The 119,449-nt window shown below is 35.4% G+C and overlaps 2 protein-coding genes across 3 annotated transcripts in view; both read right to left on the reverse strand.

The window, feature by feature from the left end:
* The window catches only part of Gcg (glucagon), an 8,000-nt gene extending 6,164 nt beyond the window's left edge, over positions 1-1,836 (reverse strand). Inside the window, 1 exon segment of the mRNA XM_047547081.1 lies at positions 1,772-1,836. The gene's annotated coding sequence lies outside the window, so the exon portion shown is untranslated.
* Positions 1,837-19,279: 17,443 nt separating this feature from the next.
* On the reverse strand, positions 19,280-89,929 carry Fap (fibroblast activation protein alpha). 2 transcript variants are annotated; one of them, XM_047545362.1, is made up of 26 exons: positions 89,795-89,929; positions 89,386-89,470; positions 73,862-73,960; positions 72,847-72,941; positions 71,871-71,945; positions 70,137-70,189; positions 66,767-66,839; positions 65,975-66,095; positions 64,940-65,094; positions 62,855-62,958; positions 60,391-60,526; positions 56,791-56,835; positions 50,528-50,632; positions 50,359-50,429; positions 48,388-48,441; positions 46,642-46,766; positions 42,691-42,738; positions 37,446-37,544; positions 36,906-36,975; positions 35,974-36,168; positions 30,881-30,935; positions 23,266-23,365; positions 22,146-22,210; positions 21,574-21,646; positions 21,209-21,282; positions 19,280-19,669 (listed from the first exon to the last, which is right to left on the reverse strand). In XM_047545362.1, the coding sequence occupies exons 1-26, from the start codon at positions 89,798-89,800 to the stop codon at positions 19,568-19,570; spliced, it is 2,283 nt and encodes a 760-aa protein (XP_047401318.1). In that variant the 5' UTR covers positions 89,801-89,929; the 3' UTR covers positions 19,280-19,567. The 2 variants fall into 2 exon arrangements, with proteins under 2 accessions (XP_047401318.1, XP_047401319.1); XM_047545363.1 differs by lacking the exon at positions 21,209-21,282.
* Positions 89,930-119,449: the final 29,520 nt, after the last annotated feature.

Below are 119,449 nucleotides of genomic sequence, written 5' to 3' on the forward strand. Positions count from 1 at the left end.
TTTTAAACTATCAATCTTTTCTTTAACATTCTTGCCATATTTACTATCCATATCTGGCACTAAAACACAGAGACTGTGTAATACCTGCGGTAGTGACTTTACTCTCTGAAATATTTAGTATAGATTAAGCAGCCAAGTAGACAAAGCAACATAATGGGAATTATATATTCACCCTTCTTATTCATTAGCATTAAATAACTAATTTGGCATTTTGCCATACTTCAGTTTAACCAGTTGGCAAACCTCAGAAACCTTGCCATTTATTTAGGTAGTGTTGACTATAACTCTCAATTATAATATCTTTCAGGAATATTTAAAACTTAAAGTTTTTACCTTTTTTAAAAAAATGATTATACTTCTATTGGAAAGTTTCTTGTAAAAGACTGAAAACTGTCAACTTAGTTCTAAGTAAATGATTTCTACCCAAAGTCCCTACAGGTTTTACAACGTCTCCTGTTACTTTAGATTGGAGCAGTTTTAGAGCCTATGTGGGAGAAGATGGAACAAGAAACAACCAGAAAGGAGTGAGTATTCAAAGTCCTATAATGCAATCAAATGAGTTCTACTGATAGAACGGCCTTTTAAAATTTCATTTATTCATTTTAGAAGTTTCACAGAATTGTGAAAAAATAGAGATAATTCACAATAATTGAACATCATTGCTGAGAAAGTAAATATTTTTTATTCAATAAGAAAAGAATTTAGGGTTCCTTTCCCCCTCAGTGGGTAGCCTAAGTACAGAGTATGGTGCTTTGTAAGAGCAAAATTTAAACAGGAAATATGGTAATAACAATAATATTCCCTTATAGGAAGTCTTTTAGACCTAGGAAAGGAGACATTGTATTATTTTCCTACATATATTGGTGTTGTAGGCCACATAAATACTTTTTAAACTGGTTGGTTTATAACAGGAACCCAGTATGTATTGAAAAACACACCACTTAATCATTTATGTCCTTGAGGATTTTTGTAAATTTATTTTCTGTCTTTAGGAGTCTAAATAGGTACTTTAGAACATTTGATTTTTTTCTAGGACATTTGATTTTTTTAAAGATATGTTCTAAAATTCCATTCAGAGTGTAGCTACTTGAGCATTTATTATTACTATTGGTCCTCAATACCTACTGCATAATTATTAATTTATGGTTTTAATCATATCCATCCAGATAAATCCACAATAATAAATGATACTTGTTCTCCCCACCAAGTATGCTATGTCTTATTTACAAAGAACTGAGTTCATAGACTTTGATTTTTTTGACAGACATCAAAAATTCAAATATTTGAAAGATGATACTGAAATCTGCTCTGGAAAACCAGAGATTTTAATTGATAAGGAACAATTACTATTATAGCCTCTGTAATGTACACATTTCTGAGTTTAAAAGCACCTTCTATTCATACATCTATGAACTATAAGGAAAAAGATTCATTTTCTAGAATATTTCTACTTATTTGAACATGCAGTTCTTAAAACAGTTAAGACTTGTAACAAGCGCATCCATCCGGGTCTTTCTTTTTCTTTCTTTTTTTTTTTTCCTTTCCTTGCATAGGATAATTTCTCAGAATCACTTTGCGGCTTCATTGTGTTAAAGTAGGTAGAAATATATTTGATATTAGATTTTATCTCAATTCTTCCCTGTGTATTATTGGTAATCAAGTAAAAGATAGAAGAATAACACTGTAACTCACAACATTTTGCTCTCTTAAATATACTTAAACTCTCCCAAAACAGGTTTAGAATTTTATAATCATCCAATGTTAGTCTTACCTTCTGATGGTGTAGTGTGGGGCAGAGCAGGTGGAGAGAGAAAGGGCCCTCTTTGGAACTTTGGATGTGCTCTGTGCCCTGAGCTCTGCTCTTCAGCATCCAAGTGCTCTGCTTTTATATACTCTCCAGCTGTTTAGTCTCACAGATATTACGCTGACAATATAAATTTCTCATCTGTAAATAATGAGATTTCGTTACAAATGATTTCCCTCTCCCACTCATTTTGCTCATCTGCATCCTATTGGAACCTCAGAGAGACCCGGAAACTTTTCATTTACTCTTGTGCCTTGTTGTTGTTGTTGTTGTTGTTATTGTTGGAAATGGAAAGGGCAGTTTTAAAAATTTGTTTTTTCTTGGGCAAGCGTGAAAAACACTTAAGATCTCTAGAGTGAATTTTTCTGTTGAGGAACATGGCCTCACTGGAGGGTCTTACAAGTCCTTCATTTTGCTCCTTAGCCATGATGAATTTACTGAATCGTCAATCATTCATTCATCTATCCAAATAATGCATAATTCACTCAAGACATTTCCACTATATGAAATTAATCTGTGTTACTTTTGTGGGGAATTTTAAAGAATGGCATTCACAACCTAATGTGTCTTGTTTTATTAAACTGGGTTCAGGCAGAGAGGATAAAGAAATATAAGGACCAAACATCAAATATAGGTGATGTTACTTAGATAGGATCTAGTATTTCTCTTTCTTTTGACTGAATATTTAAGATCTAACTTTACTGATAGAATGGTGGAACACTAGGTTACAAAAGAATGAGATGTAAGGAAAACTATTGAAGTGAGATGCTTATTGTCATATTTCCAAACTTTCATGATTTGCCATATAGGCCCATAATGATGTTGAGAATGTGCCAGATATGATTCTGGTCATGACAGAGAAAGGAAAAATGCAGAATAATGTGGAAAACACAAGAATCCCTGTCAGCATGCTTTCACTCCTGTTGCTGTCAATAAGCTGTGTGACCTTGGTTGAGTCACATATTCTCTTTGTGCTTCGACTACTGATTTGTAAAATGAGAAGTGTTGTTAAAATAAAAAATAAAAAACTGGTATTCCATATGACAAAATTATTGCAGCATTTCTTAACTAGATTCCACTATTCTAATACAACCAAAAGTATGATATGACAATGACTTGTATGAGAGTCAATCATTGAGGTCACTATACATTCCAAATGAGCTTTTCAAATTGTGTCTTAGACCAACTGCTCTATGTAGAGCTACATAAAGACAATATATAAATGCATCATGTCAAATTGGGAGATCTCACTGAGGGGCTTTTGGCTAATTAGTGATGGTATGAAGTGTTACTATTCAAAGACTGGTCTGAGGATCAGTATCACTTGGGAACTTGCTGCAAATGCAGAATTTCATGCTCTAGTCCAGAATTATTGAATTGGAATCTGAAGTTTAAGGAGATACCCAGGAAATTCATATGCATATTAAAGTTTAAGAAGTACAGCTATATAAAATATCCGCCTCACTTTCTTCACCTGCTTGCTAGTGCTGTGGGTGTCTTGATCTGAGGACTGCTTCTTGGCACTACCAGCAGAGGGGGTGAAAGAGCAGGGAAAGGTGTCAAGCCTTAGGTCCCTCTGGAGTAACATGAATGGCTTGAAAGTATGGATTGGATTAATAAGTGATTAAATTGTCCTCTGACTACAATCTTTATGAGCACAATAGCAGTATTTTTATGAAATGTTTTGACATATTCATCTCATTTTTCTTGGTGTTTTTTTGAGATTTATTTATTTATTTACTCTCCCTCCCTTTCTCCCTCAGTCTCTCCTTTTTCAGACACTACCTGTCTATGGAGCAGCCCTCACTGGGGAGCTTGACAGCTGGTGTACATAAAAGCCCCTTAACACAGCATCAGCATCTAAGTAAATACCTTCTCCTAATATTTCACTACCAAACACTCCTTCTCTTCTACAATGCTTGTTTTCTACTACTTTGAAAGTAATTTTGACAAGGTCTTTCAGAAATCTTCCTCTAACTTCACCCCCAGTCCAATAACACTGATTCTTGGGTCCCAACACCATGAAGTTAAGCATTATGAGAATGCAGAAGCACTAAGAACCCCACCAAAAAGTGCTTTGCTCTTTTCCTTAGGAGAAACAAATTTGCTTCTTAATGGCACCTTATTGTTGAAAATAAAGAAAAACATCAAGTGTAATTGGATGTGCAGATCTTCCATGACTGTCTTAATACCAGTCTCTACTTGGCCTTCAATGCCCATTGTTGCTGTTATTTGGTTATTTAGATGAGAGATTGGGTAAATGGCAGTCCTGTATTTTTATTACTAATGTTATGAAGTTTGTTCTGGAAGCAGAGAGCTCTGGGTGGTGGTGTCTAAAGTTCTTGCATCACGCAGCATGGGAGTACCCATGTTGTCAGGGGGTATTGCCCCATAAAATCTGTGCTATGTCAGTTTAACCTGAAAGTAATATAAAAATTAATTGTCTTATGGAATATAATGCATATGTTTACATCAATGTTAAGATAAAATAAGGTACTGTTCAAAGATTTCTGTGCTCTTTATGATGCTTAGTACCAAGGACCTCCTTGTTTTCAAACCCGCACAGTTGTACAGGGCCCCATGCTTAGAGGGTTGGTGTTTGCCTTAATACTGTTCTTACCAACTTAAATTCTTAATAATTTTTAAACAAAGCTCCACATTTTTATTTTGTACCTGGTACCACAAATTATGGAGCTGGTTCTGCATAGGACCTCACCTCACCAAACCTTAGTTTTCTGTAGTCATTAAGGATACTGAGAAAGAAATGTTTGAGAATGGCAAGATCCACACTCAAGTGCACTCTGGTGGCAAATCTATGGGCAAGGAGGGCTCGCGTGCATTGTTGGTGAGAGTACAAAGCATTACTAGTTCTTTGGAAGGCAATTTAGTAATACTTAGAAGAATTAAAAATACCTCACTCTGGGCCCAGTAAGGCTAAGGCACTATTTATGTAATGATATAGGTACAATGATCTTTGTTGCAGTACCGTATATAATAGTAACAAGTAGAACTAATCCAAGGGGCCATCTGTTGATTACTGTTTAGAAAAAGAATGGGAAAGCTCTCTAGTTTTCAGTATGGAAAGACTTCAAGATATGTTTTTAGTTGGAAAAAAGAAGGTGCCGGATGGTTGTACAGAGTAGGCTATCTTTTGTGTTAGAAAAGGGAGGAGTCCAAACATATGTTTATTTACTCATAATTACATTAAAAATGGGAAGAATATATAAGAAACTGATGAAAGCACTTAGCTGTAGGATGCACTGAGGGGCAGTAAGTGGACAGGAACAGGGTGCAAATAATACTTGTCAATATATATCTGGTATGTTGTTGGATATTTTCAATCATTTGATTGAAATACCTGCTCAAAAAAATTGCAGTTTGAAAAGAAGTGACAAACAACCACTTCGAAAAACTTAAAGGTTAAATTCTATATCTGAATGTACAAGTGATCTTTGATGTAGCAATTCCACTTCATTATTTTACCCAAGAGAAATAAATATATATGTGGCCCCCAAACTTGTATTAAAATGGTCAAAGAAATTTTATTACGATATTTATTTATTTATTTTTAAACATTTTTTTAGATGTTGATAGACCTTTATTTTATTCATTTATTTATATGTGGTGCTAAGAATTGAACACTGTGCCTCACACATGCTAGGCAAGAACTCTATCATTGAACCACAACCCCAGCCCCATTATTACAATATTTAAAAACTGGAAGCAACTGAACTATCCACTAGCAAGAGAAAGAATAAGCAGTGATATGAAATTCATTCCATGGAACCAGCAGCAGACACAGGCAACAATGGCATGAATGGCACAGACATCATGCTGCATGAAAGAATCTATACACACAAGACAACTGCATGCTCTGTACATTCATATGCAGAAGTTCAAGAACAGGCAAAACTGAGGTGCAAAAAAAAAATCTCAGAGCTCTGGTTGCTTCTTGGAAGAGGATAGGAGAGGATTGCCTGGGAGGGAACTTTCTGGCAAGATGGAAATATTCTATATTGTGATAAGGACATGTACTGCCAGATTTATCCAATTGTCAAAATAGCAAAGCTAAGATTTGTGATTTCAATTTGTGTAAATTTTACCTAAAAGAAAAAAAGGAGTAGTTTTAAAGGAGGAATAGGAAGTGTGTTTATAGAAGGAGAGAAAATACTGGCAGGGCAAAATACTGATTGTTGAATTGACTGATGGGTAAACAGGGTTTATTTTGTAATTTATTATGTACGTTTGAAACTTTCTACACTAAAAAATTAAAATAAACTACAACAAACTGATTGTGGGGTTAGATTAGTAGCACCAATTAATCAGTTATCATTTTGCAAGCTAAAGAGTTTGACCTTTCAGTTACTGAGTCGAAGTTAGGCAAAGTCGGTCAAGTTCAGAGACATGTGGTGGCAACAGAACTGGCAGGTAAACTGGAAGCACAACATCGGGGCTAGGTCATAGGGAAGGTGGGAGAGTGACCACCATTCAGAGGAAATGAAACCGAAGCTGCAGCCCCCTTTTCAGTATTACTCAGGGTTCCTCTCTGACTGCACCTCAGTTCTACATGAGAAAGCCACAGAAGGGATCAAACTTTCCTCAAGAGTCTGCAGTCCAGTTTTTATTCTTGGAGGTAACTGCAATATGCAGTGCTCTTTTTAGGTTAGAACACTCTTCTGTATAACAAGGGTTTTCTGAAAATAGGTGTAAACCTTCAAAAGATTAAAAAAAAGGATCATAGAAAAAAATTATATACAGCATTTGAGGGAAATGTTTGCCTCAATTGAGGTTTATTTTAATTTTAGCTTTGAAGATAAGAAGCTTGAAGTTCACTTAATAACATCTTTTGGAAATTCAAAATTGAGTATATAGAATAAATAATCAGATGCCCTTCACATCTCAGTGATGATTTGATGGACTCAGGTATTCAGGGGCAATAAAGGAAGAACTTCCAGGGGAAGCCAGAGGATGTGAGAAATACCCTTCCGGAGAGATATTTAAGAGTTGGTCCATGACCCATCCATCTGGAATGATTCTAGGAAGCCTGCTGGGGGAGGGGATGTTTGTCAGAGGATCAGTGGACAGTCTTCGTGCCCTGAGGCTCTGAGACCCTGTCGACAGATCGCTTGCGAGTCTGTGCAAGAGATAGTGCAGCATCGTGGCTTTGCATTCGTTGATTTTATCTTTTGCAAGATCTCTGGCATAATGAGATGTTTAAAATTGTTCTAAGTTTCGGTTGTTATTTTTATTCCTAAAGGGAACAAGAAGGAGAAAGAAAACAAAATCACATTTGTACAAAAGAATCTTATGTCATAATTTATAAGCAGAATATATATTTATATGTATAAATACATATATATCATTGAATACATGTGTTATGCTACTATTTTTCGCATATTGTAGCTATAAAAAACAAACCATATGTCATTACATTTATCCAACCTCTTGCTCATCTGGAAAGACTTTTTTCTTCAAGATTCTAAGAGTCTTTAATGTGAACCAATTAAAACATTGCAATTTTCAAAGTCTTGTGTAAAAGGAAGTAACTTCAACCATTAGAAAAATTAAAATTTGAAATCTGGATACAAAAGAATGCAGAAAATGCAAAATGGAGTTATGGACACTTTTTTCTGTTCACTGTGCCTTGGAATCAGACTTGCCCCCTGCCTGAAACTTGTTCAGTGTGGCCAGCTCTTATCTAATCAGATGTATTGCAAGAGATGCCCACTTTTCTGGTGATATTGAAATGATATAACTATAGGAGATAATTCATAAAGTCTTCTAGGCTATTAATATTTTGGCAGAGCTTTATTTATTATAATTTATTGTTTGGCCACATTTTTCTTCAAACTTACAGAATATTTTCCTACATTTTCATTTTGTAATAAATTTCCAGAAAAATTTATTTCTGCAGTCAGCTAAGTTATTTCTGTGGCCAGAAGTCCTCCACACTGTGTTCTAATACCCACTCTTTCTTTCTGAAAAGCAATTCGCTTCTTTGTTGCCATGTTGTCAGAGGACATAAAGACTTACTTTTCATTTCCATTTATATAAAAGTCCTTTGTCTTCATGGAGTGCAATGGATTGATTAACAGTAAATCTTTACAAGGCTAAGGATGACAGTCTCCCTTTCTTTCTTCTTCCTCATGTATCTGGTCCACAATTACAGCATCCTCCTTTTCCACAAGCCTGATCATTCAAACTGTAAAAGTCAAAGACCATGACTTCCATACTTTTTTTTTTTTTTTTTTTTTTTTTTTTTTTTTTTTGCATCCCTTTCCCCACAACTGCTAGGCACAATGAATTGGGGAAAATACTTAATGAAATGAATATCTTAAAATTTGAATTATTAAACCTCAGTTTTCATCAAATGTTTTTATGAAACTTGTTCTAAATAAATAAATGATTTAGGAAAATTGACACTGATGCAAAGAATTAAATGAAAATTATAAATTCAGAACTACATTTGGCTAAACACCTTGGTGAAAAGTACAATTGTCACCCATTGTCATCAGCAGTTAGCATACAATACCAACCTGCAGTTTAGATGACATTTTTTCCTTTTCACCTGAATTCATATAGAGAATTGTGGTCCACAGATTATTAAAATAATAATAATTTAAACTGAATTAAAATATTTCTATTTTACAGTCATTTTTTTTAAAATTGGGAACGAGGACCAAGCCTCCTAAGAATAGAAATAACTACCATTTACTTCAAGCAAAATACCCCAAGTCCTCAAAATCTGCTCTGACTGCTGTCTAAAATCCATTCACTGCTGCTAGTTAACTAAGATGTGGAGACATCTAAATAAAAACAACTGGCAATTAGGGCATTTTTGTAGTTTAGTTTTTTTAGGTGTATGATTCAGTGGTTTTTAGTGTATTCAGAATGTTGTGCAACTATCTAAATCTGGAACTTTTTCATCACCCCAGAAAGAAAGCCCATAGCCACTAACAGTCATTCTCCCTTGTCGTCATTATATTTTTAATTTCCTTGAGTAAATACGTAGGACTGGAGTTGCTAGGTCCCATGATAACTGAGAAATTGCCAACTCCTTTCCAAAGTGACAATGGAGATTTCACTTTCTTAAGAATCAGAGCCTTGAATTTTGGATAAGTTGCATGATTGACTTTTCATTCTTTTTAACAGCTGCAGATTTCACAGAGGACATTAAGAGTATAGGATTGAGAGCCCTGGGGCAGGGCAGGTCATGGCAAGGAGGAGCTGATGCGAAGGCAGAATTGGAGTGATAATGAGGAGACTGGATGAGGCTGGGTGTCTGAGAAAGTCTTTCTGGAAGACTCTGCTGAGACAATTGAGCAAGAAGCTCAAGACCAGAATGCAGAGGTCAGAGAAGGGAATTTCTGGCATTTGAGAAGTTTAAGCATTGTGAGTGTGTGCAGGGATATAAGGTAGGAATTTGGATTAAGTTAGGAGGTAAATAGGTTTCTCCTCTGCCTTTTATAGAGGTATGGCAGTGTGAGTAGCAACTGGTTAAAATAAGCATAACTCAAATTTTAGTTTTTTTCTTTAATTGAAAATGAAAATATTCTTATGGGTAATAAGAATAGATCAAAATAGATATTCATGACCTGGTAAAAAGCCTAAGTTCCTGGAATATACTGTATCTTTTTTATCAGAAACTCAATTGTACTGATTCTCAAACTGATACAGTAACTATTATGATTAATTATATTGAATTAATTATTGAAAATAAATCTTCTTAAAGAATGTTTTAAAAAAATAATGAGGTGAAATTCAAGTAACAATTCTCCCTTTTTAAAGTGAGTGTCTCAGTAGCATTTACTCCATTCACAATGTTGTGCAACCAGCACCTCTGTTAGGTACCAAGACTGAACATGTTACTCCAAAATAAAAGCCCATGACCCCTATGCAGTTTCTCTCTTTTTCCTGTTCCTTATCCTCTGGCAACCACCCATTTGTATTTTTGTCTCTGTTGATTTACCTCTTCTGAACTTTTTGCATAAGTGAAATATACAGTAGTCTTTGTGTTTTTGCATGAATTAACGATTCATCTACATTATAAGATGTATCAGTACTTCGTTCCTTTCCATAGCCAATTATTCTCCTGTGTATGCACCACAGTTTGTTCGTTCATTCACCTATCCATGGATATTCAGGCTGTTTTACACCCTTTGACTATTGTGAATAATGACACCATGATCCTAATAAGTGGCACTTCACTGTGGTTCTGATTTATATTTCCCTAATGACTGAGAACATTGAAGATCTTTTCATATGTTTCTTGGATACTTGAATTTCTTCTTTGCAGAAATGTCCATTGAAGAACTTTGCCCATTTTTTAACTGTGTTGTCTTTTTATTGATGAATTTGTCAGAATTCTTTGTATATCCTGGATACTGGACCCCACAAATAATGTTATATATGTAAATATGTGTGATATGTATGCATAAAACATTCATACAAATGCCTACATAATGCACATTAAGATCTTTTCCAAAAGTGAATAAACTTATAATGATAAAATGGAACATTTTAATAAATTACGTATCTTAACAATTTGCAGTCATTGTTTCCATGAAATCATCATTTTGGGGAGAAGTGTGACACAAGGATCACGTGAATATTGGGTTGCTATTTACAAGGTTTTTTTACAAAATTTAAAACTGATAAAGTCCTACTTTTTGTAAAGAGAAAATGCCATGCAAGATTCTAAATAAATACATCAGAGCAGGTTTCGATGGACATTACTTTTTTACCCAAGATTATATAAACATTATTTTATGGCTACTGCTACTATGGCTTGAAAAAGTAAATAATGAATTTACTCTGGATATATTGAAGGTGCTTTGGCAACCTGGAAGTACAAAAAAGACTTTTTAAAAATACAAACTGGTAGCCACTAACTAAAATGGGAGAGAGATACAAAAGACTTATTTTATATGGAATCTTCTAAATTTTATTTTCTGTCTTTCTAAAAATCTAATCTGGAGGAATAAAACTTAAGGTTTACACATTCATTGTTCTTTTTTTTCTGGAGCCTCTGCTTTGGCAGTCTGAATGTTGTTGGCATGATACACACGGTGCCAATTTGAGGATGATTCTTGTGCGATATCTTGGAAGATTTTCCCCACCCTGCCCCCATCTGTAGTTCTATGGCCATGGCGTGGGAGTTGGCAGGAGAACAACTGTGGGAAGACATAATGCAGGGGGAACATTAGAGAGAGATGTGGAAGGAACACTAAGATAGCCCTTGGTGGTGCACACTTGCAATCCCAGGAACTCTGGAGGCAAAAGAAGGAGGGTAGCAAGCTCAAGGCCACCATCAGCAACTTAGCGAGACCCTATCTCAAAAACAAAATAAATAAATAAATAAAAAATAAAGAAAGAAAGAAGGAAAAAGGAACACATAAACACTAGTGAGAGAAGGAGGGCTGATGAGAGAATTGGAAAGCTAGCATCACTTTGAGTTTAGTCACGAACTCAGTTTACATTTTGAATGACTTGCCTATATATACACACAATGTTGCTGAGGCCAGAAACAAAATGTAGACCCCTGTAGAAGTCACTAAGTTATAGACAGGCACAAACTTATTTTCAAAACCAACCTTTAAATGTTTACTTATCAGTCAGTGAATAGATACTACATTAAATGTACTTAAATTCTAATAATGATTAATAATAGGGTACTACTACTAGGGTCGTGTTGTGTATACTCTATTAAATATTTTCTTAATGACAGAAATCTGTTACAAAGCTATCTGAAAAGGCATTCCATTTCTTTTTCTAGAATACCTGACAAGAGGCACTGCCAGTGTTACATGGGACTCTGGTGACAGGAGGAGGGTCATGGTCCAGTGGATCTGGACCTATGCGATCTTAGGTAAGGTCCATGACACATACCTCATTTTCCTATTTAGAAATCACATACTTTAACTTCTAATTAATGGAGTTTCAAAAATTAAATAAAATAAATAGAGCACCTACATAAGAAAAAAAGAAAAACTATTACCCAAGACAGAAATTAATACCTACAGGCCAAATCTGTCACACAGATTTTTCTTTACATAAATTAGTTGTCAAGAATTCAAAATTGGGAGAGGGTTTACATTTTAAAACACACTTCTCAGGGCTCCTGTTGACAAAAATCAGGTCTGGACACAGGAAGCCCACATTTTGGCACTGTAAGTCTGAACCACTAGTGGTTTTCCTTTGGGTGCATCCTCCAGCTCCCAGAGCCCTGGCCTTGGCTTTCCAGGATCTCCCTCATCCCATCCTTGGTTGACTTCCTTCATCCTGATTGCCTACCGGGCCTCAGAGTTTGCTTGGAATTGTAAACTTTGCACCTAGGCATCTATTCCTTTTCTCCAATGTAAGATTTTCAGCAATCAATTTAAATCCTATAAAATGAACTAATCAAAGAAGGTGGTGGGCTCCTTGAGAATGTTTTCATCTGAGCATCACACAAGGCACCGATGCTCACTATACCTGTCTAAGTCAGGAAAAAGACTTCAACCTCAGCGCATCTAGGTTATCCATAACTGCTATCCAATCAAGCATTTCACCCCATCCTGATAAATAGAGCCTCAGAAAAACTCATTAGAGTTCCATATTGAGAGGGAAGTGTAACCACTTTGATTTTAGAAGATACTAAGATCCAAAGGTGAGAGGAGTTAATGAAAATATAATTTTTTCTCTTTTGGTACCAGGGTTAAACCCCGGGATGCTTTACCACTGAGCCACATCTACAGCCCTTTTTTTAATTTTTAATTTTGAAAGAGGGACTCGCTAAGTTGCTGAGGCTGCCTTTTATTTTTAATTGTAAACAAATGGGATACATGTTGTTTCTGTTTGAGGCTACCTTTGAACTTGCGATCTTGCCTCAGCGTTCTGAGTCACCCAGATTACAGGTGTGTGCCACGTACCTGGCTTTGACCTCAGATTTTTGAAGACAATTTAGGACTTAGGCATTGTTGTGTACTATTCCCTAATAGGATGCAGAAGATTTCTTAGGGTTTGCAAAGCATGGTTTGAAAGTCACGGATAGAGTCCAGTCCTTGTGAGACACAGAGACAATAGTTGAATCTTAGGAAGAGAAAGAAGTAGTCCAAATCACAAGAACTGGGACTCAGTTCTCTTTATTTTGTCTGGACATTTTGCAGCTGCTCAAGGCTGCACTCAACCAAATCGTGGGATCCTAAAAAGTTCAATGTATTTGTGTTGGATCACCAATTACAAAAGTATGATCTAAAATGCACAACTTTTGGAGGATATATCTGATTTATTTTTCATGACTTTAATTTTATCCTCTGAACTTAGGAGAACTAACCAACCAAACATTCAGGGTTTGAATTTATATGATCTGATCAGTGACAGAGTATAAAGCATGGGTATCCTTGTTCCCAAATGTAAAATAAACCTTTCACACTCGAAATATGCTCATTCATTAAAATATATTATTGTTTAAAAATACTATTCATAAAAGGTGAAAGATGTTCATGATCTGAAGAGAAACTAGTTAGCTTTTTTAAAAATAAAAGATGCTAGATACCCAATTGCAATTTCAGATGTTTATCTGATTTCCTGCAGTCTGAACATTTTGTGCCAAACTTCCTCAGTTTGCAGTGTCCCTTTAGTGATTCATCTAGAGGCAGCGAGTGTCTAAGTTAGGACAATGCAGTAGGATGAGTTTCCATTTCCTAATCCAAATTATTTTTGTTTCAAAGGCCAACCTCTTTTACATCTCTTGACTGATTGATGTTCTCCTTAACCCCATTTTCCTTGTTGCTTCTCAGGATTATTTTTTTTCTTCCTCTTTCTCTTTGCTTTGAGGGAAACAAAAGCAAGACCTGCTGTATTAAGTTACAGAAAGGGAAAGATGTTTCTAATAGGAGATTGCATATAGGGATCCTAGTTCCATGGAACCTCCTGGCTATAGCATGTGGTGATACATTCAGCAAATATTTATTGAGCTTCTCTTAACATATTCCTCCTGTCTAGGGCCTAGAAGCAGAGAGGTGAAATGACAGATGAGGTCTCTGCTCATAGGGAGCTGGTGTTCAAACAGGAGAAATAGAGAACAAATGGGTGCAGGCATAAATAAAATTATTTCTAATACTTCTAAGTACTATCAAGAAAGCAAACTAGATAATGTGGTTGGAAGTTTCTGACTGTTGGAAGTGACATTAAATCCAGGGACCAGGGAAATACCCTCTAAGGCAGTGAAACCTAGATAAGAAAGACATAGTCAAGGGAAAAGTTGAGAAAAGATTGTTCCAGGCCCTAAAGCAGAAAGAAGTTTGCCCTCCACAAAACCACAGAGAACAGCAGAGTGACTGGTTTGGTGAACAGTGTAAGACCCATGGAGATGGGCCCAAGAGGAAAGCTCTGTGGGTATTATAGGTTGCAAAGAAAGCCGGCACATGTATTGTCTGGGTCTTCCACCTGCATGGTGCCCTGGCAGTTGATCTCTCCCAATTGTGATTCAATCTCTACTATGAAATATTAGATTTCATAGACAGGTGTTAAGATACCAGGGTAAACTATTCATTCAGGGTACATGAACTTTCTTGGGTACTCACAACTTCAATATTGGTTATTCCTAAAAGACCACTTTGTTTTAGAAATAGAGATATAAGTGCCTGAGGATTCTAACACATTAAATTCACTGATATGAGAAAGAAATTTATTGGCTTCAGATGCACTCTATTGATTTCTTGAGAATTGGGTTTTTTATTTGAAAATGACAACAAAAAAATACTGGTTCATTTTATGTAACTAACAAACACCTACAAAATTCTTACTATGTCTGATACCGTTAACTCTACAAACAATAACTATTTTAAATCTCTAATCAACTCCATGAGGTAGGAATTATTATTATTTCTATTTCACTTATAAGGAAAATGAAGCAGAAAAAAAAATGTATAAAAATTGACCAAAGTTACATGCCTCGTATGTTCCTGACCTGGGATTCAAACCAGGTAGCCTAACACCCATGGCTTACTCAATGTGGTATACTGGACAAAAATGGTGATGATCAACATTCTATGCTTAAAAGATTAACATATAGGATATCTTGCATTTTATTTGAAAAAAAATGGGTACTTCTAATATTGTAAAGCATTGATTTAGTCTTCTGAAGAATTTGAGAGAGCAGCATTGTCCTCTGTAGAAATATAAAGTACTTGTATATATCAAAGCATCATCACTTTTATTCTTTATTTAAGTTACAAGTTCAGTTTAGAATTTGTGATATAAGCAAATTTTATAATATCAAAAAAGGATATTTCAAGAAAAACTAAATCATATGTGAATGGATAGTAGATTTTTTTTAACATGCCAATCATTTTTGTATTCTACTAAATGTTTCAGTAAGACTTGTATTTCAAAAACTTACCTTTATAGTAGTAAGAAAAATTCCTACTCCCAAAGATGCTATTAAAAATAATTCCTACTAACAAAGATACTTCTACACCTGCAGAAAAATGAACAGTAATTATGAAAGAAAGAAGAGGGATTGTCAAGCCACCATGGCATGACCTTGGCTTTATTGTGCCTCTATCTCAGTCATAGGATATAGATTTCCATAATCCTAAAGCAAAGGGTGGCATGCTATATTAATGAATAGTTGGTAAAACATACGCTGCCAAAGCACCTTTTAGAGTCATGAGACATAGTATTGGAATATTAATTAGAAGCCAATAGAATGAAATCAAATTGCTCTAGCTTGCCAACGATATTATCTGTGTCACAAAAAGAGGTTCTTATGATCAGCATGCTAGTAATGTATACCAATAATCTGAGCAGATGATCATTAGAAGCTTTTGCTAGAAACCAGGTCATTTCACTTATAAAGAGCTTGGTAAGGTGTAGGCACTTATTTCTTTCTGAATTAGAATTCATTCTACTTCGACTTGCCAAGGTACCTGTCCATAATGCCAAGGAAGCGTTTTAGCAATTCTCCTTCAGCAATTCACAGGCTGGGAATGATTTACTGCATTCAGAATTTTTCAATCTGTTTTATTGGATAAACTCAGAATATCTGGTTTATTGAATAAATTCAAAATCTCTGTTAGGTGCTTTCTTTCTTTTTTATAAACAGCATAATTGAAAGCATTGTTTTGGTAGAATCTTCTCAGAAGACCACATAATCACTATTTAAATTAGCCCTAATTCATTTTACATTTGCTTATTTTACTGTTAACTTTCCCAGAACTATTTTTTTTTTTTTTACAATTAGAACATCTGAATTTTAATTACATTACCATCAAGAAGCTCATTAAAGTCACTTAATTGGCAACATTTCCAAAAAAACCTTAGCTGGGTTTAATATATTTTAAAGAGTTACTGTCAAAGTATAATTTCACCATTACAAACAGCTTGGCAACAACATTTGCATAAAGATCTGTCAGTTTCTGAAAAATGCTCAAATGTTGGGAAAATCAGATTCGTTAAGTCGCCTTTACTGAAACAGCCTAGAAATGGAGAAATTGTCACACGTATTCATCCTTGTAACCCCTGATGTTCCCAGAATACTGCCATGCCAGCAGAGGGACTCAATAAATGTTTATTGAAGGCAATAAATAGTATACCTTACATGTAGGAATAGATTTAAAAAAATATAAAATCCCAGTAAAAGTTCTCTCATTTGTGTTACATTTAACTAAATACTAATATACTTGATTTTTGTTCTCATTTATAAAATACTAGATGATCATTTAGAATTTTTAGACCTTATAAATAGTTCTGGGGCCAGCTTTGTGGGACGATAATTTGTGATTACCTTTAGAACTTGTTCTATGGCTTCCTTCTTACATACATTAGAATTTTTTCTCTTCTTTTTTTTTCATCCACAGTATCTAAAACAATGACTTACAATTGCATTTGTTGAATGAATGAATGAATGAATAAATGAATGAATGAATGATTGGAAATCCCAAGTTTGTGATAAGTAAAGAATAATTGTACTTTGCAGCAGTTACCAGGTTAAGACACCCCTCTCCAAATACATTTGAAGATTAAAATGTGGCAAAAGGTCATGATTATTATATATTAACTTTTTAAAAGCAGAAAAGGCAAAGTTTTTTGAATCAGCCATTTTAATTTGGTATTTTCTACTTAAATTCTCTCCCCTTTGTACTTTGCATACCTTTTTTTTTGGTTGGGGGGTTCTGGGGATTGAACTCAGGGGCACCTGATCACTGAGCCACATCCCCAGTCCTATTTTGTATTTTATTTAGAGATGGGGTCTCACTGAGTTGCTTAGCACCTCACTTTTGCTAAGGCTGGCTTTGAATTCACAATCCTCCTGCCTCAGCCTCCCAAGCCGCTGGGATGACAGGCATGCACCACTGGGCCTGGCTTTGCATATCTTTTCTAAACCCAAAGAAGAATCTAGTAAAGCTGTATAAAATACCTGTTAAAAAAATTACCACTCAACTTGCTGCCTTGTTCTCAAAGTCATGCACAATGTCTGATACACAGTGAGACTCAACCCATGTCTGTTGAATGAAGAAATGAATGAATAGATGCTGAGACTCCTGAGGAAGACCTGGACGATTCTATCCAAGGGACTCAGGTTCCATCAATAGTAGTGTAGGAAACCTGAATTTTCATGAACCTAGAGGTATTCATTCATTCTTGCAACAGTTGGTGAGCTTCTATAATATACTGTGTTCCAAGACAGAGACTATGAAGATTTCTCTACGATAGTGTTGTCACAAGAGCACTTTGTGATGATGGACATCTTCTACATCCACACTGTCTACTATGGTAGTCACTAGAGACATATGAATAGTATGACCAAACAGCTGAATTATAATTGTATCTTCACTTTAGCTCTTTTAAAGTTGAAATAGCCACATGTGCTGAGAAGCTACCACAGTAGATAAAAACCACATGAATTTCACAGAGTGTGGAAGAATATGGTGTATTTGAGGAAATATTAGGCTTATAGAGGCTGATACTAGAAGAATGTGGAAAATCTGCACGTGGACAGGTTTTCAAAGGCTCAGTATGACCATGGATAATCACTGGAGGTTTCTAGATAGGCAAATGACATGATAGATTTGCCATGGAAGCAAAGGTCTAAGCTGGAGAATTCAACTTTTCAAATTCCACAAACAGAATAGAAATTGATGCAATAAGATTTCTTGTTCTTTATCAGTAAGATGCAATTTGTACCTTGTAGTCTCCTAGATTGAGTATTAGGAAATGACTACTGGTTGATCTCTCTCCACAGGGGGAGAATGTGAATGGTGAGAAAACCTCCAGGACCTCTTTTGGGTTTGTGTCAGAGACTGCTCTGTGGAGAAAGTAAAAGAAGGCAGTACTTTCCTTTGAGCCTCAGGGCATCGGTCACTGCATGGAGGTGGAGAAAAGGGGCTATTGCAGGTCCTGAGTTAGTGAAGGGGGTGTCTGGGCTCCCTGACCACAACAAAGCACCCCTTCCTGCTGTGTGAAGTGGGATTATTTGTTCTAAGTGGGAGGCATGGTTTTAGAAGGTAACTGTGGAAAGAGCATGGAACTGAGAAATACCTGAAAATTCTACAAAAGACTATAGTCTATAATTTCTGGAGCCCCTTCCTGCAGTAATCTTCCATGCCTGATCAGTTCTTCTGGCTACAGAACATGAGAGAAGGCATGAAGGTACTCCACTTGAAACTGGAAAGGAGGAATTAAGTTGGGATGGGGAGAAATAATCCAGGGTGGTTCAGTGCTGAGAGACATACCTGTGAAAAATCTCCTGGACAGTGGCTTGGTGGATACTTCCAACATTCATGAAAGAATATCTTCTGGTGACCTGGTGTGGATATTTTTAATTTTGTGGCAATCACAGAAGTGGCAAGCTGCCCATAGTTTCTAATTGATGGTGACAGTTTACTGGCAGAGCATTGCTTTCGGGATTACAGTTATTGCAGCTTCTTTTTCTTTTTAATTTTTCAAAATGAACTTTATAATGTAGAATTAAAACCCCAGAAAAATTTCGTAGCTATAAAAATTTCCCCTCTAGCTATTGGTGTCCATTTTATTTATTTGTTTTCTTAGTTTAGTTATGGCCTAGTAATCCGAAGGCACTTACTATTATTAATTTGAAAAAGGGATTTGACATGGGCACATTTCCAAATTTGAAGCATTTCTTAAAAGAAGTCTGAATTCCAAAAGTCTGACTTTATCCTTACCCAATGCTTTTGGCAATGCTAAAGAAATCTGGGAGAAATTTAATAAACATTTCTTGGAGGGAAAGCATAGAATGCAAACATCTCAAACTCAATTCATTGCATTTCCTGAACTCTGCTTTTGCCTTCTCTGACCTATTTGTTCCAGGATTTGAAGTTCTCATTATAAGAAAACTAAAACTGCTTCTAGATTCTTCTGCTCTATGACAATCATGATATTATTCATGCACTTACCCTGAACAACATTTCATTCTATGATAGAACCCAGAACCTGAAAATTAATGAACACAGACAACATGAGATAGCACTTGAACTTCTGGCTTTATTTTTTTTTTCTCAAATGAACAGGTGAAAAAATACTAGCTGTGTCCAAAAGAAAATGCATAGTTCCCTTTTTTCTTCTTCCACAGAGTACTAGAAAATGTAAACAATATTAAACTTGAACTTCTGAGTCTTCCTAAATTTTTACTATCCTTTAGACAAACATTCATTTGTTTGTTTACACCAGCATTTTACAACATAAAAGTAAACAGCAAACGGTCTGAGATATCCATATGAAGTTTTCAGATTGTGATATAGGCTTGTCTCTGTATCAGTTTTAGTCTGATGAAGAAAAACATTGTTTTAGGAAGTGGGTCATATGGGTGTATAAGTGGTTTGTGGACAGGCCAGATATGCCATGGTTCTGGTCAGAGTACCACTGAAACAAAAAAGGAAAGAAACCTGTTTTACTCATGAGTCACAAAATACATACAGCTTTGACTTTTTTTGTGTCCCACAACCTGCTATTTTTTCTTTTTAAATATTATTGGGAAATTCTACCCAAGAACACTTGAATGAATAAAAGAGTTTATACATGAACACTTAGAGCAGGAAGATCTACAGAACTTTTATTAGCTTCCCTACTGTTTTATACCCTTTAAACTGATATTTTGTAGACTCAGAGACTGAACTTTCACAGTGACCAGCATCCTGAGGCATTGGGATCAGAAAGCATGGGTTCCAAAGTTGGTGTTTTGGGTCTGGTCTTTGCATCTATGGAACTTGATTTTTTTCATTTGAAAAACAAAGGTATTGGATTTAATTTTCTCTAAGACAGCTTATAGCTCAAAAATCTCATGAGGAACAGACTTATTATCTGTTACAGAAAATTCACAGTGTAGTGCATCACATATGACCATGAATACCCCTTTAGAGTTAAAAATAGCATTGTAAAACTCTGGGTGCGGGGGGGGGGGCAGTCAGAGGTAATATAACAAAATAACTTTAAACTTTATTGTTGGAGAGATGCCAATAAGATTACTGTTTTCATAGAACAAAAGTGGCAGTGGTTGCAATTTAATGCTATATATTTACTGAGTTGGATTTTCTTTTAGGGAACATAATAAAAAAAATCAGAAAAATGATCAAATTATATCATGTGCACGTATGATTATGGTAAAATGAATCCAACTGTTATGTTTTATAATGCACCAATAAAAAAATCAGAAAAATCCCAACTCACCCTTTATAAATTATTAAAACAAACAAACTTCCAAAAGAAGAAGGAGCTCCCTTCCTGTCTTCTCATTCCACATAAGCAAGCAATTGAAGGAGAATTTATGCTCACTGAAGATGGAACAATGTGGCTACTAAGGACTGCTTTCTTATCTTGGCTTCTGTCTTATTTTGTCCTCTGTTTCCATTTCCCATTCCTCTGCAAACTGGATTTTACATTTAGCTCATTTATTCATTTGCTCAGTAAAAATCTGAGCTGTGTTGAATGGGGCATGTGCCAGGTGCTGAGCAGACACAGGTGAAAAGATTCTTTAACCCTGAATGGGGACTGCATGACTTCAGGGAAACTTGGCGATCCTGATGGCATCCAGCAATTGCTTTTTAACTGAATAACCAGAATTTTCTAGTTGCTTTGAGATTCCTAGTTTTCAAGGGACTGTAAGTACATGGATGCACTTACGTGTACAGGATTGCAGAACTATATGATGTTTGGGTTAGAATATCATTGGATCTTGTGAACTCCCTTATTTTATATAACTCAAGTAGGAACTTGAGAGGTAATCTTGCTTGCTTGCTCTTTCAGGGAGTTCATGAAAGATCCACAGTTTATTTGCTAAAGTTCTGCTTACTCTACTCTTCAGTCTCTTTGTCAGGTTTTACTAAAATATTAGATAAATAAGATCCCCTTCTTTTAGCTTGGGGGGTCTAAGGCCATGAACATGAGTGAAACAAAATTATGTACCATTGCCTGGAAATCCACTTGTGCATTAACCAGAGCTTTAGCAATCTGTGCTGAGTTTTGAAAGTGCACATTATCTGCAACAAAGAGAGAGAGAGAGAGAGAGAGAGAGAGAGAGAGAGGAGTTAAAGTGCTGCTAAATACCAGAAAGCATAGAGTGACAATGTACTGCCTGGAAATGAACACCAACAATTATCTAGTCATGCATTTGACATTGTCAGCAGTGAGTAATCACACTCAGATATGGAAATGTCCCTGACTCTTAGGTACTGACCCTGAGCATAGGCATAGGAGGATGCTTAATGTTTCTTAAACAAAGTGATGCTGGCTCAGTATTTTTATGTGTAAGAGTCTTGCTTAAACCTCACCATCTGCTGTTCCGTGGATGAGAAGATAGTCTACATTTCTGAAATATTCTGCTCTTGCCATCACAGTTGAATTCTGGAAAAGAGGAAAAATTAACATTTTAGTTGCTGCAAGTTCTAATAGAAAACTAGCTAAATCATTGTGCAATGGACTTAGCACCAATACTGAAATTATGTATTGCTTTGGTTGATAAATATTTAAGAGTCGGAGCAACACATTTTCATCATCATTTGCATTACTTCCATCTGATTCTTAGTTTGAAAAACTGAAAGTTTATGTGTCATATGTTACATATGAGTGAGACCTTAGGCATAAATGATGCCCGCTCAAGCTGTGTAGGGGTTGGGGGTGGGGAAGAGGACTGGGAAAAGGGAGGTTAGGGAAAGGAGAATGGGGAAAGAAAGAATAAAATCCCAAAAGGGGTAAAAATCCTTTTTAGTTTTGCTGTTAACAAAAGATCATCATTTTTGCTTGGGGACCCAGAATTAAAGCTGTAAAATTTGAATTTCTACTTTAAAATTATTTAGCATGTTTGAAATAAATTAATGGCCTAAATAAATTGGAAAATGCTTACTTTATAGTGTTCAAGATTATCATCCTTTGTTGGGAGACCCATGAATCGTTCTGTGTAGATAGATGCTACAAAAAATATAAGAACATGTTATTTGCATATGATACATGTCATTTCATTAACCAAAAAGAACTCTTCCTTTAATAACTGCACCTCAACTCTCCCATGAGAAGATTTTGAAATAAATTCTGCGTAAGTTTACATAATGATTGACCTCAATGAATGTATGTCACCTGTGTAGTTCAACTCAGTAGGGCAAGAGACTATGTAGGAAGAAATTACAGGAGCGGGAACATCCTAACATTTCCTTTCTAGAACAGCTCTTGAGCTTTTCTACTTTCATCTTTCTAGGGAGACTGTTGAGATGGACATGAAGCTGTTGAATGACCTCATATTTTAAAAGAAATCAGGAAAGCAGCCACTTGAGCACTTGACCGATGTCTTTTCTCATCTGAGATGAAATATGCCCCTAAATCCACTCCCTTCCAACACACACACACACACACACACACACACACACACACATTTTTTTCCTCTCTAAAAATCACAATGATCTCATTTCTGTCCTAATACAGGGAAGAGGATCTGGTGAAAGCCAATTTGTGTACAACTCTTTGAATCCCTTTCAAATAATTACTCTACACTGATGTTAATCACAAAAATAGGCAAATGCAGGAAGGGTTCTTCCCAAACATAGTTTTTAATTTCTGTGATTTCTGAAGTAAAGGAGATGTAGTTGCAAACTGCAACATGGAGGTGAATTGCTTGGTTCCCAGATGGACTTTGCACAAGATGTGCTTAAAAGCCAGTTATGCTGCAACGGTGTGCTTTCAAAAACAAAAGACTTAGCACTGATTTTAAAGATTTGGTTAGAGGCTCCAAGCTTCTGGGAGAAAATAAGATATATTGGATTTCAGAAGAGCCCTTCCTCACTCTAAAGATTTCTTTGATTGTTGCAGGGTGATTATAATGAATCACATGAACAACCTCATGTATAGATTACATTTTTCCTTGTGATGCTAGGGTGAATTTTATGGCATAATTTATTTTCCTAGCAACCTCAAATATAGAGTAATTATGTGTCAAAAGTTTTCATGGCAATATTTATGAAATGTTTCCATACCATAATATTCCCAGCTGGAGACCGGAGCCACTGCTATTCCACATTTGAAAAGACCAGTTCCAGACGCAAGGGCCAGTGATGAAACATAACCTCCGTAAGACTGTAGAGACATTGTTATGTGTCAGTCCCAGATTTACTTTCAGAATCTCTCTCCTCCATATTTTTAGAGCAATTCTACTCACAATCAGATTTCAAGGGAGCTGGGAGATATGCATAAGACTAAATTAAATGTCTGTCTTGCACCCTCAGCAGCAAGTTCCATCTGTAATTTTACCCCTAATAAATTAGAAATAATTGGTGTGCTAATCAGAATAGACTCTTCTAAAACAGGGTTGGAACAGTTTAAGATATAGACATAATTGCAACCTTTCTGCAAGAAAATTCTCCTTTCGTCTTCTATCTTTCTAGCTTGGACCTTGCTAGAACAAAAAGAGGATTCTACATGAAAGGGATGAACAGAAAAGGGGAATTATACCCAAACGTAAATGTTATATACTTTCTATTGTTTGCAAAAGTCAGTGAGGCAGAAATTGTGTGTATGTATCTACTCATTTTCATAACAAAACACTAAAAAGAAGCACATAAGAACCTTTCGGAGAGCTTAAGACATGGCCAGAGTTTGTGTATTATATAGCTACATATTCTGAGGAATTCTGACACAGCAGCACAAAGAAGCAAAAGTCTTTGGTATCTTTGAAACCCTTATATTTCATTCCACAAATTTAATGAAAAAGCAAAGAAATATAAAAAGGAGATAAAAAGTAGGGAGAGAGGAGTAGGTTTTTCTGGTCTTTCCTACAGGAATCAATGGGTGATTCAGAAATGGGACCCTGATAACATCATTTCCAAGTCACTTGGATAACTGAATATTTTCCTAAATATGAAAAATTAAACAGGGCATAACAAGGAGACTTGTGTCCTTCGGGAAGGCAATTTGGTCTGTTCGGACATACTTGGATGGAGGTCCTTCTTGGACTAAACCGGCTTCTGGAACGTGAACCAAAAAAATGTGTGCAGCAGGTTAGGAAGTGTTTCTCTGTTCATCCTCGCCTTGATGCAGGGACATCTGTAGCCATCCTAGGGCAGCAGTGTGACTCCCACTATAGTCTTGCCTTGTTTCTAAGACTTTTTTTTAACCACAAATTTGGGAATCGCTTCCTTCAGATCATGACAGATTATATCACATTTTACCACAGAAAAGTCAGTCCTTAGAGAGGGAAAACAAGTAAAAAAGAGAGAGATAGATGGAGGGAGAAAGAGAGAGAAGAGAGAGAGTGAGAGAGCTACAGACAGGGGATGGCAGCAAGTTCGTGCGTGGCAAGGGTCTATTCTGAAGCCATGAAATACAGGGAGTGGGAAAATAAGCTAAATTATCTTGTTGAATTCAACAGTTAAATGAAGATCCTCTAACTAGTTTACAGTTTTATGTCTCCAACTTGAAGGAATTTTATTGAGGGCCGTTGGCTGCAAAACACAGAATAAAAGAGGCGGCTCCAATTATACCATGGCCTCTTTTTATTATACTTGGAGTAGAACTGAACCATGTTTTAATAGGGGAAAATATATTTTAAAAACAGAAGGAACATTTGGGTTTGAAAATCATTGTGTTAAGTGAAAATTCTCTGATTCAAACTTTCACTTATAAAAATAATTTGTTGTGATTAGTAGGTTAGCAAGAACTATTTCTAAAATGAAAGGAGTTTCCTTTCTTTTTAATTTTAAATTTAAATGCGAGCAGGGTAAGGCTAAGACCTTTAGAAAAAATTATTATTGTTTTATTATGGCTTTATTGGAAAAGAGTGTTTACCAAAAATGAAAATACTAGGTCTTGTCCTGTTTCTCTTCTTCCATGCCCTAGAGCAGGAAACAGCATGAAGTGAGATTTGGCATGGAAAGACTTTGCACATAGTAAAATGGTTCTTGAACATTTCTGTTCAGACTCTTAGGAATTATTTAAATATATCAACTCAGAGATTAGGTGATAGTGCTATATTTAAATATAATTTTCCTGTCTTCAGAATGAATATAAAATTTCTCTAAGAATTTATAAGCGCAAAAAGCCAGTGTATCTGCAGTACAACAAAAGAAGGCTATACTTTAAATTCCCAGGCAGCTTGGAAAAGCTATTCCTATTGTAGAAATGAAGAGGGGGAGAAAAGCCTGCGTTGACTTTTTCTGCTCCCCAGGAGTGGGGCTCCCAGGCAGAGTGGGTGGCTGCCGTAAGAAAAGAACCCACAGAGCAGATTGGCCACGAGAATTCTAGAATTGTGTCCTTTGCACTTAGATGCCTTGCCATTTTGTTTAAATGAAGTATGTCTTTAAAAACATTCTTAGAAGGGCACAGAATTTTAAAAGAGGGCTTGTGGAACACTCTTATCTGAGCTATAATGCACATTGGGACATTTTACCTAAAAGCAATAATAATAACTAGCTAACATTTGTCTGGCCAAGTTTATTGTAATGGTCTCTGTGGTTCCACAGAATCTGTCGACTTCCCACCCTCCAACTCCTCCTCTTTCCCCTTGCTCCCTTGTTCTCTTGATGTTCTTTGACCTCTCTGAGCATGATCTAGCTTCAGAATGGTTGCAGATGCTGTCACCTCTGCCTGCGTGAACTTTCCCCAGAATTCAACCTGCTTCACTTCCTCACCTCTTCAAGTCTTAACTCAAATGTCACCCCAAAAGAGCCTTCTCCAACCATCTAATTAAAACACACCAACCCTGAACAACCCCTTTCTTGCTTGTTTTGCATTTCTCCCCACTGCTTACCATCACTCAACGTTCTTTATTTTATTTACCTTGCTTATTGTCTTTCTCCCCAACTATTCCCAACTCCTTAAGCACAGAGAATTCTGCCTCTCTTATCAATGAATGTTTCCCCAGCACTGAGGATATGGCCTGACATATAGTAGGAATACAATAAATACTTGTTGAATATGACTTTGCTATTCACTCACATAATTCTCAGAGTGACTTGGTGAGGAAACTGAAACCCAAGACACCTGATTCAGAAACTCAGGCTACTCTCCATCCCTACACCAGGGCAACTTCTTCTGGGGGTGGGGATAATATAGTCTAATACAGTCTCATTAGAAGTGCATTTGTCCTACTTTAACATCGTTGATCACACATAGCAATTCAAATTACTTATAATTAGTCACTGGAAGAGAAAGAACTAAGATTAAATAATGAACTAATGCTTATTCAACACCACCTGGCTAGGTCTATATTAACAAAGCAAAGCCCATAAGTGAGACTGTTTTTCTAATAATTTAGACAAAGACCTTACTGCTCTCCAATTGTTAGAATAATCGATTCATTTATTTAATTGCACATCGGTTTTTAACACTATTGACATTTTTGCTGGATAATTCTTTGTTGCAGGACTGTGTTGAGCATTGTGGGATGTTTAACATCATCTCTGGCTTCTATCTTCTCCATGCCAATAGCTGTCCTCCAGTATGACAGCCAAAAATGTTTCCAGACATTGCCAAATGTCCTGAGGGCAAAATCATCCTAGTTAGGAACTACTGTAATAAACAGACACTTCTTAGGCACCATGAATAGATATTTAGTAACCAGCTAAAACCAGGTTACTGAGCTTTGGTTTGTGTGAGGCAGACAAATGAAAAGGAAAAGTAAAAATGCTTCACACTATAAATGTAGTGTTTGTAGTTTTTGAACAACTATAAAAAAATTGGTTTGATTAGGCATGATGCATCATGCAGACCACAGAAATGCCTACAAACAGATACCTTCTTCCCTGATACAGAGTTCATTCAAAGCTAAACAACTCCTCTGGTCCTTCTTAATATTGTCCTCTTTCTTATCTATAACATTTTCTTTAGTCTCTGCCTGTATAAGAACACTTCAAGCTATGGTCTCTCTTCAACCCCTACTTCAGTGGCTAACTTCAGACCTTTGGTATTTATCCCTAGTATTCCTGCTCTTCTGGCCCTTTGGTCCACCCCTCCTCTCTGGCCACTCTCCACTCTGCTGCCAAGATTATCTTTCTAAGACACCAATACCACTTCATAATAACTTCAACAGTGTTCTCATAATAATGTCCATGGAAAATGTTGTTAACATATGCTTTGTGATGGAGAAGGAATAAAGCATTGTGCAATCACATGCTTTTTGGTAACATAGTGCTAAACAAAATTTAACACTATTATAAATATTTAATGATTTATCAAATTATTAGATCATAGAACCTTTTCTTGTAAAATCTCCTGGGACTAGTGGGACCCATTTTGGGAGAACATTGACTTATAGGATTAAATTCTAATTTAAACAACATCACAGATGCATGACATGGCCATGCATTATGTTAAGTATTTGAGAAACAAAGCCAAAAAAAGACAGTGTATTTACTCAATGAGTCTACATTCTTGTGGGAGAAACCAATAGACAGATGAAGACTGCTGATTCCCATAAGAAAAGTATTGGAACACAAGGAAAGTCATACCTCAGCTGTATTTTCAGGAACAAGCAGAAGCTTTCCATTTTGGAGTGAGAACGATGTGGGGAATGGAACAAGTGAATTGGAGTGAATGAACATTGCAAGCACAGGGAACTGCACATACAAAATCATGGGAACAAGGAAGAATAGACATAATCTAAGTTACTTAAAAGATGTAGGGAAAAGCGGGTAGAGATAACACTGGAAAAGTAACTTGGAGCCAGATTGCCAAGGGCATTGCATGCAAGGAAATGTATTTGGGCCTTATGAGGAGGGCAACATGGAATCCTAGAAAGTACAAGCAGAAAAGTGAAATAATAAAAATTGTGCTTCAGAATGATAACTTTTTAAACAACATTGAAGTTTGTGGGGCCAAAGCAGGGAAGATGGGTAAAAAGCAAATTGATCAGTTTAAAGAGGTATTACCCAACTGATGGCCCACGGACCAAAAGCATCAGCATTCCTGGGTTCTTATTAGTAAATCAAGCTCGTGAGTCCCACCCTAGAATAGTACACCAGAATCTCTGGTGCTAAGGCCCTGGAAGCTGTCTCAAACTCTGCAGGTTAGCTTATGCGTCTAAAATTTGACAAGTCCTGATCTAAATGGCATATGAAGAAACTCAAGCAAGGGCCATGACCATGGGGGATGGAAAGAACTTACCTAGATGCCTGAAGTTAGAGTTGACAGAATTTACCAACCAACAGAATATAGGAGTCAGAGAGAGGAGGAGGTTGAGAATAACTCTAAGCTTCATAATGTGGATGACTAGGTGCGCAGTATGGCCTTCTAATGAAGAAGGAGATTTGTCTTAAAGTAGACAGTATTAACTTTAGTTTGGGGGTAAATAAAACCTCAGGCCATTTGGGAGAGATAACCAGTAAGCAATTGAAAATAGGGGGTCAAAAGAAAAGTAGTTGCTAGTGGCAGGGAGGGATCTGGCATTCATCATTATTTTTTAAATCACAAGATTTCCTCAAGAAAATGAAGAGTATTTTGGGGTCAAGTCCAGACCCTGAAACACACTTATATTTAAAGAATTAATGCAGTGTAATGATCATAGAGACACAGACGAATGAAAAGAGAAAGATGTCATAAAGTCATGGACAAAGTCTATTCTCCTTAGGAAGTCTAGAAGGCCCTTGTTGTCTGGCCACCTTTCTATGCAGACTCATGTCCTACCTCTTCCTTAGGGTTCATTAGACTTGAAGTTTCATGTATTCCTGACCAACGCACACATGCCTTACTCTTTATTACCTCATGATTTGGGCAATGTGGTCTTTACTCTGCCTGGAATGCCCTGTTACTAAGCCATCTTTGCCAGTCTCAAGTGCTGACTCACTTCTGAATACTTCCTTAGCTCTCACAGCCATAAATAACTATGCTTCTTCCTGTTGTTCTTCACAGCAAGTTCATCTCTCTTAACACTTGAAACATAGCTGAGCCACTGCTTTTCCCCACAAGAGGGTCAGGGCTATACCCTATCATCCTTTCATCCTTAAAGACCTGAGGACAAGACCAATGTAAATTTATATGAATGAAAGAATGAATGAGTGCAGTGATCAGAGAGATGGATTAGTATATGTGGACTAGTCTAAAACCTGAAGAATAGATAAAAACAGCATAGTATTAAGGTCTTCTCTACCTTCGGTTCCTTCTGCTGATTTGATATGGACTCAGGTATTGCACCATCGACTGTCCACTCTCTTATCTCAATCAGTGTCTGCTTCATAATCACTATCATGTTGTAAATAAGGAAGAAAAGGAGTCTAATACCCTATTTCTCTCAGTGGCATTTGCACAGTTAGATGTGATGAGAATTTTTTATTGAAAAATTTTAGGCTGATATGGATGTACTTTCGGGTGATGAGTGGGTTCCTTAAGTCATCCCACACAGATGATTCTCTACCAAACTAATACCAAAGATGTTCTATAAATGAAATATAAAGTTCTACTTTATGGTTTTTTCAAAACCTGCAGATAAAGATAAGCATAAGGCTAAGAGAAATGTTAATGATTATATACAAGCATAAAGCTTGAAGCAAAAATTTTCAAAAATTTACTTTAGAAAATTTCATAAAAATGAATAGTAGGACAGGTCTTATCTGAAATATTTCACTAGAAAAATATTTTATTTATTTCCACCTATTTGAATTCCATTCTGTTATTTAACATTTGATAGTTTTAAGAAGGACCAAATGGTTTGAAATAACAACTTTCTCCAAATTCATAACAGCCCTTCATCTGGTCACTGAGCTGAAAGTTGAGCCGAATCCTACAGATTCCCTTCAATACTGGGTTTCATTCCCTTCATCTCGTGCAGGCCTCAGAGAAAACAGCCAAGAAAAACAACCCAAGCACAACCGGCTGCAAATTGACTTGCAAATGTACAAATTCAGACCAAAAAGTGAAGCAGGAAATCTTCTTTGAAGGGTAATTATCATAATTTATAATGGGCAAACCTAAGCTCTTTCCAATATTTCTCTAAACTTTCCAGTGACTTCATTGCCCATGGCCGATATATTTTGCCACTTCCTTTTTTGTGTACTTTCAACATCCACACCAGTCCTCAATTATGAGAAATTACCCCCATGACCAATAGCTAAGAAACCAAATAAAACTTTATTTCAGTTAACACAAATCAGCACTAAGTCTACTGAAGAATTTAAGTGTCAAAAATAAATAAATAATTAGAAAGAACGAAAGAAATCTAACATCCTGGATAGGACTGTAGTAGACTAGGTACTAAGTTTATATTATAAAATTCTTATAATTTCAAACTTTAGCTCAGCTTTTCACAAATGTGAAATATAAAATAGAAGCATATTCAAATCTAAAATAACGAAGGAAATTAAATGTCTGATGAGGATAATGCAGTTCAATATGTTATAATTTAGTACTAAAAATCCAGTAAAAATGTGTCAATTATGTGCTAATTTGCTGTATGAGAATGAATAAAATGATTGAAGAGAAAAAAAGGAACAAACACTTATAACCACCACTTTGAAGCTCAGATTATCCAAACTGACTGTTTCCATTGACAGATTAAATTATGTTGCAACATTAACATTTCATGAGAAACCTTATAAGCGAACACTTTAGAAAATGATGATTGCTGAACTGAATAACAGGCATAAAACATATAAAACAACTCACCCAGCCCCATATGGCTATTCTTTTTTCATCAATGAAACCCATTTCTATGAATTTTCTAAAGTAAAAGAAACAAATTTTTAGAATTTTAAGTGTGTACACATGACATTTACTTCATTACACAAGCATATTTAATCCAAAGATTTAATAGAAACGCTACATTTTCTTTGTTTAAACACATGCATAATAAGGCTGCATTTACAAATAATTAAAATAATATTATCATGTTTTCTGCAAAGGATAGAAAGATCCTCCTAGACTCCATCGAACATTTACTGAGTCATGTTCTCTGTGCTGTCAGGCCTAGCATCCTAACCATGTGGATGAGGTACTGAGATTCAGAGAGGTCAAGAGACCAGCTCGCAGTAACACAAGAAGGGTCAGCCCCACTGCATAGGACCAAATTTCTAAATCCCCAGCTTTTGGAAAGAAGGTTTTTGTCCTGTTGCTGTTTTACATTTTATTAATGTCTTATCACCTTTTGTGCTTAGTTGTTGGCAATAACTACCATTTCATTTTTAGCTATGTTGAGAAAAATATCCATCCTTCTCCCATTTCATACTTAGATGGCCTCAATTTACTACGGTATGAACAAGTATCTTTTAAAAGAGGGAAATGATTCATTCCTGCTCCATCATAGAAGAGCCTCCATTCAAAAACCATTTTTTTTAAATACAATTGTGCTTAGGAACAAGAGGCCATGGAAAAAGAACCTTTAAAAAGTCATGGGACGCCTTCAAAGTCAACACAGAACAAGTATTTTTATGCCATGTCCCTCGATGGCAGGTGTCCTAGAGCAACTGTGACTTATTTGGGGAATGGTTTGATAAAAACTCAAGCAAAGCTCAGGGAAACAGAAGGGGTGATAGGAAGAAGTGGTTGGAGAACTGGAGGAGCCTCTGCAGAAGTCACTGTATGCATCGGTAACGGGTGGGGAGGAGACCTAAGTGTCACACAGTCCCAGAAAAAATACCATTGTTTTGATCTCTTCAGTTTCTCTTAGTGACCTTTCTCATCAGTTCTTTGGAAGCAGAACTGAGTGATTTTCATTAGTTGAATAATGGAGTTTCTTAAAGGGATTTTACAGCAAACATTTCACTCATTGCATTGATTCATCATGCACGCTTCCGATGCATAGAGGAGTTGGGCAAATGCCCGGGACAAACATATGGGAAGAGGCCCCGTTAGTCACAGCTTACCCGACACTGATTCTGAAGGACACTGAGGAGTGTTCAGGGAAGAAATGCAGTAGCAAATGAAAAGTTGCTACCTGGGTGGATACTGCTCATGGTAAAGCAGAAATGTGCAGCAAATTGTGGCCCCTCAGCCCTTGTTCCATAAAACCTCAAAGCCCAAATGAAAGGAGAGAAGGTTCACTCTCTTGTTAAAAAATAGTCTTGCTACTAGTGCTTGAAGACAGTTCTGAGCCATAAAATTGGACGTGATTTTATGATCTCCCAGAAGCTAGCAATCATATTGCCTTGCATCTGGGGTAAAAAGCAAATAACAGGTGATACAGGGAACAGGAAATTCTTTATAGCTCCCTTCCTAGGTTTATTCCGAAAGGATGACATTTACAGGAAATGATAGTGCAATAGTTAACATGGAAATGAAACATTAACACTTAATGTGGCAGGACTAGGTTAAAAGTTAGCTAGATAATCTGAGTACTTTGAGATCAACAAGACCCTATAAAATTCACCCCCAAGCTTCCAGAAGGTTATCAGAAATGCTGATTGATAATGTGGTTAAATCAACACAATGTCACTAACAAATAGGATGCTTTCCTAATCTTAGAGCCTGAATTGAACTTTGCAATTTTTCCTCCCAATAAAAATGGCTCCAGGCCAAGGACAACTGGAAATCTTAGTGATCAATCATTATACTATTTTAGAAATATTCTTATTGGTACCATATATGAGTATGATAGGATATTTTTTCACATATAATTCTTCACCATTAACTCTTAAATTATATCAAAATTAAAAACTGTGGGAATGTTTAAAATGCCAAATACTCTCCAAATAAGCAGAGTTGACCCTATAGAAACTAAAAATTTATGGTACTCTTATATGTGCCATTTTCAGAGAAGCCCGAAGAAAGCAAGCCCAGTTCCACTTGTATGTGTGACTTCAGAAACATCTCCTCAGAACCCTCTCTTATAGACAGAAGATATGAGGTTGTATGACTTCTACTTTTTCTCTCCTGCTTTGCTTTGTTTAAATCTATTTGCTGGACTTGACTAGTATTTACTGTTGCTTCCAAATATATACATGATTTTCTTTCAATATGTACAAGCTTTAGCCAGATTGTATTTTATAAGAGATTCAAGGGGACAAATTTTATTCTTGGGCCTGGGAGGAATTTGAGGGTTACAAAGGAGGGATTATAAGCCCAATTTTTCGGGTCAGGTATTTGGTGTCTAATTTGCAAAACACTTCTTTGGGAGATAAGTGGTTATCATGCCATTATAACTTTATCCTTTTTAGCTTTTTTTTCTCAAAATATTGGGTTCCCGGGCCTCCTTTTCACTTTTGCCTAACAGAGGTTTCAAGAAAGTCCAAGGTCAGCCCTGGAGACATATGCCATGAATGGACCAGGCAGCCTCCTCCTCTTCTGGAATGTTTACTAAAATTACATCTAACAGCAATGCTGTCCCCTCAGAGTACAGACAGCTTATTCACCTTTACCAGATTGAAAGTGTATGGAAAGCAGACATTGTAAATTGAAAAATATCAGTGTACTACAATGGCATGAATTAATATTTGGTATGTTGTTGATGAATAGCTAAACAAATGAGTGAATGTATGCTTGTTCTACTGCAGGAAACTTTCTTCAGATATCATCCTAAAACCGGCTCAGGAAGGTAATGATAACCATTTACTGCTTCTGGTGCATCTTCAATTTAAATACCAAAGACAAACTAGTGTTACTGAAACAATTGGTAGAAGGTAGAATTTGTGACTTTGTGTCCTCTATATTGAATATCAGAAATAACAATCTTTATTAAGATCCATACATAGGGTTCAGATTTAAAATTTCATTCCATCCAAGGAAGACATTAAGAATTATTTGTTCTTAAGCTTGAATGCTACATTTCTGATGATGGTTAATCAATACACAAAAGTATAATATCATTTGTTGTCATTGGTGAATTGTGATGATGATGATGGTAGTGGTGGTGATTTTTTGACCAATGCCAAAAGAAACCACTTTTTAGCTCTACCAACTTTGGAAAAGATCAAATTAAATTACAAATGAAACATCATTGTCATCTTTGTGTTTTCATGTAGTCCTGGGATTACATGTCCTTAGTGCTTCTTGCATGGCTTAAGTAAAAAATAGGTTGACCCAAGGTGACCAAAAATAAACAAATAACAATTAAAAAAAAAAAAAACCTAAGGCATTAAAGCTACAATGCTGACAATAGCCAATTCTCTTGTTAAGGCATGCCACAGTCCTTATACAAGAAACTGATGTCTTGGTGGGACAAAATTCCTCCAAAGAAATTAATAGTGAAAACACAAAAAATATGGATCAGTGAGAATCAGAGAGGTTTCTAGAAGCAAGGGGTTAATTATGCACATTGATTTTCATGTTATTTAATAACCTATTTATTCATTTGCCTTATTTTATTGAAAGACTTTTTTTGGGGGGGCATACCGGGGATCGAACTCGGGTGCACTCGACCACTGAGCCACATCCCCAGCACTATTTTGTATTCTATTTAGAAACAGGGTCTCACTGAGTAGCTTAGTGCCTCACTTTGCTGAGGCTGGTTTTGAACTTATGATCCTCCTGCCTCAGCCTCCCAAGTGACTGGGATTACATGCATGCACCACCACGCCCGGCTCAAATAGACTTTTTAATTGAAATATTATGTGTATAGAACTGTTCACAGAATGGAAGAAACATATAAAATATGTAAGTTATTAGAATCTTTCTGTTTTTAAAGTAATTACTTGTGAATCTAAACTCTTCTGCTTTGATTAGAGATTAAAACACAACAGTTTTATTTATTATCTGGGCTTGGATCCTAGCTGTTAAATACAATCTGAGTTGTGTGTACTACTTTGAAATCAGTAACTATTAATGGCAATAGGTGATAAAAATACACTAATAAAATTTCTAAGTTGCTTTGCTGTGAATCAGTGTTTAACCTTCAACTGTCATGCATGCAAAATCATCCATGGCTGGGAGTACAATTATAATTATAATGTAGCTTTTAGATTTATAAACAACCATTCTATAACTCACTGACTTACACTCTAATGACAGAAACCCAACAGTTAGAGAAATAACCAGAAGAATCCTGTATAGTGTTTCCAAAGAAACAGCAATTTTGGTGGCAATGTTCTTTTTGTTTCACAAAAATATGATTGAACTGTAAATTGTGGTTGAAAATACACTTGATAATAAGAAACCAGATTATGAATCTGTCTTCCCACTAAATGTTTTATAATATTATTTTATTATATAAAATGTTTTTGTTAAGTAAAAATAGGCAAAAACTTTTATGCTAGCATAGCTGAACTTGACGTGTAGTTTAACCACAAATAAATACCCAAACCTAAAAATATGTAGTGCTCATGAAATCTTGAGTTATTTCTAAACTTAAGAGAATTCACAGTGCTTGTGCAAATTCAGATCTTTGGTTTTCTGAAGATTATTGCTAGAGTTACACAAAATTTTCTATGAATTGTGAGCCATAAATGAAAAGATATTGCAATAACTGACACAATGAAAAAGATGTGTCACTTAGCACTATAAAAAGTTTTTCTATATATTTATTAGATCCCTTCCATGAATAAATTTTTCCTGTATCTAGCAAAATATCTCTTTAAGAGTAATGATAGTTTTAGATCAAGGTAGGAAAATACACAAACAGAATTAAGTCCTTAAGAATGAAGGAATGGGACTGAGGATGTGACTCAGTGGCAGAGCACTTAGCTACTATGAATGAGGCCCAGGGTTCATCCACAGAACTGCAAACAAACAAACCATCACCACCACAACAACAAAAGGATGGAGAAACACAGTAGTGATTAATAATATTTGTTTCATGTTGATGTCATTTTTAATGAGAAGGTGCTCACCTGACAGCTGTAATCTGGTCCTCAACTTCATAAACACCCAGCTTTCGATAAACTGCATACAAGAGTTTGTCACCTTGGAAAGCTGTGCCTCGACCATCCACCAAGGCAATGACCATACCTTCCTTACTTGCAAGATAAGATATCCAATTAATAGCAAACACAGACCTCACACTCTGACTGCAGGGACCACCATACCTAGTGGGAGGGGAAAAAAAGAATCTCAGAATCTTTATAATAATCCATTTCCCATACTGGCCTAGCCTTGCCTCTAGTAATTCCCAGAACAATTATATGAAAAAATTTTAATAACAATGGCATTAGAATTGGCTCAAAATCAAGAGACCAGGCTTTTCCCAGAGGTTTGCTACAAGGAAGTTGTTTTGGGACACAGCCTCTCCTATTCCCCAAAACGGATACATCTAGGGTTGGCATTTCAAGGAATATGTGTGGGTTTTTCGTCATTTCTGCCACCTGCCACTTGCTAAAAGCAGACATAAGATATACTAAAAAAAATGCATGGTGTTTTAAGCAAATTGTGTGTAGGTCAGCACTGATTTTGGGTGTGATTCCACTAAATGTATTCCATTCCTTTATTTCATTTCTAACTCAATTACATAAGATGTTAAGATGATTTACAATATTTTTTTGGCTGCAATTTCTCTATCTCAAAGGTATTCTGACACATTCGGCAATTTGCCATGCAAAGGAAATTCAACACAGAAATCGCAGGCAAGTCCATCTAAAATCTCAAAACTTCCTCAATCTATTTTAAATAACCATATTTTATTTACTCTGATTAGTTGAGGAATATATAAAAACAGCATCAATAGGAACTGTTACCAAGGAGAATGGTTCATTCTATTTCATAAATGTGTATTTCATCCAACATATTTTCAGTAAATAGATTTTACACCAAAGAAAATATTACATACACTTGAATTAGCAAGGGATACTTCTTTGATCTGTCAAATTGAGGAGGAAGAATCATCTTGTACCACAATGCTTTGGGGAAAAAAAGGAATACGATCTTTATTTCACAACATTCACGATATCATTTATTTTCTTTAATAACAATATACACCAAAAAAGAAATACACAGCTAGTAAGTCAATAGGAATTAAGAATATATTTTAAATTGATTTTTGTTACATATATTATATCTAATTTACAAAGGACTAGAAAGCTTAAATTACTGTTTGTTCTAGAAGCAGACTTTCTAAAATTAAAATTAGATTAGATCTTTTTAAAAAATGTCAGTTGCAAGAGAGTTCTGGAAAAGTATAAGATCAACTGTATTCATAACCACATTAAAAATGTTTAGCAAAACTAAATATCATTGTAATAAGACCGTTTTAAACAAAAGCCTCTAATAGGTCAGAGAGTTTGGACCATAACATTTACCCTAAAAATTTTAAAGCAGGAAAATTATTCAACTTCATATTGATAAGGGAGAAGTTTTTAAAAGATCTTACTAATTTCATTCACTTCGAGCTTCTTCATTTCCTCTTTAGGTAGCTGGATAGTTTTCAAAGCATTTTCCAATTCTTTGTTTTCTTCTAAGATTTTAATTTCTTAAAAAATAAAATGTTTATTTTTAATTAATAATGTTTCCATAAATAATTTCTTTCTTAAAATTCCTTTGTCTTTAATACAGATAAAACTGAAACAGGTTAAGGCTTCCTTAGGAGATTTCATATTGACGAGCAGTTTTAAACCAGTCTTCAGAACAGATACAAATTTATGAAGGACATCACATTTCAATCACAGCTTCCTATGCTGATCCTTATGGCATTGTAATTTCTGACATTTTCAGCAATATCACAGAAGCAACAATGTTAATTCAACACATTTTCCCATCTTCAATTATTGCTTTTTTCCACTTTAAAGCCAGGACCTAAGTAGGTGACATTTCTTCCATCATCCATTAAAAAATAAGTAGTAAATACAAAATGAAAATTGTTGAGCCCTCAAATTCAAAAGAATTAACTGGGAAGTTCCAGAATTTAAAATTTTTCAGGAGTGAAGACAAATACTATCTCTATGATTTTCATATCTATTCTTGACCTTTTCCTACTGCACTTAATCTAAGAAGTTCTCTTTTTTTTGTAACTGAATAACAATGTGTTATTCAATAACCAAATCCTTTCATAATATATGCATATACATATGTACATATGTATATATCTGTAAAACAACAACATGTAAATGCATTATGCTCTTTTTGTCTTACATCTTAAAAGATCTGAAAACTGCTGTTTTTACTTGAGCCCAGTTGTGTTTCACACTTTAATTTTAGCAACTGAATAAATTCATTGATCTCCTGAATATTAGAGATCGATGAGACATGCAAATAGTTTTCCAGAAATGGAGGGCTTTTTTCATCAGGTTTATATTGATATAGGACTGACGCCAGCATCTTCTAGATAAAAAGTTTGTCTTTTGCATAATATGTGGAGTTTGGGGACTAGATTGACTTATGAAATATGGTGATTACTACATAAGCTATCCTGAAGACTTCTTATTCATTTGTCATTTTGAAAAAATGTTTCCTGAAAATAGCGAAGTGGAGACTTGTGACTACAATAAGTTTGCCAAACCACTTCTCTTGTAACTATCAGTTTTCATATACTCAGGGCATTTTGCTCCAACATGTTATATTTAATCTTAGCACAAGTATGGATGTTTTGGGTAGGATTTGTATAAGATGCATATTAAATTTCACAATAGCTTTGGGTAAGCCATCAGAAAACAGATACTTGTTACACCTTAAAAATTGAAACCAAAAATAAATAAATGAATGAATAAACAAATTGAGTACACAATTCTGAGTAGAGCCAACTTCACTTTCCTTTTATGGATTCTGTATGTGAATAAAGTGAATTCTACATGGAGCAAGCACACAGAATGTTTGATTATTGATTGCTGGATTGAATGATTTCATTGGTTGCTATTTTTGTTATTTTACCAAGTACTAGAAATAGGAGGTGTTACCAGGTTGGTATCACTTTGACTCCTTCTCCAGTTTGTTTCTATCCATTGAACTCTTCTGATTCATGACAATGAAATGCTAAATTTAACTAAAAAGCTAACTAATGTCTCTACAATCAGAGTTATATTTTTAGGGATAGTGATTGGGAAATTTTCCGACTTTTTGAAGCACAAATGGAATTTCATAGGGTTATAAGGGAAGTGAAAGGTGATAGCTGGACTTCTTTATCAGGCTTTGAATTGAAAGCCTGTAACCTGCAAGGAGTGGATAGTACAGATGGCACCCTTTATTTTTCTTCACTTGTCATTGTGTACTCAGTACCCAATGCACTGACATGTAGTATGTGCTTCATATGTATTCATAGAGTGTTTATTTATTTATTATTTAATACCAGGAATTGAACCCAGAGGTGCTTAACTGCTGAGCCACAACCCCAGCCCTTTATTTTTTATTTTGAGATAGGGTTGCTTTTGACATCACTAGGTTGCTGAGGCTGACTTTCATCTTGTGATCCTCCTGTCTCAGCCTCCCAAACTGCTGGGATTATAGGTGTTCACCACCATGCCTGGTTTGTAGAATCTTCATTATGATGAATTAAGTTTAAGAATGATGGCTTTAGTATTTGATTTTTGTTAAAATCATATGAAAATGCAATATTGCTCATTAGTTAACTTATGTGAGGAATTTGTGGAAAAACTGATAAGTGAGGCCATTCAGTCAGTAGCTTAATTTTAATGAGAACCTTCCTTGCCCAAAGCAACTAAGTTTCAACGGGGCCCTCAATGTCAATGTCATTTCTTCTAGGTTTCCATAGCATCTGGTTCAAATACTATCTGCTATTTTTCAAATGACCTTCATCTTTGCAAGGAAAATGAAACCACTGCCCTCTCTTCCATAATGCTTACAGATTTCATTCAATTATGCCAGTACTTTCTTCATTCTCTACCATCACAACACAAGAGATTGATCTCTTTACCTGTCTCTGGACTCCATCTCCTCCCAACTTCTTACTGGACTCCCTTCTCTGTTTCTTCAACCTCCTTTTTGTTTCCTAATTTCTTCCATCAGCATTTAATCATACTCAAGTATTTATCATCTTTCAAAAACAAAATTAAAACTCCATCAATCACCACTTCCAGCCATCATCCTACTCTCTTCTCTTCTCAACACAATCAGGTCTACTCCTTCTATATCTCTTACATAGGCCTACCTTTACTTCCATTTGGCTTCCACCTCCACTGCTAGACTGAAACTGCTCTGACCAAAGTAACATCAATCTCCTTGTAGCTAAATCCATTAATTTAGAGTTGGTCAAGCTTCACTTTCTGCAGCATTTGACACAGCAATGCACATCCACCTTCTTGAGCCCTTTTCCTCCCCTGCCTTCTATGACACCATACTCTCAGGATTGTCCCTCACAGCTGTTCCCTTACAGCATCATTTTATTTTTCCATTTCTCATGTGTTGATGTTCTACATGGTTTTATTCTAGATCCACTTTCCACTAACCCCATCCAACCCCCATTTTTACAATTCTGCTGATCTCATCCATTTCCAAAGCCTTTGTAACCAGCTATTCCATAAACTAATGACATCTTGATCATCATCTTCAGTACAAATTAATGCTCTGACATGCAGATCTAAAACTATGTCACTTTAGGACAGCTCTATTTAAATATCCAGTCAGTATGCTGAACACAACATTCAAAGGAAAATCCATCATCTTCCCAAAGTGAGTCCAAAATTCATTTTCCATTGTGAGTCCTTTTTTCCAGCAAAAAGCACAAATTTCATTCAACTTGACCAAGCCAACCACTTAAGCAGTATCAATTGCTCTCTCATATTCATGAGCCTCAAATTAGATATAGCTACCATTAGGAAATATGTTCCATGCCCCCACCCCCCAAAACAAGTCAGATGTGGTGCTCTGTCTGCATTCATTTTTTTTCTGTATTTCTTCTCTTTTAGAATATTATCTTACTTTCCTGTAACTTCCCATTCACATAATTGCATCCCCCACTTCCTTGAGAACACGGATACTTCTAGCCCAGTATCTATCATTTTAGAGATCTAGTAAACTAGCACAGTGTCGAGCTTAATTTGGTAATGTGCCCAATAAATATTTTTTGAATGAAAATTGCTGGCACCAAATGCAATGAAAGTGGGTAGAATAACTATATATAAATAGAAGATACAGCACTAACTGTAAAACAGTAGCTGGACATTTATGAAAGGTACAGATTCAAAACACAATCCAAGATCTACTAGATTGGAATCTCTGGGGAAGACCTGATAAACTGCATTAATGGTAAACATAGTAGAAGGATTTCAATATAAGGCAAGCTCGCAGAACTGTGATCTAAAAGAATTTGAGTGCTTTATTGTGAATTAGAAAATATAAAAACACAGATGATGTATGTCGAGAGTGACACAAACACTGTACCTACTTGACAAGCATTCAGTGAAGTAATAAAATCTCAAAAGCAGTACACAGTTTAGCATCTGCAACAAATACGACCAGTACACTAGGAGAAAAAAATGCTATGATATAGAAATTCATGCTATGGGAAAAAAATAGCTGAGTTTTATTTTACAGTCAGGATAAATTGGGAATTTTATATCTATGGTGTTTTGCATTAAAAGAAAACTTAGGACTTGGAAGTACAGTACTTTAAAATTTCTCTCACTGAAGGTTGAGATGAGCCAAATTATGAATCTATTATTCTTAAAAGCATTTCATTATTAGATGCAAAGTTAAAACACCACAAAATGAAACTAGATTCACAGTAGTTCTGTATTACAATGTGGGTCCTATTTAGAGATCCTGAATGAACTCTGATTTTCCTTATGATTTTATTTTTACCTATACTTAAGCCATTAGTCAAACTAATCTTATAGTAAGCATCCTAACTTGTCACCAAAGCTGACCAGAGACAACTGTAGGCATGAGTGTTGAAGGAAGTGACATCTGCATGTCCCTCACTGTCCCTGCTCTCCAACAACTCCAACCATATGACACTGTTTAATAGCAAATCAAAAGATAATGGAGAATCAGCTGGATGAATATCAAAGCAATTAGGCCCTTGGAAACTCTGTTGAGAGCAAAAGCAGTCATCTCTGAGCTGTGAACTATCTTGAACCAATATCACAAATTTAGGGCACAGGAGGGCTGTCTCAATAGCAGTTGAAAATGGAAAGAGCCTCCAAATTTCAGGGCTTTCATATGTGGCAACTAGAGTGATGTAGTTGTTAAAAAAAAAAAAAAAAAAAAAGCTAGAATGATAGTCACCCTCTGTTCTGAACTGGAGAAGTTATATCTAGAATTTGTCTCATTTGGGATGTTACAAAACAACAACAAAACCCCCCAAAGCAAAAGCTTCCCCGCAAAACAGGAATTCTTTTTTGGGAAGGAAAGTGTACTGAATATTCTGTTTCTTTCCAATTTGAATCTGTGCTTTTTATAAGGCCAGTTGGGGAAGATAGAATTAATCCCTATGATATAATTTATTTGCATTATGCCAGATTCTTACTGCAAATAGTCATTGAATTCCATGTGATCAGGCTTGAGTCAAATAATATCCTGATCTGTGTAATAATAAGTTGTATGCTAACAGGATTCCATCACAGTTCCTCTTGTTTGTGTGAGGCCACTGTCCTGCTCTCTCTAGTGGAGTATCACTGAGAATTCAGGATGCTTTTAGACAAGCCAGCAGCATGCAAGGGAGTTACCTTGATCTGTGTGACCATCATGAAGGGTGGAAATGGGGAGGCCTGGACCTGTGAGCAAGACAGAAGCAAAAACATGGCTTAGTGTTAAAATCACACTGTGTTTTCAACAAGGACTGCTGGCAGTATTTGAGATTAGTTTCAAGTTCAAGTACCTTCTTTAATTCTGTAGTAATTTTTTCCCATGGAGAAATAACATCACATTTGTTACATTTAAACAACACATGAGATCAGAGCCCAAAGAACAAAGATAAGAGAAGCATTACTTATACGAACACTTTCTGAGAGTGATCCTGAATGTTTAAAATCTAATTACACAAAGGGGCCCCTGAAGACGCCCTGGCAAATGTCCTTCTGGGAAGATGTCACACTCCGTTGGGCCTGTTTTAGCTGTGTCTTTATCAGTACTTCATCCATACCCAGATCATATTTTGAATCTGGCTTTCTGATTCCATGTTCAGTTTATTTTGTTGGATAAATTCAGCATTGTTTTCCTCTATGTAATGACAACATGCAGAAATAAATTGATCTAGAATATATTCTTTTATAAATATGCTGTTTCATGTCTCGTTCCCTGGGATACAGAAGGTTTGTAGGTCAGAAGTTCATGGTGGAAAGGGAGGCCTTTAGAGGCACACTTGTGAGGCTAGTGTGGAAGGATGTGGCAGGAAGGGAAGATGGGCTTCAGTACTGTCACATAGATACCCCAGCCTAACTCTGCAGATCTCTGGAACTAACTAGTCAGCAGATTTGTTCTTTCAGGACAGCAGGGCAGGCTTTTATCCCCTATCATGGAATGTAGTCATTGCATGTGGCCTGGGACTAGAATAATCTGTAGAGGGGGACTCAGTTATAAGCCCACAGCCAAGGGCACCCTCATAAGCTGGAGAAATTTTAGTGAATCAGTTCTTGAGATGGTGGGAGTGGATCTGGCTGGCACCAACGTCCACTACACATTCCAAAGTAGACTTCAGCTTCTGTGTGCAGAAATTGGTCATTTTAACAAGATCTATAAATAAATACCAATTATCTATCATTCACTTGACTTGTAGAATCAAATAATAGCTGGAATTGCACTCTTAAAGAAAGTCAGTCTTAAAGACTGCTCAGGCAGTCGATGGGTTAAACAGGCAACACATGTGGAGGGTAAGGTAGATGTTCCTGCCACCCCAGTACTTCCTTCTGTGTAGAGGGAACAGGATCAGAGAAGTACCCTTGACCCCAAGCAAAGCAGAGGAGGGGTGACTTTCTAGATGAATTCTGGGAAGACCTGGCTATGAATAGTTTCTTCTGTCTGCTCCTGGCATCTTTATGTCTTCTGAGAACATGCTTTCGATCTATTCCTCAGAACTGTAAGTGTGATAATGCCACACGCTATGGGGTAAACCTATAGATGTTCCATTGTACCCATATCTGTGGGGACAATTATAATTCTGTGGGGCAATATTAGGAAGCCACACACCTCAGTCACATTTTCCAACTAGCCTTTATAAATAATAAAGTTAACATTTTGATTTCTTGCCTGACACCTTAGTCAAACTTGGGCTGGAGCAAACAGATTTCATTAACTGTCTCAAAAACCAAAGTTCTTGTGTGGAATCTTAGAGTTTTATAGCATGTAATTGCAGAGATTTTCATTTAGGTTAGTTTTTCTTCAAAGATATCAAAAGTGACAAAGTATGCTGATGACCTTTTGGGCCAGAAGGGAAAGACATGAGCCAGAAATATAAACTTCTAGACTTTAACCAATCAGCACCCATACTGCAGTTCCAGTAACGAAAACCTTGCATTTCTTTTTTTGTCTAAACTATGAGTCAAACTAATGACTGACTGCTCTTGACACTGTAGCCCGAGGATAAGGTCCTAAAGGCCTGAGTACCTGTTGTCTAGAATTCCTATATCACATCCCTTTTGTTCCATCAGCATCATCAATGTGATTTCACCTGCTTTAATCTTGTCATCTGGGACTTAGCACCCTTTTGGAGAGTTTGAAGTTACATAATGAGGCTTTACTCTTAGTCCTAAAGGGAAAGATTTCAAGGTTTTTCCTATGATGGTGCAGTGACTCATTTTACTGGAGCTTCAAAAACACCAGACGATGTGATGCTTCCCACACAGTATATTTTTTGCTAAATGGGAAATTACCATACTGCCGAGGAAGAGTGAGTGGTGGAAAAGTCAGGCGATTCAAGTTCTAGAAAGGACTCTTCCACCAACTTTTGATGAGAGCTTAGTCTTTGATTTCTTATTTCTTTAGTAGGCATTTAGTCTCAAGTAGATATTAGGGAGTCAAAATGATGTAACATGTGGTAGAGTGCTTTCTAAAACATTATTCAATTACAGAGTGCATGTCAATATAAATGCAGGTACATTAATATAGTGTCACTGATGCCTTTATCAGCAAATGCATCAGCACAATACAAGTTTCTCGGTAGACTTTGCAAAAGACCGCAATGCTATGATACTCCCTAGCACCTATGTTCAGTCTCCAAATACTGAATGGCTAGTATGCATTAGACATTCTTCTTGGCCTTATGTATACAAAGATTAAAAGAAAGCAGCTCCTGCTTTCCAGGAGAGAAAGACAGATAAACAGTTGACTCAGTGTGGTTAGCTCAACGATGCTGTGTGCCTGGCACATAAGCTTTGAATACATGTTACATAAATATAGAGCTTTGGTTGAAAAATGTTTTATAGAACTTGAGAGGGATATTTAATGTATACCTTTGAATGCCATAGCCACAATCAGCACATATGGTCATGAACAACAATCTCTTGACATTTGAAAGATACCACTGACCAAACGCTTTATGACAGTGTTATTTAAAACTGACATCTTGTGCCATCTTGAAGGAGGCATTTGGGTTAAAATGCTTATTCATGTCCACATAGTCAAATGAACTGTGGTTCAGGTTCTAGGCCCAGGTGGTTGGATTGAGGGAAGTGGCATGTCAGGTGTCCTTCATTCTGGTTCTCTTTTCAGGGAACTCTGCAACTTAGCAGGGATCTTAATCAGAGATTCTATGTGTTCTCCAAGCCATGCTCTCCGATATAGGGAGTTGATACCAGAAATGCGAGGGCAGCACACATTTCGTATGATCTTACACCAAATGCTTTAATCCCTACTCCAAAATTGGGGATTAGCTAAGGGGAGGAGACAGAAATGGGCAAATCAGAGATTTTCAAATCCAGTTTTCCAAAACTCTGTGATGACTACTGAGATCTCAACAAATTGAATTGATCTATAGTGTTATCTTAGCCTGTTTTACTATTTGTCGCATGTTCAAGATAAAACTTGAATAAAACTATTAGAATAGAAATTATTCAAGAAATGAACCCACAACCTGGAAACCAGGAAGTGATTATTTTATACTTGACTCAATTACTTAAGATACCATTCAAAGTTTGAAAGGGTGTACAGAATGACAAAGGTTCATTTTCTATCCCCATTGAAACAGAAGTTGGAAGTAAGATCAGCCTCCAAGGAAAGATCTCAGGCCTCTAGGTCATTGTTCTTACTACTGGATGTAGGAGTTTGACGTTTCTCCAGCAAATGAGGCCCAAAGTCCAGCAACCATTTTACCAGAGAGTGCTTCTTTCTATGATATTGCCCCTGCCATAGTCAGGGGGAGACTGTGTTTGAATGCAACATCATGGTGCTATGGCACATGGTGGTTAAGAGCATGGGATTTAGAAGCAACGGATTCTTGCTTCAGTATGGCTGGTGGTTAACAGCAGTGCACACCTTTGGCAAGTTATTCTGTTTCCTTAAGTATAAAATATCGTTTATAACAGTACCTTCCTACCTTGCTTTCATTGCTTTCCTTAGCATTAGATAAGAGCCTTACATGTAAAGAGCACTCAGTACCTGCAGCTGAGAACAGACCAGATGGTGGTGACAAGGGCAAGGACAGTGGAGTGGGGTGGCATGCTGGTGGTAGGGCCATCACCTACCGTAACAGACGAGTGCATAGTACTTGGCATAGTCGCTGAAACTTGCTGTGTAATATTGGCACCTTTCTTTCCTTAGATGGCAAGTAACACACTTCTTGCTCGGAGGATAGCTTCCAATGCTAATTCTAGAGGGAAATGAAAATAAAACTAAGCTAAAATTTTGAGATTGTATTTATCAAAATGTACTACTCCATGTAAAGTGACTAATTTACATATTGACATCAAACCCACTCTATTTTTCGGTTGCCAATATCATTTAAAGTAAAGGGGAATCACAGTATTTTGATGTAGTTTGATTTTTGATCCACTTGTGCCTGAAGAGGCATAAACTTGAGGGAGAAGCCCTGTGTGCTTTTCCTAAAGTAGGAGAAACGTCTAAGACTTTCCATGGAAATGAGGTAGACACTTCCCATAATCACTTTATGGAGGGGTTGGGAATCCATAGCTCTTCATCTTCCCATCTCTTTTTCTACCCCATGGCAAAACATGCAAGGAAAATGTAGCAGTGTCACTAAGAAAGGGGTTCTTATTCTAATCATAAACCTGGGAAGGGAAAATGCTAATAAGAAAATTGGAAATAAGCAGCCATGATTCTATGTACCTTTGATTCCTTTCAGCAGAAATTTGGACTTGAAACTCAGACTGAGAATGCTCCCTCCTCATATCCCTAGCCAAGCCAGCCTGCACCTTCCACAGTGGCCCTACACTCACCCCAGCAGAGCTTCTGTGTGTTTCCTGAATGAAGCAATTGATTTTAATAGATAAGACTCCTAGGCCTTTCAGCAAACTCTCAGAATTACAATCTCACTTGGGAGAAAATAGATGATGTTATGCCAGCGTATAGGCAGGGCCACAACCCCATAGTGGCTGTCAGGGTTACTGTGCCACCTCAGAGTTCCTTCTACTGTCCCCTGACCTTGCCTTGGGCATGGCAGAGAGTAGACGGAGACATGGCTCACTCCAGAGGAGGATGCTCTCCAACAGCTAAGGGAAGAGCAAGATCCAGGAGGGGACAGAAGAATATGACACAGGAAAACTTCTAATTTCTCCTTTATAGTTAGTTTTCATGTTCATGTTTTAGTGTGTCATTGGAAACGAAAGGGAGGGAGTTAACAAGGACTCAGAGGTCAGAATGTCCAGGTACAGATTGTGGCTTTAATAACCCCACATATCTCAGAGTCATGAGGATTAAATAAAGTTATAGATACAAATCAGATAAGAAGTGCCTGGCAGATAGTGGACTACTAGCACATGGTAACTATTGGTTCTATTTCTTCATCCAGAAGGAGTGCTGAGGGCACCATTCCAGCCATCAGAAGGACATTAATGCAAGAAGAGAGATGACTTACGCCAAAGTGAGACATAATAAAACAAATCACATCTTATGGAATAAAAACAATACCTGACACATAGTAGGAACACAATAAAATGTGTTAAATAAATAGATGTCCTTAATTACCTCCAAATGTTGTTGAAATATTTAATATCATATAAATAACAGTATTTATATTAACATTAGAATTTACTGTTTTTTCCTTTTGAAAATGAACATTTTGAAATGACTAAAAATGTATGTTTTTTATTCTGATGTAGTAGAAAACAATGTTCCCTGAATGTTTTATATTATAAATAATTTTTATTTATTAAGTTTCATACTTTAAAAATATCCTACTTCTCCTGGGGATTATGACATTTTTATTTAAATATCAATATATATAAATAAAAGAATGAATTGGTATAATTTACCTGTAGATATTTCTTCTTCCAGGGTAACCTTCGAATTCATTGCTAGAATAAAACCTGAAAATGTATTCAGAAATTATTAAGTATTGATGATTAAATGATTATAGTATTGTTACTAATATTAGTAGAGTAAAAAATACAGGCAAGCATTCACTTAATAAAGTTATTAATTGGCAGTTATGTGCACAAATCACTGTTATTCATAACAGAATTTTGGGTATTTATCCTGACTTCTAAATTATCAGAGAAAGATTAAATTATGCTGAGAACTCATTTTATTATAGGTATATTATATTTTGATTCATTATGATCCATGTGATATAAACTATGATTTTAAATTATTATTATAGCTTTCCTTTTCCATAACTAATAAGCCTACTGGTTTCCATGTATTATATTATTTAATTTTGTCTATGATTGTGAATACAGTTTGAATTTATTTTATAGTAACCACGATAGGAGCTAAGCTGGCCATGAACCAGGGAAACTCATCCAAATGGGGATACCACACACATTAAGGCATGTTAATTTATCCAGAAGCAAAACACACCACGAGAGAGCACCCTTACAACTTAAGTATCCAGGGAGTATCATTCTAACCAGTCTTAATACAGTTCTGAAGTGGGAAATTCACTTTAGGGATATAATTTTCATTCCTCTGTAAATTCATCTTAATATCACAGGTAACTGTCTTAACAAATGTATACTGAACTCCTTCTCTGTGTCAGACATAGTGCTAAGTGTCACACAAAAAAGATGTAAGAGTAGATTTGTCCTCTGAATATACCTTTTATTGTCATCATTCAAGTTCAGAACTCAGTTCAATTTTATGACCATAGCTGTGTCATTTTTTTTTTTTTTTTTTTTTTGAGATAGGGTCTCACTAAGTTCCCTGGGCTGGCCTGGAACTTGTGATTTTCCTGCCTCAGCATCAGTATCTGGGATCAAAGGCATTTACACATACGTGGGTCTTCTTGTCTTCAATTTTCTATACCACCTAAATCTATTATATATGAACCTAATCTCCCATCCGTTTTTATCTTTTCACTCCCTTTACTATAGAGATTTTAATGACTGCTGGATATAAGGTTCAAACTCCCTTGCCCACAAAAATTCCACATATTAGCAATAGGTTTTTGACTGGTGTTTATCCAGTGAGCTTGGCTAATGATTTTGACCTTTTGCTCCATGAATTTGAGGTAATCACAGGCAGTTTATGAGTACTGGATTTAGACCGCATTAGAAGTGATAGGCAGGAAATGTACATTGGGATTAGAGAAGTTTTATCATAAATGATACTTTCAAAATGGTTTCTTTAGACAGTATTCAGGATGGAGTAAGAAGGAAATAACCAAAAGAAAAACGTTCCCACTGAAGGATAAAAACAAAAGCCTTAAATTTAATAGGGTTTAAGTTTTGAATCTTCATCTGTCACTGAGTGGCTTTTGATCAAGTTTATTAAATTTTATGAGTATCAGTTTTCTTATCTGTAAACTTGAGAAAATTATTTCTACTTTATAATATCTGGTACACAGTAATTCCTCAATAATGAATAGATGTTATAGATGGTAATATTAAACTTAGATAACAATGAATCATTACAAAATATTTTCCATGTCTATGGGCTACCCACCCTTGGAATTTTGAAGCTTGCTCATTGCTTCAAGTGCTGAAGAGTAAAACGTGTCTTGAGAATTAGTTGTTGTTTTAAAATTTTTATACTTTTCATTTAATTATCTGTCAAGTATCAGAATAAAAATGACTACTAAAAATTTTTTCCCAAAGGAAAGACTATTGACTAATTATTAAGGAATGTACAATCTTAAATGAAATCAGAGCTGTAGGAACTAAACTACAGAGTAACAGAAATGCTCTTTTAGTTAACTGGAAGAGATGGTGCAGTATCATTTTTACGTCCATCGGTTGGTGCCAATTAAAACCTGAATGGTGCATCGTGCTTCATGCAGTACTTACAGTGAATCCTGTGTTACTCTGAATATATTTATGGCCTCCCACTTGCCACTTGTAATTTGAATAGCATTTTCCTATAAAAAGACAAACATTATGTTGTGTGAATCTGAGCGTTATTTGAGCAACCTCAAGTGAATGATCTTTGAGGAGATAAATCTTGGAAGGAACGTACCACAGAGTCTTTGATATAGTGAATATGTTTGTAGCCATCCTTGTCGCTAAATATTTTGTAGTATGAAATGGCATCATAGCTGAAAACTGGTGTTGAAACAAAGAACTGAAAGAAATTAACAGAGGTTATGTTCAAAAGACAAACTGAACTAAAACCATAGATTTTATTTTAAAAGCAGTATATGGTCATGTTTGTAGGAATCAGAGTGCCTGACCCACCCCTCAGCCCATCTTCTGTCCCTCACATCTGAAATTTCAGTTTTCCAGATGATAGCTTTTCCAGGGATCCTAATAGGCATTTACGCATGCCAACTACTGCTGGGTGCTACTATATACCTCTGCCTTTACAATGTTTAATTTGATTAAATTTTTATGTTCTGAGATTAACAATCACAAACGAATGCTGATATTTAATGAAACCAAACTTTAAAATGAGATATATGACCAAACTGTGATTCTCATGAAAGCTGACTTGTCTAATGTCAAGCACCTAATGGCAATGCTTGAATAGAGACATTTTAGAGATTAGAATATCATCAAATGCTAGTCACAAATTTTAATGGTAAGGAGAGGAGTGTATACTTGTGAAAAAAATGTTACCCATGATGAGGGAGGTTTACTTCTGGAGCTCAGGAAGCCTGACTTTATTGTCCTAGCTTAATCTTTTCATGGGCACTCTCCTGGGTGCCTGCTGGGAACCACATTATTATATAAGGAATGCCATACACTCAAATGTGCCTTGGAACAGAACTAGCCACACCACAACATCCTACATGGTACAAAAATCCTGCAAATGTCCTCAGACCAAATTACCACCAATAGTATCATGTTTCTCCCATTAAAAAAAAAAAAAATGATTTGCTCCCTGCCCCTGTCATTATTTGGTGAAATGACCATAAATTTGTAAAAGAATTACACAAGAAAAGAGTTACTCTTTATGATACAGAGTAGTTATTTTCCTAAATAATTTAAAACCAGATCTCTCTAGTTGATGTTCCTCCATGTGACAGGAGATCACAATATACAGTATTTTTAGTGCTAAGCCAAGCAAAAAACAATAATAAAATTTCAAAAACACCAGCATCATTTAGCTACAAAAAAATTTTCCTGCTGAGATCTAGTCTAACATCCATTTTTGAGAAAGAAGAGAGCAAAGTAAGTTAGGCTTCTTTAGTGATAGTCCCATATGTAATCTGATTTTGATACCTTTTGATATTATTAATCATTGTTTTTCTTAAAATGATTGTGATCACATGACACTAAAATGCAGCATATTTGATGCTGGAATGAATAGAGTTAGTGTAATAAAATTCTGCTAAAGTTGATTCCTGGGATAAGAGTCTAAGAGGTAATGATAATTGAATGGGTGTATCCTAAGTCCAATTCTGGAGTCCTCAAGAGAGAGGACACAGAAAGACACAGAGTTACAGGAAAGGGACCTAAGTGAGAATAGTAGCAGGATTAAAGGGTGCAGTTGAAAACCAAGGAATTCCATTGCCAGGAGCCATTAGAAGCTGGAAGAAGCAAGGAAGGATTGTTTCTCTCCTGGAGCCATGGGGGGGGCGGGGGCACAGCCCTGTTAACACCTTGACTTCAGACTGTAACCCCCAAAAATATGAGAAAAAAATTCTTTTGTTTTAAGCCGTGAAGCTTGTGTAATTTATTATGGCAGCCTTAGGAAACTAATATAGTATCCTAAGTCTTATCATACTGGCTACTCAATTAAATTAGGAGGATGCTTTCTCCACACTTTGAGTATGTGATGAACCACAGGCTAACACCAACCAACCAATCACGGGCAGCCAGTTCATCACACAGAACCCAATAGGGGTTTCTCAGTTTTGCTCCTGTTTCTGCTCACATTCTTGGGTGGAGCTCTCAGAACCTCTTCTGGTCTCAGGGCTGCCTGATTCATGAATTATTCTTTTCTCAAAGAAACTCTGACAAATTTAATTTGTCTAAATTTTTTCTTTTAATAAATCTAGAACAAAATGGAAAAAGGAATAATGAGAAACTGCTCTCTCCTCATATGAAGGCATTAGGGTTATTAATAACACCAAGCCTGGTAGGGTTTTGCAATTAAATGAAATAATGACCCATGAGACCCAGGAAAAGAAAAGTGATACACAATTTTGTGTATGGAATTTCATTATTATTGGGGTCATTAACAAAATTGTTTTTTTCAGAATGAAGTCTTGTCTCTTAGCCTAAAGATGATATAATTGCTTACCAGTAACCTCTTTATATCTTCTACACTTTTAGTGTGAAAGACAAAAATTGATTCTACATTGTCTTAGTCACTAACATGAAACCTGAGTCACAAAATATTTTAACCCATTTTATACCACTGTCATAAATGAGAAAGACCTACAAAACTTATAGTACATGATGCATAATATAATTATATATAATTATAATAACAATATAATTATACTATAATAAAACATTAATTAATATAATATGTATAACCTATAGATTATTACCCCAACCTTTTTTGATGTTTCTGTATCAATTTTGCTGAAATATTGACAGAGGTGAAAAATTGGGACTTAATGGGTTAAAGTAACATGGTAAACAAACAAACAAACAAACCAAACGAATGTTCTCCACACACTTATAGTGAATTAAGGGACTTTGAAAAGGTTTTGTTCTCTATTAAAGCCTAAAATTTTGCTTTTATGGAAAATTAAAAAAAAATAACAGGGTAAAGTGTTATATTTTAAGATACCAGAATCAGGCAAACAGGAAGAATCTTTCTGTTAAGCAAAGACTGTTATCTTTTCTCTCCTCTGGTTGCACACAGCTGGTTTAGATGATTGGGGTAACTTGGGTGAGGTAAAGAGAGTGTGAAATATTTCCGCTCTCACTGGGCCAGAGTTGGGCCCCTAATGCATTCTGAGTTAAGTGCTCTTTCAGCAAGTCACACCTGGACCTAGATAAGCCACACAGCTGGCTTGTCCGTTTTAACAAGGTCCCTATGCTGGCCTTTTTTTTTTATTATGCTTAGAATTTATGATGAATTGCTCATCTCAATGTGAAGTGCAAAGCCATTTAAACGTTTTACTTGGAAAGTAAGATTATTTACCACCATGTCATATCTTGTCATAGTGGTTAAATGACATAAGGCTGATGCCTAAACTGAGTTCACATTCAGTCTAAAGCACAGGCTTTCCAACACCAAGTAGAAAATTTATTATTTTTAACCAAGAGGTTTTTCCAACAACCTAAAGAAAGTGTAATATGTTCCTTAATTTAATTATTTAAAGATAATTTTATGGTGGCTTTGCAGTTAAGCATTATGCTTCCAGGGCTTGTTCTCCAAATGTAAAGGATAAAATATTAGAAACTTTGGTTAAATTCTCCCCTTTTTGGCCTGTTCTTTACAGGGCAAAAATCAATTTATTTAGAGTGAATTTGTTACTTTTCTCACCAAATACAAAAAAGTACAGTTATTTACCTTAAGACATGAAATGTGTCAGTGCTAGAAAAAGAAAGTGTTAGGCAAAATTCTTAGGCATTTAGGAAACTCATTTGCTAATTCTGTGCCTGCAACCAATAAGTCAGTTACTTTTAGTAAGTCATTTAATGTTGCCTTTTTTTTTTTTTTTTTTTTTTCTCGGTAGTGTTGGGGATTGAACCCAGGGCCGCATGTGTGCTATGCAAGCGTTCTACTTCTGAGCTGCACCTCTAGCCCTGATCTCTCTTTTCTAATTTATAGATGATCTCCTAAAGTCTTTTCATTTTGAATCTCTTTGATAAATTCTAAAGGAATCCCTTCTCTAAAAATGTCTTTAAAAGTTATACTAATATGACTAGACTATATACTTTAAAGATCCAACAAATATTATTTGAGCAAGTGCTGGCAATGTAGTTCAGTGGTAAAGCACTTTCCTAGCATAGTGAGGCCCTGGGTTCAATCCCCAGAAACTCCACTCCCTCAAAAAATAAAATAAAATAAAATATTATTTGAACAAATGTGTAAAGTACATATACATTTCTAGATCTTCTCTGGTTAATTTCATTAAGTCACTAGTTTGAGTAGAGATCAAAGGGAGCTATGCAACATATTATGGCTCTTATAAAAGTTGTGGCCTGACTTTCAAAAGCATGTCAGGATTTATAAGGCAGATACCTTGAGAGGGTGTGAATTTACTCTTAAAAGCTACCAGTGCAAATAATTTTCGACAATTCTTCTTCTGGAATTTAGGTTTACTGATTATTCAATAAATTGTAAGAGATTGACACTAATACATAAGAAAATCAAATTGTTCCCAATAGAATTCCAAAACATTAAAATGTCCTGGCACAAAACCACATGTTCCAGGTAAAGAATTCATTTATTTCCTACATTTAGTTTGGCGTGATTTCTGATTCAATGAAAGGACCTCTCATCTCTCAAAAGACAACACATATACTCCTCCAGGGGTATATAAAAAATATTCCATAAATTTACAAGGCAATTCCTTCTCGCACTCATTCATCTAGCTCCTGTTGGAAAATGTAAGGTTGTTGCAGTATGAACTTCAAAAATTAAGATGTAATTGACCTCAAGACCTTTCAAAAGGCGCATTCTAAAATTTTTCAGTGTTTGGGCACTTCAACATTTCAGAATCAATGTCTGGATAGTATCTTTGAGAAGGTTGTTTGCATCATTGTTGATCTTTTTGTAATCACATCATTCATATTACTTTATTATAAATCTAATAACATTATCATCATGAAGAGCATAAGAATATTTTCAAGCACTCTTTTCCTCATTCTTAACTAGAAATCTTTATAATGGGATTGAATTAGTAGTTTGACTTTCCTCATTCCTCACATTTTCAAATGCTGACCTACATATAACCTTTCTGGAAGGTGAACTTCTGATGATCAAGAAGGTAGACAGTTTAGAGAATACTTTTCTTTCACTGATTATTGCTAAATTTTCCTGTAATAACATAGTAGCGTAGCAAAAAGTGAATTCAAATAGAACTTTTTCACCTTTTAAAATTAATACTACCTCAGAGTGTAGCTACATTACTGTATATTATTAATGAAGTAATAACATACTGGTCCCTAATTAGTAAATAAAACTGAAGTATCTTTCATTAAAGACTAAGCATAAATATAGTAACTTGTAAGACAAAAATCACTGGCTCCAAAAAAGTGTACAACTAAGGATTTTTAATACCTAAAGATTTTTAAATTTCATTTACCTCCCTAGTCACTTTAAGTTAGAATTTTTTAAAGACATGATCTTAGAATTGACTTCCAAATTCTTAACTGTCTTTATATCATGAGTTAACATATTAAATCTGGTCCTAAAAATTTCCTCTTTTACATAATGTGTTCAAATTTCAAAAAGTGACTTCCCCAAACTGAGATGCTAGTTGACGTAAATCATGTATGTGGTGAGTGGCACCATTCAAGCCACATTCACTTATTCTCCACCCTATTTTGTATTCTTTTTATAGGATATAAAGTAAAATTGTTATTTCACTAAAATGTGATTTTTACATTACTAGTCCTCACATATCACCAAAAAAAAAAAAAAAAAAAAAAAAAACCTATCCAAAACTTCTGGATATAAGTAATCACAAATCATAATAAAATATTTCCTATTTGATACCAAGTCATTACTTAAGTGAATATACACATATGAAATTGAGTTCAGTTTATATGAAATTTATTGAGATAGTATGCATTCAACTCACGAGGATTCCTAATGTCTTTATTTTTCCTGAATTAAAATGACTTATAAATATTAAGATGATTTTACCCCATCTGACTAAGATTATATTCTCTTTTTCAAACTGATCAAATACTGATGTATTTGTTTAAGAAATACTATTAGATATAGCAAGGTGTGGTGGTGCATGTCTATAATCCCAGTGACTCAGGAGGCTGAGACAGGAGGATGGCAAGTTGAAGACCAGTCTCAGCAACTTCGCAAGACCCGCAGCAACTTAGTGAGACCCAGTTTCAAATTAAAAGTAAAAAGAGCTGGGGATGTAGTTCAGTGGTAAAGTGCCCCTGTGTTAAATCCCCCGTAACCAACAAACAAAGAATATATATTTTATATATATATATACATATATAATATAAATATAAAATAAAAATAATAACAATAAATAAAAATAATAAGTACTAAATAAAATAAAAAACTTCTTTTTTATATTGAAATCAAATAGTGCCAGCTTGGGAACATTGGAAAGAGTCCTTTGATATTTGAGAATCTGTCAAGTGTCACTAAAATATATGGAAAAGATAGCAAAATCATACTCCACCAGCCCATCCAGTTCTGCTTTCTTCTATATGTTCCTGGTTCTGAAAGACAAAAGATCACATCAAACATGGTATTAGCAGAACAATTTTTTCCTAAATATAATCTGGACATTTGGAACCAGTTAAACTCCTTGGCAGAGAGCTTATGCTTATGGCTAGTCAACTAACTTCAATATTGAGTTTAACAAGATCCAATTAAAAATCTTACATAACAGTGCTGCTGTACGCACATGGGTAATTTGCCCACTGGATCTAATTTCAGATCTTTATTCTGGTTAAATCTTCTATAAAGTGGTGCCTTAAAATTATCAAACTTTTATGGAGGTCCAGCATAGTGCAAGCACTTGGATTAGTGTAGGGGAAAAGGAAATTCATAGTGGAGATTAAACTCTTTTCTTAGTCTTATAAAGTCACAAGGTATTTTAAAATTTGCACTGAATCTTATTTTGGTTTATGTTTTAGCATAACACTATTGTTCATTTATTAAACAAATATTTAGTAATTCTAAAAGGATGAATAGTCTTTTCTAGACAAATAATTAGAGAAAGAACAACAAATAGCATTGAGACCAGATTGGATTAGTTACTCTAAGTAGTTCAATATGACTCAGAAGAAGGTGACTACAGGGGAGAATTAGTTACAAGATGAGGGAGGATGCATAAGTATCAGCAAGCTCTTGAGCAATTTTTATGCCATCTTAAAGTTTGAATTTCTCTTGTAAATAAATCCTTTTGAAAGTCTTCAAAACCACCATTTGGAAAATGTAATTTTGAACATGATAAAGAGAATGGGTTAGAAATAGGTAAGATTGAAGGAGGCAGAGGGACCAACTGGTATGCTGTAGTAATGTTTGGGAAAAGAATGATAAAGAACCAAATGAAGGTCTTGGTACTGAGGATGAAGTAGAGAAAATGTAGACACAGCTATTTAAAAGTTGCAATCTTTATAAATAAGTCTGGCAAATAGTAACAGAAACCTGATGTGGATACAATTACCCAAAGAGAATTTTTGAGATAGAAGCAGCAGGATAATTAGCAGCTATTTCTTCCTTTGGGAGGGCTATAAGTAATTTTATATTTTCCAGTCTCCCTTGCAGTTGGATGTGGTCATGTGATATGTTGTAGCCAATGGTGTGTGAGCAGAAATTAGTAAGGCTACTTCTAGATCTAACCAAAAAAAAAAAAAAAAAAAAATGACTTATTCATGATCCTTCATTCTTTTCTTAATCCTCTGTCTGGATCTTATGTTCAATTTTAATAACTTTGGATTAGTATTGAAAACCACAAATGAAGCTAGCAGAAATGCCAGTCATCTGGGTTCCTGAATGATTTTATGAGCAGAATACCCCCTCTACCAGTCCTTTCCACATTCCTCTTACCTGAACTCACTATTTGATGGTTACATGAATATGAAATAAACTTCTTTATTAACCTACTGAATTATTGAAGGTGGTTGTTTTGTTACAACAGCCCATCTTGCAAATACATTAAGTTAGAGAATAAGATGTCTAGAGAAGTCAGCAGAGCTAGAAAAGAGAAGAGTAGTTAACAAACTAGGAGAACCATGAGAGGATGTGCTGTCAAAAAAAGGCATGGGAATAATCAATTTTAACAACAGTTGGATTTTCTCCTATAGGGAGAGGCCAGTGCCTCAGAGAGAATAAAAGAGTAAGGTTTGAAAAACTAGTGAAAGTTTTTTGATTCTTTGTTTTTAGTCATAAAGATAAACTTGATTTTAATCCCCTTTTGGCAAGAGAATTACACAAATGGTATGAATCTACATCGTGCACAACCATAGAAACGAGATGATGTACTCCATTTGTGTACAATGAATCAAAATGCAGTCTGTAAAAACTAAAAAAAAATAAATAATATGGATGTTACTTTCTCAAACCATAAATTTCTTAACATATCTCACAATTATAGCTACAAGTATCTAATGCCAGTTTCTTTTGATTCTTTGTTTTATGTATAGCTCTGAAAATCGATAAATTATTGATAGATCTTCTAACCTTAAATATTATTGGTTTTCAAACCCCAAACACATGTCAGTCACTGTTTTCAAACCTGAAAAAGGGTTGTATGTATTTATCAGAGTATTCTGAAGTAGATATTGTTTAGAAATCCTATGGTTATTCAGTTATGGTATTTTCAATGTAATCACATTTCTGGCTATAATGTTTCTATTCCAGGGACGATCATACTTCATTGGATGAGCATCTTTGATGTTCTGTCAATTTAGGTTAATGTTATCTCAGATTTTGATAAATTAGAATTTCAGATTCCAAAGCAATTCCAGTTTTTAACTAAAGATATTAATTAGTTAAAATTATCTCTAAATAATAAATCTCACAGCTTTCAAGCTAACGAAATTAAAATGGTAGTTCCTAATCACTAGATTTAGTGAGTGTTGAAGATATTTTCAACCAAAGTTGACTATTCAGTCCAATGGTTTCCAGTCATCTAGTATAATTCAAGTCAGTTTATTTGCTTGTTTATTTATTTATATTTTTGCCTTTGAGAGTGCAATAAAGCCAAATCTTTCTGCTTTGTATTATCCAAATATAAATAAAATAAAAATAAGCTAGCGTAGTACATCAAAATCAGCCAAATCTCTTTCAGACACAGTAATAATTTAAAAGATATTTTTAGCCTGAGTATATTGACTATTGCAACCCTAATACATTTTCAAATGCAGTCATATGACTTTTTCATTGTAAAACATATTATCCTAATTTCTAGATAGAATTTAATGATTTTTTTATGATTGCTCTGTGCTTTTCTTCTTACTTATAAAGTAGCTTTATTCTCTATTTGGTTAATGAAACATTTCTTCATAATTAGAAATCTCATGAAATGAACCCATCAAATTTCCTATTTAAAGAAAGCATTTTGAATTTCATAGTATTTAATAAGAGTACTTAAGAACCAGCATATTTTAAAACTTTTAGATTGGTAATATAGCTTCTGACTCATTCATGTCAACAGATTATGTTTGGATCTGAGCAATGAAAACAATAAATCTCAGTAATAAACCTGTCTCTAATTTTCAAGGTCCTCCCTTTAAGTGTGGGGCACTCCCTTAAGATAGATGGATAATAGGATAATTTGATCTAATATTTCATGTCATGTTCTCAGATATCCACCTTTGATTTAAAATGGGGATGTCTGGCTTTCTTAATATTCATTTCTTTTGGATTTTCTACTTTTTAATTTTGACATCGAATAGAACATACCCCAATTGCATTTCTTCTCTCTTTCTCTTACCTAAAACACATCATTTTCCCTAGTAGAAACATTATATGTTTTTATCTTCTTTATTTTGCTTTTGTTGGCTGTTAGTCTTTAAATTTCAAAAAGGATGGATGATCATCATAATTGAAAACCAAATACCAGATTTTCCCAGGGTCAAATAAATTTTCTCATTTTTTCATTGAGAAAACAAATCCATTTAATAGCAACAATCAACTCGTGAGTACAGAGTACATTTTTGCCAAGCATCTTCAGTTCAGTGCAGAAATTGTCTTTATACATAACATGTTAGCTATAGGTGCTCTCATCCTCAAAAATATGTATCTCTAGCTTTAATATACTTTACCTTTGGACAATCCCATATCTGCCAGTCTTCCCTGAAATCACATATAGACAAGACAGACACATTCTGGACCCTTTTTAGCCATTGCAAACATATTCGTTCATCAGTAACCCATGTCAGCCAACTGAAATAATAATCACTGCAAATAAATCAAAACAGATAAGTCACAACTATAAACACATATTGCATTTAAATAATTTCTTATTTTATGTTTTCTAAAGAATATATTTTATATTTTATTATTATGGAATATTTGTTCAGTAGAAAAAGAAGATAAAACTTTTCTTTCTCTGGAAAGAATTTTAAGTGTATCTGCTGACTTTTAAAAAATATCTTTGAGAGTTTATTCATCTAATAAAATTGTTGCACTTGAGTCTTTTCTCCATTCTGGGATAGTCACATCTTAGTCAATAATTTAAGACATAAGGCCAAAGCTACTGCTCTGTCTAGAATGGAGAAAAGCACCAAACTTGGTATTTTGTGCAAGGAAACACAACTTTTCACTATCTATTTAGTGGAGGAAGGACTGTATAGAGGGAAAAGAGGGGTGGGAGGGGTGGGGGGGAAGGGGAAAAAAATAACAGAATGAATCAAACAACATTACCCTATGTAAATTTATGATTACACAAATGGTATGCCTTTACGCCATGTACAAACAGAGAAACAACATGTATCCCATTTGTTTACAATAATAAAAAAAAAAAGAAGAAGAAAAAGAAAACTCCCCCCCCCCCCAAAAAAAAAGAAAGCCAAATACAGTGACAAAACCAGTTTTGTCTGGAGGTGGTTTTTTTTTTTTGGAACCAGAGTATTAGCTGTGATAAGAGGTATTAAAATTTGGGTTAATATAATAACCAGATGTTATACATGAAATAACTAAATTAGTGTGTGGTACATACTAGATGGCAGCAAAGATTACTTGACTGTGAAGAAGATTTGTAAATAAGGGAATTTCGATGTAAAGAGAATCAGAGCCAGCACAGCGGTGCGTGTCTATATCCCCAGCAACTCAGGAGGCTGAGGCAGAATGAGTGCAATTTTGAGGCCAGTCTGGACAATTTTGTGAGACCCTGTCTTAAAATAAAAAATAAAATGGACTGGGGATATAGCTCAGTGGTAGAGTGCCCCTGGATTCAATCCCTGGTACCATATTAAGTTAATAAATAAAATAACAATGAAATGAAATGAACCACAGAATTTTGGAATCTTCCATAGAACTGAAAGGAGTTTGGGGTTCAAATTCTGTCTTTATGTCCTCTTAGTTACATAACTTCAGGTCAATTATTTAACCATTCTGTGTTTTTGTTTCTATATGAAGTGGAAACAATATTATCAAATTTAAATCTGTAAAGATTAGTTAAAATTTGTTAAGGTGCTTGAGGACTATGCCTGCTAAATAATAACTGTTCAAAATAATAATAAGAAACGAGTCATTGCTGTTATATTGTCAATATTTTACAGATGTTCAGACGAGTCTCTTAACTCTTTATATGGTGCTATTTCTACCATTCCATTTCCCACCTAAGGAGAGTGACACTTTTTAAAAAAATGAAATATTCAGACACATTTCCATCAACTAAATTGGGGTGAGGAAGAGCAGATAGTTTGAAAAGTTAAAGTTGTTTTTAGTACCTAAGAGTAAATTCATTTGTTAAGTCCCAGCAATGGCCTCCAACGTGGTTCCTTTCTAGGACAGGGATCAATCATTAGGCCCCAGTTGATTCTCCTTCATAAGGTTAGAGAAACCAAAGCCTGGGTCTTCTAGGCATGGGGAAGTGGTAAGGAGGATGTGGGGACTCTTTCCCTTACCATCTCAACAAAAAAGATCACAGAGGACCAATTGTGGGACTGGGCGGTTGCTGTAGTCAGGCCTAAACAGAGAAGATCTATCTACATGAGGTATCTTGCTGGGGAAGTGAGAATACTTCGCTTTCCCATCTGTCTATAGGTAATCTCCAAGTAGATAATTCTAGCATTAGAAAATTGAAAAGAGATTATCTTTCCTAGCAAAAAAATAAAATAAAATAAAATAAATTTTAAAATCCTTAGATTTGGAGAGGGTTGGTCTATCGTTTCTTGTTTGTCATGCACATGTGATGCACATAGATCTATAAACCTTCACTTGAGAGAAACTAAACCAGACTTGAAGAAGCCTGAGTCTGAGGACATACATGAATTTTACTATCTTCTTTTTGGTCCCAAGCTGACAGCTGTATGTCTGAGGAAAGCTTCATATAGGTTGATCATTGTAGCCACTTTCATAAGTGTGAAAGTGCTACTTTTTAAAAACCAATTTAAGAAACTTATTTATGATTTTTAATTTGGAATATATTTTGTGTGCTGATTTTATTTTTTGAGCTTATAGCATGCACATTCATAAACTCCCTTGAAAACAACTATAAACCCTGATTAAGAAGTTTCTACATGATGAAATTCAGTTGAAATTCAGGAATCTGAAATTAATCACCTCGAGGCTATCATTGCTGGAACTGGCACTTCCCTGGGACCCACATGCTGAGGGTAAGTGGTGTCAATAATAAATATCCGGACAACAGGATTCTTAGCCCCAGCCTGCCAAGAAAATGGAAATATATAAGTTCATAAAATTCCACTTATCATGAACATTTTAAAGACACTTTAAAATGAATTTAGGAAGGAATTTAGATACATTTTTATAACCTAATAAAGTTAAGTATATTATGTTACATTTATTCTGTTTATAGTATGACCAAGAGTTTCATTTCAATTTTATTTTCAGGGCAGTTACAAATGTTGTCAACCAAGAGTAAGAACACACATTTTAAGTGCTTAATGAAAGAGCTTCAATTTATAGTAGAAAATGTTTGGGATATGAAAATTTTCAATCCATATTCCCTTTTCTGATTTTCAAGATAGTTCTTTCATTAAAACAGTCATATATCTGTGTGCTAAGGGGAGTAAGAAGATTGGTTTGTTAGGATAGTGAAAAGAAATAAATGAAACATACTTTTTGCTTGTGCCATGTAATTTGGATTAGGACAGTAACCAAATGCTCAGTCTCCTAGCTGCTTGTATTACTACTGTTAGCATCCCAAAAGATTAGGAAAATTCCACTTCCAAATAAAGTGTCCATGGGATTTACACTTTTCTTGTTTTGTACTTCCTATGTTATGGCATGCCTACAATTTACATGACAGTATAGCTCATGCCTAGACAGCTTCTTAGAATTCCTGTTATTTTACTGCAGAGGAAGAGACTCTTCCAGTTATAATAAAATGTAAATCCACAAAGTTTAGGTACACAGTGTTCCATGACCCAGTGCTGATTGCATTCCTCTAGAGAACTGTTTAGTCTTTCCTAGGACCTCCTAGATGTGGCTGGGAGATCCTTGATTCTTTGGGATTTTCCCATCTCTCTCTCCAATGCTAGATGTTTCAGCAACTCCAGGCTTCAAAGGAAGATGAGAATGTGGGTCCAAAATTCCTAGTTAGTATCAGTCACTCCTCAGTTCTGAGTTTCCTGATCTTTTTTCACTCCCATAAACTCAAAGACTTAAGTTCTTTTGTGTCTTAGATCCCAAATATTCGATTTCTCACTTCCAAACATTTCCAACTTTCTACGTAGCCCTTGAGGGGTCTCCTATCTAAACACTCATTTCCTATCTACTGATCTCTTAAAAATTACTTATAATATAAACATGATACTATCTGCAATTCTATTTTTCTCTGTTGCATCTTTGTCTTGCTTCTGAGTTCACTTGTGCAGATCCACATCTATCATTTTGCACAAACAGGGACCCACTGGGTCCATCCATGATAGTGTTCTTCCTGGCAAGTAAAAACAATAGGCAGAAGACAAAAGCCCCACATCCTAAAATCATACCCAATTCTTCATGCAAGAGGTGAATTTGTGTTTGATTTCTCTTAGATTTTCCTTTTAAATTGAAATTAGGGTACAATGCCTTTTCACTGTGACTTGGCTATTCTGTTGTATACTCAGGTCCTTTTTCTGTAGTCATGGACCTGAACAGAAGGAATGCACGATAATAACTCTAGAATGTTCATTATGCAAGAAACTCTGAACTTACCCCAGTTTAGTTCTTTTATTTCCTTGAAGAAGAAACTGAGGTTCACAAAAAAACACCGTAACCCATGCTTGCTTCTACCTGACAGAAACATCAAATTCCAACATTCACATTTCCCATTCTAGTTTGCATTTACATGAGAATTCAAGAGGGAAATGCAAAACAGAACTTTACCCTGAATTTGGAACTTGAAATATGAAAAAAAAAAAACATTAAAATTAAGTTAAGCTTGTTTTTCCTCCATGATCTAGACCATATGTTTCTCAAAGATTCTGCAATGGATTTTGCAAAGACTATTTCATCCAGCACAACCAGATGTCCAAAGCAACAGATGTCCACATCAACAATAGAGCATAGCACAATGTTTGCCTTACAATGCACAAGGACAAGAAGCTCTCTGAACATGTTGATCCCACCTCCACTCATGGTAATGACTGCTCATTTTGACACCAAGGAAATGAAGGCATCTGCTAAAAGTAGTCAACATACCTTTGGGTATGGAATATTTATTGTTCTAGGATACTGCTCATCACCATAATAAGAATAGGCAATAACTGGTATATCTGTATCATTAAATTCCGCATATGCCAAAAATTTTCCATTAGGAGACCACCAGAGAGCATATTTTGTAGCAAGCATTTCCTCTGAAAAATAAGCACTAGCATATTAATTACAATTACATCTTATGAATAAAATCATTGCAATCAGTTCCAAATAGTTATTTATGGACTGAATATGACATGACATACTTCGTCATATTTATTTTTACAAAAATAAATAGTATGAATTAAGAGGAACAGTTTAAACTTACATGCCATATTAAATATGAATTAGTCTTGTTAGCAACTGACATTAATGAGAAGTGAAATTTTAAAAATAAATTATAAACATATTAGTAATAATTAATTTTTCCCTTTAGGGCAGCTTTTGGCTTTTATAGTAACCTAAAGTTGCTCAAACAGGGAGATCTGTAATTTTACTAGGAAGGATATGTAGCCATTGAGAGTTGAGTTTTTATCCTGGAATTTTTAAAAAATGGGGTTGATGACATTATATTTTTTATATATACATAAATTTGATAAAGGCAGGGATTAGATACCTTTTAAGTTTCAATTAAGTGCTGATTCTACATGATCTAGAATAGGGACAAAACTCAAGAGAGTATAAAAAGCTAAGAATATTTTCTCACAAAATAACACAGTTATTTAGTTTTGGGGGGAAAAGGCTTTCTTTTTTAAGAAAATGCAAACATTAGAAGATTTACACAGTACCTAAGGACTAAATACTTCTTGGGATATAAATCATTACTACTACTTTGTAATAATGTTCATGAAAATAAATTTTACCGGTCTTTTGATAACAAGATTTTGTTCTTTTCAAATATGCATATCCTGTTCATAACTTAATAACAGCTTTCAGAAATGAAACAACTTATCAAAATAAGATGCTTAATCTTGCTGAATGCATAAAATGGCTTTCAATTAAAGCCTAAAACAGCAACAGTAGAAAAAGAATACAGCTTACCTTCATAAACCCAGTCTGGGATTCCATTAAATATTTTATTTTCTCTTCCATTATATGTTATTTGGAAAGGTGGGTCTCCTGGTCTTTGTTTCAAATAGATGTTGTTTTGGTAGACATATGCCTGGAAGTGGTGGTAAGTTAGTCAATAGAGAAATTTCCTAACAAATACAGTAAAGGCTATAGATTTGTTTTAATTATTCACTAATACCTTTATAAAGAGTGGTAATTCAAATACAAAAGACTCCCAATAAAAATATTTCAATAGGTTAAAAACCTCAACAATTAACCCACATTAACATTGATTATGATTTTAAAAATCTACATCAAATAAAGTCTACTATTATACTAGTTTTTTATTACCCAAATAAGTAGTTATGCATATTGACAAGAAGTCAAATAAACTCTGAATATTAATAGCTAGCCAGATCTAATCTTTATTTAGAGTCCTTAAATAAGAGCTTGGACAAAATTTCATGTTGTCTGAAGCTAGTCTGGGAAACTTGTGAAAACCATATTTTTCCTGAGTTTTCTGGCACAACGCATTCTGGCTGAGTATAAGGATAAAGTTTTTGACTGCGATATTTAAAGAAGTCTATCCATGAGCTTGAGATTTTGCGGAATTCTCAGATGGGTTTCAATTTATCCAAACTCTTCCCGTTTTTAACCACTAAAATAGTCATGAATGTATTTTTTTTCTTTTTCCGTTTAGGCAGGGAAATTTAACAAAGGCCAAAATCAAATGGCTCCTCTTTTATTTAAATGATTAAACACTTCTATAATTTAAACACTTACTAATTTACTCCCAACAGGCGACCAGCATAAATACTGAATTGGACGAGGAAGCTCATATCCTTTTACAAATTCTCTAGAAAGAAATGAAGAAAAAAATAAAGAAACACAAGATACTTTGCAGTTCAATGCAAAAACAACAACAAAAACCCCTGTAAAAACAGGAGAATATAACAAATCATAAAAAGGAAGGACAATTCTAAAAAATGTCTCTGTGACTGGAGAAGTGGGTGCTGGATGCCTCCTTCCACTAGTTACTTATAAGTCACTTAACTTTCCTGAGTCTCAGTTTTCAGACCTTTATAGTGAGGTAAATGGATGATAGATTTATGGACTGTAGGGATATCCCTAGAAATTATCCGATAGAATCCGTTTGTTTTATAGAAGATAGTTGAGAGGTTTAGAGCAATGATATGACTTTTTAAGATCACATTGCTAGTTTTTGGCAGACCCCAAATTAAACTCAAGTCTTTTAACCCCTGAGACTGTAAAATTTGCACACACCAGATTAAGATGGTGGCTGAAGTGCCTTCCAACTCTGAAATTCTATAATTGTGCTGAAGTTTAATATGTGCTCTTCCACATTCTCATTCACAACCCCCATCTCTGTGAATGCATATGCATTTCAAATTTTTGAAAATAAGATGCCATTTGACAATCTCCCCAGGGATCTGACTTGAAATCAGAAAAGGAAAGGAACATCTGATCTCAAGCTAAACTGAAAAACAGATCTTATACTGGGCAGTATGCCTTAAGCTTGCAAAGTTCTCCACCCATGGAGAATATTCTATTGGCCAAAAATCTCACTTCGATGTTTAGAGTCACTCTGCAAGTACTCAATTGAGTTGCTTGTATTGTGGAACTTTCACAGTTCTTCAGCAAGGATACATTCAGATTTTTATGTTAGAGAGTCATAGGATGCCATGTTTAAGTTAACCTTCTGGAAGATTGTATTAATAGTTTCATCAAGACAGTTTTTGTGGAACAACACAGCAAGACCTACCTCCAAAGTCTAATTTGAGAAGCCTCGAGAAAGACTCCCTGCTCCTTCCTCCATAAATCTCTCTAACCTGGACCTGATACACACCTGATATTTCTTCCTTTCCTATTCTCTGAATTCTTAGACACCTGTGAAGACCTGTAGCACATATTAGCTTTATTTAACTTATTAGTTCATGCAGTATGATACCTAGAAAGCAATGAGGGGATATGGCACGGTTTGATAGGAAAAATCTCTTACCTTGGAGAAAGGTAACCATGGGTGTTGCAGTGGGAAACCTGGCCACTAGAGGGCAGAATTTGAGCACCTCACCTCGGGAGGAGTGGAAAAAATTGAAAGAGATGGGAGGACAGGATCAGGGAATGACTGAGAGAGGACATTCTCCTGGTTTGCAACTCTGTTTCCAGTCAGTATTCATATTATCTTTGACACTGTAACACTGACTTAGTTTTTGTACCAGGTGGAATTAGTCAATGGGATTACACAGATAGCACCAAGCTGAAAATCTCAGTGAACATTTTTTCATGATGAGTTAGTCACCACAGCTGCCATTTTGAGTCACTAATGGTAGGAAAGAAGGAGGATGAGGGTACTTTACAAAGGCTTTCATCTCCTAGATATTCCTTATCTAGCTTGAAACTAGAACCATGTTAATTTTCTTTGTGATAGAGAAAGTCTCTGGGGGTCTGAAAGAGGTTTGGAATTAGTGGCATTCAGTCATATCTTGAATCTTAACTAATTTTTCATCCTTCACTCATCTTATACTGTATTCACCTGATCAGAGAAAAAAAAAAAGCCTGAAACTTAGTTGTGCAGAAAAGAGAAAACAAACAGTGTTTAATTACATTCACTGCAGACAAGCTAAATATTTAATGATTTTAGATTTTAAAGTTTATACAAGTCATAATTAAAATATTAATACTGTCATTTTTCTTTGGAATCCTTTCAAATGTGGTAAACTTCAACATAGAGAATTCCAAAAATGATTAAAAGAAAAGCACAGGCATGAATAAAGACTTAAGAATTTGTACTGAAAGACTGATTCTCACCTCACTGTTCTAAAGGTTTCTTGAGAGCAAATTTATTGGATCTCTTGTATGTTTATAATATGTTAAGTATTCAGCAAATATTTCTTGAATGTGGTGATGATGTGGATAAAGAGAAGAGAAAGACTCAGAATCCATTATGTTTTTGGAGTCTACTTAAGAAGTGGCTCCTATTTCCTAATTGACATTTTAAGAAGATCAGATACTCTTCTGAATATTTAAAAGAAACAGATAGTTATTTTTTTTAAATGTGTTCTTGACAGACAAAAGGGGAAACAGACTAGAAGATTTTTTTCAATGCCTCTTCAAGCCATATAATTATTATTACCTTTTATATAACAGAAAAGAGGGTATCGGTATCACATTAAGATGAGTAACTGAACCAATTCATTGTCCACACCCAGCCAGAGTGATTTTTCTAAAAGGCAAATCTGATCATGTCATTTCCCATTTAAAATCCTTCAGTGATTTCCTATTGTCATCAGAAAGAGATCTAAACGCTTTTCAGTGGTTTCCTCATTATAATTTGGCCTGTGCCTCTTGGACTCAACTCTCTTTCAACCTTACACAACCCTTCCTGGTAAGCAGGTCCCTCCTCCAGTTTCAGCTAAATTGACATACCTTGGGTTTCCTGCAATTCCATGTCCAATCTCCCTTTTGGACCTTTATATCTTCTTTTGCTTGGAATTTTGTCTCTCAGTTCTCACCTACCTGTACATTCATTTAATTTTTTTCTTTTAAATAATAACTATTTCAAATAGTTAAAACATACATAAAAATAAAGAAAATGATGTGATACATCATTCATCATTACATATTATCTAAGTTTAGGAAAATATTTAATGTTTTAAATATTAATGAACATTTTGTCACTTTTGAAATAATTATTTTTGCCATTTTATAATCATTAATTTTTATATCAATTCATGGAATATGTTGGCCACAACAAATGCTGCCTCCTCTCCCTCCCACCTCCCTTCAATGAAATAGCCACTCTCCTGAAAATAGTATCTCATTCCCATGCATGTTTTTGTCCTTTGACTACATATGTTTATTTCCATAAATAGTACATCCATAATTTTCTCTTTGAAAGCAGGAAAACCAAAATTATATTGTGCAAAAAATACAAAATAGTAGTCAAATAAAAAAGGTGAATATCTCATAGAAATATTTCCTTGAAATTTTCAGTTTTATGGGTTCACATCTATGGTAAAAAAGTAAGACATTGAAGTCAGTAATAATAGTATATCATGTCAATTTCAAACTGGAGATGAAATGGAAAATTCTGGATATTAAATGGTGTTAGTAAGTAGTGGCAATGTTTTACCCATTTCTAAGGTCGTAGATGTGATATGTTGCTGTGTAAGAGTATCTCCAAAGCTGTCAGAAAGAAGAGAGATGAAGACAGATTACAATTTTTAAAAGGCTCATGTCAATAATGTATAATCACAAAGCATCCCATTCAAAGTTCAGAGTTACAAAATTACTGTTTGCACAAGGAACTATGAAGGATGTTTTACCTCCAAATCAAGACTTCATTTAAAGAGTCTTCTTGCAGACTTTGCAAGCTTGTCTAAGTTCCAGAACCAATCTCAGCAGTGATTCAACTTTCATTCCACAAAAAGCATATCCAGATCATTTCTTAATATAAAAAGCTTATCTTCCCTGTAATCCCAGCAGCTTGGGAGGCTGAGGGAGGAGGATCATGCATTCAAAGCCATCCTCAGCAACTTAGCGAGGCCCTAAGCAACTCAGCTAGACTCTGTCTCTAAATAAAATATAAAAAAGGGCTGGGGATGTAGCTCAGTGGTTAAGTACTCCTGGGTTCAATCCCCAGTATGAGTGGTGGGGGGGGGATTCATCTCTGACACACTTTATCCTATGAATTTTCCCTTCTGGTTTATGTGGATTGAAGCAAAACCATTATGATTTTCATAGCCCATAGGGATTGTCCTGCACCTTGGTAAAAATAATTATACCTTTTGTGGAGAATTTCATTCAAAATATTCTCCTGTTGAAAACTGCTTGACTTTAATTAAGTACAGTTTTCTACATAATAGAAGTTGAAAAAATAAATGGGAGAGATTTATCTTAAAATTCCTCCTGAACAAAGCTGCTCCTTTTTTAAAGTATGCTTGTGCTGAGGTTAGTGATTGTTGATGATGCAAACACTTTTTTTTTTTTGATTCTGTTTCTTAAAGAGATTTCAAACTCTTGAAAAGGAGTTCAATTTGGTTGAAGTATGTCTTCCTTTTCTAAAAAAATTTATTTATGCATTATAAAATTTTGAGACAGGTTCTCACTAAATTACCCAGGCTGCCTCAAACTTGCAGTCCTCCCATTTCAGCCTCCCAGGTAGCTGGGATTTCAGGGTTGTGCCTCCATACCCAGCTGAAGCATATCTTTTTGAAGACTTGATTCCCAGGACCTGGGTCATTGCAAAATGATCAATGATCAAAATGGTTGTCAAAACAAAAGGTTCTTGATGTGAAAGTAACTATTAGAAATCTAGTTTGATAATAAATTACTTTTCACTTTTGTCAGTATATGGAGAAAAAAATAAAAGGATCACCTTCCACTCTTACTTCATTCAGGAAGGAGAAATTAAGTAATAGTTAATCATTTAAAACAGATTTAAACCCTGACCTAGTACTGAATATATATTATAGTGTTTGAGCACATCACCAAAATCTACAACTTGATTTTTCCATTTTCAATTATAATAAATTGTCATGAGGTTTAACTACATGAGAATTAACTAATGGTTTATGATATGAAACAGCTTTAGAAATACAAGATAAATTTCCCCTTTCTGATGGATATCAGTGCTCCCAAATGAAGTGTTTTTCTCCAGAGGAAAGTGGCTTGCACTACATGATGATAACCCAACCAGAAGGCCCAATTCTAAATTATTTGCCTGTTTTAGTCATTCTTTGAAAGACTTATTTACTTCTTGAATACTTGTGATGAAGACAGGTTCTTGTTTTCTTTCACTTTTATAAACTAACCAGTAGATTAACAGGGGATATAATCAGATACATCCAAATTAAAGAGTTGATACCTTTGAGTAATCACTTTCAAGATATGCAAATTGCCGATCAGGTGATAAGCCATAATTTGAAGCATTCACACTTTTCTGAAATTATGAAGAAGTTGATTAGCATACAGAAAAAAATAACAGTCATATAAGTTAATAGTTCTAAAAGAATATCATATCACTAATACACTCCTACATCTATATACTTCAGGTGAAACTAAAAAATGTTTATGTGGTATCTAGTGTATGCAAAGAAATTCACTATACTGTACATCTTGGAGGATGCAAGAAATAAGATAGACTTTGTGACTTCCAAAGTACATAATGTTAGACCTGTGAATGAGTAACACTATGAATTAGAAAGTTCTATAAAAGAGATTCAAAATAGCATTAGAACTGCTATAAAGAAGTGATTGAATCCAGATGAGTCATTGGTTACAGAGATGAGTTTCATCTGAACTTGGTTTGAAAAGATTAGCTTTAAGTGTAGAGGAAGTAGAGGGTTGAAACCCAGGAATAAAGAACAGCATGTATGCATGGATCATGGCTACCATGTATTCAGCACTAAATCTGTAGAAGGCACTATCCTAAGCACTTCCAAATGTTATTTCATTTAATTCTTATATTAACCCAAAGAAGTATGATTATTCCCACTTTATAGAGACATAGTTAAATTCGTGCAGTATAGAATGTTATCCAAGATTTTGTAACTGGTGAATGTTAGAACCTGTATTGGAACCTCAACCTGCCTGACTGTAAGGAATGAATTCCCAACTCTTATGCGATACTACTTCCACAGAGGAGGGCAGATGCTAGGTGATTGAGAAGAAAGTAGGACAGTAGTCCAGTGTTACTAGAGAAGAGAACTGGATGTACAAGCAGGATTGAAGTGGGGAAGGCAGATTGAATCCAGATCAGGTGCTAAGAATTTGAAATTGCTCCTTGGTCCTTGAAGAGCTAGCAAACATTTCTGAGGAGGGAGATGATGTTGCATACATACCAGGGTGCTGTTACTCAAAATGGTATATGATTCTCCTGTTTCAATATTGTAAAAGATGATATTATTGTCTGTAGATTGATGAAGATATTCTTGCCCTTTAAATAAGAAAATAAAATTTAAAATGATATTTTAACAGGAAATACATTTATAACCAAAGAATCCTCTCTTATTTCACACACTTGCTTTACTTTTCCTCTCTGACCAGTATATACTGCTTTGTCAGATTAAAAATAATGGGTTGTTAATGGAAGAAAGGAAAGGATGCTTTTTCCTACTTCACACAAATATGCTATACTTGCCAACAGCAGCCCTATTTGAACTGATACAGGATGCTTAGGAATAACATTTTGTTTTATCTAAGTTGCAAAGAGGACAGACTAGTTTAAAATGGTAAATTTCTTTCACAATAATACAAATAAATTATATTTGGTTTTTGTCTGATTTAATTTAAAACCTACTTCATATGCATTTTATTCCATAAAAAGAAAAATGAAAATATTCAGTTTTACGTAGTGGAACTTTATATGTAAAACTATAACACTATAAGCTATTTAGTTCATCTCAACATTTATTTGAGTAGACTCATTTGATAACCTTATTTGAAGAACTATATGTAAATGACAATTTTATAACCCTTAAAGGACTTGCTGTTGGAATGGGATTTTTATGTCTTTCAGATTATCTAGATTAATGATGGAATCTCTTGGAGTAAAAGTCTTATGACCTTTCCAGAATAGATTCTTTTCTCCCATGCTCAAAAGATATACTACATGCTAAAATTATTTCAACAATGCATTCTCAACTTTCACTTTTCTGTTAAAACTCTTAATGGCCTCATTACTTTAGGACAAACCTAGTTGTAATGGTCTTATCAAAAATGTCTAAGTGGATACTTGAGTTTTCTAAATAATTTTTTTTGTGTATTTCTATTGATGTTCTACATATTCACTGTTACTAAAAACAAAACAAAATACATTTAAGACACTTCCAAAAGATAGAGATATAATTCACTGACCTGAAATCCAATTTGGAAAAAATGTTTTATAAGAAAATGTTCCATTTAAAATATCCTTCAGTGTGAGGGCTCTCTTTGTACTTCCTTCAGGGTCATGGACTTCGTGGGGAAAAAGAAACACACTATTACTAAAGGCAAAATTAATAAGTAAATTCTAAGTCTGGCCCTCATTTGTTCTTTCCCAATATAATGATATGATCTACTATTTGCTAAGTGCTGCTCAGCTCCTTTTTTTTTTTTTTTTTTTTTTTGTACTGGGGATTGAACTCATGGGCACTCGACCACTGAGCAACATAACATCCCCAGCCCCACTTTGTATTTTATTTACAGACAGGGTCTCATTGAGTTGTTTAGCACCTTGCTTTTGATGAGGCTGGCTTTGAACTCATGATCCTCCTCCCTCAGCCTCCCGAGCCGCTGGGATTACAGGTGTGCACCACCGTGCCTGGCCTTAGCTCCCATCTTAATAATGGTTTTGTAGACTGGGCAACTAAGACATAGAGAGGTAGTTCAATTGTCTGGAAAAGACAGCTGGTGGGAATGTGTTGAGGAGGATGAAGGTTACAGAGAAGAACCACCCAGAGCATCAGGGACATCACTCTTCAGGCAGGAAGAGCCATTAGAGGTTTCAAGGGAGGAAGATGAGAAGATTTCACAATTTTAAGGCTTGCAGAGCTGAGATTACAGACCAAGTGGTTTTGTCTAAATCCTTGGCCTCTTGAGTGGTTTGCTGTACCTCTTCATACAGTCTAGGCTTGAATTTCTACTGACTTATTAATGATATATTTTAGCATCCCATTTGGTTGAATGAGATCAGCCAGAATCTTTACCTTCAGAAATCTCAAGAAAGGCATTAATGAATGCAGGTAATTTTCCTATCCTGACCAAGTCATTTTTAAAGAGAAATTGGACCAGAAAGGAATTCTTCAAGGGATCTTAGAAACCCTAAGAGTAGAAAACTTCTACTACTTTTCTACAGAAAAGCTAGCACTTTTGAATCTGGCATTTTCCCAGACATAAGAGCTATACCTTTGTTCTTCTGTGTAAACTCTTCCATAGTTTTCCATGGCTTTTCAAATAAAAACCAAAAAATGGTAACCTGAACCCCAGATCCTGGTTGGTTGGGGATAACCTACCCTGCTAGACTTTCCTGCCCCTTCTCCTTCCTTTCTAAACTCCACAAATGCTGGGCTTTCTGTTCCTCAAATATTCTCTCTCTGTGGGATTTCTGTACCCATACGCTCTGACTCAAATTTTCATCCAGATTTTAGTGCTCAATTCCAGGTCTCCTTCCTCTGAAAAGCCCTTCTTGAACCTCTGCTTTAGGTCAGGTTCCTTTGTTACCCAATCTCCATAGATTATGCCCCTTTCTTTCAGAACACTTGGTTTGTAATTGTGGGTGTATTCCAGTGATTGTTTTACAATGCTTTTCTAATTTCCTCTATATGGTCGCCCTCACAGGCATGTCTTAATTTTCCTCACCAGTACTTCTCCAGTGTTCAGCATATACAAGCATTGAATAAATATTTGTCGAATGAATGAGTGCATGAAAAGAAGGATGAATGAATGGATGGATGGGTGGATGGATGAGATATGTGCTCTGTTGCAATCTGTTTAATTTCCTTTGGTCATGCAGTCATCTCAGCTTGCTCACCTATAACTAAGGGATTGGGCTAGAAGATGGCAACACTGCTTTCTAGCTATGCTGCACTAGATTATGAAATACAAAGTTTGACCTGCTCTGTTGACCTTGAAGGTACAAAAATGTACTGCTGTGTAACCAGAGCAAAACAATAGAATAGGAGATAGTATCTTCTGCTGTTTTAACGGATTCCCACTGATGCATGTATGCTTTGCCCATTTGATTAGGACCCTGGGTTTTCTTTTTTGTTTTCATAATTTACCAAAACTTACTCTAGTGGTTATACTTGCTGTAAGAACGTAAGTCGATGAGATCCTTTGCAACTAGACACTGAATACTTCATAGCATTGTTATTCTTTTAAATAATCATCTTCCTGCATTCTTTTTGCATTCTATAATTTTGTGTACATTATACAATCATTTATAATGAAACTTCTGTTTAATGAATGGTGTTATACAGAATTCATATCACCGATCTTGTAATTTCCATTCAGTGACTAAAGGATCATTTACGACAATAGCATTTAATTCAATTTTATTTAGCTCTTCTAAGAGCAAATTGCAATCTGTTTCTAATTCATTCAAGGGAAAATTATAACACTACTTGTAGTGAAAATTGTTTTCCATTTGAGATAAATTTATTTTATGTCACCACAATCCTGAATATTCAGATAGAAAATTGAAAAATGTAGTGAATCTAATAGCTGTGAATTCAAAAATAACTAGATTACTATTTATACAAAAAAAATTATGTCAATTCAAAAAATGAGTATAGTCTTGGTGATGTCTTATTTTTAAGTTCAGCATAAATAATACTTTGATTATAACTAATGACTAATGACTTATCTCATAGTTTTTCCTGTTTTAAGTATCTGCATACAATCTTCCCTGTTCATAGTTATGCTCAAGATATTCATACCTGCAGTTAATCTTCATTTTTATAGAAGATTAAATTAAATGAGATAGTTCAACCTAAACATTTACTTCTATGCTTAGTAAATGGAAAGCAGTCTGTAAGTATTTCCTTTCAGTGTTGTAGCTCATCAGTATTTTTCAACTAAATATTTTAGATCAATGTTTCCCAAACAAGTATAACCACTGGAACTTTTTGTTTTATTTTTGTAGTACTAAGGATTTAAACCAGGGCCTTGCATATGCTAGGAAAACACTCAGCTACATTCTGAGTCCTTTTTTACTTTATTTTGAGTCAGGGTCTTGCTCTATTTCCCAGGTGGACTCAAAGTAGCTATTCTCCTGCCTCAGCATCCTGAATAGCTGGAAATACAGACATCTGCCACCATGCCTGGTTTGTTATTGTTGTTTTTGAATATCTACTAAAACAACTTTTGGGGAATTCAGTTTGCAGCTTAGACTATTAACATATATACTCGAGGGATCTTTCATTCTAGTTTAATGAAATTCATGGTTAAATAAAATTTCTGTAAAAACAAGAGTTCCAAATTATTTCTGAAAACCTACTCATTTCCTTTCTATGTCATTAATAAACATCCTAAGGCTTTTCGGATATCTTAAAAGGATTCCAAAGATTAGGTATTTACATTTTAAGCCTATAATTTAGATTATTCAGGAAGGTTATGCTTGAGAGTATATTTCATATTTCTTCCTAGTTAGTCACTTATTTATATGGTGTATAATAGCTATTAATGCCAACAATCTATACAGAAAACATATGTCTTATTATGACTCAAAATACCTGTAAAACAATTTTAAATATGTATTAATTGAACTACTGATTGCCATAATGTGAGAAGTTCTGGGTGGTTGTATAGAGCACATACCCAGAGGAGCCAGCTACACTGATGTAGGCAAGAGGCTTGTGGCACAGATTGGGGTAGGATGATTATTCCTAACCCATCGTTACCTTTTTAAGCCACTTCACATGTGACATAGCAGGACTTAAAAGTGCAATTATGTTGGTGTTAGGCTGGGCACAGGTAAATCAATTCCCAGTATAATGGAAGGAATTTAAATTAGGCATTCTTCTCTTCCTGCTGAAAATTGTCCCATGTTCATAAGGCAATGCAGTAATGTGTCTGCTCCCAGACTTTGGGTTAGGTCACATGTTAGTCTGGGAATACAATCTACAGTTTACTTAGAATTTTTAATCCAAGCTCTAATTCTTTGAAATATAGAAAATAATAAATATGATCATATGTCATTGCACTATCAATTTTATCACAATATTAACCACAAGTAGAAATAACATTCAACAGGGTACCATAAAAATACCAATGGCTTTTCACCATCTTAGTTTTTAATTTATTGAACATATTTTTAACCTCAGTATTTATATAGCAAGAACTTTGACAGGACATAGGTCTCTAACTATGAAGGTAGAGCCTTTGTTTAATTTTTCTATTGTGTGCTTAGAAGTTAGGCTAGTACTTACATAAAGGGGAAGCATCATAAATATTGGCAGGATAAAAAAATAAACTAACTTGATGGATATTGGGTTAGTTGTTTTTGATCATTTTCCCTCAAAGATTTACCTGTCCTTATTTTCTACCCTCTAGTCCCTTTTGTCATTTTCACGTATGTGCTCTACTGGAGATATTTGCATGCCTTTCTATAAATAATTATCCAAACACGATCCTTGGAGTCTGGTGGAGTGCATATTTAAAAAATAGATTTCTATTCCTTGTCTCAAACATACTAAATCAGAATCTCTTGGGGTGGGGGGAACTTGCAGTTTTAACTTTTACCAAGCCTCCTAGATGTTTCTTCTGTAAGGTTCAGAGTTCCAATTACAGGATTTCACTAACTCCACTCTGATCAATGCCTATCAGTGGAATTCCTCCCTGACTAAACTCCTGATAGGTGTTTGAAGTTAGTCTGCTAATAGTCCATACTTCATGGAGAACAGATTCCACACAACCAAGTATTGTTAGCTCTCAAGGAATGTGGATGGTCCTTTTTAACATTTATGTTGCTATCCAGTGAGCTTTCTCATAGCCTACAGTGGGCTCTGGAGGTAAATCTCCTTTGTTGACCCTGGAGAAGTGGAGAAAAAGCAAGGGGGCTTATTTCTGTTCAAATAAGATTTAAGTGAGATTATGGGAAAAGCATTAGGGTCATTGCTTTCTAGTGTTATGTGTGTGTGTGTGTGTGTGTGTGTGTGTATAAACCAGTATTAATATGGATTGGATATGAAGTGACCCCAAAAGCTCCTGTTAATGAAAGATTATTCAGAGGTAAAATGATTAGATTGTGAGAATTGCAACCTAATTAGTTCATCCTAATTTGAATAGACGGACTGGGTGTTAAGTGTGCAGGCAGGTGGGGGTGTGACTAGAGGAGGTGGGTCACTGGGTTGTCCCCGAGATGGGTGCATCTTCCCTGAGTCCACTTCTCCCTCCCCTGCTTTCTGACCCCACCATGAGCTGATCAGCATTTCTAGGCTAGGGGTCCTTCCCCCATGATGTGCTGCCTCACCTCAGGCCCAGAGCAATGGAATTGGCTCAATGAACTGACACCTCTGAAACCTTAATCTCCAAATAACCTTTTTCTCCTTTAAGTTGTTCTTGTTAGGTGTTTTGGTCATAGTAACACAAAAGCTGATTAAAACAAGTATAGGAAGTATCTTCAAAGAATGAACACACTAAATAAGTTCCCATCAACTGGGAAATATTTCATTAGTAATCACCAGATGAATAAATGGATTTTCATGTCCCTTTCCAAATAATATTTTAATGTTAAAATATAATCATTTAATTATTTTGGACGGATAGTTTTGGCATCTATAAACTTTAAACTTTAATAGTTTAAAGAATTAGAAGGGAAATCTGAAAGAATCTCTCTTTTCCATATGTAACTGATACTTGATTAACACTTAATTTCTGACCCGTCTTTAACATAGTTACTCATACACTGCTTAAATACTCTAATTAACCATGCTTTAATTATTTGCATTTTCAACTTATTAAAGCAAAGCTGAAAATTATTTCAATTATGTATCCAAGAAATTATAATTTATGAAATGATTCACAAGCAAGTAATGATTCACTATTCTCGTAATTCTTTCTTAAAACTTAGTGCTTCTTTATTCGAACTGTTTCTGCCATTTAATTGCCTAGTTCTGAAAAATTGGAAGTGTCAGATAGAAATTTTGTAATAGCTCTAATATTTATCATAAAACAAACGAAAATACAATGCTTTATTAAGTAGGCATACCAGTGGCTGGCAGACCTTTTGTTTTTGCTTTCACACTTGATTTGGAATTGATGCTTAGAGGCCACTCCAAGGAAAGTAAGGTAGGTCCCAGGAACACCACCCCCATCCTCCTGCTGGCTCTGCAGAAGAGGCCTCATGGCCAACAATCACTTTGGGACATGTTTTTTTCTGGAATAATTGCCACAAAGCAAGTATAGAAAAATTAGTGTGACATATATACAATTTACAAGATATTATGACAAAATGTGGGCCAAGACTGACAATTTTGGAAAAAAAAAAAAAAGTGGATCTGAGATAATTTCATGCCAGTGATAAGAAGTATTACAATTTACCAAGTACTTGTCAGTAGCAAGCACTCTACATGCATGGTCCCATTAAATTTGAACAACAACATTCTTAGGTACAGACTATTACTAGCACCATTTTACAGATTGGGAAATGTAAAACAGAGAGGTAAACTAACTTGCTTGATACACAACAAAGCTCTGGTTTAAATCCATCTCTATCTAATTTTAGGGACTGTGCACTTTATCACTGTATTGTTATTTAAAGTAACAGCACACATAATAAAATGACTTATAACAAATACAAAAATAAAGACAAGAACAAAGCAACACATAAATAGGGTAGAGTAACTATGCCCCCAAACCTAGGTTAAGCTCTCCGTTCTGAGAGTTATTTTCCAGGGTTTCTACAAACAATACAGAGCAACAAGTTATTCAAGAGAATTGTCAGACTTTTTAAAAATAGCTCACTTTTATGTTACGCTATTTTGATTAGATTGTTTTTTGCATAATAATTACAACTTTCAATGTTCCTGGATATGGTTAACATGAACATGAATGGCAAATGCCATTTTGGTGACTCTGCAAATGAAAGTAAACCTTGTTTAGTTTTCAAGACACACTCAATCTCCTTTGGGGACTTATCTCCCTCTAACCTCTACTTTACTTTGTGGTATGGTCTCATTGTTATTGCTAGAGGTCTAAGGAAGAGCCACCTTCTCTGGTCACTTTATTCTCCTGAGGTGTCTTTTGCATATCTTTGGGTTAATCCATCCCTTACTGTCACTACCACATATGACCACCCCCACCCCATTTCTTCTCTGCATTTGTGTTGTGTATTTGTATATTAAACTTCCTCTTTAATATTTTCACTTGCATACATTACAGGTACTTCCAATGCTAAGAAAAAAATTCCTCCTTCCTCCAGATTCTGTATACCAATAATGCTACCTACCACCGCTCTTCTGTTCAAATGGAAGAGATTTTTGAGCCTTCTCTTCTCTTACTGCCTTTGTCCAACAGCCAGTCTAGACAATTCTATCTAAATCTCTCCCTGCTGTTTTTCTCCATTTTTACTGGACCTTCAAGGTCAGTCCATGTCACACTTAGGTGAATACCTAATTATTCCCCAGCAATTCATTCCTGGTATTTCACTGTGGCTTTGATTTGTATTTTCCTAATGACTAAAAGTGTTGATCATCATTCATGTGTTTATTAGTTATTTGTGTATCTTCTCTAGGGAAATGCATATCTTTATCCATTTTTGATTGAGCTTCTTGCCTTTTTATTGTTGAGTTTTTAGAGTTCTTTATATATTCTGGATGCAAGTCCTTTCTTTATCAAATATGTGACTTGCAAATATTTTTTCTCATTTTGTGGGTAGTCTTTTCACTTTTTTGATGTTGTCCTTGGCAACACAAAAGTGTTAAATTTTGAGGAAGTCAAACTTATGTATTTTGCCTTTTGTTGCTTATGCTTTTGATCATAGTTAAGAAATCGTTGCCTACTCAAGGACTCGAAGAATAATTCCTAGGTTTTATGAATTTTAAGTATTAGCTCTTGTACTTAGGTTTTGGTCCATTTTGAGTTAATTTTTGTTTATGAGGTAAGGAAGGTCCAACATTCTTTCCCACATAGATAATTAGTTGTTCCATAATTACTTCTCTTTTATTTAGTTTTATTTTTACAAACTGTAATATGATTCATTGTATACAAATGGGGTACAACTCTTCATTTCTATGGTTGTACACAATGTAGATTCACACCATTCGTGTAATCATACATGTACATAGTGTAATGATGTTTGTTTCATTTCACTATCTTTCTTTCCTCTGTCCTCACTCCCCTCATGTCCCTCTATACAATCCAAAGTTCCTTCATTCTTCTATTACCGTCCCTCCCCCATTATGTATCATCATCCACTTATCAGAGAAAACATTCAGCCTTTGGTTTTGGGGGATTGGCTTATTTCACTTAGCATGATATTCTCCAACTCCATCCATTTACCTGCAAATGCCGTAATTTTATTCTTCTTTATAGCTGAATAATATTCCATTGTGTATATATACCAGAGCCACAGATATTTCTTAAAGATTGTCCTTGTTGAATTGTCATGGCACTTTTATTTAAAAAATCAATTAACCACAAATATAAGACTTTATTTTGGGACCCTCAACTCGATTCCATTGATCTACATATCTGTCTGTATGCCAGTGCCATACATATTGATTATGTGTCTTTTAGTGAGTTTTGAAGTAGGAAGTATGGGTTCTGTTTGTTTTTAAGATTGCTTTAGTGATTCTGGGATTTTTCTTATGAATTTGAGGATCAGTTTGACAACTTCTACAAAAACTAAAAGGAATTGTATCTACCAATTGCATTAAATTGGTAGATAAATTTATGTAGCATTGCCATTAACTTTAAAAATGTTGTTTTCTGATCCATAATTACAGGTCATCTTTCCATTTATTTAAATATTCTTTTTGTTCATTTCAAAACTTTAGAAGTACACTTGGTTTTTATGTATTGATCTTGTATTCTGCAACTATGCTGAATTTGTTTTTTAGTTCTCGTAAGTATGTAGTGTATGCCTTAGGATTTTCTATATAAAAAGATTGTGTCATCTCAAATAAAGAATGTTTTACTCATTTTTTTTCCAATCTGAATGCCTTGTATTTCTTCTTATTGCCTAATTTATCCTACTGAGGACCTCCAATAAAATGTTGAATACAAGTAGTGGAGAGCAGACAAACTATTCTTCTGATTTTGATCATAGGGATAAGAATTGAAATTTCACCATTAAGTGCAATGTCATCTGTGATATTTTCATAGACACCTTTGACCAGGTTGAGGAAGTTTGCATTGTTTATATTTTGTTGAGTGTTTTTATCATGAAAGCTTACTGGATTTTGATAATTCCTTTTGATCTATTATAATGATCATGTGGTTCTTATTTTTATTTTTCTCTTAAGAAAGCTTATTACATGAATTTTCTAATGTTAAAACCACCTTATGTTGCTGGGAGAAACTCCACTTAGATCTGGTGTGTAATCCTTTTTATATATTGCTGGATTTGGTCTTCCATTATTTTTTAGGACTTTTGCATCTATGTTTATTAAAAGATATTGTTCTACAGCTTTGTCTTGTTGTGATGTGTTGTCTGGTTTTATTATTTGGGTAACAATGAACTTAAGGAATGAGCTGCAAATTGCTGTGTTTTGGGGGAGAGTTTATGAAGGATTGGTAATAATTCTTTTTTAAAATGTTTGGTAAATTTACCACTGAAATTGTCTGGGCTTAGATTTTTTTCATGGGAAGTTTTTAAATGACTACATCTCTTTAGGTGTTATAATTCTACTCAGCTTTTCTATTTCTCCGTGTATAAGTTTTGATAATGAATGTCTTCCTAGAAATTTATTTCATGTAAGTTATCTGATTTTTTTTTTTTTTAGTTCCACAGCATGAACCCAATAGTACTTAACCACTGAGCCACATCCCCATACCTATTTTTATATTTTATTTAGAGATAGGGTATCACTAAATTGCTTAGGGCCTCGCTAAATTGCTGAGGCTGGCTTTGAACTTGTCATCCTCCTGCCTCAGTCTCCCAAGCTGCTGGGATTACAGACATGCACCACTGCATCCAGCAGTTATCTGATTTTTTTTTAACATACAGTTATTATAACTATTCCTTTAAAGACTCCTTTTTTTTAACATATAGTTATTATAACTATTCCTTTAAAGACTCCTAAATACAGTGATTTTTCTACCAAGTATGAGATTATAATCTGTATGAAAAATTTAATTTAGATACTAAACAATATTATTCTTTTTATTATTAATAAAAATTAAAGTTGATAAATATTATGTTATCCTGTTTTTGCTGCATATCATTTCTTTTCATAATGATACCAGAAATGAAAAATAAGTTATTTGCTCTAAAATAATGGACCATAAATAAAAGGAAACTGGTGTTTGATTAACTGTTATATGAAAAGATCATTTCACTTTGTACCTGGTTAATTAATGATAAATTTTAAGGTTCTGTTGAACAGTCTCTGGTTTTTAAAAGCATTTAGACATGATTCCACATTACTGATTTGCTCTTTGAACGTGTCTTTCTCAAGGTATACTTATGAGGAGATGTTCCTGTAGAGGTTGTGGCACAACTTGCTTTGGAAATCACAGACAGGTAAACTTGACAGGAATCATCCAAAGACGGAGTTTTTTGTTTTTTTTTTAATTATTTACAACTTGGCAAAACTCAAAGAGTGTTTGCCAAGATTATTCTTCTGTGATTTTAAAATCCAAATGCCAATTAGAGAAATATAATCTGTGAACTTGATTCATTTACACTCAACTCAATAGATCTTTTATATCCATGAACTTTCTGAGCCTTTTCCTCAACCTTGTAGACTCCTCATGTTTCCCCCAAAAGAGCACTGAATAAATAGTTTAAAACTCTTCAGAAGTTTGAGGGAGTCTGTTCTACAACTCTCAATGTTAATACTGGGAAACCTCAAACCTTAAAAACACATTCACATCTCTTCTGAAGATTATCACATTTCACAATATCTTGCTTTACCAAAAGCAATTGTTGAGGTTATAGTAGTAATAATCATAATAATAACAACAGTGGCTTTTTGCCTAAAATGTAGTAGGCATTCTAAGTATTGCTTCTTAGGAAATAACAATCTTTGTTCTATCAAAATTACCTATAACTTTAGATATCTTCTGAAATATTTATATAAAGTATTACCTGGCTAACTAATTTTAGATATACAGTGTATACATTGTATATATGTATATATATGCATGTATAATCATAAATATGTATCTATTAATATATTTATTATTTATAAAATAAATAAACATTTATCTATTTCCCTTGCTATTTTGTTTAAATGATTTTGGCTTCACAGTTCCATCAGTCTCCTTTGGTTCTTTGACCTTCCAGGACCTTTGCACCTGTCTTTTCCTCCACCTTGAGGGCTTGTCCCCAGCTTTTTTGCCCTTCCTGTTGCCAATGTGCCAGTTGAAATACTATCTCACAGAGGACTTCACTGACCACCCATATTATGGACTGAGTTGTGTTCCCCCAAATTTTACAGGTTGAAACCCTAATCCCAAATATGACTATATTTGAAAATAGAAACTTTTAGGAGTTGATTAAAGCTAATGGAGGTCATAAGGATAGGGTTCTAATTCAGTAAGACTGGTGTCTCTATGAGAAGAGGAAGTAACAGCAGGGATGTACGTGCAAAGAGAGCTGCCTGCAAGCCAAGGAAGAGACCTTGAAAGAAGCCAAACCTGTGGACACCTTGATCTGGGACTTCCAGTATCCAGAACTCTGAGAAAATCTCTGTTACTTAAGTCACCTAGTTAGTCTCTGGTATTGGTAACCCAAGTAAACAAATGCAAAATTTGCTACTGGCAATTAGGATGATGCTGTAATAAACACCTAGGCATTCAAAAATAAATAAATAAATAAAAGTCCCAAATGTGACCTTTTGTGAGAAGCCTCAAGTTAAAAAAAATTGGCAATAAATCTAAATATGTATAAAATACTTCAGGCTATAATAAATAAATAAATAAATAAATAAATAAATAAATAACAGATGACAGTAGAAGCAAAAGAATATAAAAGTAGACAAGAGGCCTCCAGGGTGGTCTGAGGCTAGATCAGCAGTGGTTTTTCCCTCACTGAGAACCCCCAAGGTACACCCAAGAGGATTTGCAATTTACTCAAACTGCATAGCCCTCCTATCTCTCTCAGCTTTATTTTCCAACCTCCCTTTAACTTTCCTCTTCTTTTCTTCTAAGAGCATCTCATACACAGGAACAGCAATGATATTCACAATTAAAGACTTCTGACTTTCATAATTAAGGGGGACATTTTAAAAACTGAAAGCCACCAAGCACAGTGCCAATGCCCCATCTTGGACTGTGTCTGTGTACATATATTAGGACAGTGAACACGGCACAACTCTACTACCAAGTATCTGCTATATGTTAGAAATTTTAGAAAAAATAGTAGCTAGCATTTCTTGAATGTTTGCTCATCACCATGGGGAGAAATATACACTCAGTATACTCCAGGGAAAGGGTACATAGCTCCTACAATTCCTTTGACAAAGTTCAGGAAATTCAGAAACTAGAAATCAAGAAGCAAGGAAGGCTATATAGAATTTATATGAGAAATTCTGGGGCTTCTATAACTTTCCAATTCTAGTTTCTTTGATTTATTACCTCTGTAAATCTCTAGAATCAAGAAGGTCTTCATGGTTTGTCTTTAGATTCAATAAAAACAAGCAGGGGCCCAGGATGGTGATGTATGCCTATAATCCCAGTGGTTTAGGAGGCTGAGGTAGGAGGATCACAAGTTCAAAGTCAGTCTCAGCAATTTACTGCGGCCTTAAGCAACTTAGCAGGACCCTGTCTCAAAATAAAAAAAATAAAAAGTGTTGGGGATGTGGCTCAGTGGTTAAGTACCTTTGGGTTCAATCCCTAGTACTGTAAATAATATAAATAAATAAATAAATAATAAAGGGGATCGGGGGAGCTTAGTTTTGGTTGCATTTTCACAATGGAAGAGGGTGCCCAGGAAGAAGAATCTCAAGACAAGGAGTGAATGGAGGTAGAAGAGGAGAATGAGAATCAGTTGAAGTGGTGTACACTAAGGCCAGGGAGAATAATCTGGCACCAAGGGGTAGAAATCCATATGTATTATCCATTTTGACAAACATAGAAATGGAATATTCTAGATCTTTCCATAAAAGGTGCTCTTTAAATGTTTTCATTATGTAAGTGAGCCAAGTGGATCTTTCTTATTTCACTATTTCATATTCCTTTCTGTTCCTAAGATCCTGTGTAATTCTTCCCAAACTCCTTTAATCCTGAGACTGGCTGTCTGTGACCCCTACCCCTATCCCTTCATAGAAAAGTCCCTCTCCTTTTTTTTTTTCCCACTTAGACCTGTGGGGAATGACAGAAATCCTTCTCTGGTAATGACGGTGTTAACCAGGCATCTTTTATCTTTGGGTGCACAGAGTCCTTCTTTACCTTTCAGAGGGAAATTAAGACTGCTGCAATCTGCAACCCCTGCAACTGCACAATGATGAGCAGGCAATTAGTGGGGTTTCATGCATTAGTATATAAATGGATGAGTGAATGAATGTTCCTTAAGTCTGTCTCCAAGTTTCTCAAGACTGTTCTTACCTTGGCACAGAATTCTGGGCTAAGAATATGAGGGCACCTAAGGCAAATGTGAGGTAATGGATTTCTGATGAAGTGGGAGAAGCAGCCCAAGTAGGCGCTTACTTAACTTCGAGTTCTATGTTCCTTTCTTTGTCTGCCTCACTTTTCTGCCTTGACACTTCAAACCCCATTCTCACCAGGCATGAGATAAATGTGAAAGCAAAGACTGGACCTTGAAACCTGACTGTGGATACTTGAGGTGTGGGGTATGAGAAGAAAGGAGGAAAGTCAGAAGAGAAACCCATTGAACCTAACGCCAGGGCTGCCTTGACACCAACTCCAGGGAAGCAGGACTTTTACCCCCAAGCTGCTCAAGAAAGCAAGGGAATGACTGGTGCCATTTACAAGATATTTATTTGACTTTTTAAGAAGTTCTTCATCAAATTTAAAATAAAAGAGATTGATATTATGGACCCCCCTCCCAAAAAAAAAAAGTTCTCAGTTTATTCATGATTTTCTATTTTTGAATGAGTACTAAAATTTAATTTGATTATTTCATCCTATCATGCAATTACTCTGAGAATTTGGTGTGTTGAAAACAGAAAACTATGCTGTGAAAGACATCAGGCCTTTATATTATATATGTTTTTTAACATAAATTTCTGTGTATGCTCTATAAATCTGAACTTGGAAAGAAGGTATAATTGGGATCATAAGGAATTACATGAACATCTCTTTGTGTATATGCTTATATACTACTGGTAATGTATAAATGTAGTGTATCTCTTATTAGAAAGGTTAATTCAAATTCTGAAGTGAAATCCATCCTTCCCTGTGAATAGGGAGGCATGCATCCAGTAAAATCCACATAATTTTGCTCTTAGAATATCTGTTTTTGAGGGAGCAAAGTGTTCATTACATGTACTTCAGAATTTCTTTAAAAATGATGAGCTGATTTTTAATGATTTAGTATCAAAGAGTCATTAGGCCTAACCCAACACCTGACAACTGCTGGTAGGAGGTAAATGTGCCCCTAAAACCATGGAGAAGAGAAACCTGTTTAAAAACAATTTTAACTTGATAATTTATAAGATATATGGACACACACTGCCTACATCTCAACAGTCTTATGCTAGCAGAAAGCAGGAATATGGACTAAAAATTAAATTGAAGACATAAGAACACATCTGCATTTTGCTAATCTGCATTCATTTTTCAAATCTGTGAAAATCCCATAAAAATTTTGGAATTTTCCAATTATTTTCTATGTTTTGTTTTTAAGATCAAGAGAGCGTTACATTCTTTGGCTGAAGGTGCCATCTATCTTCCTTTATGATCAGTTACCTTTTCACCAAAGATATTTCCCACATTGACTGTCATAAACTTTTGATATCTGTTGGTACAAACATTTCCCCTTTCCTAGAATCTAAGACACAAAATCTGTTATTGTTCTATCTTTCTTCACTTTCAGAAGTTCAAGTTTCCATAAATATTTTCATACGAAGAAACTATTCCCTTACTATGACTATGTTATCTGCAGTCATAATTTAAAACTAGCTTCAATTTCAGCCCACAGCATCTCCCAGTTTTTAGCTAAGTGAGATCAATATCAAACTAAGTCTTTTTGTAAAAGAAATCAATTTATCACTAATCATAATGCTTGCTTAACTATTTAAATTTCTAATTTAATTGTTCATTTCTACTGCACATGGAGCAACAATTTCACTTGTTGTATACAGCTATTTCTGAGAGTTCTATTTTCAACTTCTTCCTTTGGAGAGACTATTTAGTTATTTAAAAACTCCATAAATTTTATTTTAACTCTTCTATTCTTACTCATTTTTACTTTCCTTAAGATAAACCTAATAATGAAAAATAATGCTAGTTAAAAATACTATCTCTAAAGGTCTATCAAAACTTGTATTTAAAATATGCATACATTTTGGGGGGTTGTGGGGGTGATGCAGAATAGTTCTTAGGTTTTTCTATTGCTGAAATAACACTGTAAATCTCTTCCTACCCATGCCTTAAATTCCTCAGTATTTCTGGTTTTGCACAACACATATCTGTGAGCTTATATGCCTTCTTAGAAATAACAGCCTCACTTTGGAAAATAAGCACTTAGGAAATGTTCAACCACTTGTGATCACGCATTAGTGTACTTTCCAAGCTATTCTAGGCAGACTGAGCAAATCAGAGAAATCCCTTACCTCTCAAAGGGCGTAATACAATGCACATCACCAGTAAAGCAAGCACAGCAGAGGAAGCAACTCCAAATACAATTTTTAGCCATGTCTATAAAAAAATAAAGAAAATTAGGCATATTCATAGTTTCTCCTAAACAGAAATGGCAAGATTTTGATTACATGTAAATCCTATTTCTCCTTCCCCATAAAGCTTTTGATTGTCCTCCACTGATCTGGTGATAATTGCTGGAATTCTTCCAACTCTGCAAGGACAAATGTTTCTATCGTATATTTAGAACATTTTCCCAGTCCTAACCCACTTCAGGAAGTGAATGTTCGTACACAAATCCTCACCTTCTGAACAATAGAAAACTCTGATCACACTCAACCCAGCCAACCTTCTTTAGCAATACCTGAGGGTGCACATACTAACCTTCATTTTTCCAGATGTTTTGAAAGTTAGCTAATTTTGACTGTAGAGCGTGGGTCACTAGATCTGTGAAAACCGTTGAAAAGAAGCAAGTCTGTCTTCCTACTTGGAAGCCGAAGTCAGGACAAGAGTTTTTTCTTTCCACGGACTTTTGAATACTGTGCCAAATTTCAAAAGATTTCTGTAAAATTAGAAACAGATTTTGGGGGCGTTCTTGGCCTTGAAATGAACTACGAGTGGCTCAAGGGAGGTTTTATAGCCTTCTCATCCTTGTAAATTCTACGCCAACATCTGCTTACATTGACATACAGAGGTTTTTTTTTTTTGTTTGTTTGTTTTACAAGTTCAAGTTTAAGTTTCTTTTTCTTCTAGAAATCACTCATGGATTGCATTGGTAAGTCACTGGGTTTTATATAACCTTTTTATTTGTAACTGAAAGATGAATTTAAAATAATAAATCTACATAATATAGTCATTATACATATATCTAATTTTTAACAGAGGAAGAACACTGAAGCCACATAAGATATTGTGAGAAGCACACCACATAACTGCACTTTTTTCTCCGCTGAGAGATTATGAGGTACTGCAGACAGAAATGTTTTTCTTTCAGCACAATTTCTTTGTCCATATAGCACCATATGCACTTTCAGTAAATACAGAAGTTTAAAAATTCAACTGTCTAAACCCACGGCTGCTTTACTTTAAAGAAATAAAATGCCATCTGGTGAAATTTAGTATGGGTTAGGTGTGTTTGCACAGGCTAGAAAGATGGAAAGATCAGTAAGAATAATTTACCAGCAGACCTTTGGAAGAATGGAAATGGCTTTGCAAGAGTGGTATTTTTGCTTTCCTCTCAGAATATCTTCTGAGAAAGGAGAACAGTTAGTGATTATAAAAATTTTACAATAAATAAAGAAGCATCTGAGAAGAGTAGTTTTATGTAAAATTTCACTTTGGCTAAGTCCGCATAATTCCAAAGTAATCGGTCAACTTGACAGATCAGTAAAATGACTAAATTAAAACGCCCACACATACAACAGTTTCTTGGAATATTCTGATAGGTTCAATGCAATTCACTTGAACAGCTTCTCTGATTCCCCATGAACACAGTTGTTAACCTACTCTGTCCTTAATTTTTCCACTAATGAATTTCCTTTTTGGAAGTTTTAATGTTCTCTACTTGACTAAAACAAATTTCATGGTGACCTTTCATGGATTATTCATGTTACTGAAATCAGTTGTTTGCTTTAGTCAACTGGTCTGGCTGACATGGAATGCTTTCTCCAGCAAAAACCAGAACAGTGGCTTGTGAACTTCTTTTCAGACATTCTCCAGACATCCCTCCCTGAATTCCAGCCTTTTGAAAATTCCGTTGAGGAAAATGAGTCATTAAGCACTTACTGGCATAGGAAAGTATCCACGGCAGCTCCCTGATGAGACCTCTTGTCTGCAGTTGGTGATCCCTACTTTTACAAACTGTAATCATTAGGAGTAATGTATAAGGTATGCTTTGTCTTCATGTGATCGTTACATACTCGAATCCAAAATAAAAGCTACCAGCCTAGTCCAAGATAAACTGCTCCCATGCGGGTCCTCTCAGATCAACTGCCTTCTCTGGAACATTCACACAGTATGTTCTCAGAAATTCTGTCCCAGCCAGCCAAAGCCCCAAAGTCCACAAGTGAGACTTAGAGTGATTTGCAGGACTTCACACTGTGGAGAGAAACTGTCAGCAATAAATGATTAGGTTGTAATTAGAATGCATATTATTAGCTTTAGCAATTAAAAATGCACTGACATGTGACTCATCTGAGCAACTCTTAGGATTCTACAGGTGAGTGTGTGTGTCCAAAAAAGTGTGTGTGTCTCATCTAGTAAACTTTAAGAGAAAGTGGTGTCTGTAAGAGAGACACATTTGAGTTGAAAATGTTGGTTAAGTGGGGACATTTTGAGGCTGTTTAATTTTGTTTGTTTTTTTCCTTGGAAATTTGGGTGAGTCAAAGTGTAAATTCTGGAAAATTTTTACTAGTTTGAATTGTTTTAGGAAAATGAAACTGATTATGGAAATAAAGATGTCAAGAACACTTCCATCTGATTTCATGGGTTAGGAATATATGGTTTATAACATATGCCTATTCCTTTGAAATAATAAGGATGTGTTCTAATTTGCATCCAAAGACTTCCATGAAAATTTGGATGTTTTAAAATAGTTTACCATTTTTACTGGTTTCTTCTTTTAGAGTTCAAATGAAAATGCTCTTGCTAAGTTTCTCCCCCAAGTAAGGAAACTGACTCCAATTCTCTTTTCTCTCTCTTTCTCTGTCTCTCTCTCTTTTTCCTGGTATCAGGGATTGAACCCAGAGTCACTCAACCACTGGGCCACAAGACCAAACTCTTTTTTTTACATATTTAGACAGGGTCTCACTGAGTTGCTTTAGGACCTCAATAAGTTGCTGAGGCTGGCTTTGAACTTGAGATCCTCCTGCCTCAGCCTCCAGAGCCCCTGGGACTGACTCCTATTCTTATTTTACAGTTAATATTCATGTTGGGAAAACAAAAGTGAATCAGACATAGTCTGTATCATTAAGGAACACACATTCTTGTACAAGTATGGCAGTTAATTTTATGTTAATACTCTTTGCTTCTTTTCGTTTCCTGGATTTGTGCTTAGTAGAAAGTGTCCTGATTGGTTGGTGATTTCTGCATACACCTGGAAGAAGGGACAGAAAGGACACATAACACATGCTTGTAATCCTTAATTCAAGTCGCCATTGCCAGGATTGAAATTTTTCTCAGAAAGCAATTCTAGACCTATACAAACCCCATAAAAACAAAAGGAATGACAGGGCAAGAATCTGGATAACAGAGACTCTTCAACTAGCTCTTTTCAGAGAGGGACCTCATAAGGCTTATTTTGGAATATAATGGCATTCTGGTAGGCACATTGGATAAGTAAGCTAGAAGGTAAATCCTCAGGTTATGAAGTGAGCTTCATAGAACTATTTACTCATAACCACTGTATATTTGCCATATTCCCAGAAAATGCATTCCATGTATATTCCTAGAGTATAAAGGTAAGACAATGCTGACAGCAGAAATAAGGATGTTATGTTTTCCTTTTGGGGTGGGAAAATAAAGAAAGAAGGATTTACTTATGTTGCGTTTGTGCATGTTAGTGTGTTTATTACATTTTATTTTACACACAAACACTCACATACATACCGACACATGGTTTTTGATCATAAATAGAGGCAGACTTTGATTTTCCTCTGAAATTGCTTTGCCTTAACAGCACATCTTGGTGGCCTTTCCACATTGGTATGGTCTTAATGCCACTTAGTATTTCATAACATAGCAGCCTCATGGTTTAATCTCATTTTCACAGACATTTATGCTATTTATAATACTTAGGATTTACTTATTAACCAGAAAATTTGACAAATCTTTTAGGATTCAGTTATAAATAAAGAGTATGAGCCAATTAAAGCTTTCTCTTTAAAGTGAGAAGTTGCTCCTAAAAACCTTCAGAGCTCTTTAAAACTTGCCCATTTGATTCCTCAGGTTTGATAAACATTTCTTGTTTACTATTATATACAAAGTGCTTTAAAACATTTTTTCATTCAACCCATGACCAACTTATTTTTCTGAATAGGAAAGAGAATCTAGAAAACATTGGTAACTTGCCCAAGATTCTAAGAGAACCTCAAGTTACTATATTATGTTGCTTCTTTATGATACTTCCTAAAGTTGATTTTAAAGTAATAGAGTATTCTTTTAATTTAAAATGATATCTCATTGATTTTCTCTTGAAAGATACCTAAGAATGTGATGGTAGACTCATTAGAGCTAATGTAAACACAATCCTCACATCCTCAGTGTAAATTATTATGCACACAGTGTACAATGTTGGTATCCAAAGTTGTTCAGTTGGTTAGAACGTTGTTAGAACTGGTGTCCAGTTTAACCATTATTTCTACAGTACCTGGGATTAAGGAGTCTTCCTTCAGATTCTTGTTTAAGGAACTCATCAGAATATCTATCATCAAAAAGACTTCTGAGACCCAAGCTAGAAAGTGTTCTGAGATCTTCAAAACTCGTAAAAACAATCATATGGTATAGATGTGGAAGAACTGTCACAACCTAGCATCAATGAGAAATGATCTAGCTTAAATAACTTTTTGAATCTGATCTAATTTCTAAAACTACAATTGTAACATAAGGAAAATATGAAGCAACATGCCTCCCAGTTTGTAATTGGTACCTACTACCTTCATAAATGCCGTAATTATATGTCAGTGGTTCATTATTCTATCATAAATAGAACAAGTTCTCTTTGAGGCAAGGAGAGTTAACTATCAAAATTGGATCATAAAAGAAGCCGAAACAATCCATTTCATTAAGTGCTGAAAAAACAGACTCAAGACAAACCTGGGCTTCTATGTAGTTTAAAAATGCAAACATTACATCTCCTTAGAAATGGTTGATCAACAAGAAGATGGATTAAATAATAAACTAAATATGTAAGTACCTTATATACTTTATTATAACAATGAAATACACTGCTATTTCACTTTTATTTTTGAAGTATCTTACTACTGGTAGCAAATGCTTATTGAACACTTTTATTGAGCCTGATATCTTTCTAAGTACTTCACATGCACCATTTTATACTCTTATCATTCTCACAGAAAATTTAAGTCACTCTCCCAAAGTCACACAGCTTATGGGTGATAGAGATGGGACATAAACCCAGGTACTATTTATAGCACAATTTGATTGATCCATGTTTAGGGTTCTGACAGGAGAGAATTTATGGATACAGTGATCAGGATGTATAATCTAGGCTAAAACTAGGAGAATATGAAAAAAAAAGAAAGGAAGGAAGAAATTAGAGAGCTAATAAATAGGATGTATTGATTAATCCAAAGCTATGTTTCCTAGTGTAATTGAATAATAGGGTGGGAAGTAAAGGGATTTTTTTTTTAACCAGATGGCAGCAAGTTTCAGTTAAGCTTTCTATTCAAGATGCTGACAAAGCCCAGGTACAGTTTTAGAAATCAGTGACCCAGGTAGAGCAAAGAAGTAAATGTCCCTATAGATGGAGTTGGCAAAGCAGTGAAAGTCTAAGGTACTCATTGGGATACTCATGCGGAAACTTAATTCACTCAAAATTTTGGCATAATTGGGGACAGGCAAGAAATGTCCCAAGTAATATTTGAAATTCTTCATAAAGGAGTCAGAAAGACATCAAGTTCAAGAAGGCAAATTGAGCATATATACACAGATCTCCTTGCCATCCAAAACTCTCTTAAGTGGACCATTAGGGAGGAAAAGGACACAGACAACCAACAACGGACAGAAAGGAAAGAGTATCATCAGTGGATAAAGCAGAACAGAAACAGCAGCTGCCCCCAACACATGGAGCTGGATAAAGAGGACTAGCAGGACACACATGTGAAATTTTTTACTTCTGTAACAAATTCTGTAGTTGGGCATTTATCTCAGGCAAAAATAGGAGATTTTGTTTTAAGAGATATCAAGCTGTGACTACAGAACACTGAAGGAGGCAGTGCATCAGGGCTGACCAAGCCTCCAGTTCAATGGCCTCCTCATCTTCAGTCCTGATGCTTTCTGTCTCATACCAGGGTTTTCCGTTCTCACCTTATTTTTTAATATCTGCTCCCAAAACAAGAGTTATGAGCAAAAATAATGACTTCTTAAAAGAAGAAGAACTAAAACTAAAACACAGAAGAATTTTAAAAAAATTAAGATGAATAAATGAAGAAAAATGCAGGGGAAACAAGAAAAATGATCATTCTGTGAATAGAGAGAAACTTTTTTAAAAACTTGAATTTTTCAAAAACTTGCTGAATCTTATCTGTGAGATTCAGTCAGATATTGCATAATCTAGTCACCAGGCTATGAAAACAGAGCACTAAAAACCAAACAACAAACACCTCATGATGAATAATTTTATGTTTCAACTCAGCTGAGCTAGGAGATGTCCAGATAGCTGTTAAAACTTTAACAACTGGGAAGGTCTTTCTGGAAGAGAGTAGTATCTAGATCAGCATACTGAAACAAAGATCAGTCCTCAAAAATATGGTCAGACATGATCTGATCTATTGAGAGTCTGAGTCAAACAAAAAGGCAAAAGAAGGGCAAATGGTCTCTTTCTTCTTGAGCTGGGACATCTATCTTTTGCTCTAGGATTCCAGTTCTTGGACCTCTGAACACTGGGACTTAACACCAGTGCCATTCCCTAGCTTTCAACCTCCATAGTGCTTGAGTTCCTCCCTTCCTTCCTTCCTTCCTTCCTTTCTTCCTTCCTTCCTTGCTTCCTTCCTTCTTTCCTTCCTTTCCCCTTTTCCCTCCCTCCTTCCCTTCCTTCCTTCCTATCATATGTCTGTCTATGTAATTTATTTGCCCATCTATCCAATATTCTTCCTATTGATTCTGTTACTTCGGAGAAAACTAATTCAGATTTTTTGTTTTTGTTGAATTTTACCCCATCTTAGTTGTTAAAATTCGCTTTAGTTTTTAAAATTTCTTCTTTGACATTTTAAATTTTTAATTATTCTCCTTTCAGAAGGTTATTATTCTTGCCTATAAAAATTTGTTACATTGTGTGACTAAAAATAAGATTGCTAAAATTTTTTAAAGTCAGTATAGATTCTGCGAAATAAAATTAAGCAAGTCTTTCAGAACAGAAAGACAAAGATGAACAATATAAAAAATATAAGAAGCATAGAATACAAACTCAGGAAATTTAAGAAATAAAGGTCAAGGAAAGAGAGGGAAAAGTTCATTACAGAATGAGTGCAAGAGAATTTCCTAAAATCAAAGAAGAAAATACATGTTTAGGGTCCACAAAATGCCCAACACAAAATATGAGAAAAGAATCACACTTAGCCCCATTCTTGTACAATTCCAGAATAATTATAAAGAGAAAATCCAGATAGAAGCAAAATTCAGACTGACAACAAACTAGCCATTGCCAATTAGATACTGCAAAATAATGGGAAAATGTTTTCAACATTTTGAAAGAAAATGCTAATCAAATCTACTTAGCCAAGATACTGTCAAATATGAGGACAGAATAAAGGTATTTTCAGATGTGTGATATTTCAAAAAGTGAATTCCCCAATTATTCATTTGTAAGAAGGAACTTAATAATGTATTTCAGCAAAATGAGGGAAAAAATGCTGAAGTCATCATTCAGAGGAGAGCAAATGAGAAAGCCAGAAGTGAACAACAATGTGAAAGCTCCTTCTGAAGTCAGATCTATTGTGTAAGTAATTTTTTTTCTAAGTTTGGGTCACATTTTATACCATTTGTAACCAAAACAGTTTCATTGGTCACAATATATTTGGAGGTTCTTGATTTAGTGGAAAAGTAGCATCTTAACATTCTCCATTGAGCAGCATGAGAATTGGAACCCAGAAAAAGAAACTACTTAGCTCCCATCAAACTACTTAGCTCAAAAGCAATGCCTGAGTAGCCATAATAAATTAAACTGCCCACTGGTTTTAAATTTTTAAAATTCACTAAGGACAAATTACAAGACATTTGTATATTCAGATAAATTAATGATTTTTACAAGTATTAAAATAAATGTACATCTAGCATAAGTTGGAAAGTGAAAAGGAGTAAGTTAGGCGGAGGACAGGAAAACTCATCTCTGCATCTCTCAATGCAAACAGTCAAGAATAAGAAATATGGAATGAATTTAACAAAATCATATTATACACACATAAATGTACCAAAGGGAAGTTCACCTTTATGTATATGTAGAAAGTAATAAGCAAAAATTAAAAAAAGAATGAAAGGAAGATCAGTAGAGTAGAGAAAGGAGAAAAATGGGAGGTAGGAAGGGAGGAAGACAGGATAGGAGAATAAAGATGGAAAGCAAATTCCTCGTATGTATAATTTTGTCAAAATGAACCCAAACACTAAGTATAATTATAACGCTCCAATAAAAAATGACTTTTAAAATATGAGGAAAAAAGAATAGGAATTAAAAAATTAAACATTACTGTTATCTGAGAATTCCTTTTCTGAACAGAATAGGAATTGTGCTGAACAAAATAGGAATTGGAGGTACATGAGAGAGTCACTACCATGTCATCATCAACAGGTATTGAGGACACATCATAGGATGGGAATATTTGCCTTAGCAGAAATAAAAAAGCCATATGATTTTTTAATGCAATTTCAGAAGTTTAAAAAATAAGTCTACAAGTTCATGTGATGGATATTAGTTCCACTGCTCAGTAGTTTCATACCATAGGTGAAATTTGTGCTTGACTTCTTTTCTAATCCTTTTTTTAGAAGTTTTATTTTTAATTTAATTTTTTTTATTATTATTGGAGTTTGATAGTTATTCAGAGTAGTTGGGTTCATCCCAACAAACTCATACATGCATAGAAATCTACTTTACTAGACTTCCTTCCATTCAGCTATTAATTTATATTTGATTGGTTATGTTATTTTGTCCTTTCCTCCCCCTTTCCTTTATTTTACTCTAACTTTCACATATGAAAAAAAAAAAAAACATTCAACCCTTAAGTTTCTGAGTTTGGCTAATGTCACTCAGCATGATAGTCTCCGTTTCTATTTACCAGCAAATGCCATAATTTCATTCTTCTTTTATGAATTTAATGCATTCATCTATTGACAAGCATCTGGGTTGATTCCATAATTTAGCAATTTTGGAATTGTGCTGTCATAAACACTGATGTGGTTGTACCGTATTGCTGTAGTATGCTAATTTTAGATCTTATGGGAAAATACCAAGGAGTGGGATAACTTGGTCATGTGGTTCCATCCCTAGTTTTCTGAGGAATCTCTATTCTGCTTTCCAGAGTGGTTGTATTAGTCTTCAGTCTCACCAACAATGTACAAGTGTACCTTTTTCCCCACAACCTCACCAGCATTTATTGTTCAGCAGCATTTATTGTTCATATTCTTGATAATTGCCATTCTGATTGAAGTGAAATGGAATCTTAGTGTAGTTTTGATTTGCATTTCCCTGATTGCTAGAGATATTGAAATTTTTTTCATATATTTATTGGTCTTTTATGTACCTTCTTTTGAGAAGTTTCTGTTTAGTCCTTTTGCCATTTATTTATTGGATTTTTTTTATTTTAGTTCTTTGTTCTGGATATTAATCCTGTATTGGAGAAATTGAGTAGCTGGTCAAGATTTTCTGGAACTCTGAAAGTTCTCTCTTCACACTATCATTTCCTTTGATGTGTAGAAGCTTTTTAGTTAAATGTCCTTCCACTTATTGGTTTTTAGTTTTATTTCTTGTGCTTTGGGGATCTTGTTAAGAAAGTTGGTGCCAACACCTATGTAATGGAGTGTTGACCCTGTGTTTTCTTCTTGCAGTTGTAAAGTTTCTGGTCTATTTCCTAAGTCTTTGATCCATTTCCATTTGGGTTTTGTGCAGGTGAGAGATAGGGGTCTAATTTCATTTTTTAAAAAAACATATAGCTATCTAGTTTTTTCAGAACCATTTTTTTAAAGGCTGTATTTTCTCCAAGATATATTTTTGGCTCCTTTGTTAAGTATCAGAAAGCTAAAGGTATATGAATTTGTCTTTGTCTTCTATTCTGTTCCATTGGTCTTCATGTTGTTTTTGATACCAATACCATTCAGTTTTTTGTATTATACCTCTGTTGTGTACTTTCAGATCAGGGATGGTGATGCCTTCTGTTTTGCTTTTCTTGTTTAGCACTGCTGTGGCTATTCTGGGTTTCTTATTCTTCCAAATAAATTTAAAATTTGTTTTTTTCTAATTCTATGAAGATTGTCATTGGTATTTTGAATCAGTATGTTGCTTTTGGTATTATGAACATTTTGACAATTTTAATTCTGTCTATCCAAGAACATGTGATGTCTTTCCATCTTCTAAGGTCTTCTTCAATTTTTTTCTTCAGTGTTCTGTAATTTTCATTTTAGAGCTTTTTTACCTCTTTGGTTAGATTAATTCCCAAATACTTGGTTTTTCTGAGGTTATTTTAAATGGGTTGGTCTTCCTGATTTTCTCATTGATTGAATCATTATTGGAGTATAGGAAAGCTATAAATTTATGGGTATTGACCATGCGTCTTGCTACTTTGCTAAATTCATGCCTTTCCATTATGATTTGATACAATACATGAATATATATATATATATATATATATATATATATATATGTATATATTATTCTGTTAAACTTCCTTTGTGGGATTTGGGCATTGTTTTTTAGTTCCTCTAAAATGTGCAGTTTATCTTTTATTATTCTTTGTAGTGCTGACTTGATGCTTATGAATTATTTTAGTTTATTCTTATGGAAAGTTTTTATTTCCCCCTCAAATTTGAAATTGAGTTTTGCGGGGCATAGTAACCTTGGATGGCAGTTGTTTTCATTTAGGGCTTGTGATATATCATTCTAAGCCCTCCTTGATTTTAGGGTCTGAGCTGAAAAATCAGAAGTGATCCTTAATGGTTTTCCTCTAAATGTTGAGGCTTTTAATAGTCTTTCCTTATTTTCAAGGCATTTTGATTTTAATATGTCTTGGCAAGCTTATTTGACTGGGTCTATTTGGAGTCTTATGTAAGCCTCCTATAGGTGGATGTCTATCTTGTTTCTGATATAGGAGAAATTTTCTGTAACTATCTCATTGAAAATGTTCTTTATTTCTTTAGTTTGTATCTATATGTTCTCTTCTATATCAATGATTCTTAGGTTTGGGCTTTTAAAGTTGTCCCAGAGTTCTTGTATATTTTGATCATGATCTACAATTTTTTCCCTTCTCCCTTCTGTGTACTCAAGATCATATAGGCTATCTTCAATGCCTGAAGTATTGTCTTCAAGGACTGAGATTCTATTTTCTACACAATCTAATCTATTAATGATGCCTTCAAGTGAATTTTTAATTTGATTGATAATGTCTTCGATTTCTAGGAGTTCTGCTTTATTTCTTTTCACTATTTCTTCTTCTTTATTAAAGAAAATTATCATCTCCTATAATTGGTCTCTTAATTCTCTCCTTAGTTCTTTTAGTTCATTGAACATTTTAATAATCAGTTTTTTAATAAACTGGTTTTTTATCTGGATTTTCAGCCACCTCACTATCTGTGGGATTCCTTGTTGGGGGATTGTAGTTTTTTGGGAAAGATTTCTTTTCCTGCTTCCTCATGTTTTCAGAGTTTGGTCTCGTGCATCAACTGAGATGGATTCCTCTACCTATTTTTTTGCATGTGTCCTTTTGTGTGTAATTATCTTATTTGTTCTGGGACTTCTCTCTGTTGTTGATGTATGCATAGATGCTAAAGGGTGGGACCTGAGTTCAGTCTCTTGTTCTTCCTTCTTGGGTCCTTTCTGATGGTTTAAAGACTTTTGTCTCCTCATTTCTTTGAGTTGGAGTAATGTCAGGGAATGTTTAGTTTAGCAGTAGAGTCCCTAACTTGTGATCTTTAATGTCCCTCAAGGTTCCTAGAACCTCAAAGAATGGGGGCAAAATATGTAATAGGAACAACTGTTGCAAATAACAAACAGTGTTAAATACCCATATCCTACTATGACATCTTCAACATTATCTACCATCATTAAAGAGGAATTGTGGATTCAGCAATTGTCAACAATTTGGTAAATAACCATGAACTACCTCTGACTTTAAAGCAAATAGTAGGTGTTAATATATCGTCCACAGCAGTAATGATTGTATTAGTATTGATGGTGGGGGCAGGAGTTACATAAACCAATTCGATCGAACACTGGTAAAAATACAGTTAATTAAGGGGAAAGGAAATGTCTGAGGAAGTTAGAAAAGACTTTACAATTTCAGAAAGTAAACAGAAAGAATGCAGAAGAGATGTAACAGGTGACGTTTATTCAGATGAAGGGAAAAAAATAGAAGAAGCAAGATACTGGGAGAAAGGACAATAGAATTTGGCCATTAGCAGAAGAAAGAGAAATAAATGAATAAAAATAAGTCAAAATTAAACCAAGGTATACAATCCAATAATCCCAAACCCTCACAGGACAATGCTAGGAAAAATAAATACATTTAAAAAATGCTAAATGCTAATATGATAGAAAAAGAGACAAATACCTGTATGTATATTTGTCCCTGAACCAATCAGCAGAGCCAGAATTCACATTCTCTCTCTTTCTGTATCTTTCACACACACACACACACACACACACACGCACACATACATGGGATGAAAATAATAAATAATTTTAAAAAATTTAAAAATCAAATTAAAAAATCCAATATCTTAGTGAAGACTGAAGAAATCTATACTGAGGTGGTCAAAATTATTGACCAGAATGGGTGGTCATTACCTATGTTCAATAATCTTTCTTTATGATCCTTCATGAGTTACGTACTGATAGAGCAAGGTGTGGGGGATATTAACCGCCTCCAGTTTTTCTGTTGCTCTCTGAGGTACCAGTTGGAGCATCCTAAGATTGAAATTGTTTGATGTAAGACGCAGGTTCCCTTCTCACCAGTCATCAGGTGGCATGAATTAGGACATACTATCAGTTGGCACTTTGTCCATTTGGACCAATGCACTGCACTCCCAGGGAATGAAGCATTTTTCTTGAAAAAGAGTTCCAGCAGGTTTGCTGAGGTTTAATCAGGTCTCAGGGACTTTGCTGGGTGAGGACCTCTTTGGAGAGACTAGACTGACCTGTCCCTAGGACTAGACAGTAGCTGATCTCTTCTGCAGGTTTGATTCTCAAAAACCTCCCAAGAAATCCAACTGTGGGGCAGTGAGGGCTGATCCTCCATTCACTGCTGCCCAGGAGCACAGCCTTCCCAGAATAAGTCTCTGACTGTATTCACTCCGGCCCACTTCAGCTAGCCTAGCGAGCTATCTGACACAAAGATGAAACAAGTTAGGCTCCCTTTTTCCCCTTACAACTTGAATCCCCCAGGATACAGTCCATGCCACTCCTGTTTCACATTCAGTTAGGCACAACTTAGGTCCCTCAACATGTGCCTGCTGGGATATTGTGGTTGTGTGTATGTATGTGTGTGTGTGTGTGTGTGTGTTTCTAATCTCCTAAGTCCCACAGACACCCTAGTGACAAACTCGCCCCAAAATGGCTTCTGCCTTAGCTTTCAGTGGCCAGTTGAGAGAGTGTGCTTTTTTAAGCACCTGAGTGTGCTTTTGAAACACCAGTGCATAGTGTAGTTTCTAGTTCAGTTAAATGTAGGCAGTGTTTTTTTATCTCAGGTATCTCTGAACCAAAACCCGCCATGGCACAGCTTGGAATATAGCCTCCTCTACTCCCCCTCCCTTTAGTAAAAATATAGTTAATTAAGGGGAAAGGAAATGTCTGAGGAAGTTAGAAAAGACTTTACAATTTCAGAAAGTAAACAGAAAGAATGCAGAAGAGATGTAACAGGTGACGTTTATTCAGATGAAGGGGAAAAAATAGAAGAAGCAAGATACTGGGAGAAAGGACAATAGAATTTGGCCATTAGCAGAAGAAAGAGAAATAAATGAATAAAAATAATTCAAAATTAAACCAAGGTATACAATCTGTTCTGGCAGTTACTGGTAGTGGGCTACACAGTGTTTGACACTTCTTTATTTATTGTGCCCAAACTTCTAAGTCCCTAAACTGCTCTGAGTGTCCAATATTAAATTTTATTGAAATCCCTCTTTCACCCACCTCATTGAGAAGCTGTACACCCACTGCTTTGGTGTCATGCCACAGCACAGCTTGGAATACAGCTTCCTCTACTCCACCATCTTCTGACTCTCCTCTTCTCTCTACTCCTTTTGAAACAATTGCTGCATAGCACAATAGAAAAAAATGAGTAAGGGAAAAAGTACTGTTGTGTTTTTGTTTTTGTTTTTTTTTTATTCAGGAAAATCCACACATTCAAACAAATTAAAAATATAGAAATAAAAATGCTAAATATTACAAAATCAAAGAAATTAAAATACAATATCCAAATGGATACTTTTCATTTGTTGCAGAGATTAAATAGATGACACAGCCCTGTGGAGGCAAGGCTGCAGGGAAAGTGACACTCTCAAAATCAGCTGGTAGTAGAAGAAAGACTAAGAACAGCCTGGAGCACAATTTCAGAGTAAATATCAAACCATTTAGAATATTTGGTATCACAGTTCTAGGAATGTACTTTAAAGATAAAACTAGATAAGTGTACAAAGATGTGAATACAAGAATACTTGTTGGAACTTGATATATAATATCCAGAAATGAAAATATTTGAAAGTCCATCTTGGTTGAATTCAAAATATGAATTATGTAACATATGAAAATGAATGATACAGGTCTAAATGTGTTGACATAAAAAAAAACATCTAAAACCTATTGCTTAATGTACATGATATCATCCCGTTTTGTGGAAAGGTATAAAACAATGTTTATGTAGGTGTATTTATCATAGAAACTGTGGAAATATGTACCTCAGAGTCATGGGTACCAAGTGGGGTTCAGTGTGTACAGATTGCCCCAGAAACAGATAAGAAGGGAAGAGCATTGTCTATAGCATATTTATGAACAACAATAATAAATCCCACTAATACTGATATTCCTTTTTTATTCCCTTCATGCCAAGAAATTCTAAACAATTTTAGTGATTAAATATCCCTTTCAGATGAAGCAGACCTCTCCATCCCACCATGACTCATCCTTGGTATGTTATTTCATCAGAAGTCAAAAAGTGGTATTCCAGTGAGCTAATTAAATTAGATCAGAGGGCCATTTGATCAAGAAACCTATATGAGAACATAGTTCATTGTGGAAGTAAAAAAATATCCCTGTGTGTTTATTATGCAAAGTATATCAGGTCAAGTATTAGACCATCCAACCCTTGCCCCGTTTCACCCTGCACATCTCATTTTTGTCCTCCAATGATCCACTAGTATAACCAGGGACCCTTTATCCACCAACCTACCAGTCTGTGCCTCAGTCACAACCCTTTTGCTTTATGAACTTGCATATTTTTTTCTTAAGCCTTATTCCCATATCAAGTCTGAATTTTAAAAGAATTCCACTAAAATGCCATGATTTAGTCAAAAGTTGTGACTGTCTTGATAGTGATGAATTCAGATATCATGGCTGACCAACAGGAGGATTGTATAACTATTTCTGGAAGTAGATTTAAAACAGTAAAGAGACTAGGAAAAGTGGACATGAGACATTTTGTAGCACATATTATATCACCTCATATAGATTTCTACTCCTATTAACCTGAGTAAGTCCAGTTCTTTTAGATTTTCAAGAGGCAAGTCTACACTATAATGAGAAAAAGTCAACTGGCCCTGATCTGAGTTCTATTCAGTCTTGACCTATGTATAAATAACTTTTCTATGTGTCACATAGAAGACATCAGGAAACAGAGAGAGAACAATAGGAAAAAAAGTTTATGGATGAGAAAGCAATAAGGACATGATGAAAATGGTCTCAAGTTCTTGCTCATATGCCACCTCCTCCTTCAGACCTAATTACCTATTGAAAACTGAACCTTCTTACCTACTATTTTTTCTTACTCTTTTTCCGCCACAGAACTTATCACTTTCCAGAATCCTTTAACATGTGTGTGTGTTTAAGTATAAATTGAACTCAGGGCCTCTTGCATATTAAGAAAGCATTCTTCCACTGAGATATATCTCCAGTCCCCTATGACATTTTAAAATGTATTAATATTATTTTTTGCTTCTTGCCTCTTTTGTCCTCACAGGACTCCATTAGGTCAAGTATTTTTGTTTCAATCATACATCCCAAGGGGTTCTGAACAATGCTTGTATGGGTGGCTCTGAGTTTTGGAAAGCCTATGTGGCCATCTGAACCCCTGAGCTATGAGGAGTTGGACTTTTCCTCCAATTGGGACAAACTCTAAAATGTATAAAATAGGTATTCAATAAATATTGATGCATGAATAAATGAAGGAAAGGAGGGAGACTTAGAGGACATGAAGCTCTTCTGCTGCCCTCCAAGGGCCCATGCTGGGCAACACTGAAGGGCAGTACTTCCAGGTATGGCCAGGAAAGGGTCAAGCTTGGGTTTGTGAAGCAACCAGATATTAACTATTGTTATCTAACAATGGTCATCTAATCCCTGTGCTACTGCATCAGGGTGCCTTTCAAGATGGATTACAGGGCTTTTATTATAATGTGGAGAATTAGTAATAGGAGACGTCACTACAGCTATTCAGTTATTTTCCCCTGAGAACTGAGGAAAGATTACCAGCTATTTATGAGAAGTATCTCTTTTATAGATTAGTAAAGTGAGAATTAGTTGAACTCCATGTCTCCTTCATATGACATTTTAATTAGTGAAATTTCAATGAATATATAATCTAATCATTACTGTGTTTCACTGTGATGATTTTTCTAGCAACTCGTACTTTTTAAAAAAAATTAGAGTAGTATGAGTATTATAATTAATTATAAGAGCAATCATTCGATTAAATTCTAGAGATGGTAGAGGTCTAGAAAAATCTTTGTGGAGTTCTTGTGCCAAAATTGTAGAACTCTTTTTGACAAGTGATTTACCAGGCTCCTGGTGGATGACTTTGGTAAAACTTCAGTTTCTTTAGTGGCAGTGCTCAGCTGAAGTAGACAAGGTGTTTGTATGGGGGCCTCTGAGCTCCTGGTAGCCTATGTGGCCATCTGGACCTGCCGGCTGCTGAGAGATGGGCTATTCTTCCCTTTGGCACAAACTCTAATGCAGCAAGTTCTTCCTTTCATGCTTCCTTTACTCCATACTCAAATGGATGGAAACGTCACAGGGGAGGGAGTTATGAAGGTTGGAGAAAGCAGTCGTCAAGATAAAGGAAAAGCAGGAGCTGGTGGACTCTATGGGCCACATAGTTCACTTGGGCATTAATCTGTTATCCTGTGAAGTGACTGCCACCAGTTCTGGCAGATTTGTTTGTGTCAGAGAATCCTGTTTTAAGACAAAGGAGATCTTGATCTCCGACTCCCCTTTCCTAAATGTTTAAAAGGCTGAACCAGGCTACCAGCCTAAGGCCTTTAGAGGCCTAGTAGTGAATGCAGTGCTCTGGGGAGGCAGAGATCCACCAACACTAGCATGGGAATATAAATATAAAGCCTGGAAAGATGGAGCTTCCCTGGAGAAGGAAAATATGGTGGAAGGCAAAATGACTGCATTGGATGATGCAGACGCTCATGTTAACTGCTAGATATACTTTCAATTACAGATTTGCTCAGCATCACCACCCATGCAAATAGGCACCAGGGAGCCAAGAAGAGGGAAAAAAAGGCAGCATTCTGTTAGCATCATAAATGCAAGGGCTTCCATACCATGCACTAAATAATATCTTTTTCTGTTTGGGAATAATTTTCTTATATATTAACCCAATGCTGTTGAATCTCAGTTTTGACCATATCCTTTGTTCAGTTGTCACTTTGACCTTTGGGAAAGAGCGTATTAGAAAAGAATGATGATGAAAGTGAATAGAAAAAAAAAAAAAAAAAAGAGAGAGAGTGGGTCAGAGAAAGCTCTGGCCTTCCCTGCATGTGAAGAAGTGTAATTATATGACATAGAAATGAATAAAAACCTAACTCCTGCTATTCACTTTTTACCCCAAACATTTCTTATATTCTTGCTTTGGTAAAAGAGAGAGTACTTTACCTTTCCTCTTAAATGAGGGTCCTTGGAAACAGTTTCTAAGATGGAGAGATGCAGCCAGGTTTGTTTGTTTTGAAGGAGGAAGGCTGGTTTCAGGAGGTAAAGTTTTAAGGAAGTGAGGAGGGCAGGTGGTCAGAAGGAAATGCTGGACTGCAAGACAATCACGAAGAGGTCTCAGCCAACCCTACATGGACCACAAGGGCAGGGATGTCCTTTCAGAATCACCTCTAATGGAGTGAATGGGGGGTAGACTTGTGTTCTCCACAGGCATTGCTTTAGCTTCAGTCCCTCTCCAAAACAGCATATACTCATAGTGGAAGCGTTCCCCCAAACCTGGGACAGTGCCCATGAAGAGGCAGCTGTTAACTGTCAGTAGCCGTATTCATAGCCATGGGGCATTGGTACCTTGGTCCTTAAGAGGGAATCTGGTGAGAGAGCCTGAGTCTGTTTGTCCTGCTGTAACAAGATATCTGAGACTGGGAAAACTATTGAGGATAGAACTTTTCTCACAATTATGGAGATTGTGTAGTCCAAGATCAAGGCACCAGGATTTGGTGAACAGTGAGGACATTATTTTTGAACTCTCACATGCAGAAGACCGAGGGCAAAAGACAGTGAATTCATTCCCTCAAGTTCTTTTTTAGAGTGCAGAGCTCTCATGACTTAATTGCTTCCTGAAGGCCTTGCCTCTTAATACTATTACATTAGGTCCTAGTTTCCAACATGTGAATTTTGGAACATTCAAACCATAGCAGAACCACAGTGTCATTACATAGTTTCACCAATTGTTTTATCAACTATAACAATGTGCACAACCAAAAGGATATGACTTTAAAGAATTAAGGGAACAATAACCCTCAAGAATAAAATTGAAAGTTCATGTTTAAATTGAACTGTACCTATGTCTTTATTAAAAAAAACAAAATGCCTAGAACTATCATGGTCATTAGCCACATGGATCTATTGAACACTAAAAACCTGGTATGTCCAATTTGCAATATGCTGTAAATACAAAACACACACTAATTTTTGAAGACCTGGAAAGATTAAAATGTAAAATGTTTTCTTAAGTTTACATTGATAATTTGTCTACATGATAATGTTTTTACTCTAGTAAGTTAAATACACATTGTTAATTTGATTTTACCTATTTATTTTAACTTTTAAAAATAGCTATTAGGAAAGGAAACTATCAGCAATGTGAAGAGAGAGCCCACAGAGTAGGAAAAAATCTTTGCCACTCATACTTCAGATAGAGCGCTAATTTCCAGAATATAAAAAGAACTCAAAAAACTCTACACAAAGAACACAAATAACCCAATCAACAAATGGGATAAGGATATGAACAGACACTTCACAGAAGAAGATCTACAAGCGATCAACAAACATATGAAAAAATGTTCACCATCTTTAGTAATAAGAGAAATGCAAATCAAAACTACCCTAAGACTCCATCTCACCCCAATTAGAATGGCGATTATCAAGAATACAAGCAACAATAGGTGTTGGAGAGGATGTGGGGGAAAAGGTACACTCATACATTGCTGGTGGGGCTGCAAATTAGTGCAGCCACTCTGGAAAGCAGTTTGGAGATTCCTTAGAAAACTTCGAATGGACCCACCATTTGACCCCGCTATCCCACTCCTTGGCCTATACCCAAAGGACTTAAAATCAGCATACTACAGAGATACAGCCACATCAATGTTCATTGCTGCTCAATTCACAATAGCCAGATTGTGGAACCAACTTAGATGCCCTTCCGTTGATGAATGGATAAAGAAGCTGTGGCATATATATACAATGGAATATTACTCAGCTATAAAGAATAATAAAATTATGGCATTTGCGGGCAAGTGGATGAAATTGGAGAATATCATGCTAAGTGAGATAAGCCAATCTCAAAAAACCAAAGGATGAATGATATCGCTAATAAGTGGATGATGACACATAATGGGGGGTGGGAGGGGGGCAAGAATGGAGAAAGGAGGGACTGTATAGAGGGAAAAGAGGGTGGGAGGGGTTGGGGGAAGGAAAAAAATAACAGAATGAATCAAACATCATTACCCTATGTAAATGTATGATTACGCAAATGGTATGCCTCTACTCCATGTACAAACAGAAACAACATGTATCCCATTTGTTTACAATAAAAATAATTTTTAAAAAAGTGATTCAGAAATGAGGTAGCATCATAAAAGAGAAATATAATAAAATGTCATATTAATCCACACACACAAAAAGTAAAACAAAGAATATTGAGGTGGTTTAACAACAGACACACAAAAGGACCAGTACTTCTTTTGATTCAAGAATAGTAAATGACAATGCAGCCAACTCACAACAAGGGAGAGGGGTTAGGGAAGAATAGAAGTACTTTAGATTAGAGGAAGGAGAATGAAGGTAAAGGGGGGGGGTGGGAATAGGAAAGACAGTAGAATGAATGGGACATTAATTTCCTGTGTGCATTTATGAATACACAACCAATGTAATTCCACATCATGTACAACCAGAAGAACTGGAAATTTTACTCCATATATGTATACTATGAATTCCACTGTCATAGAACAAATGAAAAAAAAAAAGAAAAAAAAAAGAGGTCTTCTTACTGAAATTAGTTCAGAGGTTACAAATCTTATTTTCACACAACAAAGGAAAATTTGTTCACTAAAAGAACTCTCCCAGAGTCACTGTAATGTGTTAAAAGAATACAAAAAAATAAGATGGCTAATGAGGAAAATAAAACTATGCAGTCATCTTTTCCAACTGAACACCAAATAAAGAGCTTACCTGAAATTCCTATAAGCTGTAAGCTATTATTCTTTAATATTTCATTTTCTCACAGTTTTAAAGAGGTTGTAATTTTAATAAAACTTATATCAGTGTGTAACCATTGCCACAATCTGGTTTTAGAACAATTCCTTTAATCCAAAATTTTCGCTCACATCCGTTAACAATCAATACGTACTCCCTCCCCATCTCCAAGCAAACAATAATCTAATTTCTGTCACTATGGTTTTGCTTTTTCTGGAATTTCTTTTAAATAGAATCACACAGTAGGTGGTCTTTTGTGTCCGACTTCTTTCATTTAGTATTTTTGTTCTTTTGAAGTTTGTACAGGTTGTTGTATACGTCAGTGCTTTGTTCCTTTTTATTACCAGATAATTAAATATCATATATATATATATATATATATATATATATATAAATATATAAGAAAAAAAAAGCTATTAGGAAATTTTAAATTAGTTATGTGTATACTACTATATAGTTGATCCCTGGTCTAGAAGAATCCTTCTTCCTTCCCACCACATAACTGGGATTGAACTCAGGGCCTCACAAATGGTAGGCAACTATTCTATGCTGCCCACTCTAGAAGAACCTTAAAATTTTATAATGTGTTATCTCAGGACACAACCTAAGGCAGATTAGAAAGGGCCACAGAATGAGGAGTGAAGAAATGATCTACATTCTCAGAAACATTTCCTGGCCTTTCTAGAATGGTAACCCCCAAACTCCTCACTTAGCTCTTGAAAGTCTATTAGTCAACTCAGGTTGCCAAAACAAAAATAGTATAGACTGAGCAGCCTAAACAATACAAATTTATCTTCTCCTTATAGTTCTGAAGGTTGGAAGTCCTGGATCAGGGTACCTGCATAGTTGGATTCTGAGAGCAAGGGTTTTTTCCTCAGCTTACAGACAGCCACCTTCCTGCTTTGCCCTGACCTGACAGAGGGCTTGGAGGAGTGATCTGATGTCTCCCCTTAAAAGGGTCCCACCCTCAGGACCTCATCTAAACCCATTTACCTCCCGAAGGCTCCATCTCTAATACCATCACAGTGGAATTTAGGACCTCAATAGGGACACAATTCAATCCATAACAGAGACCAAGGTAGCACCTGGCTCATACAACTAGTTTGTCTCCATTGTTATAATGGAAATGAACATAGGAAGTACCCAAGATTCAATGTGCCACTCTTCTAGGGAACCAGAGTCGCTGGGAAGAAAAAGGGTTTGTTTTATTCACAGCAAAAAGAGATTCTGACTCACTTTAAACTAATTCCTCGGGACAAGAGAATTGTATCCACCATTAGCTCAGGGATGAGTATGGGTAGACTGGAAACAGCTGAGGCCTGTGAGCAAGTCCGTGGGCGCAATGCAGTAATGATTCCATGTACCAGGAATATGATTACACATGGCACTCGATGACGACCAAGCAGAACTATGAGTCATATTTAGGGCAAAAATAAGGTAATGCAAAGAAATTACTTGTATTTGTTTCTGTCACCCACTGTGCTGTACTTTTGTATTTATTTTATATGTTGCCATCAATTTCATGCCAGCCATATTTTCCCCAGCTCGTGATTTTATTTTAACATCATCCAGAACCACTCATTCCTTCCATTTCCACTGCCAATGACCAAGTCCAGATTTTCATTACCTCAGCCAGAATGACTGCATCCAGCTCCTTCCCTAATCTTTTTCCTTCCAATTTTTTTTTTCCTCTTCAATCTATGATTTAGCCTGTTAACTCCTTGTAGGTCATCTTTTCCAAAACATGTCATTTCCCTGCTCAAGAAACTAGAAGAACAAGAAACATGTCATTTTCTTTTCCTACAACATGTCATTTCCTTGCTCAAGAAACTAGAATGACATCATATTGTCCAGACAGTATGGCAAGCCCAGACACAGTATGGCATTCCATCAAATCCAGACACAGTATGGCATTCCAATAGACGTGTAAAATATGTTAGTCTTTCTTCTTCTGTCTTCCTCATTTAGAACACACTCCCTACCCTTCTCCATCTTTAAAATATTTTAAATAAATATGGATTGAACATCTAATATATAAGATGCTATTTAAATTCCTTATCCATTCTAATTCAGAAGTTTTCTCAAATAATCCAGAGCTTTTCTCAATTAGTCCCTTACTTCTCTGAACTCTACAATTTATATACTATGTTATTCTAGGCTCATCTTTTTTCCTAGTAGTTTCATGCCCATAATTATTGAAACCTCAACCAATTTTGTTAATGCCTACGGTCAGAGATTACATCTTACACCTCAAATCTGAAAAGGAAATTAGTATTTATTGAATATTTCCTCTGTGCCAGTCACAGTAAAATGTGTTCGACATTTGTTATTCAGAATTCTCCGTATCACTTTTCCTGCAAGTGTGTGTGTGCTCTCTCTTCATCATTTCCATATTGCCCTGCCAGACAGCCCTGACTACTAATGCCAAATAAAAACAACTCAAGTAAGCAAGTAGCAGATTTGCTGGTGTTTGGGGACAATACCGGTGGAATTTCCACTAGTCATCTCATCTACTTGGGCTGCAGCCTCCTGCCTTGCTTCTGGGATGCCCCCTTTCTTCATCACTATTTTTTCCCCTCCTTTCTAGTTTCTTCAAACAGATCCTCTTTTATGCAAAACAGTTTAGCTTTTTGATTCATCCCTGACAGAGCCATAAGAAGGTCTCGTCTTAACAGAAAAATGCACTGTTGAAAGTCTTTCTAAAACAAAGATAGTTCTCTTTCTCTTTAAGAGTTTTTGTGCAAGTCACAGGCATTCTTTTCTTCCTCTGTCATACACACATTCTATCATTTACTCTTCCCAGCAATTATTTCACAGCACCTACCAACAGTTTTGAGTGTTTACTTTGCACCAGGCTACTGTTCTAAGTGTATTATCCATATTATCTCCTTAAAACTGCCCCACATAGAGGGAGGTATTACTATTCTTTAAATTTTATAAATTACTTGTGAAGGTAAGCAAACGAGAACTAGAATAAGTAAAAGAACAACATTTTTTTTTTCTTTTTTTGTAATGGGGATTGAACCTAGGAGTGCTTCACCACCGAGCCACATACCCCACCCATATATAGGTGTGTATATATGTGTGTGTGTGTGTGTGTGTGTGTGTGTGTGTGTGTGTATATATATAATATATATATATATATTTTTTTTTTTTTTTTTTTTTAGAGACAGGGTCTGTCTAACTTGCTTAGAGCCTCACTAAGTTGCTGAGGCTAGCTTTGAACTTGTGTTCCTCCTGCCACAACCTCCGGAGATACTGGGATTATAAGTATGCACCACTGTGCCTACTTGATCACTTGATGCCTAGCATCAATTTAAAAACTTGATTCCATAGCCTAACCTCTTGATATTGCTATCTTGCTTCACAGAAAATTAAAATGAGAGGTGATGTGACCTACTGTAGTAGCTTATGGTAACTGAAGTTACCATAACAGGCCCAGAGCATGATGTTCAGTCCCTGCTTTGGGAAGGCATTGCTCTTGTCTCCTCCATGTCTACGCTCCGCTTCCCTAACAAGTGCTTAAAGTAAGTTAATTACACAATAAAGTCACTGAAATGCATAGGAAAGTCACTCCTCTAGAAAACTAATCTTTGACTCCTCTTTTTCTTCAATTCCTTCATATTCTGTGTATCAAGGAATCTCTCACCCACATGCCCCTTTCCAGTGCATTACATTTCTATCTCCCTGATTCACATCAATAAACTTGCCTAGTGTCATCTGACTGTGCTGTCTGTTTCAATTTCGTCCCTTCCAACCAATTCATCAAAGTTTCTTGCGAGTTAATCAATTCTCGTCAACCTCAAACCTCCAGCGAAAATCTCCAGGGGTTTCTGATTACCCTTAGATTGAAATGCATCTCCAGACAGTGACCAACAGGGCCCGGCATGACCTGGCCTAGGATGACCAGGCCCAGCCCTCCTTTCCAAACTTACTGTAGGTCATTCTTCCTACTCATCCCTCTTCAACCACATTGGCCTTTTCCCAGTTCCTCGGACTGACCAAATTTTCTCAGTTGGGATTCAGCCTATGTTGTTGTTTTTGTCTAGTACAGCTCTTCCTTCCACTCTTCATGATGGTTGTATTCTGGTTTTCTAGGTCACTGCCTAAAATGCCACCTTCCTTCAGATTCCCTTCTTCATCTTTGATGTCTCTGTCAGACCATGTCTGTTTCTTGTCTCGTGAATAAATGATGAATCCACCCACTGGAGAAGGGATATGTGAAATAGATTAATATTGAAAGGATAAATAGATGAAATGAGCAGACATATAAACCAAAAGTACATAAAATGACAAGAGAACAACTCTAAGGTTATTTTCTCTCTGTTTTCCAGTATGTAAATACATGATGTGTGAGGGAAACCCAAATAAATAAGGGAAGATTAATGTAGGAGTTAATCAGAACTGGCTTCTTGGAGTAACAAGGCTTGACTGGGAAACTACAAGGATTTGATTGGCAAAACTTGCTTCTGCATTGGGGTAAACTATAAACTAACTCGATTGGAACAGAGAGGTTATATTAGAGAGCAATAAGAACGATATGGTATCAGTTTATGATGGACACAAGTAGTGACATGTTCATACAGCAATTTTCAATTCATACTAGTGATTGACTTTTAAAGTGTAGTAGAAATTCTCCTTTCTCTAATACTGCTGTCAGTCATTACTCAAAATATTCTCAATGTTTCCTATGAAATGGTCTACACAAAGTATAATATACACTTTCGTTCTCAATTCTTTTGGAAATAGTTACTCTTTCAGATGACTGTCATTTTTTAAAACAAGTAAGTCATTTCATATAGCTAAGCCCAGTGGATGAAATGGTAATCAACTGTTATTAATATCTAGGATCAAAGTTAGTATCTAACTCTAATCTCTAATGATCAATGTCCAATGTAGATCTGTATCTACATATCTATATCTAGCTCTCCATCTATCTGTATCCTATATATCTATCTAACTGTCTATGCATCTCTCTGTCTCTACATATCTAGCTATTAATCATAGCATGCTCTGAAGGTGTTACAATTAAAGAGATCTCAAGACCTTTTAAGGAAGTAACAGAATAGCTGGAATTACAATATGGCCTTCCAAGATGGGGGAAAGCAATCTCATTTATAAACATGGGTTCTGGTGATTTCTTTAAAAATATTCTTCCTGTTTTTTATCTTTATTTCTTTGTTTTGTTTTCTTAGTTACATTTGTGACTTAGGTCATAAGATTTGAAGTGCTTCTATTATACATAAATAGGAAGATTAAAAAAAACGAATCGGCAGATTTTGCAGTAGAAAAGTGCCTTATTTTTAAGAATTGTCAATCTTGGCTAAGTCAGCACTCCCTAAGAGATTTTTGTGCTAACCCAGAATACTATATTGTAATTCTTTATAAGAGAAGAGATCCTTGCTTGCTTTGGGATCCTAAAGGAAACACTAATATATCTTGATAGAAAAATAATGAATTCTTAAAATACTAGTTTATGTACAACACTAAGGATAGTGGCTAACACCTAAAGGACATTCAATGAATGTTGATTCCCTTTCTCTCAACCATAGTTTGAGAGTTCAGTATCTTATACTTTTATTTCCACTTTATAAATGCTACATGTTTTGAAAAGGTAGTAGCAGTGGCAGTGACAGGCCTATGTATAAAAAGGCAGTAACATTGGGGCTGTGGATATAGCTCAGTTGGTACAGTACTTGCCTTTGAAGCATAAGGCCCTGGGTTCAATCCCCAGCACTAAAAAAAAAAAAAAAAAAAAAAAAAAAATTAGAAAGCAGTAACATGGTCTTTCATGCAAGATAGGATTTTTTGAATTTTGTTATTGGAATTGAAAAACTGTTCAGATCCAGAAAATTAAACTATTCAGTTACAAAATACATTCTGTCCTCTCTCTAAATTATTTGGTTAGAGAATCGGTCAGATGCGTTTGAGTCATTTCCTTTGTGAAACCTAGTGCTTACACATAAAAGTAATTGGATATTTGGAAATTACAACTTTTTACGAACCACTTCTGGTATATCTTTCTTATTATTTTACCAGCCTGTAATGGGATTAAAGAAACAGACAGTTAGCCAAAAACAAGAAAAAGGAACTCTAAAAGCAATAGAAATCCCAGATATACGAAGCAGCCACTATCTTAAAGCTGAGATAGAGTACCCAAGGCCGGGATGCAGACCTTATTGGGGAAGTCATTGTGGGTCACTGAAGAGTGAAGTTGCTGTGGTGCCACTAGAACTTCCTGGAATGTGCCCTTCTGGGCACAAAACTGCCTAAGGAGGTGCCTGGAGAGCTGCTGGCTTCTGAGCACTATTGGCTGCCATGCGCTATAAGATCCTGTGCTAGAGAAAGCCACACGCATTGCAGGAACTGATGCTGGGGGAGCCACTGACCAAGGAAGCACCCAAGAGCCAGGAAGCAAATCTCTTTCATTCTGTATCGTCTGTCCAACATCTGCCACTGGCAAAGCCTACAATCATGCCAGTTGACAAAGCAAAAAATATTTAAAGGACTTGAATGCATTTTCCAAGAGCAGACAAAAAAGGTTGAATTTGGAGATAATAGCCAATAAATTGATTACCAATGTTATTTTCTGATATTTTGAGATCCTAAATATAGTAATCTACACATATAATATACTAAGTATAGAAATTTTTGATATATTAAATATAGAATGTTCAAAGAAAGTGCCTCCTCACCCAAACCCCACTTCTAGGGTGAAAAAAAAAATTGTGGTTTAAGGATCCATCAAGCCTGAGATAATGACTAAAGACCAAGAATCAAACATAGTAAAACCATATTGATTTACTTTATAAAAGAAAGAGTCTGGGAGAAGTGGTCAGGAAAATAAAGAGAAATACAGGAGGATTTTAGAAAGATAATTTTGAGGAGCTTTGAGAAAGAGAGATAGTGAATTAGTTATGCTAAACTGAATGGTTCCTTGGGAAACACAATTTTAAAAAATTTAAAGTATTTGTATAATATGTAATTTCCCTCTGAAGTTTTTTTACATTCCAGAAATAAATGTTTAAGTTTGGTTTTAATTAATTTAGGTGTAGAGTTTCTCTTAAATACAGTCCCATAGTAAGATAGTCCCACCTTACTACGTTATATTGGCCATAACATTTAAAACTTTTTGAGTATATTAAAAATTACAGACTTTATTCTAATATCCTGCATGTAAATATTTATTTCATCATGGGTTCCGCATTTATTATTTCCAATTCAGCTGTACCTAATACTGTATAGCAACCTTTTAGTTCCTGAGTAGCCATTTGGCGTTTATGAAAGCAGGTTTAGATATCATTTCTACTGTCTTTATGCATGTCCATCCTAAAATCTGAAGTTAACTCTGCGTCCATATTCTGGATCTTGATTCCAGGAGAATAAATACCATCTGTCCTCTACCTTTGTAGCTTTACATTAAGCTGTATCTTTCCTTCCTCTTTATTCCTCTTCTGTTGCAGAAATGGTAACGGCCACAGCAGCTGCCTTTCTGTCCAACCTTAATCTATTTCTGTTCTCTTCCATGGTTTCATTCTTTACCATGTCCTCAGGCATCTTGTCAGCAGTTATACTTTCTCCCTTTTGTGTCTTAACTTCCTGACTCATGTCTAGGTCTGTAAATGACTTGAAATTCTGGACCCCCTGTCCAAATTCTCTCTGTATCTCCTCTTTTTTACAAGGAAGGACCTTTGAAGATCATCTATAGTATGTCATGTCTTCCTTACCTCCCAATTCTGTTGAAGAATATCTACTAGGTTAGCATCATATAAGTCTCTTTTCCCTAGTCTAATTACATACTTCAACAAGCATAAGCATTCATTTTAAAATGTACTGAATTTTCTAAAAATGTAAATACAAATAAAATTTATGAATCCAAACTTAAGTAAATTTAAACACTTTAAATAAATTTAAATAAAATTGGATACTAATCATTAAATGTTCTGAACAGAGGTGTACATGGCACCAACAACCTATGGTTCCTTCTCTCTCCTTGGTTCTGAGTATAGTAGGATTATCGAAGCCTTTTTCTGTTTGGAGCGTTTAAGAGGCAGTGGCCTTACCTGTGCAAGAGGCGACCTTACTGGGTCTGTTGCTGAGGCCTCTGCCTATGAGCATTTTGGGAACTTAGGGTTGTTCTCAGGGCCTTTATTTTAATGGGATGGTTATGATTAGCGCATAGGCACCTCACAAATGTTCTCCCACCTTGAGCTCCATTCAGAGAATCCTGCCCTCCTTCATCACTATTACATCAAAAGCTAGTATTCTCTTTTGTTAGTTGATTTCCTTCTTAACTTACAGAACATTTAATCATATTAATGTTAGTTTACTATATAATGACTTAAGTAAAGAAAGTTGTATTATTACTATTATTATTATTATTATTATTAGTGTTATTATCTCTGAGAATTGAACCCAGGGCTGTGTTACCACTGAGCAACATTCCCAGTCTGCTGCTAATGAACTACTGCTGAGCGTTGCATCCAGCAATTATGCACCAAGACTCTGAGTCTTTAAATTGGTGATTTGTTTACCGAGGAGAGCTGGGGAGCCTGCAAAGCTGCAGACTGCTTTGTTCTTGCACAGCACATCTTTTGCAGGGCAGTGTGAGGTTAAATCTTAACTAGGCATAACATATTGAAAACAACTAACTTGTTTACTAGTACTAAGAAAACGTTTTCCCCAGTAACAAAACAGGATATGTTTTCATAAAGTGCCAGGAAGCACACACCTAAACACGTAGCAGGTAGAACAGGTGAGGTCTTATTTTTCTCCTTAACCAGGATCATCACGCCCCACAAGAATTAGCCTAGTTATTAGTGCCCTGTCACAGTCAGCGTTCCAGCCTCTTTGTCTTTTATTTAATTTTTTTTTTGAATGAAGAAAATTCTTTATTTTATTTTATCTTTTAATAAGCTTTTCCAAACTGGGTAGTATTTTTTTTTAATGTGGCAAATGAAAAGTGAAAAATATATGTACATTGTTGATGATACAACCTGGCTCTTTGCCCTCAATTTCTTTTTTTAAAATTTATTTATTTTGATTCATTGTACACAAATGGGGTACAACAGTGGTTTCTCTGGTTGCACATGAAGTAGAGTCATACAATTTGTGTAATCATACATGTACATAGGGTAATGATGTTTGTCTCATTCTGTTATTTTTCCTTCCCCCCACTCCTTCCACCCCTCTTTTTCCTCTATACAATC

This window comes from Sciurus carolinensis, chromosome 3, assembly GCF_902686445.1.
Source record: "Sciurus carolinensis chromosome 3, mSciCar1.2, whole genome shotgun sequence".
NCBI lineage: Eukaryota > Metazoa > Chordata > Mammalia > Rodentia > Sciuridae > Sciurus > Sciurus carolinensis.

Bases quoted from the DNA above. Each gene is read 5' to 3' on its own strand.
- Fap (XM_047545362.1), bottom strand. The intron at 60,527-62,854 runs GTGATTAATTTC...ATTTATTTGCAG, and splicing joins CCAGCAATGATAGCCTCGAG to TGATTATTATTTCAGTTGGC. The intron at 19,670-21,208 runs GTACATAATTTT...TTTTTGTTTCAG, and splicing joins AAGTGGATTTCCAGGCAATG to TGGTACTCTGACCAGAACCA.